The sequence below is a fragment of the Capricornis sumatraensis genome, chromosome 3, assembly GCF_032405125.1.
Source record: "Capricornis sumatraensis isolate serow.1 chromosome 3, serow.2, whole genome shotgun sequence".
NCBI lineage: Eukaryota > Metazoa > Chordata > Mammalia > Artiodactyla > Bovidae > Capricornis > Capricornis sumatraensis.
The window spans coordinates 65333084-65477262 of NC_091071.1; the positions used below are offsets into that span (position 1 = coordinate 65333084).

General features: G+C 36.7%; 1 protein-coding gene and 1 non-coding gene across 2 annotated transcripts; both read left to right on the forward strand.

Moving 5' to 3' along the window:
- Positions 1-13436: 13436 nt before the first annotated feature.
- LNPK (lunapark, ER junction formation factor) lies at positions 13437-106944 on the forward strand. The gene is made up of 13 exons (XM_068967968.1): positions 13437-13535; positions 18804-18892; positions 20472-20513; positions 21220-21407; positions 39862-39920; positions 43822-43862; positions 54295-54378; positions 54458-54509; positions 83602-83814; positions 92071-92176; positions 93450-93520; positions 94298-94468; positions 105079-106944. Exons 2-13 carry the CDS (start codon positions 18866-18868, stop codon positions 105309-105311), a joined length of 1287 nt encoding a protein of 428 aa, XP_068824069.1. The 5' UTR covers positions 13437-13535; positions 18804-18865; the 3' UTR covers positions 105312-106944.
- TRNAG-UCC (transfer RNA glycine (anticodon UCC)) lies at positions 55838-55911 on the forward strand. Its single transcript has one exon. It is a non-coding gene; the product is annotated as a tRNA-Gly (tRNA).
- Positions 106945-144179: the final 37235 nt, after the last annotated feature.

Here is a 144179-nt window from a genome sequence, read left to right on the forward strand (position 1 = left end):
TATAGAATCAAACAGAACATAAAATGAGCAAGAGAGATATTTCTCAAAAAGCTATTTTGAAAAAAGTTTTAAAGAGTCACACTCTTATGAGATTCTGGCTAGTTTATCCCAAGGCAAAAAGAGATCATAAATATTGTTTCATTTGTAAATTATTTTCAACAAGACAGACATTACTTACACTGGATGGTTTTACAGACTAAATGAATTTATTGATAGCCCTCAAAAGCTGTGACTATTCTATGAAGCACAAGACAACTATCTTTTCTTAGATTACCCATAAATCAAAAACCAGCTGAGTAAGAACATTCCAAATTATTTTGAAGTGCTGAAACAGAAGTAGTTGAGGTTATTGCATTTTTAAGGGGAATTTCAGAGGTCATGATGAAATATAATCATTCAAATAACAGAAATTTAATGGGAATCCTAGAAATAACTATTAAATTTAATTCATCTTTGCATGAGAACTTGGAAAAATGCCAAAAATTGAGGGGGGGGAAAAAGTAACAGTTTATGCAGAATGAATAGAAGTAATGGGAAAATACATAATAGAAGGGTTAACAGATAAATAAACCAGAAACCAAATGTTACTCCATTTTTGTAGCTTCTAGGCCAGATGTGTCTGACACTGATTAGTTGGCCATTGTTGTGCTCTACTGCTGTGATCGAAAACTATATATGGTTTTGACATTTTTCACCAACTGTAAACCAGCCTTTGACTTTATTCAACAATGTGAAATAACTTTTGGAAATAGTAACCTGTGGTTGAAAACATTCATGGAGTGTTGTCCGTCTAGACATAGGTGAGGAAAAGGGCTCCCAGCACTCTTTAAAGATATTAATAAGTATGCAGGATGTATACCACGTGCAATTTATTCCTTTAATCTATAAGAGAAAAAGCTGCTTCCACAGTTGTTAACCATGTTGGCATTTTACAACAGCTATTTTCATTTCAGTTTCCTCTCATAAATGGAGTATTTTACATAAACATATCAACTTGGATTTAAAAAAGAGTCTAAGGGTAATACAATGGGTTATCCTCTGTAAAGTTGTTCAAGCTTTGCAACATGGGTCAAGGAAATTTTATAGGCCCTAAAATATATTTTTCAAAGGTTTGGAAGGAAACCCCTAACACAAAAGTAAACCAAAAAGCTTATTCAAAAAATGGACACCCAGCAAATACATCACTATAACCGTAATATAGAAAGACACTTTAAAATGTTTCTATAAGATATTTAAGAAATTGCAGTCACTATATTTGAATTATATAAAGGAGACCGTCTTTCTTCATCTTTAAATCTATTTATAAAAAAACTGAGAAAAAATTCAGATAAAAATTAATGGAATATGAAACAAAAGTGGAAAAGGTAAGCAATTAAGACAATAGAAATTATTCTGACATCAAGAAGTATTTGTAACAACAACAAAAAAGATTTGAAATCGTCACCAAAGGCAGGAATTAACCAATGGAAGAGATATGTTTCAAATAAAACTGATGAATAGGCTCTTGTATAGTTTGATAATGCACTTAATGAGAGGAAAGAATCATATTAACACAATAGAAAAGGATTTATAACTCTTTGACACAAAATGATTACATTTCAAAAAGTAATATAAAACTCATAATATGCTATTGCAACAAAGACATCAAGAATGAGTAATAACTGTTATTGATTCAAAGACTATTTTTGATTAATTACTGCACAAAGAAACATGAAAACTCTGACATTTTATGGTGCCTAGATGAAAAAATCTAGCAATCTGGTAGCACTTTTCCCTCACTTGATAGCCATTCTTAAGATTTACATATTAACAGAAAGCTGAAATGTTTTCCTAAACAATCAATAATGCAAACTATTTAAATCAACAAAAGACTGGATTATCTTTCTACTCTTTATAGAAAATGATATTATAAAATTATTGTCACATGAAAAGTCAATGAAAAACTAGCAGGCTGAACTGATGCGGTCAAATTATAAGCCTACTAAAGCCTATCTTTCTGCTGATTACATCTAAAAACACTAGATGAAATGCAAAAAGCAACTCTCTGAGGACTTTGGAAAGTAAAGAAAAGCAGGCAGATTGGGGAAAGGAGTCAAAACCTGGAGAAGTGAGCTGTATGGCCGTGAATTTCCCATATTTTTGCCTTTTTCTTGCTCATCGTCTTAAGTGTAGGCTCCTGGTACAGCTGGCACATCAATACTGCTAAGTCACTTCAGTCGTGTCCGACTCTGTGCGACCCCATAGATGGCAGCCCACCAGGCTCCCCCGTCCCTAGGAGTCTCCAGGCAAGAACACTGGAGTGGGTTGCCGTTTCCTTTTCCAACATCAATACTACAGACAGCTAAAACTCAGAGAAATCCTATCTATCTTTCTGTCCATAAGACCCGAAAAGGGGATCCCTGTGGGCCAGAGAGCATGGGGGTAACACTCTTTTCTCTCTTCTTTTACTTCCTTGTTTGTTTGTGTCTTACAGAGGGCTGACCTATAGTGGAGTTGAAGCAGTAGGTTTCCTGTCTTTCTGTCCAGAAGAGTTGAGAAAGGGGAGCTGAGGGCCAGAGAAGGTAGGGAGCATTCCCATTTTTTAAAAAACCTTTCTTCCCTCCCCCTGCCTTGCCCAGTGGGTTGCCCCAATTGTGGGAAACTGGCAGCAAAATGGACATCTAGAAATCCAAGAGAAATCCCACCTTTCTGGCTAGAAGATCAGGAAACAAGTCTTCAGAGGGCTGGAGAATGGGAGGGAAATCCTGGAAGAGGGAGACTTAGAGAAGATGATTCCCCCCAAATCTGTGATAAACCAGCATAATGCCAGCAGACATCACTGAATTGCACATGTGTGGGTGAGGTATTTTACTCACAATACATCTGACACTAAATATGTGGGTTTTTTTCTTTAAAATGAACTAATTTTCCCACTCTCTGGACATCAACTGAGTGTCCTACAATTCAATTCAATTCTGGCACAATTATCAGAAATTAACATCAGATGCCACAGGGTTAAGGGCTAGGTCCCGGAAGATTGGACTTCCACAATGGCTCAGTGGTAAAGAAGCTGCCTGCAGTGTAGGAGCCACGGGAAGTGAGGGTTCGATCACTGGGTCAGGAAGATCCCCTGGAGGAGAGCATGGCAACCCATTCCAGTATTCTTGCCTGGAGAATCCCATAGACAGAGGAGCCTGGCGGGCTACAGTCCATAGGGTCACAAGGAGTTGAACACAAGTGAAGCAACTTAGCATGCATGCACACCTGAATGATTGCCCTCACTTCAGATGCCAGTCACAAAACTATTGGGTCCCCAGGTTACCTATGCTTCTATCTGACAGCTACAAATCAGGGTTCCCACAACCTCCCTCCCTCAGGTTTAATAATTTGCTCAATCAACTCATAGAATGAAGGAAAATATTTCACTCACTTGTACTAGTTTATTTCTGCTTTATGGCAGAAAGCGAAGAGGAACTAAAGAGCCTCTGGATGAAAGTGAAAGAGGAGAGTGAAAAAGCTGGCTTAAAATTCAACATTCAAAAAGCAAAGATCATGGCATCCAGTCCCATCACTTCATGGCAAATAGATGGGAAAACAGTGGAAACAGTGACAGACTTTATTTTCTTGGGCTTCAAAATCACTGCAGATGGTGACTGCAGCCATGAAATTAAAAGATGCTTGCTCCTTGGAAGAAAAGTTATGACTAACCTAGATAGCATATTAAAAAGCAGAGACAACTTTGTTACTTTGCCAACAAAGTTCTGTATAGTCAAAGCTATGGTTTTCCAGTAGTAATATATGGATAGGAGAGTTGGACCATAAAGAAGGCTGAGTGCCAAAGAATTTATGCTTTTGAACTGTGGTGTTGGAGAAGACTCTTGAGTCTGCAAGGAGTCTCCAAGGACTCTTGGACTGCAAGGAGATCCAACCAGTCAATCCTAAAGGAGATCAATCCTGAATACTCATTGGAAGGACTGATGCTGAAGCTGAAACAATAATACTTTGGCCACCTGATATGAAGGGCTGACTCATCAGAAAAGACTCTGATGCTGGGAAGGATTGAAGGCAGGAGGAGAAGGGGACAACAGAAGATGAGATGGCTGGATGCCATCACTGACTCAACGGACATGAGTTTGAGCAATCTCCTGGAGATGGTGAAGGACAGGGAAACCTGGCGTGCTGCAGTCCACAGAGTCTCAAAAGAGTTGGACATGACTGAATGACTGAACAACAACCACCACTGGTTTATTATAAAGGGATAGCCAAAAGAGAGAAATGCATATAAGGCAAGGTACGGGGAAAGTGGGTGGTTTGGAGCTCCCACACCTTCTCCAGGTGTGCTCTCTTCCTAGTACCTCAACATGTTTACCAATCTGGAAGATTTCTCAACTCATAGGTTAGAGATTTTTATGAAGGTTTCCTTATGTGAGCATGATTGCTTAAACCTTGGCAATTGGTGATTAACTCAATCTCCAGCCGTTATCCCTTCCCTGGAAGTCGGGGGATGGGTCTGAAAGTTCTAAGCTTCTAATCAAGGTTTGTCTTTCTTGTGATCTGCTCCCATTCTGAAATTATCTAGGAGCCCCTCAGCCGAGAATCATCTTATCAACATATCAAATGCATTCCTATCATATATGAAATTCCAAGGTTTTAGGAGTTCTATGACAAGAACCTGGAACAAAGCCCAAATATATATATTTTTTATTTTTTATTTTACCACAGTGGGACAGACCCAAGTTATACAGCTAAGTCTTTGTAAATGGATCTACAAATCTCAAATCTCAGACTAACTTTTAAGTGGTACATGAAAAAATATAAAATAGACTAGCAAATAAATTTAAAAAATCAATGATTCAATCAAAACAAAAGAACCCCCCCCGCCAAACTAATATTGGGAGCATGACCTACAGCCAGTGAAGACAGAAGAAGAGATGAAACTTTTGTTCTTGAATGTAAATATGTTGATTGCATGCTACCTAGAGTTAGTCAAACTGTGAAATTTGAGGGTTCAGGGTTCTAGACTCCTGACACCAATCTATATTCACATTCAATAATTCACTCAAAACATTCAGAACTCATTGAGGATTATTATGTTTGTGGTTACAACTTATTATAGGATTCAAGATTTGAAAATCAATATCATTCATCATATCGACTCACTAAAGAAGAAAAACTATGTGATCATCTCAACAGATGCAGAAAAAGCATTTGACAAAATTCACCATTTAATCATACATTCAATATCTAACTATATTGTCCCATCTATAACATTTGTATATATAAATAAAATTCCATACAAAAATGGAATTACTACAAAAAATAAAGGATTGATTTGATTGGTAAACCTCTGAAATTAGACAACTGGAAATCCTAACTATATAAACATTGAACAGCATGATAAATATTTTCTGCAAACTAAGAAGGGACTTCCTTAATCTAATAAAAAAATTTACAGAATACTTGCATCTAATATACTAAAATTGAAAGACTGAATGTTTCCCCTTAAGATTCAGTTCAGTTCAGTTCAGTCGCTCAGTCGTGTCCGACTCTTTGCGACCCCATGAATCGCAGCCCGCCAGGCCTCCCTGTCCATCAGCAACTCCCGGAGTTCACTCAGACTCACCGTCCATCGAGTCGGTGACGCCATCCAGCCATCTCATCCTCTGTTGTCCTCTTTCTCCTCCTGCCCTCAATCCCTCCCAGCATCAGAGTCTTTTCCAATGAGTCAACTCTTCGCATCAGGTGGCCAAAGTAGGGAACAAAGCAAGGATGTCTGCTTTCACTACTTCTATTCAATATTGTACTAGAAGTACCATATAGTACAAGAAAGCAAGAGAAACAAATGAAAAAAGCGGATTAGAAAGGAAGAAAAAAAAAAAACCTCTTAAAACTATGTGATTCTTCTACAAAGAAAATACCAAGAAATTTATAAAAACCTCCTAGTACTAATAAACCATTTTAGAGAAGTCACAGGATAAAAGGTCAAAATATAAAAATGTTTTATTTCTACATATTGCCAACAAATATTTGGGAATCAAATTTTAAAACACAGTATCATTTAAAATAGTACCAAAGCCATAAAATACTTAGACACAAATCTAACAAAAATATGCAGGACATGTATGCTGAAAACTATAAAATAATGATGAAAGAAATCAAAGAATATCCAAATAGATAGAAAGAAATACTCTGTTTTTGCATTGGAAGACTCAGTATTGTTAATATGCTACTTTTCTTCAAGCTATTCTATGTATTCAATGAAATCCCAATAAAAATTGGAGCAAAGTTTTTCCTAGAAACTGATACATTTACTTAAAACTTCATATAGAACTAGGATAGCCAAAACAATTTTTAAAAAGAGCAAAGTTGGAGGACTCACACCACCTCATTTGTTTACTGTAAAGGTATGTGAAAAAAAAGTGAAAGTGTTAGTTGCTCAATGTGCTGGACTCTTTGGGACCCCATGGACTCTAGCCCACCAGGCTCCTCTGTCCATGGAATTCTTCAGGCCAGAATACTGGAGTGGGTAGCCATTCCCTTCTCCAGGAGATCTTCCCAATGCAGGAATCAAACCCAGGTCTCCTGAATTGCAGGCAGATTCTTTACCACTAAGCCACTGTAAAGGTATAGTAAACTCATTAATAAAAAGACAAATAATGCCGTTTAAAAATTGGCAAATGTTTTGAACAGATAATTTCCTGAGTATGATCTATTTGGATAATAAAGAGAAAACTGTAGAGCTGCTGTGTCTACAAAGGTAGCAAGGGAGGTGGTTTGTGCCCTGAATACACTACACAGTAAGTTTGCCTTTATCTTGGAGAGAAATATTGGGTCTGATATCAGTATTGCCATAGCATTTGGACTTTTCTAGAATATAGGTATATGTTAAGAAAACTAGTGCTTTTGAATATATAGTCTAACACGAAGTTTCTTGGGCATTATAGCTCAAAAATATTCATAAGCTTTGAAGTTGTTCACAATTCAGCTGCATATAGAGTTGTATGGAATTTTATTTATATATACAAATGTTACAGATGGAACAATATGGTTTGCGCAAGAAGTTTGGTTTAGTGTCTACTGTTTGGGAAATTTAGCTCTTAACCTTTCAAGAAATGAATTGCATAGTTAGGATTTCCAGTTGTCTGTTTTCAGAGGTCTGCCAAGCAAATCAATCCTACATTTTTTTTCTCATGTATTTGCTCATGCCTCACAGCAGCAAGTCTTTTCTTCTATTTTTGTCTTTTTTCTCCTTCCTCATTTCTTAGAACTTTGTCTTTAATTTCTCACATCTTTCATTCTTCCTTCAAGCTTTTTTTCAAATCCCTGGCATTTCCCAATTCTCTGTTTTTATAAGACATTTTTTTTTAAAATATATCCAGTCTCCCATTGGTGATCACTTGTAAATCATCATGACTTAATATTTTTCCTGTTAGCTACCACCTACACGTGCTTTACTAAGCTCAAGGCAGAAAATTTGTCTTCCATATTTTATGCTTTGTAAAACCCCATGTACTCTTATGACTCCTATTAAAAATAAATCTCAGTGTGAATTAGCTAAAGCGATATCTTCCTTGTTTTATGTGTAAGCTTTACATGCATACAAGAGAAGACTCAAGTTTCACCAGATCCCTGATTTGCCATGTGTACCCTCATTTTTCAGGAAGCATTAGAATGCCATCTTTTTTGGACTTACTGGACAGCAAGCCAATAACTTATTTTCTTAGTTTATATATATTTTTCAGAACAAGCAAAGGTTTTTTTTTCTTTTCAAGAAGAAAATATTCCTTTCTTTTACAATAATTAGCTTGGACTCACATGGAATTATCTACATGCCAGGAAACTTTGTATTCTAATTTTAAATTATACCTTTCAGACACAATTGGTCTCTGGAATTATGCATTACTTATGATAATAGGAATCTTCAGCATTAGACTTGATGTCAGTTTTTATTTTCAGTTATTTCACAGCAATCTAGACTTTATGTCCCCTCTCTTTTATTGAGATACGGGAACCACATTTAGTGCTTGTTTGCTTCTGGAGTGCGGGCTGGACTCATCTGAACGTGATATGAGCAAACAGGCTGAGGAGCTGTTGTGCTCCTTTCGTGGCACCCTAAGCACTTGGCTTTTGGTGCTGTGCTTTCCCTGACTTGCCGTCCCTCTCCTCCGAAGTACTGTCTATATATCAAACATAACTTCAGAGGCAGGTGTAGATACAGGTGCATTTTTAGTCTGGATTCTAAACGGTGAAGCAATCTCAGCTGCAGGTCTTGAGTAGTGTGACCTCTGTGGTTATCATCCTACAAGTGAAGGCTTACTTGATAAGCCACCAAGATTTCTGCTCAATAAGAAAGGTGCATATTAATTTTCTTTTGCTGCTGTAACACATTACCACGTTAGCATCTTAAAATAACACTCATTTATTATCTCACAGTTCTGTAGGTCAGGAATCCAGGCATGCTGCAGCTAATGTGCAGTAACAGCATGTGGTTAGCCTGCTGCAGGGCCCAGGCATGGCAGTATCTGCCACCTGTGTCCACCAAGGATGCACAGAACAGCCTCAGGCTAGAAAGCTGATTCTAGAGGCTAGTTTTAGAGTGGAGCCTGCTCACCTCCTGGTCGGCACATGGGCCCTCCAACCCAAACACACCCTTTAAGGTGCAGTCCCTGGAGCCTGGATTCTCTGAAGCTCAGAGTTACCTCTTTTACATCTGCAGAAGTCCTTCATAGCAGTATTTAGACTATCATTCTATTGATTAATCAGGGGATGGGAATTTTGGAGGGCCATCTTTAGAATTCTACCTACTATAAAGGTATGAAACTCATGTGATGAAAATGAAAAATTTTTTTGGAAAACACATGGGCACACCTGAACAAATGTGGAGTCATACCATAAGCCAGAAAGGGGAGGCTCATGTTGAAGGATATTATTCTCTCTGAAATTAATACCTACAATTAAAGAAATATGAATAAAAACCTACAGCCACATGGATGAATCTTAAAGAGGTAACTTTGGGTAAAAGAAATCAAGACATGAAAAAAAAATTTATGATTCAATTTACATTGAGTTAAAAACCAGGCATGAAATATACTATTTGAGTAATTAAGCAATAAAACTATAAAGAAAAGCAAGGAAGTCAATATTTTAATAATCATGATAGTGTTTATTAACCCTAAGTACTTGGCGGTTATAAAGGAAGGGGCACTTTGGGGCCTTTTGGGGTGTTGGTAACATTCTACTTTTTGACCCAATGTGGGTTACATGAGTGTTTTGGGTTATAGTCTTTAAGTAGTATACATCTGTTTGCTCTATTTCCCATCAAAAAAAATAATTCTAATCTCTTTCTCCCCTTACTTTCTGATTCTTCCTCTACATCTACAGTGCTTCGTAGAGAAAAAGAGAAGTTACAGTGAGACTACGCAGAGGACAAACAATTCAGTCTTTATAAAACAAAATGCTTACAAAGTTCTTGAGAATTTGTTGAGAGTGAAACATAGCATTCGAATCTATTTCCCTCTCAACCCTGGCCAGATTAGCTAAAAGAAGCCTCTGAATTGGTAGGAGTATATGAAGCATAACACCCATAACACCTTCCCCAGGGAGGAAGGACAAGCTTTGATGGGAGTGGTAGAAAAAGAGAGCACTGGAGTAGGCTGAGCACCATTTCAGTGGACAGGGCAGGAGGCCTGGGCTAGGAGCCAGGAAAGCTGTTATAGCAGCCTGTCAGGCTGCCTGCTGCCTACATTTGCATCATTCAACAAAGGACACCAGCTTTCCTCTGAACTGCCTGATGGAGCACGTAGGACACTTCTGTCAAGGATGGAGGGTGAAATCTTGGACTACCTGGTACTGCATCATCTTCCTTTCTCCTACCCTCCCATCCCTAGAGGGATGTGCTTTTAATAAGCACTTAGGGTAACTCTCATGCAGGTGGCCTCTGGCACTGGAGTACCACTTTCCAGAGAAACTCCCTGAGAGGAAGACTCACTGGTGGCACTTGTTAAAATTTCAACATTTGATGCCTCATACTAGAGAACTTTTTTTTTTAAATGAAGGCCCCAGGTAATTTGAAAGGAAGTTTGGCAAACAGCGTTAGAGACTTATACTTTTTGTTTTCCCACAATACTTATAATATTTGCATTTTGAAAAAATAAGTACTTTGTGGAAAAGAACATATTATAAACCCAAACACTTTTTCTCTGGCTCAGACTTCTCAGTGCTGCAGACCCATAGATCTGTTTATGTGACATCTCTCCTTTTAAGTCATGAAAACATCTGAGACTCAGCCTGTTGAAATCAACTGAAATCACCATCTCCCCCCAAATCTGACTCTCTTTCAGTGCTCTCCACACCTCAGTGAACATTGCTTTCCATCCACTGTGCCTGCCAGATAGCCTGTCATGACTCCTTCCTTTCAATCCCCATTCGTTACACTCTACCTAAATCCATTCCCTAGACCTATTTCACTTCCTAAATTGTTCCATTTTCCTCACTTGTCTCCATCTCCTTGTGCCCATCCCAATCCACTTGAACTACTTACTACCAACATTAGCCATGATTCATAGATCCTAACTGGTCCAAGACTGATCTTGTTCATATCTCCACACTGCAGCGGGAATAATCTTTTCCAAACATGGATCTGATCAGCTTAAATCCCTACCCCATTTTGTTCTCAGTATGGCCAAGCAAGTCCTGCTTAGTCTGATCTCCTTGCAAACTATGCTCTAGTCACAGTGACTTCCTTTCAGACCCTTGGGCTTGCACTGTTCATTCCTGACAAAGGGCTGTACATACATTGTTCCCTCTGTTTCCTTTTCTCCTTTCTTCAGTTTCTCATCCTTCAGATCTGTATTCCAGGTGATCTCCTCAAACATGCCTTACCTAACTTTCCTGACCAGATCAGTGACTGACTCTAAGCTCTCAGAGCACCTATCTCTTGCAACTTTCATTTATCTAAATAAATGTGGCTCACTTATTTGTTGAATTAGATCTTTACAAATTCCTTTGCTTAGAACAGTTTGTTTCCTTGCTCATCATCTGCTTTTCACTTCCTTAGAATCTATTGCAGGACAATTTTTAGTATTAGTGTTTACAGCTAAAACACCCCTCTGGCTGTTGCTGCCTTAGCATTTTCCGATCTTTTGAACATTTGCCTCTACCACAACACTTATTTACCTTATATTGTGTGTTTTTTTTTTTCTCAAAGGTTTCTCTCACTAGTGTCAGTGGCTTTGCTGCTGCTGCTGCTAAGTTGCTTCAGTCGTGTCCGACTCTGTGCGACCCTATAGATGGCAGCCCACCAGGCTCCCCCGTCCCTGAAATTCTCCAGGCAAGAAGTACTGGAGTGGGGTGCCATTGCCTTCTCCGGTCAGTGGCTTTACGGGAGCTATTTTACTTATCTCTGTGTTCTCAGCACTTAACACATGGTCTTGTCTTCAATAAATATTTGGAATGACTGCTGGAGCCTTAGTTCAGCCATATAGTGCATATGCTGATCTTTCTGCTTCTAATATCTTCTCTCATTTTGCCTACAAACTCTTACCACTTGATATAGAGGAGGCAGTGATATAGAGGAGGACAGTATTATTTTCAACAATATGTGTATAATTTTTATTCAGTTCCTTTTTCTTTTCAGTTTCATTTGAAAACTGATAATTACCTTAAAAGGTTATTGGGAGGGTTAAAAAAGTTAATGATCTAATTAGTACTCCTCTGTCTCCCCTTGTCAGGCCAAATTTCTCCTCTTCTATGTCAACTACCTAAGGCATTTTGTCTCAGGATTAGGTTTTTGGAATTTCTTGCACCTAGTTAGCTCTTTTGTTTCTCCCCACCTGTTTTTGTCCTCTTTTCAGTAAGTCTTGATGGATCAATTAAAACTAGAAAACAAATCATTAGCAAATAGAAAGTATCTCTTCCTTGTTCTCTAGGAAAAGAGATTGTCCTGAGGTGAGGAGCTGTATTTGCAAAACTGCACAGGCCTTTCATTTTATTTTAAATACATACACATACCCAAATTCTTTTCCCATTTAGGTTGTTATATAATATTGAGCAGAGTTCCCTGTGCTATACATAGGTCCTTGTTGGTTATATATTTTAAATATAGCAGTGTGTACATGTCTCTCCCCTCTACCCTTCCCCCACGGTAACCAAAAATTCATTACTTTGCCTTTTTTTTTAAACTTTAAAATAAGAAAGAATGAAAAACAAAATGGTTAAATTTCCATACCAAAATAAGTGAAATGTTTCATTTTCTTTTTTATGTAAAGTGTCTTACCCAGAGTATAAGAAGAAACTTTGGTTTCCTTCCCTTCACATTTACAAAGCTGTAACTAAACATTTTAGCAGTTAAGCAACTCTACAGTGAATTATCTGGTAGCTTCCAGTATAATAAATTATTTTCACCAACTACTTTGCTTTCTTTTCACAATTTACCTGTTTGGTTGTCAAAGTTTAAACATAGCATAATACAACGATCATACTCTTTAAAATACCATGGGCACTTAAAATGTGTATGTAACTGAACAAAATAGAAGTCCCATGAAAAATATTTGAACACAGGGGTAAATCGTGACAAGAGCTTTTGCTGAAGTTTCTCTATGCTTCTGCAACATTACCTTGTGTGATTCAAGTACTATTTGTTATTGAGACTTGTCACTCTCAGTTGACTAGTAAATTTAATGCACTTTAGCCAACGTTTCAAATCTGAGGCAAATAAAACCTAGGTGGTTTATTCGTGGACCTAGTACCAAGACCTGCCAAGGGAGTGTTCTTACGGGTTTTAAGATAGAAAACTCAGCTTATGTTGTTAAGCCACCGGTTTGAAAGCAACATCCTCGGGCATTTGACGTTTACCACATAATGGTGAGGTAAGCGGCCCAGTCATCAAAGGACCCTTTTTTAAGTCCATGAGTCATAAAAGTCTCAAGCACTGCTGGAGTCCAGGCTGAATTTCTTCACTCGTTTGTTTGGGAACCCGTCTCTCCTAAGCTGTGGTGTATTAACTGGCTCCGCTGCCGGCTGGATGACAGCTGATCCCGCACTCTTCAGGGCGGGCTCTTGTCCAGGTGCACCTATTTCCACCGTCAAACCCACTCCTCTCTCTCGCGGCGGGCTAGGGCCATCAGGACCAATTTCGGGGTTTTCTTTAGTCAGTGAGACTTTGCAGAACAGGTTCCAAAAGAAAAGCAGGAGGCAGAGGAGGAGTAAGAAGTAACTATTGGTAAGAGTCAAAACAAATGACACTCCACCTATGAGACGCGACGACGAGCACCCCGTTTGGCTGCGGAAGCCACAGGGATGCAGAGACCTCCTCCCGCCAACCGCCTGCCTTTTTCCCCCAACTGCCCGCCCTAGTCGCGGTCACGTGACGAGGGAGCGGCGCGCGCCGGCCGCGGCACTGATTGGCCGGCGGCGGGAGCGCGGGGTTTGATGGGAAGGAGTTGGCTGGGCCCGTATCTCTGTCACTGGCTGGTGCTGTCCGCTCTGGAGGCGGACTGCGCGGTGGTGGCCGAAACTGGCCGAGGTGGACGCCAGCGCCGGGCTTTGTTTGTTTGAAGGTAAAGGGCTCAAAATGAGGGTCATTGGGAAGGTTCGGCAGAAGAGAGGCGCGCTGAGCTTTTCCCTGGGAAATACGCTCCCGATTACCTTGCTTGCCTCTCCCAGGCGCTCCGCCTCATGCCGAGTGGCCTACCAGTTCGGCGGCGGCGGCGGCTAGTCGAGCTCCTGCCCGACTGCGCGCTGACCCCGTCTCACCGCCTGATCCCCTTGGTTTCCCGGTGCAGGGGCTGGGATGGCTCTGGAGTGTTGGAGACCCCTTTTTGTTCCCGGAGGGGAGTTGGTTCCCCAGCCTTTTTTCAGAGATTCGAGGAGGGGGTGGTGGTGCGGTGACTGGGTTGAGCTGAGCACCGTCCCTTTGGCCCACCTCCCTGTCCGAGCGAAGGGTCAGAAGGTCCTACAGTAAGCCGTCGCTTTGCGTGGGTTCTACCCTTGTCATCCTTTGCTGAGTTGTGCGGAGGCGCCGCGAGTGGGAGAAATCGGGAGGGACCGAAAACTGTCAGTGTCATACTGCTCGGCCCAGGCGTGTGGGCGTGGATTGTGTGCTGCTTAGAGAAGGCTCTCTTCTGCCGTTGTCCTTATTTGAGAGATGGTGGGGTGAAGGGAAGGGCGAGATTGCGTGGGTGCCATAGGCCTGGCACAAGAAGAGCAAATCTAAACCGCATCAGTAGTTTTAATTCTTGAATATTGTGTAAGGGGATTAAGAGAAAGTTGGTATTGGTGCACACAGTTTTGCTGATGGTGTGCTAAGTAAAATCTGTGACTCACTGAATTTTCCATGTTCCGTTTTTTCCCAGTAGGCTTCTGGTCTGTGGTGCCCATTGTCGACTGTTTTCTCCTTTCTCTGTGGCCTGGGTGTCACAGTTGACAAAATTGTCACCACACAAAATTCAACAGCAGTTTGTATGGTTATGAGTAAGCTTGGTTTCAGGGATATGTTCAAGCTGGCAGGGAATGCTAATTTCTTGTCCTCAACAGCCCCCGTAGTTTAGTTTTAGGAGAATCAAGTTGATTTTGAACACATTTTTAAACAAGTGATGCATTTACAATTAGAATTTCAGTTTTTCTGTCATCTACTGGGATGAGCCCAATACTGTTAAAAACTTTGGTGTTCATATATTATTAACTTGAAAGAATATAAGGAAGAAATGGCTTACAACAGGTATGATTTGTTGTAGAAATCTTTCCAATCAAGATTTCTTGAGTAGTATTTAGTTTAGAATGACTATTGACTTACTGTGAAGACCAGAACTTAATCATTAAATAATAAAAGTGCTTTTAGAAGTGTACTTCTTTTCAGTAATTTTATTTTTGAGCAATAAATGTGGTGGTTTGGGATATTTCAGAATTGTCTTTTCAGTTAGGATATTTGGAAGTTAGAGTTCTAGAACAAACCCTTTTAATCTCAAGTTGAATAGTCCAGTGTATTATAGAGGTTTCTATTGATGGTGACTGAATAATTTCTACTTAAGTTTGAAACTTGATAAAACTAAACTTCCTTTGCTATTAAAGGCCCTACAGGGTTATTTTAATGGAAGAGTTGTTAGAGTATTTTGCTTAATTTTTTATACTGGAGGAAACGAGAGCAATACAATTTCAGTTTAAAATGCAAACTAATTTTGTTTTCCAATTTTAAAATTATAAAACAGTTTCTTTACAAGAAGGTGGAAAGAAATGTGTTCCATATGAGAAGTATTGCTGTACTACATGTGTTTTCTGGTAATAGTAATAAGTTCTATAGTTTATTATACACTTCATTATTTGTTGAATACTGTGCCAAATAATGTATGATTTCATTTAACTCATGCAACTATTATGTGAAGTGTATTTTCACGGCTAAACAAATGCTGAACTGAGGCTTAGAGAGTATAGTTTATCCAAGATCACATAGCTAGTGTGTGGTTGAGTCATGTTTTGAATCCAGACCTTTTTTATTCCATTATTTCAATATGACTTGAAGTAAGCTGAAAATTTAAGAATAACATGTCCCAAGATTTTAAATTCTGACACTTAAACCTGAGTGTGAATAGCAGTTAGTAGAAAGCATTAGAATAATATTGTGGGCATTGTTCTTTATTGAAAAACACATTAGATGCACCCAGCTCTTATGGTCATGTCAGGTCCCATTATATCAAAGTGGAAGGAGACTCTTTGTACATGTTCACAGAAGAGTTCTTGGAATAGGCCAGTTGAGATTGAACCATCTGTCCACTCAAGGGCAAGCAAATCGATTTATGCTTCAGAAAAAATGCTAGTAGTTTGATTCTCATGTATTTTCCCTGTGTTGAAAGGAAGCAGAGATGGACTGGAGAAAGGCAACAGCCACAGCAGTAAAAACAACAATTTGTATTGAGAAATTAGGATGTGCCAGACACTGTTGTAAATACTTTAGAATGCTTTTTAACATTTGAGAGGATTCTTACCTATCACTGTTTTGCAGATGAAGATAATGAGTAACTGAGAGGTTAAGTACTTTATTTGCCCAAGGTTTCATAGTAATGTTAATGTTTCATTAATACTGCAACAATTCTCAAGCAAATAATTGATGTGAAAGTTGGTATTAATTGTAGTATTATGCATATATTTCATATGACATGTATTTTAAAAGTGATATGCAGTAAACAAGTAGAAGTAGTACTTGAAGACTTCTCATACCAGTTCTGCCCCTATCTGGAGGTACATGATTTTGGCACATCATTTAGCTTCTCTTCCATGTAGACTTAAGCATTCAAATTTAATCAAATAAAGGAATTGGGCTACATGATACACTGTACCAACCGTGGATCTTGTGTTTATAACTTTCCACTGCGGTAACCCCATTTACCAGATGTTTGAGAATGTCTGAGGGTGCTTTTATGTGCAAATTCAGTCTAATCTACAAAAAGATTTTATTTCTTATTTTGAGTTATTGGATATAACGTTTCTTTTTTTGGCCTTTTTTATTGAACTATAGCAGATTTACAATATCATATAAATTGCAGATATGTAACTTAGTGATTTACAATTTTTAAAGATTATTCTCGATTTATAGTTATAAAATGTTGGCTATATTCCCTTGCTGTACAATATATCCTTGTAACTTATTTGTTTTATACATAGTAGTTTGTACTTCTTAATCCCCTACCCCTAACTTGTTGCTTTTAAAAAAATCAAAACTAAAATACTGTGTCTGGCTCTTCTATTAGTACTTACTGTCTTTGGGAACTTAGCAAATTATTTCACTTCTGTAGCCTCCGTTTCCTCATTTGTAAAACAGATTGATAATAGTATCTAAATGACAAAATTTATGAAAAACATTTGTTTTAGGGCTTGCTAGAAGATTGAGTACTAAGCGTTTAAATATTATTGTCATTACTTTCAGATGTTAAAAAATCTAGTTTATGGTAGCTGTAAGCTTGGAGGCACATCACTGTTTCAAACCGGGATGTGTACGTCACTTGTGTACAAATCACTGTCCTGTACACCATGCATACGTGGGATAATGTATACTTTGAAAGTATACATCTTAAGTGGTTCATCTGAATCTTCCCTCCCCAGTCACGTGTCTTGGTGATGTTTAGCATATATGGTTTTAAGATCTATTTAATGTCTTAGCTTAGAAATTTTTACTTTTATTCATTAAAGTTCCTGGGTTTCCCACAACCACATATTAGAAATTTGAATACTGAGTTACTATTGAAGAATTAATAATAATATTTATTTATTTTTTTAATTTTTTTAATTTTATTTATTTATTTTTTCACTTTTTTTTAATTTTAAAATCTTTAATTTTTACATGTATAAATAATAATATTTAGATTGCAACTTAAATGTGCTTTATAGCATTGATTACATTTATAAACTGCAGAAATTTTTAGGATAGATGATAGATATTTCTGTCCATAAAAGTCACTTTGTATGTTTTATAATTAGATTTTTTGTTACTTCTGTAACCAAGAAAGTTCAAGGTAGGCATGCCTTATGCTAATTCCAACCTAAAAATAGTATTTCAGAGTGTATGTACTTACTTGGTACTGGCATTATTTTGTGATTACATTTATGGGTTTAAAAAAATGTAAGAATTATGTCCTAACTTTTTTTTGGTGGAAATGAAGCAGTTTTATATTGGTAGTATATAACTGTAACCTTGTAAAAATATGTAAGTTTGAAAATATACTTTAACTATTTCAATTTAAAAGAATTAAAAATTATATAATTATTGACTGGTAAATTAATTTAGGTTATAATATTGCTGATACATTTTTTAAATGTATGGTAATATTTAATATAGCTTCCCTTGTGGCTTAGTGGTAAAGAATCTACCAGCAATTCAGGAGACCGCCTGCAACATAGGAGATGCCAGTTTGATCCTGGGTTGGGAAGATCCTCTGGAGAAGGAAATGGCAACCTACTCTAGTATTCTTGCCTGGAGAATCGCATACATTTGAGAGTCATAGAAAAACAACCAAAAGATGGGGATAGGAGATACAACTACCTGGCATGACACTTTAACTAACTTGAGGGACTCAAACAGAGTTTCAGAGAGAAATGCTTATTTGGGTGTTGACTGGTTGTGGACAGACCAGAAGTCTGAAGATAGAGTTCCTTTGGGTAATGTTTCTTCTGAGTTATTGCACAAATCACTTGATTTCTTTCTACTTAATTTTCTTATCTGTAAAATGGTAGTAATGAAGATTATCCTGTGAAAAGTGGTAATATTAACTTTAATGTACAGAAAAGAAAATTATGGCTCGGAAACATTAAATGATATGCTCATTGTCACAAGTAGCCTTGTAACCCTTATTTTCTTACTCAGAATCCAGTTGACTTTCTATTATTGTAAAGTGATGTTATTCTGAACATTGTAGAGCACCCCTAACTCCAAATAACTAGTTTAGTTGGGAGACAGCCAAATGATAGAAATGGCTGTATTTAAGAATGTAGAATAAAAGTACAGCAGAACTTTTCCTGCAAGAACAACATAGAGGACCTACTTTAAGGAACAGAGAATTGCAAAGTGGTATAAATACACACTTTTAAAATGCCTTGCTACTTAAAAAGTCCTTCCAGCGTTATTTTCACTTTTAAATATGTTCTGCCTTGGAAGAAAGATTTTTTAAAAGGTGGACTATCTGCAAGTCTATCTGAATTAAACTCTCACATAAGTGGAATCCAAGGAAATTAATATTTTATAGTATTTTATTTATTTTATAGTATTGCAACATTTAAATTTTATAGTGAGTGTGCTGTATATTTAACTTAAACTTTAAAAATAATTGCTTTATTTCTAGCTGTGAGTTCCTTTGGACAACTGATGATATTTATTATTGTGCCCAGTTTCTACAAATGAAAAATGGGTGGATTATTTTCTCGATGGAGGGTAAGTTAGTTTTCTTTACAACAGTTCCTAGTCTAATGTAAAAGTGTCCCATAAAGTTATTTGTAAAGGTCTCCTTTGTGGTGTAAACTTGAGTAGTAGTTTAATATTATCCCTAACTCTATTTAATTTTTTTTTCCTTCTTGTGAATTTGTTTTTTATTTGGACTTTAATGGTTATACTTGCTTTATAGGTGTCTCCTATCTCTGTTTAACAGGATTATTTCACTTTGACTTATGAATTATTTTTATTTCTATCTTTATACCTTCATGTACAAATGGTTGTCTTTTATTGTTTTCATAGCACCTAAATTTCAATCTTACTTGAAAGATAGTTGAAATTATTCTATGCAGTACTTAATGTTTTTATAGGTTGTATCCTTTTGCTTAAAGCTTATCACAAATATTTACTGAAGTGATACTAGATGTACTTTTAGGAGTTAATAGGTTAAACAATTAAAAATAGAATTTTATTTTATTGGCTAAGTCTTTAAATTTAGGATTATAAAAAATATTGATAAATGCTCTTCTTTAACATAAGAGAAGGTAATGTAGTCTAGGACAAACTGCTTTGCTTATTTTTTTTACTCCTTTTTACCATAGTAACGGCATCTAGCAGTACTTGATATACAGTTTAGTTCTTGAACTATTGCTGGAACTGCTTTGCTTTGGATTGACGTTTTATTGATACTGTCCACCCTGCCCCCCTTTAAAATCTGATAATTGAATTTATCTGTTTTTCCTTTATTTTTCTTGTTAGGTTGAACTGTATGAAATTACCAGTCTTCAACAGTTTTGACTGCATAAACAGCAATTTCATATGGTTTAATCTAATATTAACAATTCCTGTGGGTACTACAATGAACTGATGATTATCATTATTGAGTATATAATTAGTAATTATTTTTTCAAGTGTTATGTGAGCCTTTATGGCTGATTTTTATTCTAGGTGATATAAAAAATGTCTCTGAAAAACAAGCTCTGTTGTAATGAAGTATTCTTAGATGCCCTTTAAAAATCTGATCTTCAGAAAAGTATTTTAGGAATTCAGAATGAAGGTAGCTTATTGATTTTTGACCCCCAGCGTCCTAAGTGAACTTTTAGCAATAGTAGATCAGAACATCTTTAGTTTTGAATTTTTAAATAGAATTTATAGTTATAATAATTTAATGTAATTATTTAGAGTTAATTTATAATAATAATAGAATTCTTTTGAATAATCATATCTTAAAAATTTTTCCTTAAAGGAAAATTTAAACAAATTATCTCCCAATAATTTCTAAGTATGTTTTATTGGGGTTAAGGACAGTAAAAATTGAGCTGCAGAGTTGAAAGTACTTTTGGGCCTAAAAATAAGTTAAATAGGAGCATCTTATTTCTTTAGTCTTGTGTAATTTTGTTTATACTTATAATTTTTATTTAAATCTAAATCTCATTTGTAAATAGGAATACATATTGCTTGGTAATATTGAAAAAACTTAGTTTTGGATTAAAATGTTCTTTTATGATTAAAAAAGTCAAAGTGTTTCCAAGTTAGCGATAACAAGCTTTAATGCTGTCTCCTATTTCTGTTTATATAACAGACGAAACCTTCAACTGTAGAGGTTCTGGAAAATATAGATAAGGTATGTTCTTTGGCTCTGGGGTGTTACATAAATATTATTTTAGTATATATTACTTTGGAGACTAGATCTGGTATGCGAATTTAGAGGTGATATACAGTAAGTCTGAGAACTTTCATGTTAAAGTCCAAAGTCTTATCAGTGACTTAAGAACTCTGTGTCAAATAACAGTGTAAATCAATGTTACACCATTATAGATAAGTAGATTATAAAATAGTCTGGAACTATTTATATCAGCTTGCAAACTTCACAGCTTTTTACAGTTTCTATCATAAAAAATACTTATTCCTTGGGAATATTCAGAATGATGAATAGATCAAGGGAATCTAGTATGGATCACTATTTCAATTTTTATTAATCCTTTTTATAGTCACTTTTTTTTTTTGGCCTTATACAAAGAGAATTACTACTTGTTTGTTTTAACAAATACTGTTTATTGATGCCAACTTTATACCTCTGAGCTTTGCTAGTTTGATAGGTTATCAAATATTATTTTAAAATATCTTGCATAAAGAGATTTGTCAAATCATTATAGGCATTTTAATATATTTTAAACTTCATTTTTAATTGTCTTTTCATATTATGTTCTGTTTCAAATATCAAGGTATTATATTTCATTGAATTTTAAGGGTTGTTTCTCTGTAACTTCTCTATCATGTTAAATTTTTTTTAAACAATTTACTTTCTTTATGAATTTTTCTCTTCATAGGAAATTCAAGCATTGGAAGAATTTAGGGAAAAAAATCAGAGATTACAAAAATTATGGGTTGGAAGATTAATTCTGTACTCTTCAGTCCTCTATCTATTTACATGTTTAGTTGTATACTTATGGTATCTTCCGGATGAACTTACAGCAAGACTTGCCATGACACTTCCATTTTTTGCTTTCCCGTTAATGTAAGTAAAATATTCTTTTTGTTGACTTTTCTTCTTTCTGACTAGATAGTTGTAATATAGTCAGTTTCTTTTTATTATGAAATATAGTACTGTTGCAGGTTGAGTAAATTTCATTTTTTTTGCAGTTTGAAAACTATTTCTTTAAGAAAGGAGAACAGTTGTTCTAAACCTTTATTTACAGTCCAGTGTACTTGAGGAATATGACCCAGTGACATTTGTAATAATGGTTCTATATGGTAATCTTTCTGTGATCTCTAATAGATGGTCATGCTCCCTAGGAGTATTGGGCATGGAGTGGGCATTTCTGATTGTGGGTAATGGTAAGTGAGGGAACGCTTATAGAACAAAAAGAACACTTGCCTCAGTGATTCCGAATGTATTCCATTCTCCTACTGTTCCCCTCTTTTTAGTAACTGCTATAAAGCAATTGATTCTTATTATAGAAATATTTTGTAATATAGTACTTTACAGGAGGTATGTCATGATTGAAAATTTTGACAGAAAGTTGAGTGAAAAATTTGTTCAGTCAGCAAATGTTTATAGGTACCAGTTGTGTAGATGTTGGATTATTGTGGTGTATGGTACACAAAAACACTAAACCTTTGTCCATAGATCTTAGACTGCATACATTAACTTAAGTATAATGAGTATTATGAGAGTGTCAAATGGTCTGGGAGCATTTGACAGGACCCCTAACACAGTCTGGAGAGGAGGTGAGGGTCAGAGAGGTGGAGGTGGGGGTCAGTCCTTTGTTTTCTTTACTACTGCTGCCACAAATTTAGTGATTTAAAGTAATACCCATTTATTATATCACAGAAGTAAGTCAGAAATCCAGGTAGTTTGGACTTTTTGCTTAGGGTCTTGCAGATTTAAATCAGTTATCAGCTGGCCTGGAGTCTCTGGTGGGAAGAATCTGCTTCTAGGCCCAAACGAGGTGTTGGCTGACTTCTGCTCTCTCTCTCTGATTTCCTATTTTGCCCTTGATTGGGAGAAACTTCTGCTTTAAGGGCTTAGCTGATTATATTAGATCCGCCAGGATAATCCAGGTTAATCTTCCTATCTTAAAATCAATTGAGTAATAATTATATCTGCAAAGCCCCTTCATAGCAGTACCTAGATAACTGTTTGTATAACCAGAGAATGGAAATCTTGGGGAGAGAGGGGGGGATATCTTTAGAATTCTGCCTACCGCAGCCTTCCTGAGGAAGTGATGTTTGAGTTTGAGATCTGAAGGTTGAATATGTGTAGCAAGGGTGGTGTGATATGGTAGGTAGTGTAGTAGGCAGAAGGAACGGAATATGTGAAGACGCCAAGGGAAGATAGAACATGTAGGTTTAAAGAACTGAAAGCTGAAGACTGGATTATGGAGAAAAATCTGGATAGTTAGGTGAAGAATATTTCTTGTGGGCCTTATAGTCCATGATAAGGATTTTAGCTTTTAATCTAAGAATAGTGGGCAGCCACTGAAGACTTTTAAGAAGAAGTATGACATGATTGTATTGTTATCTTGAAAATACCACTAAGGCTACAGCGTGGAGAGTAAATTAGAGGGGAGTAAGAAGGAAGGAATGATGCTAAAGCTGAAACTCCAGTACTTTGGCCACCTCATGCAAAGAGTTGACTCATTGGAAAAGACTCTGATGCTGGGAGGGATTGTGGGCAGGAGGAGAAGGGGACGACAGAGGATGAGATGGCTGGATGGCATCACCGACTCGATGGATGTGAGTTTGAGTGAACTCCGGGAGTTGGTGATGGACAGGGAGGCCTGGCGTGCTGCGATTCATGGGGTCGAAAAGAGTTGGACACGACTGAGTGACTGAACTGAACTGAACTGAAGAATGGATCTGGAGCAGCAAGATAAAAGGTTATTGTAGCTGTCCAGGAGAGAAATAACGGTAATTTGCACTTGAATGGTGGTAGCAGCATTGAAGAGGAACAGATGGTCTGAATGAAGTGGATGGGTTGAAGAGATTTAGGAGGTAGAATTGAGGTAATATGGAGAGGTTCTTCGTGATTGGTTGGATATGGGGTGGGGAGGGGGAGAATTGCATCAAGGATAAAATTGAAGTTCATAGCTTGGGAAATTTGGTTGATGGTAGTGTCATTCATCTGAATAAGCAGCAAAATGAGAGGGAGCAGGTAGTTGGCCCACTGAGACTGAAATACATGTGTTCTACCCAGATAAAGCTGCCAAGTAGGATGGTTAAGTATGACTATGAAGTTCAGGAGAGAAATTTAAATAGAAGGTACAAATTTAGGATTTGGCAGTATATGAATATTAGTCAAAGCCATCATTTGTCCATTCAGTAAATATTGAGTACCTGCAATGTATTATATTTGGTTTGGAGCTATCCCCCAGCGATAAGATCTTTGTCATCATGGAGCTTGCATTCTGTTGGGGTTGGATAGACAAAAAATGAGAGACAAGTAAACAAACATAGTTAATTTAGAGAAAGATAAGTACAATGAGGGAAATAAACAGGTGATGTGATAGAGAGGAGTAGGATACTTCAGGATGGTCCAAAAGGCCTCTTTTGAGGACCTGGTATTTGAAGTGAGAACTAAAGTATGAGAGAGAACCAGTATGGAAAGGGTTGGAATATATGGAAGATTATTTATATATACAATGTAGAATAGCATGTATACCCACAGAGAGATATCGGAAAGGATTATTCTGAAAATAATAATGGTAATTTTCTCTAGGCTTTGGAATTTTAAGTATTTATTTCTTTCCATTTGCTTTTTTGGTGTTACTTGAATTTTTAATATAAATATATTCTTCAAATTAAAAACAAAATTCCAAGACGATCTTTCCAAAAGAAAATGCAAAGGCTGTGAAGTATGAGAGAGTATTACTTAGGCAAGGATCAAAAACATAGGTATATCTGGAATGTGTGAGGAGAGGATGAGCAATGGAGAGGAAGAGCAATACGTGGTGAGCTTGCACAATCTAGGTCATGGAGATCACAGAGAGGAGTCTGAATTTCATTTTGGGTGAAATGGTAAATGTGTAAAGGTTTTAGTAGAAAGTGGCATGATGATATCTAAGTTAAGATCATATGTGCTGTCTTAGGGAGATGGAGTAAGAGGAGGACAAGAGTAGAAACCAGGAGATCAGCTCAGAGGCTGTTATAGAAGTTTAATTTAAAAATGAAGGTGGATTGGACTTCCCAGTGACAGTAGAGATGAACAAATGATTTGGAAATATTTTGGAAGTGAAACTGAGACAACTTGATGGGAAGAAATGGAAGGTAAGGGAAAAGGAGGAATCAGGGTGTAACAAGTTTTTTGCTTTGGCGTTGGTGGATACGATCTTTTTCTTTGGGACTTCTATAGTAAACATTTTTTGTTTAGTCTTTAGGAACCCCTGGAGCTGATACAATTTTAACTTTGTGTGTAGGTTAAAGAGCCAAAAATCGAGTGCATGCATATTACAAAATAATTGTTTCTGCCATTTAAAAGTTTTTTCTTCTCTTTTGAAATCTGTTGGGATGCTTCTTAACCCCACATATAGTCACAGATTTCATAATGCTGAGCTTCTTTCCCTGTTTCCTTCCTATTTTTTTTTTCCCTTTAAATGAAGAGAGAAAAATTTAGAAAGCGAGTAAGTGGGAATATTAATTGATTTAAGTGTCTTTACTTAAACTCCACTTGACATCCATTTCCATATAAAAATTGATTTTCTGATTATAAAAGATTTTTTATCTAGTTGTAAAAGAACGCCTGGCAGGAAACTACTGTGTTAATTCCAGTGCCTATCCACAGATTGTCATCAGCTATTTTGACTCAGAAGACTTTTTTTTTTCAAATAAGTCATACACTGTTTTTAAAAGTAAAAAATACTTAGTTTCTTTAAAAATGTTTGTTATTTCTTCCCGTTTGATCTTTCCGCTCTCTGAGTATGAACCTTTGTTGTTCTTACTGTGTCCTTTTGCTTGCTCTGCATCAGCTACCTCTAGTATTTCCTGGCATGTTACACTTCAGAGCTATTTCTCACTCTCTCACTCGCATCTGTGACCTGGTTCTCTGCTGCAGTTTCTATTTCAGTGTGCTTGTCACTTTTGGAAGCATAGCCCAGTTATCCAACAAAGAATAGAATTGTCCTTCTGATTGATGACAGTCAAAAAAGCATGAAATAAAATATAGCAACCTGAGAGTGAATGTGGTAAATAGAAAGAAGAGTCATCACAGGACATTTTCTTTTGAGCGTAATGTGAGCTATTGCCCAAGCTTACCCCTGGACTTTTTTTCTTTGGAAACTTCTTCCCTTTTTTTTTTTTTTAGGTTTTTTCCCTTTAGAAACTTTTTTTTTTTGAGGTCTTAACCAGGTTTTGGTTAAAGAAATGGAGGCAGAAGAAGCAATAAAATGGATTGCTTCACTCTCATCACTGTCTGCATTGATTTTAAACTTTAGACATCTACCTAATAACTACAAGAAGTGACTGCTGTCTCTGCATTCCAAGTTTTCCAAATGCTTTTACTGGCAGAGAAGTTATAGATTTAGGACTGAACATATATTGCCTAATCATAACTATTTGCAAATTATCTTTTATGATAGAATATCAATACTCAAGATTTTATTATGTCTTCTTTTTAGGATGTAATATGGAGGAAATTGGTGAGATTCCAATCTATTATTTTTCTGCTTTTCAGATTTGATAATATATTTATATTTCTCTGATCTCTTTAACTGTTACTAAAACTGAAATTAAAGTGAACTGATTTCATAGGAATTATTAAGACTGTGTGCTCCATTGTGAGGGAAGGTTTGGGTTACAGTTAAATTTTTATATTTCTACATTATGCTGGCTGATAAATGCATTACCTTGGGAGCTGGCTCATTTTTTGAGTGAACAACTGTAAAGTTCATCTGTATCCTTAACTAACTCTTCGAGCAACCTTACAAACTTTTATTTCTGGATACCTTATTCTTACAAGTTATACCTTTCTAGAAATTCCATTCAAAAGATCATTTCATAGACCAGTTAGCATAAAATGTTGACTTCCCCATAGGATTTAACCATGTTTTCTTTCCCTGTATGTGTGTTTTCCTCTTAAAATGAATTTATGAGGGGGAGAATTTAAGCAAAGTAACTGAGGAAGGTGGTTTTGTGCTGTTTGCTATGTTTTCTTACTTTTCTGCTTGAAAGCTGTTTGAGGATAGAGGTTTGATCTTATACTGATACAATTTTTATGCCTCGTTCCCACTTTCTCTTCTCCCAACAGATTGTGATATATATTTCCTCAATCCCTCTAGATAGCTAAAAGACATAACTTGTAGCCTTTTGAAGAAAGTTTGTTTCATGGACTTTAATAATAAAGTATCAAGTATAATAAAGTTCAGTCCCTCAGTCATGTCCGACTATTTGTAACCCCATGGACTGCAGTACACCAGGCCTCCCTGTCTATCACAAACTCCCAGAGCTTACTCAGACTCATGTCCATCGAGTAGGTGATGCCATCCAGCCATCTCATCCTCTGTCATCCCCTTTTCCTCCTGCCCCATCCCTCCCAGGGTCTTTTCCAAAGAGTCAGTTCTTCGCATGAGGTGGCCCAAGTATTGGAGCTTCAGCTTCAGCATCAGTCCTTCCAGTGAATATTCAGGACTGATTTCCTTTAGAATGGACTGGTTGGATCTCCTTGCAGTGCAGGGGACTCTCAAGTCTTCTCCAGCACCACAGTTCAAAAGCATCAATTCTTCGGGATTCAGCTTTCTTTATAGTCCAACTCTTACATCCATATATGACCACTGGAAAAACCATAGCCTTGACTAGATGGACCTTTGTTGGTAAAGTAATGTCTCTGCTTTTTAATATGCTGTCTAGGTTGGCCATAGCTTTTCTTCCAAGGAGCAAGCGTCTTTTAATTTCATGGCTGCAGTCACCATCTGCAGTGATTTTGGAGCCCTCACAAATAAAGTCTGTCAGTGTTTCCATCGTTGCCCTGTCTATTTGCCATGACGTGATGGGACCAGATGCCATGATCTTAGTTTTCTGAATGTTGAGTTTTAAGCCAACTTTTTCACTCTCCTGTTTCACTTTCATCAAGAGGCTCTTCAGTTCTTCTTTATTTTCTGCCATAAGCATGGTGTCATCTGCATATCTGAGGTTATTGATATTTCCTCTGGCAATCTTGATTCCAGCTTGTGCTTCCTCCAGCCCAGCATTTCTCATGATGTACTCTGCATAGAAGTTAAATAAGCAGGGTGACCATATATAGCATTGATGTACTCCTTTCCCGATTTGGAACCAGTCTGTTTCATATCTGTTTCTAACTGTTGCTTCTTGACCTGCATACAGATTTCTCAGAGGGCAGGTCAGGTGGTCTGGTATTCCCATCTCTTTAAGAATTTTCCACAGTTTGTCATGATCCACATAGTCAAAGGCTTTGGCATAGTCAATATATAAAGTATCTCTTATCAACTATAGTTGTAAAGAAGAAGGGATCTGAACATCTCTTGATATTTACTTAAGGAGACTACTTAGTTTTTGTAGCTAAGAAAATAATTTTGCAAGCATACCTTTTATAATATTGATAGCTATTAAAACATAGATATTCACTTGATATAATTTTGTATTTAAAGAATTATGTACTGAGACATAATTAAGAGACAAATCCTATTCTTGGATAGGGAGATTCAGTATTGTAATGAGATTGGTTCTCCCTAAATTAGTCTAAAAATGTATAATCACAATAAAAATACTAATGATACTTTAAAAATCTTGGTACACTTATTCCATAATTTTTAATGGAAAAATAAGCACATAAGAATATCTTGAAAAATTTAGAAAAGGAGCAGAGGTCTACCAGGCTTCAGATATATTATAAAATTTCATTAAGTAAAAGTTTGGTCTAAATAGAGACGCAGACCAAAGGAAGAGAAACACAAGAATCCAGAAATAAATCTCCAAAGGAATTTTTATTGCATATGGTTTTTATACATGATAAAGATAACATTTCAACTTATTGGGGGGAAATGGTGTTGAGTTATATCTCCCTTTCCATTATAAAATTAAAAAGATAAAGCTTGTATATATATGGAATTTAGAAAGATGGTAACAATGAACCTATATATGAGACAGCAAAAGAGACACAGATATAAAGAACAGACTTTTGGACTCTGTGGGAGAAGTTGAGGGTGGGATGATTTGAGAGAATAGCACTGAAACATGTATATTACCATATGTGAAATAGATGACCAGTCCAAGTTCGATGCACGAAACAGGGCACTCAGAGCTGTGCACTGGGACAACCCAGAGGGATGGGATGGGGAGGGAGGGAGGAGGGCATATGTATACCCATGGCTGATTCATGTCAATGTATGGCAAAAATCACCACAATATTGTAATTAGTCTCCAATTAATTAATTAAAAAATAATTCTACTCAGCATTGTTTAATAAAAAAATTATTTTCTTAAAAAAAATAAAGCTTGTTCATTATACCAAAATAAATTACTTTTGTTTGTCTGAATGTGAAAATAACTCTTGCTAAAGCCTTTGATGATTAAATAAACTGACAAAACCGAGACCTGTATTTTTTCATTTTTAGCTTTATATATTGCTAAGTCTCATCTTAAAACATTTCAATAAATTGGATGGGTTTTGTGCAGTTGTTAGAAAGAAGGCACTTAAATTTGGCAAGAAGGACCAAATAAGTAAAAACTCCTTTGTATATGATGATTGCTGAAAAATCATCAGAGATTTATAGAATGTTAATCCTTCAATAAAAATGAGGAAGGTTTATGTTGTTTGAGTTTTAGACATTCTGCTGCATTTTAACTTTTATAATTTTTAACTTTAATACAGTAAAAACACTGAATATGAAGGATTTAAAATGTTCACTGAATCTAAGGTGTAATTCTGTTTTATCAAAACTCCAATTTTTCATGTTAGAGCACCTTTATAAATTTACAGTGCAAGTCACTGATAATATTCAACAGAAAATCATGCTGACTTACTTTTCAAATAACATCAGGTTCATTCAGAAAGGAACAACAGAAATAATTTAATGAATATGAGTTAAGAGATTTTAGTATGCCTTAGTATTACTATCTTAGAACTGATTGTATATATGAACTTAACTGATTTTCTGTACTAATTTTGTATTCAACCATAATAATTATCTTATTGTTTCTTTTAAAAATTTTACTTTTTGACCCTTTTTATTTTGTATTAGGGTGTAGCTGACTAACAATATTATGATAGTTTCAGGTGAACAGTTTCTAATAAATGTTTCAGTTGATTGTTCGAGAGTTTACAAGTATGCAATCTTATTATTTGTAAATAGCAATAATTTTACCACCTCCTTTTAAATTTTTTTACTCTTTTCAGATTTTTTCCCCCCTCTTTCCTAATTGTGTTGGCTAATACTTGCAGGACAGTGTTAACTTGCAGAGAAAATAGTTGTCATCCTTGACTTGGTCTTTGGGAATGCTTCTAATTTCCCCAGTGGGCATTATTCTGACTTTTGGTTTGAGACATGTATTTTATGTTAAGGAATTTTCTAGCTTTCTGTATTTTGTTTAGCTTTTTTAAAGAAAGATTATTAAATTTTGTTAAATGCTATTTCATCATCTATGGAGATAGCCAGATAATTTTTCATCTTACACCTCTTGATATGATAGATTATATTAAATATTGAATTCAAATGCTAAAATGTTGATTTTTAGGAAAATTTCTACTTTCTTAGTTGCAGTCATTTTGTAAAAAATTAGAAAGCTTTTCTTTCTTTTTAAATGGTCTGTAACAGTTTAAATAGTACTGGCAGTATTTGTCCTTTACAGGTTTAGTAGTATTCCATTTGAAATCTTTTGGGCTTCGTGTTTTTTTGATATCAGCTAGCTCTTAACAACTTTGAAAATTCAATAGTAGTTACTTTTTTAGGCTTTCTCTGTCTTCCAAGGTTACTTTTGTTAATCATGCTACAGTTTTAAAATATATTTGCAGTGTTGTAATAGTAGTAATCACTGTCTCTGATTGATTTTTAAAATCTTCCTTGTAGCTATGATTGTTGCTTCCTTATTGTTTCTTATTTTGTATATTTGTAATTCTTTTTTGATTGGATTGTTTTTGTTAGCTGTTTTATTCCAAAGAACAAGCTTAAAAAATGACTTCTTTTTATTAATTATTTTTTCACACTTAGGTTTATTTTATTCTTGTTACTCAAAATTAATGCTTTAATATATTTATTTTCATCCTTATTTCTTAACATAGTACACGGTGCATATATTTGAGGCCATGGTATTTTCTGACTGTTTTAGTTTTATCCCACAGGACTTAATATGTAGTGATGTGTATTTACTTTGCTTATTTTAAGACATGATTGCATTTTTTTTAAAGTTTTTGTAATTTAAGGGTTATTTCTAGATGGCCGGGTGTATTTGTATGTTTGGTTTTTTGGCTTAGTTATTATTGCTGTTTTTTTTTTCACAATAATAAAAGATATTTATCAGCTTTCACAATCAATAGTCAGACAAAAAAATAAAAGATAGTCACAGTTGCAAGCCATAATGGGAACATGATTAATCTAACAGTAGAACATAATTACATATAATTTGGAAGATCAGGGAGAGTGATGTAAGTGAAAGTGCATACATGCACATGTTTTCATCCACCCAGCCAGTCTGTGTCTTTTGGTTGATACATTTAATCCATTTACATTTAAGGTAATTATTGATCTGTATGATCCTGTTACCATTTTCTTAATTGTTTTGGATTTATTTTCTGTAGGTCTTTTCCTTCTCTTGTGTTTCCTGCCTAGAGAAGTTCCTTTAGCATTTGTTGTAAAGCTGGTTTGGTGGTGCTGAGTTCTCATAACTTTTGCTTGTCTGGAAAGCTTTGGTTTCTCCATCAAATCTAAAGGAGAGTCTTGCTGGGTGGAGTATTCTTGGTTGTAGGTTCTTCCCTTTCATTGCTTTAAATATGTTGTGCCATTCCCTTCTGGCTTCTTTCTGTTGAGAAATCAGCTGATAGCCTGACGGGAGTTCCCTTGTATGTTATTTGTCGTTTCCCCCTTGTTGCTTTTAATATTTTATCTTTGTCTTTAACTTTTGTCAATTTGATTACTGTGTGCCTTAATGTGTTCCTCCTTGGGTTTATCCTGCCTGGACTCTGTGCTTTCTGGACTTGGTTGACTATTTCCTTTCACGTGCGAGGGACGTTTTCAGCTATTATCTCTTCAGATATTTTCTTTTCTTTTTTTTTTTTTTTTAACGAAGGTCTGTATAGTCAAAGCTCTGGCTTTTCCAATAGTCATGTACAGATGTGAGACTTGGAACATAAAGAAGGCCTGGTGCCGAAGAATTGATTCTTTTTTTTTTTTTTAATTTTAAAATCTTTAATTCTTACATGTGTTCCCAAACATGAACCCCCCTCCCACCTCCCTCCCCATAACATCTCTGTGGGTCATCCCCATGCACCAGCCCCAAGCATGCTGTATCCTGCGTCAGACATAGACTGGCGATTCAATTCTTACATGATAGTATACATGATAGAATGCCATTCTCCCAAATCATCCCACCCTCTCCCTCTCCCTCTGAGTCCAAAAGTCCATTATACACAGCTGTGTCTTTTTTCCTGTCTTGCATACAGGGTCGTCATTGCCATCTTTCTAAATTCCATATATATGTGTTAGTATACTGTATTGGTGTTTTTCTTTCTGGCTTACTTCACTCTGTATAATCGGCTCCAGTTTCATCTATCTCATCAGAACTGATTCAAATGAACAACTAATCTCAAAAATATACAAGCAAATTATGCAGCTCAATTCCAGAAAAATAAACGACCCAATCAAAAAATGGGCCAAAGAACTAAATAGACATTTCTCCAAAGAAGACATACGGATGGCTAACAAACACATGAAAAGATGCTCAACATCACTCATTATCAGAGAAATGCAAATCAAAACCACAATGAGGTACCACTTCACACCGCAAATCAAAACCACAATGAGGTACCACTTCACACCAGTCAGAATGGCTGCGATCCACAAATCTGCAAGCAATAAATGCTGGAGAGGGTGTGGAGAAAAGGGAACCCTCCTACACTGTTGGTGGGAATGCAAACTAGTACAGCCACTATGGAGAACAGTGTGGAGATTCCTTAAAAAATTGCAAATAGAACTACCTTATGACCCAGCAATCCCACTGCTGGGCATACACACCGAGGAAACCAGAATTGAAAGAGACACATGTACCCCAATGTTCATCGCAGCACTGTTTATAATAGCCAGGACATGGAAACAACCTAGATGTCCATCAGCAGATGAATGGATAAGAAAGCTGTGGTACATATACACAATGGAGTATTACTCAGCCGTTAAAAAGAATTCATTTGAATCAGTTCTGATCAGATATTTTCTCAGGTCCTTTCTCTCTTCCTTCTTTTTCTGGGGCCCCTATAATGTGAATGTTGGTGTGTTTAATGTTGTCCACTAGGGCTTCGCTGGTCACTCAGCTGGTAAAGAATCCGCCTGCAATGAGGGAGAGCTGGGTTTGATCCCTGGGTTGGGAAGATCCCCTGGAAGAAGGCAAAGGCTACCCACTCCAGTATTTTGGCCTAGAGAATTCCATGGACTGTATAGTCCATGAAGTCACAAAGAGTCGGACACAGCTGAGCAACTTTCACTTTCAGAGATCTCTTAGGCTGTCTTCATTTCTTTTCATTCTTTTTTCTATATTCTGTTCTGCAACAGTAATTTCCACCATTCTGTCCTCCAGGTCATTTATCTGTTCTTCTGCTTCAGTTATTCTGCCATTGACTCCTTGCAACCCACTCCAGTATTCTTGCCTGGAAAATTCCATGGACGGAGGAGCCTGGCAGGCTACAGTCCATGGGGTTGCAAAGAGTCAGACACGACTGAGCAACTTCACTTCTCTTCAGTATATTATTCATCTCTGTTTGTTTGCTCTTTAGTTCTTGTAGGTCTTTGGTAAACATTTATTGCATCTTCTCCGTTGTTTTCCCAAGCTCCTGGATCATTTTCACTGTCATTATTCTGAATTCTTTTTCTGGAAGGTTGCGTATCTCTACTGCATTTAATTGTTTTTTGGGGGTTTTATCTTGTCCTTTCATCTGGGAGATAACTTTCTGCTTTTTCATCATGGTTAACTTTCTATAATATGGTTTTTGTTTTAGCTGCTGTGAAACTGTGCTTCTTCCTTCTGCCCTCTGATGGATGAGCCTAAGAGGTTTGTGTTAGCTTTCTGATGGGAGGGACTGGCAATGGGAAAAACTGGATCTTGCTCTGGTGGGCAGGACCTTGCTCAGTAAAGCTTTAATCAAATTATCTGCTCATGAGTGGGGTTGCACTCCCTCCCTGGTAGTTGTTTGGCCTGAGGCGACCCAGCCCTGGGGGCTAGAGAGTTTACGCCAGGAGGGGCCTTCCTGGCCTGCTCCTGCCAGTGTCCCTGTGGTGAGGTCCTGCCGACCCAGGCCTCCACGGGAGACCCTTCAGCATGAGCAGGTAGTTTTGGTTCAGTCTCCTGTGGGATTACTGCCCCTTTCCTTTGGGTCTTGGTACATGCAGGATTTTGTTTGTGCTTTTCAAGACTGGAGTCTCTCTTTCTCCCAGTCCAATAGAAGTCCTATAATCAAATCCCCCTGGCCTTCAAGGCCAGATTTCTTGGGGATTCCCAGTCCCTTTGTCAGATCCCCAGGCTGTGCAGCCTGACATGGGGTTCAGAACCTTCACAACAGTGGGAAAGCTTCTTTGGTATTACTGTTCCCCAGTCCATGGGTCATCCACCCAGTGGGTGTGGGGTTTGTTTCATTGATGTGCTGCTCCCACTGTCTTGCTGTGGCTTCTTCGTCTTTGGACATGGGGTATCTTTTTTTGGTGCGTTTCAGTGTCCTCCTGTCAATGGTTGTTCAACAGTTAGTTGCTAGTTTGGTGCTTTTGCAGGAGGAGATGAGCACACATACTTCTACTCCGCCATTTTGAACTGAGACCTTATTTCTAGTTTCAATGTATTTCTTTCAGAGCATGTTGTTTAATAATATATCTACTTCTTTGATCTTATTGAGACTTTTTGGTGGCATGCTGTTTGGTTACTTGCTGTGTTTCATGAATACCTAAAGATAGTGTTTTTTCCCACGTACACAAAATTTGATATTATCAGTGAAAATGACCTTGCTATATTATATAGGTCTTCTGTGTCCTAATAACAATGTACTTTTACTTCTCGCTATATTTCCTTTAGTTTTCCTATATGAGTGTTGATGCTTTTCTATTTGATGAGTAGATATTCCTAAACTGAAAGCACATCCTTTAAAAAATACTTTTTACTTTGAAATAATCACAGATTCATACAAAATTAGAAAAAACAGATATACAAGCAGGTCCTGTCTCTCCTTCACCTAGCTTCCCCAGTGGTTACATCTTGCATGACTATAGTTAAATAACACAGCTGGATATCGTTATTGGTTCAATTCATAGAGCCTATTCAGATTTCACTAGTTTTGCATATGCTCATTTGTGTGCATGTATTTTATATTTGTTTAGTTTTATCATATGTGTAGCTTCATATAACTACCCCACAATTTAGATCCAGAATTGTGCAGAGTTCCTTTCTGCTTCCCCTTTATAGTCATACCAGTTCTTTTCCACCTGCCCCATTCCTAACCCCTGCCACCCCAATCTGTTTTCCATCTCTATAATTTTATTTCAAGAATATTATAAAGTGGGATCACATACTATGTAACCTTTTGGAAATGGCTTTTTAAACTCAGCATATTCTTGAGATCTATCCAAAATGTTATATTCCTGTGATCCATTCAAAATGTTAAGTATAACAATAATTCCTTTTTATTGCTGAATAGTATTTCATGGCATTAATGTGGCACAGTTTGTTAGTCATATTCTTGTTGAAGGACATTTGGATGTTTTCCAGTTTTTGGCTCTCACAAATGAGGTTTCCATGAATATATGTGTACAGGTTTTTGTCTGAATGTAAGTTTTCATTTCTCTGGTGTATATACCTGAGTGTAATGTCAGAGGCACATGTAAATAAATACGTGTTTACTTTTATAAGAAATTGCTAAACTTTTTTTCAGAGTGTGTGTGTGTGTCTGTATTCAGTCACTTAGTTGTGTCTGACTCTTTGCGACTCCATAGACTGTAGCTTGCCGGGTTCCTCTGTCCATGGAATTCTTCAGGCACGGATACTGAAGTGAATTGCCATTCCCTTCTCCAGGGGATCTGCCCAACCCAGGGACTGAATCTGGGTCTCCTACATTGCAGGCAGATTCTTTTCCATCTGAGCCAACAGGTTTTTTTTTTTTTCAGAGTAGAGGTACCTTTTTACACTTCCACTATTATGTTTAAGTGATCTAGTTTCTCTGCATCCTTGCCAACATTTGGTATTACCACTATTTTCTAATTTGATCATTCTGATAGGTGTGTATTGATAGATCAATGTGGTTTTAACTCACATTTCCCTGATGGCTGTGATGAACATTTTTTCATGTGTTTATTTTCGATTTGTATCATCTTCTTGGTGAAATTTCTATTCATGTCTGCTGTCTGATTTTCCAATTGAATTATTAGTCTTTTTGCTGTTGAGTTTTGAAAGTTCTTTATGTATTTTAGATAGAAGTTTTTTGTTGGATGTATGGTTTGTAAATATTTTTTCCCAGTCTGTAGTTTGTCTTTTCATCCTTATAAAGGGTTTTTCACAGAGCCAAATTTATTATTTACAATTTTCCTTTTATGGATTGTGCTTTTGTTATCAAAAACCCCTCTGTAACAGACTCACAGACTTAGGGAACGAGCTTATGTTTGACAGGGATGGGGGACAAGGATGGGGGATGGGATACCTAGGGAGTTTGGGATGGGCATGTACACATTGCTATATTTAAAATGGATAATCAACAAGGACCTACTGTATAGCACATGGAACTCCGCTCAATGTTATGTGGCAGCCTGGATGGTAAGGGTGGATTTGGGGGAGAGTGGATATCTGTATGTGTATGGTGGAGTTCCTTCACAGTTCACCTGAATGTATCACAAGACTGTTAATGGCTATACCTCAATGCAAAATAAAAAATTAAAAAAAACCCCAAAACTCCTCTGTAGCTGTAGGTCTTGAAGATTTTCTTCTTTATTTGCTGTGCTTTTTTCCTTCTAACATTTTACATTTAAGTTCATAATCCGTTTTGAGCCTGTTTTTAAATATAAGATGTGAGGTTCCATTGAGATCCTGTCACTTTCTTCTTTGCCTGTGGATGCCCAGTTGCTTCAGCTGTATTTGTTGGAAAGAAACTTCATCCTTTTTAATGCTATAAAATAACCTTTTTCTAGTTTGGAGCTTTGTTTGGTTGGGGGGGGGTAGTCTTGAATTTAATTTTGTGTCATATTATGATCAAACCTTATTTTGTGTGTATTTGCCTACTATAGTTTTTGTCCATTGTTTTATTTTCAACCTTCAAAAAACTTAGTTTTAGGTGTTAGTTTATATTATAGGGTTAGTTTTTCTTTTATGATCTAGTCTGAAAGTCTTTTTCTTTTGCTCTGGTGAGCTTAGCTCATTTACATTTATTTAAATGAAAGATGTTGGTCTAAATTTTGAAACATAATTTTCTATTTTGATTTTGGTTTTTATAACTTACAAACAAAATCTTTAGGTATGTGGTATGTTTACTTTACTTTCATCCAGTTATTTGTAAGAGGTTTATTTGAGAGTATAGAGGCAAGTCTTCCTACATTTTAGGCTATCTATAATTTTCCTTATGATCCAGGGTTTAGTATGTTAGTTTGTTCAGCTTTTATTTGTCTCTGGCTAATAAGGTTAGGCAACTGTGTATAAAATTTTTCGTAATATAAATCTTCTCTGCCCTGCTGCCATAGAAACAGAATATTCTTTGTAAATAGGGCATTTATGAGTGATTTCTCTTTAAGCCCTGATTTTTCTGTTTCGTTGTTGGAACCAAACTGGGGAATTTCTGCCTGTAGCATGTGTATCTTGTTCTCACTGTAATAAACATGAGTTCTAACCTTTACACTTTGAGAAGTTTATCTTCCTGTCTTTGAGTGAGATAAGCAGTTTTCCTTCTATGCTTTTATTCTTTTGAGCCCCAGCATGTTCTCTATTGTTTTGGGGAACTCTTTCACATATTTTGAGAGATGAGTTTTAGCTTATCTTAATTTTATCAGAAAATGAATTTGTGTTTTTGTTTCCCTTCTGTTTGAATGATTTCCAAGAAGTGAAGGGGGAAATGGAGACTATGCCACTATTCTCTAAGTATAGGAATTGGTAGAAATATCCTTAATATCTTGACAAACATGTTATTTACTGTATTGTTATAAGTTATGTTTAATTATTGGGAGAGCAACATCTTTGTTGGGATAACTAGAACACATATTCCTGAAGTACTTTAGTTCTTTTCCTAAAGTTTATTTTAAAGAATTATCTATTTAAAAGAATTTCATTTAACTTCTCCTTAAAAAATAGCTAACTCTATTATAGTCTGTCTTTTTAAGTCTTGAAGACTTGACACTTAGAAATGTGTATTGTTTGACAGCTACTTTTCTCCACCAATTGTTCTGATAAAAACCAAAAGAAGAATTTGTTGTCCACAAAGCGATATTAGTAAGTTTTATTGTGAAGTAAGGGACTGTATTTTCATTCTTATAACTTGTACACTTTGAAAATTATGTATAATTTTATAAATATCTACCATTTAAGAAAATTAATAGATTTCCTACAGAGTTTTAGTCTTTATCTCTGCAGTTCCTTCTCCTGTGTCCTGTTTTCTTCCCCTGTACTTTTTTTTTTCCACCCCCAAATCATCTCTCAGTTTGCCACTGTTTCAGTGGGCTTGCAGTGGGGAAATATTATGGGACTTTTCTACTTTTGTAGAATCTTTGAGGGTTGTGAGTTGTATGTTTAACCTTTTTTTTTTATCTCCCTTCCCTTGATAAAGAAGGCCAGTGTCTTTTTTTTTTAGTACTAGGGTAGTTGTCCAAGTACTGTGTAGGAATCTGCTGCTGGTTATTTTGGTGTTTTCATACCATAAAAATAAATTGTCATAATACAAAAAACATGTACAAGTTATCTGTTGCTATGTAACAGATTGCCCCAGAACTTTGTAGCTTAACAAATGTTTATTTTCTCTTTCAGTTCTTGAGGGGCAGAATGTTGGAGCAGCTTATTAGCTGGATGGTTCTGGCCCAGGGTCTTTTTTCATATATAAATTGCAGTTAAGCTATTGGCTGGGGCTACAGTCATCTCAAGGCTTAACTAAGGCTGGAGAATTTACTTCTAAGCTCACACATGTAGTTGTTGGCAGGCCTCAGCTCCTTCCTGGCTGTTTGCCAGAGACCTCTGTTCTCATGAAATGGGCTTTTCTATAGAGTTCCCTGAAGGTCTTCATGTCATAGCAGCTGGCTTCTCTCAGAGTGAGTAATCCAAGAGAGAAAGATAGCAAGCTGAAGAGGAGGCCTGAGATGGAAACTGTGTGTTTTTATAACCTAATCTTGAAGTGGCATGCTGTTACTTCTGTCATATGCTATTGGTCACACAGACCAACACTGGTGAGAGAGGGCTACATAAAGTTCAGAGTTGTGTACTCCAGGAGACAGAGTTCACTGGTGATGACCTTGTAGGCTGATTCCTAAGAATAGCAATGATATATTTCAGAGTGAAGAACTAGTTTTCATACTTATTTGAATTTACATTTAGATACAATGTATTTTTTATAAAATGATAATGTTTGTATACTTATTCTGATATGTTCTATGGAGAAAGGAATTTTTGTTTATTTACATTGAATTTAAGAGATGACCTGGACAAGTCTGTGATTAGGATCATTCTTCGATTTTCTTTTAATTCTCTTAATATCATTTGATGTCTTACTAATGTAAAGCCTAAATAATTACTCACAAAATTTATGAAAGGAGATGTTTAGCTAAATTTACTTGTCAATTATTTATTTGATTATAATATTTTATTTTTTCTCAAGATAGCTTGTTTGGTAAAGTTCCCTCTAATATTCAATAACAGGGAAAGAGTATCAACTTACATTTGTATAATGCTCTGGATTTGTAAAATGTATTTTTCCTAATGTATAGAAATAGATAAAGTTTTAGAGTTCATGCTTACCTAGTAAAAAGGAATTTTATAATTTGTTCTTAATCTTTTGGAGGATTCATAGATCCGTTTGAGAATGATAAGGGCAATGGTCTCTCCAGAGAAATGCACTTAGGTGCACAAAGGCAATTTCACAATTTGGAGGGACCATCAGGAGATCCATGAATTTTAGATTGAGAATTCCTCCTTTGAAAGCACAGGTAGATTTCTGGTGACTTCTGAAAGGAATGCTTTTTTATTTTCAAAATACAAAGGGAAACATTGTCTCTGACTGTAATTAGAAATGTGTATTTGTTTTCATTTAATGTGGCTTCTAATTCATGTATCCTAATTATGGTTTTTGTTTCTGATTTTTGCTTCTTCTATAGCATCTGGAGTATAAGAACAGTACTTATTTTCTTCTTTTCCAAGAGAACAGAAAGAAATAGTAAGTTTAATTTTGAAGTTTTTATAAATACTTTTTAAAAACCCATCTTATATGGTGCATTGGTTTGTAATTGAATGACAGGTTATGAAATGGTATGCTGAAATGACAGTGTGGTAAATATTGAGAAGTTGTTCACTTTAAAGCATAAGAAAGTTTATGAATGATCAAACTGGTTTTATTTTTCAGTTGTATTATTTCTATCGTGTCCATTTAGAATTTTTTTTCACTCAGTACACAAAATAAGTCATTTCTTTAGATGAAGAGAAATTATACTGGTTATCTTTATAGAAAATTTATGTTATTAGGGAGTAAAATATAGTTAAACATCTTTTGATTTATTCTATTAGTTGCATCTATTCCTTTCAGTCTCACAGTAGTGTGGAATGTATTATTACCAAAACACAAAGCATTGTGCTTTTTATGCATTGAGAGTATAATTATACTAAAAGAATATACATATATATTGACTACTATGCTAACTATTCATCATGATATTCCCAACACACAGAAAAGCAATGTCAGAAAAATTAGAACATTTAAAATGGGATATCTCATCATAGCAGAATTTCTTCATAAAAATAAAAAGTGAAAATGAAACTTCAAAGTAAGTTTTTCTGTGGCTTATTTCTGAAGTAAAGATAGCTATTTACCAGTTGTGAGTTAATTAAATTATGTAATTGCAGCAGATGAAAAAAATGTATTTAGGGAAAATACTTGCTTGGCTAGTAGCCTTTTTAGCAAGAACAATTGGTTGAAGAGTTAAGAACACTGGAAGCAACATAGTTCATTTAAAAACAAGACAGATGATTTCAAGTGATTGTCAGTTGGCTCTTTTTTTTCTTTGGCCACACTATTTGGCTTGTGGGATCAGTTCCCTGATCAGAGATTGAACCTGGACCATTGCAGTGAAAGTCCTGAGTCCTAACCACTGGACGGCTAGGGAATTCCTATTTATGCTAGTTCAGTATTCCTAGAGAAAAACTAGAAACCTAAAATAAATTTGTAAAGCAGATACTGAATTGTCATTGGTTCTTGATGAGTTGACAGATGTTACTGATACAGCTCAATTGTAGTTAGTTTACTTGAGGTGTCAGTACTGAACTTGACGTGACTAAAGAATTAGCCTCTGTAAACAGTCTGTGTAGAACATGCTGGGAGAGAATATTTTTAAAGAAGTTGAAAAAGCACTAATGTAATACAACCTGAAGTGGACTCTGCTGAGATTCATTTACAACTGTTGGTGGTAAAAATATGTGTGAAGCAGAAAAAGGCTTAGTGGATTAATTTACAAAGTTCATGAAACTGTGAGGTGTTTAAATTCTGTGGTTATTCACTGTGTTACTCAACAGCAGATATCAATACTTGCAAAGCATATTTGAACCTGTCATGGGTTATTGAACTCGAATAGTCAATGGGAAACTTCATGTGCTCTCACAGACTTAATCATCATCAGTTATGTGATCTTTTATCAGAAATAGAAGTGGGGGGGACTTCCCTGGTAGCCCAGTGGTTAAGAATCTGCCTTGTAATGCAAGGGGTGCAGGTTCAATCCCTAGTTGGGAAACCAAGATCCCATTTGCCACGGAGCAATTAAGCCCATGCACTGCAACTACTAAGCCTGCAAGCCACAGCTAGGGAGTCTGTGTGGCGCAAAAAAGGATCCTGCATGATTCAATGAAGATCCTGCATGCCACAACTAAGACCTGACACAGTTGAATAAATAAATAAAAGAAATAGAAGCAGTTGGATGGATTAGTAATAGTAGTAAAATTTTATTATGATATTTTGAACTCGGCCAGGATCGAAATGTTTCTGAGGCAGACTGCTTTTAATCACTGTGAATGAACTGGGCTTTGGAAATTAGGTCTTGCAGACTTGATAATGGTTCTTAATGAACTCAGCCTAACATTACAAGGTGAAACAGTCCTCATATGTGAAATCTGTAGTGCTATAAAAGTGATTTAGAAAGCAAATAACAATTTAATGACAAAAAGTAATTTTTTAAAAAGTGCTATGAAAAGTTAAGAAGATCTCCATTCCCACACAGATTTGTAGCAGATACATTATATGAGCTCAAACTGCAGTTCCAGCAGTGTTTTTCACACCTCATGCAAGTACAAAGGAAATTTCCATATTTCAAAATCCATTTAACTGAAAGTGATTAATTTGTAGTGACATAATAAAGACAAATATCAAGAGAAGAAATTAAAGAATTTTATAAATGCCTTTCACACAGTGAATATGCTCAATTAAAATCATGTGGTTATCAATTGATTTAAATATTTAGCAGCACCTATCTATGTAAAAAAATTTTCAAAAATAAAATGTGTGAAATCTCATTACAGATAAACTAACAGATTGACTTTTGCAATCAGTTTTGGTGGTAGGGGATACTAATTTTGAATCTCAATTAAGTGAAATGTTATCCCCCCACCTACCTCCTAAAATTTTTCTTTTCATTGGTAGACCTATGTTACGAGCAGTTGACCACAATTATTATTATATTTGAATTTTGTCATTAAAAGTTTTGTGGAAATTCATTTACTCTTTTGCTTTAAAATTACCTACTTAATTTTTCCTTTTGGCTCATAAAGCCATTTACTGTCTGGCGTTTTATAGAAAAAGTTTGCTGATCTTTGCATTAGAGGCTAAATATTTGGCTTGGTCTTATCTAAGTAAAGATGATTGTTCTCTTTAAAGATGTCAGCAGTTTTTTTCTCCTTTCAGTAATAAGTCAGCTATAACATTAAAGACTACTTAATACATTTTGGAAAAAATGTGGTAAAATCATCTTTTCAGAAGTTTATATTTCTTTGAATTTTTATGTAAATAATATTATTTGAATTGATATTTAGATGTTTTCTACTCCAAAACTTCAATGAAGAGATAATTTTGTAAGTAAATTTAATGAAAAATAAAGAACAATTATTTAAATTCTATTTGGTAAAATTTTTTAAAATTAATTTATTTTTTAATTGAAGGATAATTGCTTTATAGAATTTTGTTGTTTTCTGTGAAACCTCAACCTGAATAAGCCATAGCTATACATATATCCCCTCCCTTTTGAACCTCTCTCCCATCTCCCTCCCCATCCCACCCCTCTAGGTTGATACAGAACCCCTGTTTGAGTTTCCTGAGCCATACAGCAAATTCCCATTGGCTATCTATTTTACATATGGTAGTAAAATGTTTAAATCAAGTTTTAAGTCTCTTCTTTCTCTCTGGGATAGTATTCCTATTTATGCTAGTTCAGTATTCCTAGAGAAAAACTAGAAACCTAAAATAAATTTGTAAAGCAGATACTGATGTTCATAAATTATGTAAATTATATCCTTTGAAATAATTGTTTATGTTCTACCAATGCAACCTAACTAAGCACGCAAATCTTGGAAAAGTTTAATTTTTGAAAAGTAATTAGTATCATCTTCCTTTCCAAGTCCCTCCTCAGGTGTAATACTATAGGTTTTCAAAGGTTTTCTTTTTAGTGCTCATTTTCTTGAGATCAAATAGCTTAATAAAATGTTTTTTCCTTATAAATAAAGAGAACATTTTCATTACCAACGTATAAAAAGAGAATTGGTGGGATGTTGAAGGAGAAATTATAAAAAGTAATGTTTCTGAAAATATTTAAAAAAATATATTTTTTTACATTTGAGAAAAGTGTTTTATTCTATGTAAAGTCCATTTTTTCCCAGCTGAACTTGTAGTATATGATACAGACAAACATATAAAATATATGTGGGTAAAGATGAGATAACTTCTGTCTGTACACATCAGTGAGAAATCCTAAAATGAGAACATTTTCTTGCAGTTGCTTAATGTATATCATTTGACATTTTTTTCCTGTATCTTAAGCATCTTAGTATCTGATTTAGTTTTGGTTTTAAATCTTGTTTTCTAGATGAAGCATTGGATGATTTAAAATCCCAGAAGAAAAAAATAGTAAGTTAACTTTTATTTAAGTTAATTTGTATAAAGCTAATGAATTAAGGACTGAATAATTAATGTTTATATGCTGAAAGTAATGACTCTCCAAGGAACACGTATGCTTTTAAATAGCAATTTAATGGTGAAGCTAAATTATGAATATTTTTGCTAGTAAATAATGATTGACAGGAAAAAGCAGTTAGATGGACTTATGAGATTCTCAGAGTCCATATCAGTTGGAAGCTGAGAAGTTAGTAAATGAATCATTTTGAAGCACTAAATGAGGCAGAGGGGTAAAAAGGTGAATATCTAGATTTATTATTAGGGCCAAAAAAGGACCAAACATTATGTCAGTTCTCAGATTTTTTTGACATGATAAGGCTAAGAGAGAGGGGAATCAAGAGGATTGGCTATAAAAGACATTTAACAATGAAAAAAGAAAAATAACCCTAAAGAAAAGGTGGGGGTGGGGAAGAGAATATTTCTTATTTGATTTCTTCCATTGTCTGTCAGCAGTTCTAACTACATGGGCATCTATTGTGGGGCCAGTTAATGCATGCTTCAGATGGGTTGGAAAGACAAGGACCAAGAGAGAGGAAGGACTTCAGATATTTAGAAGTTGATATTTATTAGTTTTACTAAGTGAATTGAACTTGGTGTTTGACTTGAATTTACATATACTTTTTCCACATAATTATTTTTGAAATATAAAAATGATAGTTGAAAGGAGTATCATGTTATATGGAAACTTAATGATATTTAATCATATGCAAAATCAATTTAATGTAATTTAGTCTAACATCCCAGCTGAGCTATTTAAAATTCTAACAGCTGATGCTGTTAAAGTGCTGCATTCAATATGCCAGCAAATTTAGAAAACTCAGCAGAGGCCACAGGATCGGAAAAGATCTGTTTTCATTCCAATCCCGAGAAGGACAGTGCCAAAGAATGTTCAAACTACCATACAGTTGCTCTTATTTCACATGCTAGCAAGATAATGCTCAAAATCCCTCAGGCTAGACTTCAGCAGTATGTGAACTGAGAACTTGCAGTTGTACAAGCTGGATTTAGAAAAGGCAGAAGAACCAATGATCAAATTGGCAGCATCCGTTGGATCATACAGAAAGCAAAAGAATTCTAGGAAAACATCTATTTCTGCTTCATTGTCTCTGCTAAAGCCTTTGACTGTGTGGATCACAACAAACTGTGGAAAATTCTTAAAGAGATAGGAGTACCAGACCACCTTACCTGCCTCCTGAGAAACCTGTATGCAGGTCAAGAAGTGACAGTTAGAACTGACTGGTTCATAATTGGGAAAGGAGTATGACAAGACTATATATTGTCATCCTCCTTATTTAACTTATATGTTGAGTACATCATGTGAAGTGCTGGGCTGGATAAATCAGAAGCTGGAGTCAAGATTGCCAGGAGAAATATCAGCAGCATCAGATATGCAGATGATACCACTCTAATGGCAGAGAAGAACTAAAGACCGTCTTGATGAGGATGAAAGAGGAGAGTAAAAAAGGTGGCTTGAAACTCAGCATTAAAAAAAGTTCAGATCATGGCATCTGGTCCCATCACTTCATGGCAAATAGAAGGGGAGAAAGAGGAAGCAGTAACAAACTTAATTTTCTTGAGCTCGAAAATCACTGCGACTGGTGACTTCAGCCATGAAATTAAAAAATGCTTGCTCCTTGGAAGAAAAGCTGTGACAAACCTAGATAGCCTGTTAAGGAACCAGAGACATCACTTTGCTGACAAAGATCAGTGTAGTCAAAGCTATGGTTTTTCTAGTAGTCACGTACTGATGTGAGAGTTGGACCAAAGAGAAGGCTGAGCACTGAAGAATTGATGCTTTCAAACTGTTGCTGAAGAAGACTCTTTAGAGTCCCTTAAACTGCAAGGAGACCAAACCAGTCAATTCTAAAGGAAATCAACCTTAAATATTCATTGAAAGGCCTGAGGCTGAAGCCGAAGCTCCAATACTTTGGCCGCCTGATGCGAAGAACTGACTCATTGGAAAAGACCCTGCTTGAAGGAAAGATTGAAGGCAAAAGGAGAAGAGAGAGGGTGTCAGAGGAGAAGATGGTTGGATGACATCACCGGCTCAATGGACATGAATTTGAGCAAACTCAGGAAGATAGTGGACCACAGAGGAGCCTGGTGTGCTACTGTAGTCCATGGAGTGGCAAAGAGTCAGACACTACTTAGCGACTGAACAACAACAATGTAATAAGTAACAATTATGGATGAAATTAATAAAAGTTATGAAGGTTAAGGTTGATGTTAAAAATTGTTCTGTGAATTGATAAGAAAAGACACTAGTCAAGGGATTTATGTACCTGAAAAATAAAGAAGCTTTAATTTTGAAAGGATTCTTTAATCTTTTTTGTTTGATGTCTCTCAGTGTTCCGTGAAGTATTTATCAAATGACATTTTTGATGGTCCTAAATTGAGTTGTAAACATATTCCCACTGTATCTTATTATATTTCTGGCATTTTGTGTGTTATGGAACAGCAAAGTTCAAAATGAGGAAATGCCAACGATTCTCAATAATATAGAAGTTGTGATATGATTAGTTTGGTTTGCTGATGTGATGAAGAAGATCTGATAGTGCTGATGAAAGCCAAGCCCTACTTGTACCAAAATGGAGAAATACTGATTAACATAGAAAAGGCAAAGAGGAAGACAAAAGAAAAAAGGAAAAAAGGAAAGTTCCAAGTGATGAGAAGCTGATTCAATGTCAGTGGAATTACATGGCCAGAAAACAGAATCTTAGAGAACATATATGACTGGGGAAGAATTCTCAGTAGAGGAACAGAACGGACTTAGAAAATTCTATGAGAGATCTTAAATAACCCTTGATGGCATCGCAGAATAGAAAATGTGCATCTAGGTCTGCCAGTTGGGGAATTCAGTTCAAAGTTCAGTTGTTTTCTATGTATAAATGGTTTATGAGGCATCAGTATTACAGAATAGTTCAGAATGGCATTTCTCTTGTAGTATGATTAGAGAAAAATAAGTTGGCTGTACTCTAAGGGAACACAGTTTATGTGGAATTAATTGCTGCAGGTTACAGTACTGTTGCTATTGGGAACTAGTCCCTTGTCTTTAATGCCCAAGCCCTCAACAGAGATGCTTTGTTTCAGAAGTACTTTATACTTTGTTTAGAACAATGGGTGTTAAAGGGTGGATTTGTAAGGAGTACAGTGTTAGCTAATGATTGTACTGATAATGAGAGGAGAAAGAAGGGACATTGCTTTTCAGTGAAAACAAAATGTAACCAAATGTTTTACCCTACATTTATAGCTTTAAATATACTGACATGACAAATAACTATTAGTTTAAAACTACCCAACTCTTAACTCTTTCATTAAAAAAATTAATATAAATTGTATTTACTATTTGACATTTTATTGAAGGTGGTTTCCTCAGGGATGCATTTCTTTAATCTGGATAGATCTGTAATGTAATTTGAAATTTATGAAATTGTAATTTGTAACAGTAAACATGAATTCTCAATTGATTAAAAATTACTTAGAAAGGAAAATGAGTAAGAACAGTCTTTTAAAACAATGTTTTAAATCTAAGGACTTAATCTAAGTATTTACTTACTAAAATAAAGCTAGGAATTAATCTTTAGTTACCTAAAAAGTCTCCCAAGTCTAGATGTGAACATTTTGCCACTCACATATTTTGTGGTCTTTTTTTTTTTTAAACTTTTAGTTTAAAAAAATATCACTGTTCAACAGATAATCCATCTGTATCCATGAGCATTCCATTAAAACAGTTCAAAGTCAAAATCCAACAAAACATGAGTCAAAATGACCTCTTTAAGTGGCTTCATGAAAATTCTGTGCTTTTTTTTCTCAGTAGTACAGATATTTCTGTGTGGTAAGTCTTTCCTTGCATTTCTCAGGCAATTTATATTTTTCCAAGTCCTGAGGAGAATTGTTGGAGAAATTGGGAACATGGGAAGAAGTATTATAATTCTCTGAGAATTAAAACTTAACAATCACTACAAGTGTTACTGGTTCAAAAGAATCCACTGCCAATTGAAAGCAGGAGCAAAAACAGCTGACGTGCTGAGCTGTAGGTTAATGTGGACATTTCAGGTAACAGGACAGAAGCACCTAGAAGAGAAGTAGCACAATCGACTTAGTCTTGCTTTTGTGGCCAAGTTATAAGTATGTTATGGGCCTTGTCTCTTATAACAGTGAGTTACTCTTATAAATAAATGTTAGTAAATTTATTTATTATTTTTTAAGGACTCCTTTTGCTTCCAAAGTTTATTTCATGGAATATCACTCACAGTATACTATAGTATACTCTGTACAGAATCCTGTACAAAGTGACATTCCATGAAATAAATTTTGGAAGCAAAAGAAGTCCTTAAATTGACAATTGTAGCATATGATTCTGCGTGGGGCTATTAATCTCACTAGAAGTTTCAAATATATTACCCAATAATATTTGCTGGCATTTTCCAGTGTCTGAATATTCACTATAGGCTACATATCTTTGTAAATACTTTCACAGAAGAAATACAGAGGGAGAAGTTAGTGTTATTGTGAAATATGCCTATGTGAAATCGAAAAATAATTTAAAATCTGAATTATTAAAAAAATATTGATTTCAACAGCAAAACTAAAATCAGGGTAAGCAGACAACATTTTCTGGTTCAAAATTGGGAAAGAAGTTTGTCAAGGCTGTATATTGTCACCCTGCTTTTTCAGCTTATATGCAGAGTACATCATGTGGAATGAGGTTGGATGAAGCTCAACCTGGAATCACGATTGCCAAAAGAAATATCAATAACCTCAGATAGGCAGATGACACCCACCCTAATGGCAGAAAGCAAAGAGGAACTGGAGAGCCTCTTGATGAAGGGGACAGAGGAGAGTGAAAAAACTGGCTTAAAGCTCAACATTCAAAAAATGAAGATCATGGCAACTGGTCTCATTACTTCATGGCAAATAGATCGGGAAACAATGGAAACAGTGAGAGACTACTTTTTTGGGCTCCAAAATCACTGCGGATGGTGACTGCAGCCATGAAATTAAAGGATGCTTGCTCCTTGAAATATAAGCTCTGATATACCTGGAAATGTATTGAAAAGCAGAGACATCAGTTTGCTGACAAAGATGCATATAGTCAAAGGTATGATTTTTCTAGTAGTCATGTATGGATGTGAGAGTTGTACCATAAAGAAGGATGAGTGTGGAAGAATTGACACTTTTGAACTGTGGTGCTAGAGAAGACTCTTTAGAGTTCCTTGGATAGCAAGGAGATCAAATCAGTCAATTCAAAAGGAAATCAACCTGGAATATTCATTGGCAGGACTGATGCTGAAGCTGAAGCTCCAATACTTTGGCCATCTAATGAGAAGAGCCGACTCATTGGAAAGGACCCTGATGCTGGGAAATACTGAAGGCAGGAGGAGAAGGGGATGACAGAGGATGAGATGGTTGGATGGTGTCACTGATTCAGTGGCCATTAGTTTGAGCAAACTCTGGGAGATGATGAAGGACAGAATCCTGGCATGCTGCAGTCCATGGAGTTGCAAAGAGTCGGACATGCCTGAGCGACTGAACAACTGCAGCAAGACATTATTTTACCATTTTAAAAATATGTGTTTAAATGTGCAACGTACCCTAAAGCTGTGAATTGAAGATGCTTTTGGGCACACTCTTAATAATTTGACCAAAGTCAATGCAAAACAGAAGACGTTTTTAGAGAAAATGTTATGTATTTATATTCTGCACTGAGTCTTCCTTACTGTGTGTGTGCTTTCTCTGGTTTCAGTGAGCAGGGGCTGCTCTTTATTGTGTGTGCTCTTCATTGCAGTAGCTTCTCTTGTTGTGTAGCATTAGCTCTTGGGCGTGCAGCCTTCAGTAGCTGTAGTGTGTGGGCTTCTGTGGTTGTGGTGCTTTGGCTTAGTTGCTCTGTAGCATGTGGGATCGTCCCAGACCAGGGATGAAACTGGTGTCCCCTGTGTTGGCAGGAGGATTCTTAACAAATGGAGCACCAGGGAGGTCCAAAATACATTTTTCTCTTTTTAAAAATTTTGTTTTTTAACATATTTTTGGCTGCATTGGGTCTTTGTTGCTATGCGGGCTTTTCTCTAGTCATGGCAAGCGGGGGCCACTCTCTAGTTGCAGCATGCAGGCTTCTCATTGCAGTGGCTTCTCTTGTTGTGGAGCGTGGGCTGTAAGGCATGTGGGCTCAGTAGATGTGGCTCCTGGGCTCTAGAACACAGCCTCAGTAGTTGTAGTACATGCTCCGGGGCATGTGGGATCTTCCCGACTCAGGGATTGAGTCTGTGTCTCCTGCATTGGCAGGTGGATTCTTTACCACTGAGCCACCAGGGAAACCCCAAAAGATGTTTTTCTACATGGGGAGTACTCATTATGAAACAAGGATCAAGAATATTGGATAGGGCAATTAATGCTTTGTGTGTTTTAAAATTTTATTTCAAGAATTATAATTTAAATATTGTAGAATTATTTCTCAAAGAAAAAATGACATTCATTTTGTGTTAGTGTTCCCTTCTTTTAGTGTTCTCTGATGAAATTCTGTATCAGGTAGAAATAACTTTTATATGTTCTCAAAATATATAAGCTTGCCAAAATAATGTTGATTCATAATAAATAAGCAACCATGTGTTTATTTTTCTCTTTTTTATATTGTTTATTTAAATTTTTGGCTGTGCTGGATGTTTGTTCCTGCACAGGCCTTTTTCTAGCTGTAGCAAATGGAGGCTACTCTCTACTTGCAGTACACAGGCTTCTCATTGCTGTGGCTTCTCTTGTTGAGGAGCACAGGCTCGGGCTTTAGTATTTGTGGTACGTGGGCTCAGTAGTTGCAGCTCCTGGCTCTATAGCACAGGTTCAGTTCTTACAGTGCACGGGCTTAGCTACCCCGTGGCATGTGGAAGCTTCCCGGACCAGGGATCAAACCTGTATCTCTTGGATTGGTAGGTGGATTCTTTACCACAGAGTATCAGGGATGGGGAAACAGTTACAGACTATTCTTTTGGGCTCCAAAATCACTGCAGATGGTGACTGCAGCCATGAAATTAAGACGCTTACTCCTTGGAAGAAAAGCTATGACCAACCTAGACAGCATATTAAAAAGCAGAAACATTACTTTGCCAACAAAGGTCAAAGCTATGGTTTTTCCAGTGGTCATGTATGAATGTGAGAGTTGGATGATAAAGAAAGCTGAGCACCAAAGAATTGATGCTTTTGAACTGTGGTGTTGGAGAAGACTCTTTAGAGTCCATTGTACAGCAAGGAGATCCAACCAGTCCATCCTAAAGGAAATCAGTCCTGAATTTCATTGGAAGACTGATGCTGAAGCTGAAATTCCAATACTTTGGCCACCTGATGTGAAGAGCTGACTCATTTGAAAAGACCCTGATGCTTGGAAAGATTGAAGGCAGGAGGAGAAGGGGACAACAGAGGATGAGATGGTTGCATGGCATCACCGACTCAATGGACATGAGTTTGAGTAAACTCCAGGAGTTGGTGATGGACAGAGAGGCCTGGCATGCTGCAATCCACGGGGTTGCAAAGAGTCGAACACGACTGAGTGACTGAACTGAATTGAACCAAGGACTCCCTCTTTATATAAAATAAAAAACTCTGGAACTTTCAATATAATCAATATCACAGAAAAGCAATGCATTCTTTGTTATATCATTTATTATTATTTAAAGTATGTAAAATATTTTGAAGTATACAGAGTAATTTATAATTTTGGGTATTCTGAGAGTTCAGTTTCTCATTCCTGAGTCCTGGTATTAATATGTTGGAAGTTGAAAACATGTTTGAAAGCTTGTTTCAGATCCACTCTGAAAAATTGAGGTGATCTCTGAAGATAGTGTGTTTTGTGTTAGGTGCTATTGTAGACTCTCCCTATATTATTTAAATTGCACGACAGTGTTATGAGAAAATAGTATTATTTTTTCAACTCTACAAAAGGAGAAACTGGGGCTAACAGATTTTCTTAAAGTCTTTCTACAGCTAATTAAGAATTTGAACCTAGATCTTTTCTGATGCTGTGGTTTCAAGTTTGTATTCTTCCCACTGATCAGATGTCTCTCTATATGAAACAGATTATTCGCTTAAAATGTAGTAGGAATAAATGTGTTAATTAAGCTATTACATGAAAAAAGATTTTTGATGCGAAGAGCTGACTCATTGGAAAAGATCCTGATGCTGGGAAAGATTGAGGGCAGGAGGAGAAGGGGACGACAGAGGATGAGATGGTTGGATGGCATCACTGACTCGATGGACACGGGTTTGGGTAGACTCTGGGAGTTAGTGATTGACAGGGAGGCTTGGAGTGCTGCGGTTCATGGGGTTGCAAAGAGTCAGACGTGACTGAGCGACTGAACTGACCTGAAATGCAAAAAAGAATGGATTTGTATTTTTTGCTTTTTAAAATGATTTTAAGATACTTTACATGTACATAGACATAAACATGAATATTTGCTGAATGATGTATTAGGAGTGACAATCGTTTGTTAAAGTGGCATTTTAGTTTTTAGTTTTGAGTATTGTTTTAAAGATCACAGTTGTATCTAATCTTTTTAAACCTAGCTGTAGTCTTACTCTAGAATTGTGCTGTCCAAATCAGCCACTAGACCCATGTAGCTTTTAAAATTTATGTTATTTGGAGTAGGATAAAGAGGCTTCCTAGGTGGTCCTAGTGGTAAAGAACCCACCTGCCAGTGCAGGAGATGCTGGAGATGCAGGTTCTATCCCTGGTGAGGAAGAAGATCCCCTGGAGGAGGAAATGGCAACCCACTCCAGTACTCTTGCTGGAGAATCCCGTGGACAGAGGAGCCTGGCAGGCTGCAGTACATGGGGTCCCAAAGAATTGGACATGACTGAGTGACTGAGTACAAAGTAGAATAAAAGCTACAGATGGGTTCCTTACTTGTACAAGCAATATTTTAAGTGATCATTTATCACATATAGTATTGTAGCTGTGGTATTGTGTACATATAAACCACTTTCATTATTACACATAATTCAGTTGTTATAACAGTGGTCTGGACTATCAAAAATTAATTTGTAGAGGTCAGGGATTGAGTTCTTTGCTATTTCATGTAGATTATGTTCATTTGGGGATAGATCATATCTTGCCTTCTGTCCCCATTCCCAGTTTTTCCCCAACCCTAAAGAAGTAATGTTACAAACATTTTCTTTACATCAGAATTTTAGATGTGCTTGTTTTAAGACTTTATAATAATTTTGAAATTATTAGAAATATGTTTTAGTTTCACTAAACCGAGATTAATAAATCAGTCATCTAAGCACTTTTACTTCTTAAATATTATATTGAGTTTTTAATGAGAAATCTAGTAACTACTATTGTGGCAGCATATTTTAGTTATAGTTTAACTTGGTAAATGTGCTCTGCTTTGCATTTTAAAATAAATGCCCTTTGTAATAATCATGACATTTAATGAATCTAAGTGGCTGTCAGTGGTCACTGAAAAGGAAAAGTTCCTCTTCCAAGTTTTGCAAAAGCATTTTCATTCTGTATATTAGCTATCTGTCATAATTATGACTGTCTTACATTAAAGTAAAACTTTTTCTGATATTGGGCTTTAACTGCTAAAATGATGCTTTACTAGTGATTACTTTTGAAATTAAACCCACATATTAAGCCATAAAATGACTTGAGTGCATTGTAAATAAAATGCTATAGTAATGAAGTGCTTTAATTATAGTCACTAGTGTTAGCATAGAACTCAGTAAAATTTTTACTTAAATTCTTACTGTGTTCTGTTTTTTACCTCTAAAGTTGTTTGAATCAGAGTAAAAAAGGGAGAGCTTCACCTTTTAAAGTCATTTGAGCAAATTCCATGAGAGAGCATGGCTGTTCTCCCAGTTGCTGAGTTTTCACTGAATTTTGCAGCAAGCTAATTGCTTCTGCTAATAAATAATCTAAAATCGATGCTGACAGCAGTTAATTGGCACAGAGATTTTATTTTGTAAAGCTCTTGGCTAACGACCTTCTTTAAATTAATAGCATTAAGTGCTATGAGGAAATAAATCTGAGGAATTGCCTGTCATTTGCTTGTCATGTCTAATAACTTCCAATAATGATGGCTGATAGATTTTTGCACATTCCATTATTGAAGTTGGTGCATGTAATTATTCTCCTCATTATATGTAAACAATTAGCAATATTTGGTATTTCCTTGTAGTAAAGCTGTTAAATACAAGTAGCATATTAGAGGTTAGAAGCCATTTTAAATTCTGAATTTTATTATTTGAATGTAGGAAGTCTTTCGTGCTATCTGGATATATTATGTGCTATTTATTTTAAGCCTTGTACTTGAATACGTTTTGAATAGGACTTATAAAAATATGTAGTGTATGAGTGTTTTAAAATGTGACAATTTGTGAAAATTTTTGCTTGCAGCTTGAAGAAGTCATGGAAAAAGAAACTTATAAAACAGCTAAATTAATTCTTGAAAGGTTTGATCCAGATTCAAAGAAAGCAAAGGTAAGGCTGTGATATCACCGTTTTATTATAAATTGCCCATTGTAGTAGGACACTGTAATAACATTACTGTATTTGATAGGAGTTTGAGCCACCATCTGCTGGAGCAACTGTAACTCCAAGACCTGGACAAGGTAAATAAACTTTATAGAAACTGCTGCTGCTGTTGGAAAGATCCCTATTTACCCAAGTGAGTTCAAAAGTGTGATAGAGGTGTGAAAAAATATAAAATGCTTTTATATTAATTTGTATTTGGTTATTTGGGATATGACTTAAAGTAGATGGCAGTAAGTTTATTTCATTTTCATTAAAGATGTTATCTGTTGAGATTAAATATATAATTGGTTATGGTCTTTTGAAATTTAAATGATTTCACCAATATTTTGTAATTTCCCCCCTTTAAATAAGAGCCTCCTGGAATATCTGCTATTATGAAAATTCCTACATCTTTCTGATTTATTTTGAGGAAATTAAATGAAGATTTTTGTCAAATTTTAGTTTCTTCTAAAATAACACTTTTAGTTAGGAAGATGAAAATAATTTAGAAATGAGAAGAATATTGAATTACTGCTATATAATAGCATTAACTCTTGCTTTTTGAGGTTATATTGCCAGATTACTAGTGAAACCATTACTATTATATCATTAAATATATGTAATTTAAAAAATGTTATTAAGTGATTATATAAAGAATTCCCATGACTAGTGTGTGAAAAGATATTTTTGAGGTTGCACTGGCTTCCCTTTTTGTTCTTGTCTCTAGAATATAATAATACATAGGCATACCTCAGAGATATTGCAGGTTTGGTTCCAGACCACCCCCAAGAGTAAATATCATAATAAAGTGAGTCACATGAATTTTTTGGTTTCCTGGTATATATTAAAGTTATGTTTATACCATACTGTAGTCTGTTAAGTGTGCAATAGCAATATGTCAAGAAAAAAAAAATCCCTTAATTAAAAAATACTTTGTTGCTAAAAAATGCTAATCATCATCTGATAATGCAGAGTTGCCATAAACCTTCAATTTTGTATAGTTTATTTTGTAAAAAGAAAAAAAGAACTCAGTATACGTAAAGCACAATAAAGCGAAGCACCGTCAAATGAGGTATGCCTGTAGTTTGTAAGGCTTTTGTTGCAATACAGAATATATTGTATTTAATTTTTACTCTTATAAATCATCAGAATTGGAGCCTGGTTTATAAAGTTAGGGTGATATTTAGAACTTTGAGAAGTCAGTACTTTTATTAATTACCACAGTGACCAGGAGTATTAATAAGCCATAATAGTTTTAGGTATTCTAATTGGTGGAGGTATGTGGAAAGAATCTCATCTCTGCCGTCTTTCATAAGTAGAATTCTGGTTAATAGAAAAATTAGCCTGTTCTTCTGATGAATATAGAAGTTTATCAAAAGTTATGTTAAAATTTAAAGATGATTAAAATAAATTAATTTTAGGGAATTCCCTGGTGGTCCAGTGGTTAGGACTCTGCACTTCCACTGCAGAGGGGTATGGGTTCAATCCCTGGCTGGGGAACTAAGATTCAGCAAGCTTCATCGCATGGCTGAAGAAAAGAAAATTATTTGCAGTGTAACACCTACTTTCATAATCAGTTTAAATTTTTTTACAATTTATACGTCTTACTAGTAATTATAAAAAATATTGTGGCCTGCAGACCAGGTTTCTATACTTTTTTATATAACTGTTACTAACTTTACAAAGATACTTTTGAAATAACCTTCATGAATATATTTTTAAAATGTGATATTTTGCAGAAAGCTGATGCTGTTACTTGAAATCTGTTTTCTCTCATTATAAAAGAACAGATGTATGACTTTCTTAAGCATTTATTAATAATTAGGCAGTGTTAATTCATTTAAGAATCTGAACTTATCTTTTCTTAGAAACTTTTGAAACTCAAACTTTTTTTCTTCTAATGTCATATTGTAACTATAGAAAAACCATCTCTGCTCTCTCTGATTTGGATTCCTGAAGCACTACTTTTGGGCATTCTTTTAGGGAAAATTAACATTTAGCTATAATACAGATGAATTGTTCAGTTAAAAAATTGTATTAAATAACTCTTATGTGTAGATACCAGGGGGAATAAAGAGATGAATATAGTATGGCTTTTGACCTTAAGAAGCTTATAATCTATTTTTTAAAGTATTTTTTCTGGGGTACACTATTGTAGTATTCATAACTTTTCCGGGTCTGTAGATATTAATTACTATTTGGAATTTTTTCCCCTATTTTTTAAAAAAATTATAAACTGTATCTCAACTTTATTCCCCTTATCGAGAATTATAGTTTTCATGTTAATTTGATCTTGTTACTATTCTTTTGATAGGTGACTTAGTCATACATTTAATTTATGTTTAAGTTCTGTGTTTCTGTGAGTTTAAACTTGTCTTTATTTCTTTGCTTTAAACCATTGTTAGTCCCTTCCTCCCTTCCTCTTTTCCTCCCTCCCTCCCTGTTACTCTTTTCTCATCCCTCCTCCTTTTTTTCGCTTTTGTTTCTTTCACCTATTTCTGAGCTTATATAATAGGAAAGGGGAAAAACTACTAAAGGGTGTTTGTATGTACATTATGTGGCCCTTGAACAGACTGAATCTAATTGGGGTGTCTTTATTTTACTACCTTTCTTTAATGTTTACTAAACCAGAACTTAGATTCATGTATAATAGGTAGCTTTCTCTCATTTTTTATTATTTAGGTGTAAATGATACATATTATGGGCTTCCCGGGAGGCGCTAGTGGTAAAGAACCTGCATGCCAGTGCAGGAGCTGTAAGAGATGTGGGTTCAGTCCTTGGGTCGGGAGAATCCCCTGGAGGAGGGCGTGGCAACTCACTGCAGTATTCTTGCCTGGAGAATCCCATGGATAGAGAAGCCTGGTGGTCTGTAGTTCATAGGGTCGAAAAGAGTTGAACATGACTGAAGTGACTTAACACGATGTATCTTATACTAAGATTTACTATGAAATTTGTGAATAGTATTTTTTGATTTGTTTAGGTTTAGCACTGAAAGGAATATAGTACTTACTGATATAATACTAACCTGACTGCCAGCCTCCTATCCACCCACCTTTTTATCTCTTGTATTTATTTTTTAAAAAATTATTGTAGTTGACATACAGTATTGGTTTCAGGTGTACAACATAGTGATTCAACATTTATATGCATTAAAAAATGCTCTCCTTGGAAAGTATAGCAACCATCTGTCACGATACAAAGTTATTATACTATTATTGACTATATTCTTCATGCTTTACATTATATTATATCCTCAAAACTTATTTATTATGTGACTGGATGTTTGTACCTTTTAATCTCTTTCACCTATTTTGACCATTTGCCAACTCCTCATTTCTCTGGCAACTACCAGTTTGTTCTCTGTATCTGAGTCTGTTTCTGTTTTGTTTGTTTGTTTTGGTTTATAGGTATGACGTATAAGTGAAATCATCTGGTTTTTACCTTTTTTGGCCTGACTTACTTCACTTACCAGAATAACCCATAGGTCCATTCATGTTATTGCATGGCTGAGTAGTAGTCCATTGTATACATAAATATATACCATATTTTCTTTATCTATCTATGGGTGGACACTTAGTTTGCTTCCATATCTTGCTATTTGACATAATATTGCAGTGAACATAGGTGTGCATATATCTTTTCAAATTAGTATTTTTGTTTTCTTCAAATAGAAACCCAGGTGTGGAATTGCAGGATCTTCTGGTAGTTCTTTTTATTATTTGAGCAACCTTCATACTGTTTTCTATAGTGGCTGCACCAATTTATCCCACCAACATGTGAGGGTTCCTTTTTCTCTTTGCCAACACTTTTTTATTTGTTGTCTTTTTGGTAATAGCCATTTTGACACGTGTGAGGTGATACCTTAGCATGATTTTGATTTGCATTTCCCTGATAATTAGTGACATTAAGCAACTTTTCATGTTTCTGTTGGTCATCTGTGTGTCATCTTTGGAAAAATGTCCCTTCTGTTCTTCTGCCCATTTTTTAATCAGATTGCTTGGTTTTTTAATATTGAGTCATGTATATTATTTGTATATTTTGTATATTAGCCCTTTGTTGGATATATCACTTGCAAATACCTTTTCCCAATAAAAAGGTTGCCTTTTTGTTTTGTTGTTATTTTTCTTTGCTATGCAAAAGTTTTTAGTTTGATTAGTCCTGTTTGTTTATTCTTGCTTTTGTTCCGCTTGCCTGAGGAGATAGATACAAAAAGATATACTGTTGTCAGGATTTATTGCCTATGTTTTCTTACAGGGGTTTTATATTTTTAGTCTTTAATCCATTTTGAGTTTATTTTTGAATATGGTAAAAGAAAGTGGTCTAGTTTGATTCTTTTTTGTTTAACTGTCCAATTTTCCCAACACTATTTATTGAAGAGACTTTCACCACTTGATATTTCTGTCTCCTTTGTCATAGATTAATTGACTATAATCATGGCTTATTCCTGAGCTTTGTTCCATTCCATTGATCTGTGTGACTGCTTTTGTGAGCACTGCACTATTTTGATTAGTACATGTGCATGCATGCTTAGTCATTTTGTTGTGTCTGGCACTTTGTGACTCCATGGACTTCAACCTGTCAGTCTCTTCTGTCCGTAGGATTTTCCAGGCAAGAATACTAGAGTGGGTTGCCATTTCCTCCTCCAAGAGATCTTCCCAACTCAGAGACTGAACCCGTGTCTCCTGCATTGGCATGCATGCTAAGTTGCTTCAGTTGTGTCTGACTGTTTGCTACCTCATGGACTGTAGCCGACCAGGCTCCTCTGTCCATGGAATTCTGCAGGTAGGAATACTGGTGTGGGTTGCCATGCCCTCCTCCAAGGGGTCTTCCTGACCCAGGGATCAAACCCACGTCTCTTATGTCTCCTGCATTGGCAGGTGGGTTCTTTACTAGAAGTGCCATCTGGGAAGCCCTTTGATTATTATAGCCCTGTAGTATAATTTGAACTCTGGGAGTATGCTAACTCTGTCTTTGTTCTTCTTTGCCTATTTGGAGTCTTTTGTGGTTCCATATCAATTTTAAGATTATTTTTTTCTAGTTTTGTGTAAAATGCCATTGGTATTTTGATAGAGATTACATTGAATTTGTAGATGGCTTTTTGTAGTATGGACATTTTGAGTGTTAATTTTTCCAACCCATGAACATGGTATATCTTTCCATTTATTTGTTTCATTATCAATTTTTTTCATTAGTATCTTACAGTTTTCAGATTAGTATCTTACAGTATCTTATTTAAATTTATTCCTATTTATTTGATTCTTTTCGATGCAATTATAAATGCGATTGTTTTCTTAATTTTTTTCCTTTCTGATAGTACATTATTAGTGTATAGAAATGAAACAGACTTCCAAATATTAAATTTGTATCCTTCAACTTTGTTGAATTCATAAGTTGGTTTGAAAGTTTTTTTGTGATGTCTTTAGGGTTTTGTATATTTAATATCATGTTCTCTGCAAATAGTGACAGTTTTATTTCTTCTCTTTCACTTTGGATTCTTTTTCTTGTCTGATGGCTATGGCTAGGACTTGCAATACATGTTGAGTAAATGTAGTGAGAGTGGGCATTTTTGTCTCTTTCCTGATCTTACAGGAAAAGGTTTCAGCTTTCTCTGCTGAGTCTTAGCTGTGGGTTTGTCATCAGTTCAGTTCAGTCGCTCAGTCGTGTCCAACTCCTTGAGACCTCATGGGCTGCAGCATGCCAGGCCTCCCTGTCCATCACCAATTCCCAGAGTTTACTCAAACTCATGTCCATTGAGTCAGTGATGCCATCCGACCATCTCATCCCCTGTCATCCCCTTCTCCTCCCACCTTCAATCTTTCCTGGCATCAGGGTCTTCTTCAATGAGTCAGTTCTTCACATCAGGTGGCCAAAGTATTGGCATTTCAGCTTCAACATCAGTCCTTCCAATGAATACCAGGACTGATTTCCTATAGGATTGACTGGTTGGATCTCCTTGCAGTACAACGGACTCTTAAGAGTCTTTTCCAATACCACAGTTCAAAAGCATCAATTCTCCAGCACTCAGCTTTCTTTACAGTCCTACTCTCACATCCCTACATGACTACTGGAAAAATCAGAGCTTTGACTAGGTGGACCTTTGTTGGCAAAGTAATGTTTCTGCTTTTTAATATGCTGTGTAGGTTGGTCATAACTTTTCTTCCAAGGAGCAAGAGTCTTTTAATTTCATGGTTGCAGTCACTATCTGCAGTGATTTTGAACCCCCCCCAAAATTAAGTCGTCACTGTTTCCACTATTTCCCCATCTATTTGCCATGAAGTGATGGGACCAGACCATGATGTTAGTTTTCTGAATGTTGAGTTTTAAGCTAACTTTTTCACTCTCTTTCACATTCATCAAGAGGCTCTTTAGTTCTCCTTCGCTTTCTGGCATAAGGATGATGTCATCTGCATATCTGAGGTTTTTGATATTTCTCCCAGCAGTGTTGATTCCAGTTTGTGCTTCATCCAGCCCAGAATTTCTCATGATGTACTACTCTGCATGTAAGTTAAATAAGCAGAGTGTCATATATGGACTTTATTATATTGAGGTATATTTCCACCATACCCATTTTGTTGAGAGTTTTTATCATAAATGGATGTTGGATTTTGTCAAATGCTTTTTCTACATATATTGAGATAATCATGATTTTTATCTTTTGTCTTGTTAACATGGTGTATAATGTTAATTGATTTTTGGATATTGAACCATCCTTGCATCCTTGGGATAAATCCCACTTGATTGTGGTGTGTGATCCTTTTAATGTATTGTTCAATTTGGTTTGCTAGTATTTTATTGAAGATGTTTGCATCTTTGTTTATCCAGGAGTATTGGCTTATAATATTTCTATAGTGTTTTTATCTGATTTTGGTATAAGGATAAAGGGAGCACTGTTGGAATGAATTTGGGAGTGATCCTGCTTTTTTGGGGATAGTTTGAGGATAGGTATTTACTCTTCTTTAAATGTTTACTAGAATTCTTCTGTGAAGCCATTTGGTCCTGGACTTCTGTTGGGGTTTTTGTTTGATTACCAATTCAATTTCACTACTGATAACTGTAGTCTGTTCATGTTTGCTATTTCTTTATGATTCACTCTTGGGGGAGTGTATGTTTCTGGGAGTTCATCCATTTTTCCTGCTTTGTGCATTTTGTGGTGGTGGTGGTGGGTTAGTTGCTAAGTTGTGTCTGACTCTTATAACCCCATGAACTGTAGTTTGCCATGCTCCTCTATTCATGGGATTTTCCAAGCAAGAATACTGGAGTGGGTTGCCATTTCCTTCTCTAGGGCATATTCCCAACCTAGGGAATGAACCCGGGTCTTCTACATTCCAGGTGGTCTCCTGCATTGCAGGTGGAATCTTTACCAACTGAGCCACCAGGGAAGCTTTGTGCATTTTATTGGCTTATAATTATTCATAGTAATCTTTTATGATTCTTTCTGTGATATTTCGGTGTGTTGATTGTAACTTCTTTTATTTCTGATTTTATTCATTTGGGTCTTGTCTTTTTTTCTTGATGAGTCTGGCTAAAGTTTTATCAATTTTGTTTATCTTTTCATAGAATCAGTTTTTAGTTTCACTGATCTTTATTATTTTTTAGTTTCTGTTTCATTTATTTCTGCTCTGATCTTTTTTAGTTTCTTCCTTCTGCTAACTTTGGGGTTTTGTTTATTCTTTTTTCCCCTAGTTTCTTTAGACGTAATGTTAAATGGTTTACTTGAGGTTTTTCTTATTTCTTAAGTAGGCTTGTATCATTGTAAACTTAGCTGTTAGAACTGCTTTTGCTCTGCTTCATAGATTTGATATGTTGTATGTCTGTTTTTGTTTATCTCAAGGTATTTTTTAATTTCCCCTTTGATTTCTTTGTTGACCAGTTTGTTGTTTAGTAGCATATTGCTTAGCCTCCGTGTGTTTGTATTTTTCTATTTTTTTCTTGTAATTGTTTTCTAGTCTTATACTGTTGTGGTCAGAAAAGATGCTTGATATAATTTCAGTCTTCTTAATTTACTGGGACTTGTTTTGTGGCCAAGCATGTGATCTATCTTGGAGAATGTTTGATGTGCAGTTGAAAAGAATGTATTCTGCTGCTTTTGGATGGAATGTTTAGTGTATTTATATATAAAGTCTTTCTGGTATAATGTGTCATGTAAGGCCAGTGTTTTAAATTGATTTTTCTCTGGCTAATCTATTGATATAAATGGGGCATTAAAGTTCCCTACTATTATTGTATTATTGTCTCTCCCTTTATGTCTGTTTTATATTTGCTTTATATTTTTAGATGCTTTTATGTTGGTCACATAGATATTTACAAGTGATATGACTTGTTAGATTCATCCATTTATCCTTGTGTAATGCCCTTTGTTTCATGTTAAAATTTTTGCTTTAAAGTCTGTTTTTTTCTCATGTAAGTATTGTTGCCCCAGCTTTCTTTTTGTTTCCATTTGTATGGAGTATATTTTTCTATTCCTCTGCTTTCCATCTGTTCAGTTCAGTTCCGTCGCTCAGTCGTGTCCGACTCTTTGCAACCCCATGAATCGCAGCATGCCAGGCCTCCCTGTCCATCACCATCTCCCAGAGTTCACTCAGACTCACGTCCATTGAGTCAGTGATGCCATCCAGCCATATCATCCTTGGTCATCCCCTTCTCCTCCTGCCCCCAGTCCCTCCCAGCATCAGAGTCTTTTCAATGAGTCAACTCTTCGCATGAGGTGGCCAAAGTACTAGAGCTTCAGCTTTAGCATCATTCCTTCCAAAGAAATCCCAGGGCTGATCTCCTTCAGAATGGACTGGTTGGATCTCCTTGCAGTCCAAGGGACTCTCAAGAGTCTTCTCCAACACCACAGTTCAAAAGCATCAATTCTTCGGCACTCAGCCTTCTTCACAGTCCAACTCTCACATCCATACATGACCACAGGAAAAACCATAGCCTTGACTAGACGGACCTTAGTCGGCAAAGTAATGTCTCTGCTTTTGAATATACTATCTAGGTTGGTCATAACTTTCCTTCCAAGGAGTAAGCATCTTTTAATTTCATGGCTGCAGTCACCATCTGCAGTGATTTTGGAGCCCAAGAAAACAAAGTCTGACACTGTTTCCACTGTTTCCCCATCTATTTCCCATGAAGTGATGGGACCAGATGCCATAATCTTCGTTTTCTGAATGTTGAGCTTTAGGCCAACTTTTTCACTCTCCTCTTTCACTTTCATCAAGAGGCTTTTTAGCGCCTCTTCACTTTCTGCCATAAGGGTGGTGTCATCTGGATTTCTGAGGTTATTGATATTTCTCCCGGCAATCTTGATTCCATCTTGTGTTTCTTCCAATTGTAATCCCTTCAGCCATCCATTGTCTTTTGATTACAGTATTTTTGTCCATTTATATATAATTATTGCCTTTTTGTTGTTTGTTTCTGGTGTTTTTGTAGTTCTTTTCTGTTTCTTTCTTCTTCAGATTTTATAGTTGTCTTTAGCATTATGTTTGGATTCTTTTTTTGTTCTATGTGTGTATTTTGTACTTTTATTTGTTTCTGTATATTTATTATATAGTGTTGTCTGTTTTAAGTGATGATCTTGTTTAAGTTCAAATGCCTTCTCAAAGCCTTTTATTTTTTACCCCCTACATCATATTTTATGTTTTTGATGTCATATTTCACATTTTTAATTTTGTGAATCCCTTAACTACTTATTGTAGATAAGATGATTTTACTACTTTTGCCTTTCATCCTTTCTACTAGCTTTATAAGTGACTGATCCACTTCCTCCACTATATATTTACCATTACAAGTGAGACTTTTCCTTCATAATTTTCTTATTTCTAGTTTTTTTTTTTTCTTTTCCTCCTAGAGAAGTGGCTTTAACTTTTCTTGTCAGTTCAGTCACTCAGTTGTGTCTGACTCTTTGCAACTCCATGGACTGCAGCATGCCAGGCTTCCCTGTCCATCACAAACTCCCAGAGCTTGCTCAAACTCATATCCATTGTGTTGGTAATGCCATCCAACTATCTCATCCTCTGTCATCCCCTTCTCTTGCTTTTGATCTTTCCCAGCTCAGGGTCTTTTCAGATGAGTTAGCTCTTTGCATCAGGTGGCCAAAGTATTGGAGTTTCAACTTCAGCATCAGTCCTTCCAGTGAATATTTAGGACTGATTTCCATTAGCATTGACTGGTTGGATCTCCTTGCAGTCCTGTGGACTCTTAAGAGTCTTATCCAACACTGCAGTTCAAAAGCATCAATTCTCTGGCACTCAGCTTTCTTTATTGTCCAACTCTCACATCCATACATGACCACTGGAAAAACTATATCTTTGACTGGATGGACATTTGTTGGAAAAGTAATGTCTCTGCTTTTTAATATGCTGTCTAGGTTGGTCATAGCTTTTTTTCCAAGGAGCAAGAGTCTTTTAATTTCATGGCTACAGTCACCATCTGCAGTGATTTTGGAGCCCAAGAAAATAAAGTCTTTCACTGTTTCTATTGATTCCCCATCTGCTTGCCATGAAGTGACAAGACCAGATGCCGTGATCTTAGTTTTCTACATGTTGAGTTTTAAGCCAACTTTTCACTCTCCTCTTTCATGTTCATCAAGAGGCTCTTTAGTTTTTTGCTTTCTACCATAAGGGTAGTGTCATCTATGTATCTGAGGTTATTGCTATTTCTCCTGGAAATCTTGATTCCAGCTTGTGCTTCATCCAGCCCGGCATTTCTCATGATGTACTCTGCATCTAAGTTAAATAAGCAGGGTGAAAATATACAGCCTTGATGTACTCTTTCCCCTATTTGGAACCCGTCTGTTGTTCCATGTCTGGTTCTAACTGGTGCTTCTTGATCTACTTACAGGTTGCTCAGAAGACAGGTAAGGTGGTCTGGTATTCCCATCTCTTTAAGAATTTTCCACAGTTTGTTGTGATCCACACAGTCAAAAGCTTTGGCGTAGTCAATAAAGCAGAAGTAGGTGTTTTTCTCGAATCCTCTTGCTTTTTCAATGATCCAGCATATGTTGGGAATCTGATCTCTGGTTCCTCTGTCTTTTCTGAATCCAGCTTGAATATCTGTAAGTTCATGGTTCATGTACTGTTGAATTTCTGGCTTGGAGAATTCTGAACATTACTTGGCTTAGCGTGTGAGCGCAGTGCAATTGTGCAGTAATTTGAGCATTCTTTGGCATTGCCTTTCTTTGGAATTAAAACTAGCCAAATTCCTTTCACTTCTTTGGGAATGAAAACTGACCTTTTCCAGTCCTGTGGCCACTGATGAGTTTTCCAAATTTGCTGGCATATTGAGTGCAACACTTTCACAGCATCATCTTTTATGATTTGAAATAGCTCAACTGGAATTCCATCACCTCCACTAGCTTTGTTGACAGTGATGATTCCTAAGGCCCACTTGACTTTGCATTCCAGGATATTTGGCTCTAGGTGGATGATCACACCATTCTGGTTACCTGGGTCATGAGGATTTTTTTTTTTTTTTTGTATAGTTCCATCTTTGCATGAAATGTTCCCTTGATAACTCTGATTTTCTTGAAGAGATCTCTAGTTATTCCCATTCTATTGTTTTCCTCTATTTCTTTGCATTGATCATGGAGGAAGGCTTCCTTACCTTGCCTTGCTATTCTTTGGAACTCTGCCTTCAAATGTGTATATCTTTCCTTTTCTGTTTTCTTTTAGCTTCTCTTCTTTTCTCAGCTACTTTAAGGTGTCCTCAGACAACCATTTTGCCTTTTTGAGTTTCTTTTTCTTGGGGATGGTCTTGGTCTCTGCATCCTATATAGTGTCACGAACCTCTGTCCATAGTTCTTCAGGGACTTTGTCTATCAGATCTAATCCCTTGAATCTATTTTTTACTTCCAGTGTATAGTCATAAGGGATTTGATTTAGGTCATACGTGAATAGTCTAGTGGTTTTCCCCACTTTCTTCAATTTCAGTCTGACTTTTGCAATACCTTCTTGATCTGATCCACAGTCAGCTCCTGGTCTCATTTTTGCTAACCAAATAGAGCTTCACCATCTTTGGTTGCAAAGAATATAATCAGTCTGATTTTGGTAATGACCATCTGGTGATGTTCATGTATAGAGTCTTCTCTTGTGTTGTTGGAAGAGGGTATTTGCTAAGACCAGTGCATTCTCTTGGCAAAACTCTGTTACCCTTTGCCCTGCTTCATTTTGTACTGCAAAGCCAAATTTGCCTGTTACTCCAGGTATCTTTTGTCTTCTTACTTTTGCATTCCAGTCCCCTATAATGAAAAGACATCTTTTTTTGGTGTTTGTTCTAGAAGGTCTTGTAGGTCTTCATAGAACTGTTCAACTTCAGCTTCTTCAGCATTACTGGTTTGAGCATAGACTTGGATTACTGTAATATTGAATGGTTTGCCTTGGAAATGAACAGAGATCATTTAGTCATTTTTGAAATTGCATCCAAGTACTGCATTTCAGACTCTTGTTGACTATGAGGCCTACTTCATTTCTTCTAAGGGATTCTTGCCCACAGTAGTAGATATAATGGTCATCTAAGTTAAATTCTCCCATTCCAGTCCATTTTAGTTCTCTGATTCCTCAAATTTTGATGTTCACTCTTACCATCTTCTGTTGACCGCTTCCAATTTACCTTAATTCATGGACCTAACATTCCAGGTTCCTATGCAATATTGTTCTTTATAGCATTGGACTTTTTCCCATCACCAGGGACATCCACAACTGGGTGTTGTTTTCTCTTTGGCTCTGTCTCTGCATTCTTTCTGGTGTTACTCTCCACTCTTCTTCAGTAGCATATTGGGCACCTACTGATCTGGGAAGTTCATCTTTCCGTGTCCTATCCTTTTCCCTTTTCATACTGCTCATGGTGTTCTCAAGGCAAGAAAACTGGAGTGGTTTGCCATTGCCTTCTTCAGTGGACCAACAAAAAGCTGGAGGAGATCACTACCATTAAACCAACCTTACAAGATAAGTTCATACTGTTCATGGGGTTCTCAATACTGTAGTAGTCTTGCCTTGAGAACCCCATGAACAGTATGAACTTTTCTTGTAAGGTTGGTTTAATGGTAGTGATCTCCTCCGGCTTTTTGTTGTCTGTAAAACTCTACTTCTCCTTCAATTCTGAATGATAACCTTGCTGAGTAGTTTTCTTGATTGAAGTTTCTTTTTTTCCCTCCATTACTTTGAATATATTTTGCCACTCTCTTCTGACCTGCCAAGTTTCTGCTGAAGAGTTAGCTGATAGTCTTATGGGTAACTAGTTGTTTTTCTCCTGTTGCTTTTAAGATTTTCTCTTTATCTTTTGACATTTTAAATATAATGTGTCTTGGTGTGGACTTCATTGGTTTATCTTCTTTGGAACTGTCTGTTCTTCTAGGACCTGGATGTTTGTTTCCTTCCTCACACTGGGGAAGTTTTAGGCCGTTATTTCTTCAAATAACTTCTCTAGCCTTTTGTCTGTCTCTCTTCCTTCTGGAATTCCTGTAATGTGAATGCTAGTGCACTTACTTGATGTTGTCCCCCAGATGCCTTACCAGTGGTCCCCAGTGTTTCTGGCCCCTGGGATCGGTGCAGAAGACAATTTTTTCACGGACTGGGGAGGAGAGGTGGTTTCAGGATGATTCAAGCACATTACACTTACTGTACACTTTCTTTCTTTTATTATTACATCAACTCCACCTCACATCAGACATTAGATCCCAAAGCTTTGAGACCCCTGCCTTAAACTATTCTCATTTTTCTGAGTTGTTTATCTTTTTTTCTGTTCAGCATGGGTGGTTTCCACTTCTGTGTCTTTCAGATAACCAGTCTGTTCTTCTGTATCATCTTATCTCCCATTGATTCCCTCTAGTATGTTTTCCATTTGGGTTATTGAACTTCAGCTCTGATTTTTAAGCATATTTTCTGTCTCTGTGAAGCTCTCATTGTGGGCATCCATTCTTATCTGAGTTTGGTGAGCATCTTTATAATTATTACCTTCAGTTCTTTATCAGATGGTTTATTTCCATTTCAGTTAGTCATTTTTCTGAGAGTATCTTGTTCTTTCATTTGGATCATTCTCATTTGGCCTAATTCTCTGTATTTGTTTCTTTGTGTTAGGTGGGCCCATTACATTTCTTGATCTTGGAGAAGTGGTCTTATGTAGGAGGTGTCTAGGTGCATGCTTTCTTCTATCCATCAGCAGATGCTTCAGCGGTGTACCTTTTGTGGACTATGTGCACCTTTCTATTGTTGCAGGACCAGCTGATATGGGTTTGCTGGTATGTGGAGCTGGTCCCTGGGCCCAGGTAGCTGAGATGACCTGCTTCATGTTATTACTAGGGGTACATTGGTGGACAGTACAGGCTCTTCACATCTGGCTCTGAGGCCTGCTGCCATGCAATTTCTGTTAGCACACTGGTAGGTAAGGTAGGCCCCTGGTGTTAATAAGCTTGAGAGGATTCCAAAATGGCACCTGCCACTTCTAGTGTCATCAAGGTAATATGACATCACAAAAGTGGCTGCTGACAACATCTCAGTACTCAGGGGGAGTCCCAGCAGAATGTTTCTTAAGATCAGCAGATACGTCTGATCCTGGCATCTTTCACACTGCTGTCTTGTGCTTAATTTAGGATTGTGTGTGTTTTTTCCTGCACCTTTAAAGAGCTATGTCTCAGTTTCCTACACCCTTCTGGCTCTCCCAAATGTGAGCCCTGTTGGTTTTCAAAGTCAGACATTTTGGGGTCTTATCATGGTACAGGACTCATGGGCTGGGGAGCCCAATGTGCGGATTGGACTTCTCAGTCCCTGGGGAGGACCTCTATAGTTGTGATTTTCCTCCCCATTGTGGGTTGCCACACTGGGGTGGTGGGGTAGGTCCTGAATAGACTATGTCTCTGCCCCTCCTACCTGCTTTTTTGTGGCTTCTTTATATCTTAGTTATGGAAAATCTTCTCTTCTTGTCTTTTGGTCATTCTCAGAGATGGTTACTCTCTAAGTAGTTGTAATTTTGGTGTGCCTGTGGGAGGAGGTGAGCGCATGCTCATTCTGTCCTACTCTGTACTCTTGATATAGGCCCTCTTCCCCCTTTTTAGTAGGTCAAATCTTTTTGAACAGTTTTAGATTTACAGAAAATTTACAAAGCAATAGCTTGGTAAAGAGTTCCCATATACCTTTGCACTGCCTTCTCCTTATTATTAATGTCTTACATTAATGTAGTACATTTGTTAAAATTGACGGACCAGTAACAAAATTGATGAACCAATAATTCACTATTATTAACCTAAAGTCCATGGTTTATAATAATTTCCTTAGTTTTTCCCTAATGTTCTTTCTCTGTTCCAGGATCTCACCCAGGATATCACATTATATTTAGTTGCTATGTTTATTAGGTTTCATTTGGCTGTGCCAGTTTCTCGGACTTTTCTTTGGTTTTGATAATCTTAACTGTTTGACCCTGACCGTTTTTTTATAAGGAATTTTAATCAGTGAACACTTAATGTTAGAAAATCAGTATTGTCATTTGATATGAAGTTATTGAGTTGGCCAAAAACTTCCATTATATCTCATGGAAATGAACATGTTGGCCAATCCAATATAAATGACAAAAAAATAGGTATATGTTTATATATGTGTGTGTGCTCAGCTGCTCAGCTCTCTGTGAGCTCATTGACTGTAACCCACTAGGCTCCTCTGTCCATGAAAATTTCCAGGCAAGAATACTGGAGTGGGTTGCCATTTTCTACTCCAAGGGATCCTCTCAACCCAGGGATTGAACCCATATCTCTTGCATCTCCTGCATTGGCAGGCGGATTCTTTACAACTGTGCCACCTGGGAAGCCCGTGTGTATATATACATATATGTATTAAATAGAGTGATATGGTTACTAGATGTGCAGCATTTATTTTAGTTCTATAGAAATAATGGACTGAGAAATGGAAGAATTTTATATCCTTACTGGATTAAAAAGTAATGAAGTTTGGATTTAGTGAAAAACTGAATTTGCCATAGTGTGGATTCCTGAGTAGCTTCTTTAGGATAAATTAATATAGATATTTGGGGCTAGTGAAAAATTAAATTTCTTTTTAAGGTTTTAATTGGTATAGGGGAATAAATTTGACTTGTATGTGCTAATCTGATTTTTTTAAAAATTTGTTTTGTTTTAAAATAAATGTTTAGTGAGTATGTACTGCCAGGCATTGTTTTAGGCCCTGAGTTCATAGTAGTGAACAAAAGATAGTAAGAAAAAAATCACCTTTTGTGCATTTGGTGGGGGTAGACAATTTTATTTATCAATTTATTTGTATAATGTTGGAGGAGAATGATAAAAGGATAATGCATAGGTAGTGTCTTGAGTGAGAATGGGGTTTTAATGTTACATTGGGCTGTCAGGGAATGCCACATTGAGGAGGTAACATTTGATCAAAGTTATGAAAGAGGGTTTCCCTAGTGGCTCAGATGGTAAAGAATATGCCAGCAATGTGGGAGACCTGGGTTTAATCCCTGGGTCAGAAAGATGCCCTGGAGAAGGAACTGGCAAGCTAAAACTTCTGGTATTATTGCCTAGAGAATCCCATGGACAGAGAAGCCTGGCGGACTACAGAGGAGCCTGGTGGGCTGCAGTCCATGGGGTCGCAAAGAGTTGGGCACGACTGCGCAACTAACACTTAACTTACTTACTTACCATCTCAGTAAATACCTTGCCAGTTACTCAGGCCAAAATCCTGGATGTTATCTGTGACTTCTCTGTCTCTGACCCCAACCATACCCAGTCCATCAGGAGCTCTTTGGGGTTCCAACTTTAAAATATATGCAGAATCTTAAACCACTTCTATATTACTAAAAGGTTCAGGTCTCACCAGTGCTTTCCTTAGGTAACTACAACTCCACTTCTATTTCCTTTGCAGCCCTAACACAGTCACCTTTCTTTTAAAATATAATTTAAAATCATGTCAATCCTCAGCTCAAAACAAGACAAAAAAAACTTTTTTAAAAACTGAAGTTCTTACAATGGTCTGCATTCTACAAGATCCCACATGATACGATCCTTTGCTGCCTCTTTTATTGCCTCTTTTACTGTTCTCCCAATTGTTCAACCCAGTCCCAGCCATATTGGCCTCCACGGTATTTCTAGAGTAATCCAGGCATGCTTTGTATTCAATTTTTGTAATGATCCCTCTGTCTGGAATGTAACTTCCCTCAGATATCTGCCATGACTCATCCCCTGACCTCTTTCACGTGTGTTTGTATGTTTGTGTGTTAGCTGCTCATTCATGTCTGACTCTTTGCAGCCCCATGGACTGCAGCCCATCAGGCTCCTCTGTCCATGAGATTTTCTAGGCAAGGATACTGGAGTGGGTTGCCATTTCCTTCTCCAGGGGATCTTCCTGACCCAGGGATCGAACCCAGGTCTCCTGCACTGCAGGCAGATTCTTTACCAACTGAGCTACAAGGGAAGCCCCACTGAGATGGTAGAAATTACAAAAGAAGCACTTTTTGAATGGGAGTTCAGATGAGGTGATGAAGAACAGGGTTTGATTTTGGATATGTATCTTTGAGATGCCTGTTAGACAGATGTCCAAGTGGGGATTCTAAGGAAGTAGTTGAATACAAGTCTGGCAAACAGGAATTATCTGTATTAGAGGTACAAATTTGGGTGTCATCAGTTTGTGGATTGTATTAAAATCATGAAACTAGATGAGGTTATCAAGGATGTAAATGTGGAGAAAGAAGAGAAGGGACCAAGGTCACCCTTGGGTACTCTAACATTAAGATATTTGGAGTAATGAAGAAGAACCAGAAAAAGAAACTGAGAAATGGTCAGTGAGATAGGAAACCCAAAAGTATGTGGTGTCCTAAACACTAATTGAAGAGTTTCTAGGTAGTGATCATTTGTGATAAATACCACTGCCAAATAAGTTGAGGGTCTAGAATTAGCCATTGAGTTTAGCAATTTTGAGGAACTTGGTGACCTTGAAAAGAATAGTTTTGGTGGAGGAATGGATTCATTAGAGTAGATTTAAGAAAGGGAGTAGAGAAGTTGTAAACAATGAGAAGAGACAATTCTTTTGAATAAAGAGACTTGAAAAACATGGGTAGCTGGAGCATTTTGTATATATGTATATGTATGGGTGAACATGATGTGTGAAAGAAATGATAGCATGTTTATGTGCTACTGGGAATGGCCTAGAAGACATAGATGATTGATGGAGAGAGTGCGACAGTTGGAGAACCATCCATGAGGAGACAAGAAGGAATGGGATTTAGTGTACAAGTGTGGAGTTGGCTCTTGATAGGAGTGTGCTCACGTCATCTGTATTAGGAAGGCAGACAGAGAACTTAGGCAATTATAGGTAGGTGATTTGAATTGTTTTCTGATTGTGTTTATTTTCTTAATGAGAGTGAGGATGAGGAAAATGTTGTTGAGGGACCTGAAGAGAAGGAATAAAATAATCTTCAGAATGTAGGAATACTAGGGGGCATTTATGTCCGTATTTAAAGCATAGTTGTCTGAATGTTTTCCAGTTGATTTTAGCTGTGTGAGTGCAGGCTTGGAGTAGGCAGAGAGTTGATTTTGAGTAGGGTTGGGGTTTAGTGGAATGGATTATCAAAGGGCAAGGAGATGAAGTTGTTTGCAAGGAGGTAATTATAGTGATGTATTGTTGAATCTGAGATGATCATAAAGGAAATGATACAACAGGGGATGATGGACAGTCAAAAGGTATTGGTAGTATTATTAATAATACAGGGATTTGCAGTCTTCAGTCTGCAAATCTGGGCCAAAGTCTGTTTTCTGTGGTGCTTGAGCTTAGAGTTACATATTTTATTTTATTTTTTATTTTTATTTATTTTTATTTTTTATTTTTGCCATACATTGACATGAATCAACCACGGGTGTACATGCGTTCCCAAACATGAACTCCCCACCCACCTCCCTCCCCATAACGTCTCTCTGGGTCATCCCCGTGCACCAGCCCCAAGCATGCTGTATCCTGCGTCGGACATAGACTGGCGGGCGATTCGATTCTTACATGATAGTATACATGTTACAATGCCATTCTCCCAAATCATCCCACCCTCTCCCTCTTAGAGTTACATATTTTAAAGTGTTCCAAGGGACTTCCCTGGCCATTGAGTGGTTAAGACTCTGTGCTCCCAATGCAGGGTGCGTGGGTTTAATCCCTGGTTGAGGAAAGGAACTAAGATCCCCATGCCATACACCAAAAAAAAAAAAAAAAAAAAAAAGTGTTCCAAAAAAACCCCCAAAATGCAGAATTAAGAATATGCAACAGAAATACATATGTGATCTACAAAATCTTAAATATTTACTATATGATCTTTTACCAAAAAAAAGTTTGCTGACCTCTTTAATGATTAATGGATTATAGATCCCCTTATTCTGGAAGAGATGGGAACACCAGACCACCTGATCTGCTTCCTGAGAAATCTGTATGCAGGTCAGGAAGCAACAGTTAGAACAAGACATGGAACAACAGACTGATTCCAAATTGGGAAAGGAAGTATGTCAAGGCTGTATATTGTCACCCTGCTTATTTAGCTTCTATGCAGAGTACATCATGAGAAACGCTGGGCTGGAGGAAGCACAAGCTGGAATCAAGATTGCCCGGGAGGAATATAAATAATCTCAGCTATGCAGATGACACCACCCTTATGGCAGAAAGCAAAGAAGAACTAAAGAGCCTCTTGAAAGTGAAAAAGGAGAGTGAAAAAGTTGTCGTAAAGCTCAACATTTAGAAAACTAAGATCATGGCATCCGGTTCCATCACTTCATGGCACTTTCATGGAGAAACAGTGGAAACAATGGCTGACTTTATTTTCTTGGGCTCCAAAATCACTGCAGATTGTGACTGCAACCATAAAATTAAAAGACTCTTGCTCCTTGGAAGAAAAGTTATGACCAACCTAGACAGCATATTAAAAAGCAGAGAAATCACTGTGCCAACAAAGGTCCATCTTGTCAAGGTTTTGGTTTTTCCAGTAGTCATGTATGGATGTGAGAGTTGGACTATAAAGAAAGCTGAGCACTGAAGAATTGATGCTTTTGAACTGGTGTTTGAGAAGACTCTTGAGAGTCTGTTGGACTGCAAGGAGATCTAACCAATCAATCCTAAAAAATCAGTCCTGAATATTCGCTGGAAGGACTGATGCTGAAGCTGAAACTCCAATACTTCGGCCACCTGATGCGAAGAACTGACTCATTTGAAAAGACCCTGATGCTTGGAAAGACTGAAGGTGGGAGGAGAAGGGGATGACAGAGGTGGAGATGATTGTATGGCATCACAGACTCAATGATGAGTTTGAGTAAACTCCAGGAATTGGTGATGGACGGGGAAGCCTGGTGTGCTGCAGTCCATGGGGTCGAAAAGCGTCTGTCACGACTGAGCGACTGAACTGAACTGAACTGAACTGAGATCCCCTTGGAATTGAAAGAGTCATAGAGGAAGGAAGTAGGAAATGTAAGTGTGATTTGAGAGTGGGGTGCTTGAACTTGAGTGGAGTTCAGTTATCTTTAATGGCAAGGTTCTAGAACTAGGTTATGACCATAACAGTGAATGACTGAAGTAGGAAGGCTGATAAGATTTTTGGAGGATGTCATCTGATAGCTGAAAATAAACCCTTAACAGATCCTCTTATATTTGTTTTAAAAGGAAGGCACTCATACATTCTCTTTTACCTTTATATATAACCCTGCATCTCTACTAGTGAAGTTAATAAAAGGAAGGTCAGTCAAAAGTCAAAATTGTGCCACAGCTAAGTTTGAAATCAAGAAGTTTTGAAAAAAAATTTAATGGTTCTGGCAAATGGATTACAACTTATTTAAGTAGGTTTTTATAGTTTACTCACTTGTGTTCCATGGCATATATGGAAGATTAAAGTAGAAATCATTAATCTTTTTTGCTTTTGTAAGTAAACATAATGATATTTCATATTTTGATGTTTCAGGGGATGTGCATTTGATTAAGAAAATCTGGGAAGACATAAAATAGCAAATTCACTTTTTTGGGCGTTCTTACATGTTATAGCTGTGCTTTTATTTATTGTATTACAAACCACTCCACAACTTAGTGGCTTACACAATGGACATGGGTTTGGGTGAACTCCAGGAGTTGGTGATGGACAGGGAGGCCTGGTGTACTGCGGTTCATAGGGTCGCAAAGAATCAGAGACGACTGAGTGACTGGACTGAATGGAAAACAACATTCATTTGTTTTGCTCATGAATTTACAGTTTTGGCAGAGTTTGTAGAAATATCTCGTCTCTACCCAACATGGGTTTGGAACTACCTGACTGGGGATGGAGGAACTACTACCAGGATGGCCTACTCACATGACTGACAAGTTGGTGCTGGCCGTTGGTTCCTCTCCGCATGGATCTCTTTAGTGGAGCCACTTGGACTTTCCTAATATGGTGGCTGGATTCTAAGAGCAAGCTGCCCAAGAGACAGAAAAGTAGTTTTGAAAACTAGAACTTATATTCTCTTGGTCAAACAGCAGTAGTACAGATTCAAGGGAGGAGACATAGACATTCTCTTTCTTCCATTTTAATGGAGGCAACTCAAATAATTTTGAACTTTTATTTTAAAAATGCCACATATACCTTAATACAGGTAACAAAGGCATTTCTGCTGCTGCTGCTGCTAAGTCACTTCAGTCGTGTCCGACTCTGTGTGACCCCATAGTCAGCAGCCCACCAGGCTCTGTCGTCCCTGGGATTCTCCAGGCAAGAACACTGGAATGGGTTGCCATTTCCTTCTCCAAAAGGCATTTCTACCCCCATTCATCTTTCAGCGTTTATCTTAAATGCCACCATTACCACAAAACCTTTCTTCAGCCCATTCCTGAGTTTAATATCCTCCTTCCTGAACCCTCCGTAGTACCTTATTAGTTCTTTTTTTGGTGGCATTTACCTTGAGTTATTGTAATTTGTAATTTTGTGTTATCTTTGCTTGCCACTTTTATACGCAACTCTGAATCCCATTCTGAAGTGCCTTACTCATTGTGGTTGCTTAATAAATGTGTTGTTAAAGGAAATAAAAGGAAACTTTTTTTTAAAAGAACTCATAAATTTTGTTTGAATGTTATAAAAAATGTGACTAACCAAATGAGACCTTGACAAACCGCAAGGTGCAGGTTGTTTAACATTGAGAGATAAGAGAGAACTAGAAATAAATTATCAAGGTGATGAAGAAAAGTAAATGTTTAGATCAACTGAAAGTATATTTTGCTTTATAGTTCTTAAAAAAGCAGAGCAACAAAAAAGTGAACTCAACTAAATGTTGACATGTCATATGTACTATTAGAAAATAACATTTGAAAATGTTTGAAAAATAAAGCTTTTTTGTATGGTCTCCTGAAATTAGGCTGAAATTCTCAATGTAGCAGGCAACAAATAGGACATGACTGAGCAACTTGAGAGTCCCTTGGACTGCAAGGAGATCCAACCAGTCCATTCTAAAGGAGATCAGCTCTGGGTGTTCTTTGGAAGGAATGATGCTAAAGTTGAAACTCCAGGACTTTGGCCACCTGATACGAAGAGTTGACTCATTGGGAAAGACTCTGATGATGGGAGGGATTGGGGACAGGAGGAGAAGGGGATGACAGAGGATGAGATGGCTGGATGGAATCACAGACTTGATGGATATGAGTCTGAGTGAACTCTGGGAGTTGGTGATGGACAGGGAGGCCTGGTGTGCTGCGATTCATGGGGTCGCAAAGAGTCGGACACGACTGAGCAACTGAACTGAACTGAGCAACTAACACTTTCACTTTCACTCTGTATGTAAGTTAAATAAGCAGGGTGACAATATACAGCCTTGACATACTCCTTTCCTGATTTTGAACCAGTCCATTGTTCCATGTCCAGTTGCTTCTTGACCTGCATAGAGGTTTCTCAGGAGGCAGGTAGGGTGGTCTGGAATTCCCATCTCTTTCAGAATTTTCCAGTTTGCTGTTATCAACACAAAGGCTTTAGCATAGTTAATGAGGCAGAAGTAGATGTTTTTCTGGAATTCCCTTGCTTTCTCTATGATCTAATGGATGTTAGCAATTTGGTCTCTGGTTCTTCTGCCTTTTCTAAATCTAGCTGGTACATCTGAAAGTTCTAAGTTCATGTACTGTTGAAGTCTAGCTTGAAGGATTTTGAGTATTACCTTGCTAGCATGTGAAAGGAGTGCAGTTGTGCAGTAGCTTGAACATTCTTTGGCATTGCCCTTCTTTGGAATTGGAATAAAAACAGGTTGTACAAGCTACCGTACAATTGATGCTTTTGAATGTGGTGTTGGAGAAGACTCTTTTGAAAGTCCCTTGGACTGCAGGGAGATCAAGCCAGTCAATCCTAAAGGAAGTCAACCCTGAGTATTCATTGGAAGGACTGATACTGAAGCTGAAGCTCCAGTACTTTGGCCACCTGATGAGAAGAGCTGACTCATTGGAAAGACCCTGATGCTGGGAAAGATTGAAGGCAGGAGGAGAATGGGATGACAGAGGATGAAATGGTTGGATGGCATCACTAACTTAATGGACATGAGTTTGAGCAAACTCCAGGAGATGGTGAAGGATAGGGAAGCCTGGCATGCTGCAGTCCATGGGATCACAAAGAGTCAGACACAACTTAGGGACTGAATAACAGCAGCAACAAAGGGATAATTATGAAAGATTTTGTATGCAACATTACAGAGCTTGGGACTTTATTTTATATGCAACATGGAAACCCACTGGAGGCTTTGTGTTTTAGAAACAACAGCCTTTTTGTTTGTTTTTGGTTTTTTGGTAACATGAATAATGGATTCCAGAATGCCAGGCTGAACACATGGAGATGAATTAGAATACCAGCTAATATAGGTAAAAGATAAGGGCCTGCACTAGATAAATTATTGCAACAATGTTGGAAGAGATGTAAGAGAGAATTCAGACTTAAGAGTAGATTGACACGACTTAATGGTGATTAGATTTGAAAAGTGTGGAGTGGAAGGAGGAGTAAAGGTTTTTGGCTTGGGCAGCTGTTTAGATGTTAGTATTTTAAGCAAGATAAGGAACATTAAGAATTGAAGTAGATTTGTGTCAAAGATAATAAATTTGCTTTTGTATCTGTTGAGTGGGAGTTAAATCCAGGTGATATAACGTATAGATAGCTAATTATTTCAAGTGGAGCTTAGAGAAAAGTTGAGTTTATAGATACAGATTAGGAGTCATTGGGAAGTATAAGTGGTATTTATTGAAACTATGCGATCAAGTGAAATTTTCTCTCCAGGGAGAGAAAATGGAGTAAGAAAACCTGCAAGAACATTAGCATTTAAGGGTAGATGGAGAAAGAGCATCCCAGGAAAAAAAATGATCAGAATTAAAAGTAGAACTAAATTGACATCTAGAAAGTTGAAGCATAAGTAGGAATGATACTCTCTGCCATATTCTACAAAGGGTCAAGTGGATAGAAGAGAAATGAGTCCATTGAATCTAACAGGATATATAACAGAGTGAGGGTATCTGTCATAAAACCTTGGATTTGAATCCTGGCTCCATCTCTTATTATATTGTAAGACTTTTGGGAAGGTACTTGACTTCTGAGCTTTGGTTTCTTTTGAAAACAGGATAGGAGTTATCACAAAAAGTTGGCCTGAGTACTGTATGAAATTAGTAAATGCAAGTAAAATACCTCATATAGTTCCTAGCAAATAGTAGGGATTTGATCAAATGTATATATAATAACGAAAATCCCATGGACAGAGGAGCCTGGCAGACTGTAGTCAGTGGGATCACAAGAGTTGGACACGACTTAGTGACAAAACCATTGCCACCATGTATAATAACAGTAATGATGATAAGTTGGTAACCAAAGCAATAGTACTTTGAGTGGTAGGTGATACTTTGGTAGCTAAGGAGGAGGACAGAAACCATATTGCATTGGGTTGAAGAATGAACTGTTAGGAAAGTTTTTCTTCTTTTCTTTTTTTCCTTAAAGCTTTGCCTCTATGAGAAGAAAAAGGTTATGGAGTCATTTTTGTTAATAAAAGGCCATTGACGTATTGAGAAAACAAATCGGATAGAAAAACATGGCAGAAGCTGAATTTAAAGGAGCTTAGTATGAGTAGAATGTGAAGAAGATGATACAGTGAATGCAGACTTTAGATCATTTAGAAAGTAAAAGGAGGAGATATCAGATGCATGATCTTTATTATTTTATTTAAAGGAATCATATCAATTTAAACAAGAGAGACCTGAATTTATGTAAATTCAAAAGTAGAAACTCTCCTGAAAATATATCTCTGTGTTCCACCTAACTGCATCTCATGATCACATTTATAAAGAACCACATTCTCCTGAATTTAAGTGTCCATATCTGCATATGCTAATCATTGATAGACTTAAAGACGTTTCTGTTGGTTACTAAAATCCTAGTCATTGAAATTTCTTCGTATGATGCTTAGGACTGGACACGATAGTTCAGAAAGCCTTTAACCAGTATTAGGGAAAATATGAGGATTGTCTTTGTAGTTCTTCCAACACTCTTTTAAAGAAATTTGAAACCCAGAGTGGATAAAAGACTTTTAGTTCACATAAGGAAATGGTGGTATCAGCTAGGATGAAAATATAGGCCTCCTAACTGTTGTATGATGTTTTTGCTACTACAGCTTAATACCAAAACAAAGACAAAACCTTCTACCTGTATGTATAAGGAATCATTCATTATTTAAAATCTGATAAATTAAGGGATAATTATTGGTATTATAGAACATTCATCTCAAGAAGTATTTAGTAGCAAGCTAGAGTAATAGATTTAAGTTTTATAGAATACATTTAAACAAGTTCACAAATAACTCTAGGAAAACATTTAATTTGCAAACTAAAATCTGTATTTTGTTTTAATAATTACTTTAGAAATTCTACATTGCTCAGCTTTAGATTTATTATACAAGCTGGAACCTTTAGATGTATACCACTTGTAATAGTTATTAAGTACTTTTCTTATGCTCTGGCTAAGCTCTTTGTGTTGATTATCTCATTTATTCTTTATAACAACCGTAAGAGGTAAGTATTCTCATTATGAGGAAACTGAACTGAGAGATTTCATCAACTTGGAAAAGCCTTCCTGCACAGCTAATAAATAGGGTGGAGCTAAAATTTAAATCCAGACAATTTTATTCCAAAATTTATGTTTTTAACAACATAAAACATATTCTGTGTCATTACTTTAAACTTTGTTTTCTTCCTTTTGTTTATCATAAAATAGTAGTTTTCAATCTCATTTTGATTCTATTTGATTCATTTTGAATTTAAAATTGGGCTTCCCAAGTGGTGCTAGTGGTAAAGAACCTGCCTGCTAATGCAGGAAACATTAAGAGATGCTGGTTCAATCCCTGGTTCAGGAAGGTCCCCTGGAGGAGGGCATGGCAACCCACTCAAATATTCTTGCCTAGAGAATCCCATGGACCGTGGGGCCTAGCAGGCTACAATCCATACGGTCTCAGAGAGTCGGACATGGCTGAAGCGAATGTCCTCATACTTAGTGTGATTTTTTTTTAAATTATTGATTGGTCATTGATAAGGATATCCTCTAGTCAAGAGGTAACTTTATGGGATAGTCCTTGTACCTAACGAGACTTATGTGGAGTGCTTGGTAAATGTTGTTAGGGGATGATATTTTACATTTGAATGTGGGAAATGTTCAATATATCCAGTATGACTATTTTGTTGAGTGTGAGAAACTTTTTAAGAGATTTAATAATACAAAGCATTTGTAAATGGCACATAGCTAAAGTAGGTAAATCTTAGCTGTTTTTCATTGAGACTACCAGAATATTTTATAGTATTTTACCAAATATAGATTTGGTATTGTATTGCTAGCTGTTTTCAACCATAGTCATTGTAACTCTTTGTTACCTTCTTTTCCTTTGTAAATACTGAAACTATGTTTTGTCCCTTTGCTGACTCTTTTATGTCAGTTTTCCCTTTTGTCTGCCTAATTTTAGATTTAGAAAAAATATGAAGCCAAATCTCTTTTATGGAATGCTGGATATGGTGTTCCTTTTAGTTATAGACCTTACCTTTCAGTAGCATATGAGTGACGTTAAAAGTGTGCTGTAGTTAATTTTCGCTGGGTAAATGCATGCTCAGAGGAAGCAGTCTCAAGTCTTTGTTCAAGAAGTTACAGACTTTTAAGATAGTCTAATAAATGGTAAGCATTTATCTGGAAGAAAAATACCATTTTTGAGTTGAAAGTGAAGTGAAAGTCGCATAGTCGTATCCTACTCTTTGTGATGCCATGGACTGTATCCTGCCCAGCTCCTCTGTCCATGAATTCTCCAGGCAAGGATACCCTCCTCCAGGGAATTGTCCTGACCCAGCAATGGAACCTGGGTCTCTTGCATTGCAGGCAGATTCTTTACCAACTGAGCCACTAGGGAAGCCTTTTGGAGTTATGTTTTACCTAAAAATCTGCTAAAGAAATGATTTAAAATATTGATGCCTTGTTTTTTAAATTAATTCCAGTAATCAGATCCTTAGATGATTTCACTGAACTCAGTACCTTTTGTAGAATTTAATGGCTTTCCTAATGTGTAACCATCTTTTAAGAAGTTCCTTGTGAGTAAAAGATAATTAAGTGACCAGTTAATTTGCTGAATTAATTAGGATATAATTAATCTAGGTAAAATTCAAAAATTTCCATAAACTGTAAGGAAAATAGCCAAATATAAGGACATATCCATTTATATAGTGACAACATGCTTGTAATTTATTATTGCAGTGGCTAGGTTAGAGACTAAATTAAGAACCAATGGAAAATTTGTTGGTCCCAGTAATTACAGCTAAATGGTGATTTGAAAATACTTAACTGTATGAAAGCACTGTCATCTGAGATTTGTATTTAATAAATGTGATCTGTCAACTTAAAGACATTATCTTATTTAATTCTCAAAACAATTCTGAGTTAGGATATTATTATCTTAATTTTGCAAATAAATAGAGGCTTAACGAAGTTAACCCATCTGGGGTCATGGAGCTGTAGCTGGGATTCTAACCAAACCTTTTTGACCGCAGGACCCAGGTTCTTAATAGTTGAGGAGGCTATAGTAAACTGAAATCTGGTGCTCAAGTTGTGATTGCAATGAGCTGTTTATGAAAATCTTTAACTGTCAAATGGAGTCCAAATCTAAAGTATTTTGCTTCTGAAACTGCATGTTTTACCAATCATGCCAATTAAAATTTATTAATAACTTCTTTAGTTTTGGCTTACCATTTCAAGATTTGTAATAATTTAAGGTGATATGTAGAATTACAAAGTTAGAAGTGCATCTTTATTTGAGATCGTACCGTCAACATTCAAGTAAGGTGTTGGTGAGAATGAGGAATGATAGAATTGAATTTTATGTTACTGAGTACAGAGGGGGATCATGAAATTTTCTGTAGAGGAACAGATAGTAAGTAAATATAGTGAATGACTTTGAGAGCCATATGGTCTCTAGTGTGTTTACTCAAACTCTTCTAAAACAGCCATAGACAGTATGTAAAGAACTGTGTTATGGTGTTTCAGTGGAAAACTACAAAAGAGGCAGCAGCCTGGATTTGACTCATTTACCGACTTCTTGTAATTTCTGCATCAAAAAGATAAAATTTGTTATTCTAATGTAATGTTTGTACACAGTGAAAGATTTCCTCTGTTGAATGTATTGACCAAAAAACATTTACCCCAAAAGATAGTAGTATAAAGAAGAACAGAAATGGTACCTTTCTTCAGCATTTCTATGACTACTTAGATTAATTACTTCATAAATTACATGACAATTCCAGATATACTTATTTGCTCATTTCTTAGCATTACCATTTTTTTTATCTTGAAAAAACAATTCCGCAGTTTTCACTGGTGTTTTCACTGATTCTGATAAACTTTCTTTATCATAACTTGGGAGGGATTTATTATAAAAAGATATAATGCATAATTGGGTGATTTTATTTTATTTTATTTGAATTTATTTTGGAAAATAGTATCAGTAGGTAGACTTAGATCAAGACTTATGTAAATATATACATGTAGTTGAATTTTGGGTTCAGAAATGGAGTACTTTGTAGTCAGTTTTCAGTGTTACATTGTACAGATTTCTTATTTATAAGCAGTTTGACCTTGTAGATGATTTCTAGTGCTGCAAAGCTTTATTGAATATAAGTCATTTGATATTGACTGATGGTGGTATGCTAAATGTTAAACCTAATATATACTTTTTATTCTTATTTTCAGAGATTCGTCAGCGAACTGCCGCTCAAAGAAACCTTTCTCCAACACCAGCAGGCTCCAGCCAGGGCCCTCCTCCGCAAATTCCAGTTTCTCCTGGACCACCAAAGGACACTTCAGCCCCTGGTGGACCCCCAGAAAGAACTGTTACTCCAGCCCTGTCATCAAATGTGTTACCAAGACGTTTTGGATCCCCTGCTACTTCAGTGCCTGGAATGGGTAAACAGAGCACTTAATGTTATTTACAGTTTATATTGTTTTCTCTGGTTACCAATAAAATGGGCCATTTTCAGACAGTGTGGAAATGGCATTTCATTTGGAAATAGCAGAGCAGTTATCTGATTAAGCAGGAGTTCCATATTCAATTAGCCATAACTCTTTACAGCTGGCACCTTGTGATACTGAAACCTATTTCTTGAGCTCATTTAACTGTTATGGCTTCTTTGTTTAAATGGCAATAAAACTTTGTAGTATTCTGTAGTCAACAGTATAGCATATCTTTTTATATTCAGCTTTAGAATGGCTCCAGATTTATATAAAATGAGGATAGAAGAGAACATTTTGGGAATGTATTCATGCTTTTTGCTAAACCCTACATATATATTTTCAAACTTGACAGATTAACATTTCAGGAAGAATATTCATGTACTGTAGTGTGTAATACTACTAATGTTAATGTGAGCTTGGTAGCTTTTCTTTTTTTAAGCCATAGAGCCTCAATATTTTCTGACAGATAATTTAACATAAAGTCTTACTGAATTAACATACTGCCTTTACTACTATTTCATCTCTTTGGATTCTCCTTTTTCAGTTCTGTAGATCTCTAGGGGAAGATCCCATTTTAGGAGTGTAGTAGATTATGTTACCCTGCAACTTTCTTTTGGAGTATGATTAGGACATGAAAGTCTTCTTCTTCAGCAGATCACATTATTGTATGTAGAGTCCCATGTCAGATTCTTAAATATGATAATAAATTATTTATTTTAGTATATTTAATTTTAATTTAGATTAATTTCATATTTCATGACTAATTACATATAATTTATGACTTTGAGCCTCGTCAGAAGTTGATATTAGATATTCAGGGCATTTACATAGTCTTAATAAAATCAGTAAGCAATCTAAATGTTACTAATACAGATTTTTTTCCCCCTCCTTTTTCTTTGAAAACAGCATAAGATTTTAGAAAACTAAAAAACTATTAATTTATAAATATATTAAGAAAGCTAACTATAAATGAAATGAATACAAATCATAAATTTTAATTGTTGGTTATTGAAAAAATACTTTTAAACTTAACATATAATGATGTCACTCAGGGCAACTGTATATTTTGTGAAATTGAGTAAATTGATTGAAAATTATTCATCTTTCAGTTGTTACTGGTTGATTTGAGATACCCATGACTTGTAAAGTAAAGCTCTTAATTGTTTAATGGAAGAACTATTTTTGTGAGAATACATTTTGTATATCTAACTATTTTTAAAGAAATTAGAGTTTATCAACTTATACAGAGTAATAAAAACTATATAATAGCACAAGTAAGAACAGGGTTTCAATAGGCTACCATGTCATGATCATGTAAACATAATATATTTTACTAAAGTTTTTAATTCGTTTCTGTGTAAAAGACTTTGTATTTAAGTTGTACATTGCCAAAAATGTGAGTGAACTAAGTGATTTCTTATAGAGAAGATTAATAATTCATTTTTTGATTATGCCATATTTGTGAAAGAGAATCAATTTAATGTGTATTACCACAGGGCTCCCATATGTTTGAAAATTAATAACCAGCAGGTACTTGATAATTTGCCAAGCTGTGTAAAAATGACCAATATTCCTACAATGATTGCTCTTGATGTTTGTATTAATTACTGTTACCCGTAACAGCATGAATACAAAGATGTGTTACTTTAAAAGTTATTAACATGCAAGGGAGTTAAGATATTTTTATGAAATCTGTTGTTTTATTTATCCAGATTCCTTTATGGACATTTTAATTTTAAGCATGTAGAAGTAAAATACTCCAGCAAAAGTTAAGCTGGCTTAAATGCTTTCAAAATTTAATTTGCCGTGTTTATTTAAGTTGAAAATTTGATAATGAGGGATGACACTTAATGTCTGCGTTCAAGTTTATTTTTTGATGCTAATGATTGAATGTTAAGTATGACTCTACCTAACATTAGCCAAAGAAATGCCAGTAGCCAATGAAATGTGAAAAATGCACTTGATTCCTAATACCGAAAACTTATTCTAGAATCTAATTTCATTTATTAGTTTTAATTCTATATCATTCCCCCCTTTTTAAGATGGTAACAGCCTTAAGATTTGTGACTATTTACAACGCAAATCTCTTATCTTTTAGAATAGTATTATCATATTGCTGCCCTAAAGCCATTTTTTTAATGCTTTAAAGGTTTTGTAACAGTCATTTTGAAGACCTTTAATCCATGTATTGCAGGGCTTGTTTCAACAAGACCTCATTTTGTTTGGAAGGTCTCCATGTAAACGTCCATTGCTGCCTATCTTACTTTTATTTGGCCTTGTTTTACAAAGGCAAACATCACATCTTGTTTATTTTATTCTCTAACTTTCTTCTCAGTGCCTTCTGTGTAGTCTCTTAATTTTAGAATATCTCCTACAAACAGTTCTCTTTCAGTTTTCAGAGATTATGGAGTTACAATTCGTAATTTTGAATGTGTAACTTTATTTTTGTTACTGTTTTATATAATGTAATCATTAACTAAATTCTAAGTTATTCCTCTACTCCTGACTCTCCAGTCATCATCTGTGATACTGGCTAATTTGTAATAGGAATACAATGTATCTCTCCATTTATTTAGATATTCTCTAGTTTCTCTTAGCAATGTTTTGCAGTGTTTATAGCTTTTGTACCTTTTTTGATTAAATGTACATGTGATTATTTCATGTTTTTATCCTAGTTTAAATACTTTATTAACTGTTTCCATTGTTCACTGGTAACGTACACAGAAATTGATTTTTGTATAGTGATCTTATATCCTGTAATATTGCTAAAGTCACTGATTCTTATAACTTTTATATAGATTCCATAATATATCCTAAACAGGCTTCAGATTGTTGGTGACTAAATACAATTCTGCTTCTTCCTTTTAAATGTAGATTCCTTTCTTTTTCTTGCCTTATTACACTAGCTAGACTTTTCAATGCAGTGTTAAATAGAAGTGGTGAGAGCAGACATCCTTGTCTTATTGCTGATCTTAGGAGGAAAGCATTTACTTTTTTATCACTCAACTCAGTGTAAGCTATAGGGTTTTTTTTTTTTTTTTTAAATAGATAGCCTCTATCAGATTGAGGAGAAGTGCCCTTCCATTCCTAGTTAGCTGAAGGTTTTTATCAGTTATAGATGATGGATTTTTTCGAATCCTTTTTTTTACATCTATTGAGATGCTCTTATAGGGTTTTAGTTTAGTTTAGTTTTTTTTTTAATATCACTATGTCATATGGTGAAATACATTGCTTTTTTTATTCCAATGTTAATATCTTTTTTAATATAAACTTATTTAATTGGAGGTTAATTACTTTACAATATTGTATTGGTTTTGCCATACATCAACATGAATCCACCACAGGTATACATGTGTTCCCCATCCTGAACCCCCCTCCCTCCTTCTTCCCCATACCATTCCTCTGGGTTGTCTCAGTGCACCAGCCCCAAGCATCCAGTATCATGCATCGAACCTGGACTGGCAATTCATTTCATATATGATATTATACATATTTCAATGCCATTCTCCCAAATCATCCCACCCTCTCCCTCTCCCACAGAGTCCAAAAGACTGTTCTATACATCTGTGTCTCTTTGCTGTCTCATGTACAGGGTTATCGTTACCATCTTTCTAAATTCCATATATATGCGTTAGTATACTGTATTGGTGTTTTTCTTTCTGGCTTACTTCACTCTGTATAATAGGCTCCAGTTTCATCCACCTCATTAACACTGACATTTTTTAGACATTAAACTACCGTGCTTTCCTGAGGTAAATTTGACTTGGTCATGTTTTAATTTTTATACATATTATTGGGTTCAGTTTGTTAAAATTTTGTTAGAAATGTGTACATCAATTTTCCTTAAAGATACTGGTCTGTTTTGTTTTTGCTTTTTGGTTTTTTTCTTGTAATTTTGTTTTGTCGGTTTTCTTTGTTTATTTGTTTTCTTGTAATTTTTTTGGTCTGGTTTTGGTATAAGAGTATTGCTGGCCTAAGTATGAGAAAGCATTTTCTTGTCTTTAGTTTTATGGACAAGTTTGTATAGAATTGGTATTATTTCTTAGTAATAAATTTAAATGTTACAGGTTGAGGTGGCTAATAGGTCTGGTGTTTTTTTTGTGAAAGGTTTTCTCTTTTTTTTAAAAAAAATTCAACTTTTTTAAAGAAAAAACTACAGACTAATATCCTTATAGATGCAACAATTCTTAACAAAATTTTAGCAAGTTGAAGTTTCTGTTTCTTGCTGAGTAAGTTGTGGTAGTTTGGTAGTCTTATGAGGAATTTTTTTCTCCTAATTTATAGAATTTATTGGCATAAAGTTATTCATAATATACCCTTATTATTCTTTGAATATCTTTACTATCTGGATTTATGTCATTTCTCTCATTGTTAATATTTTGTATCTTTCCTTTTTATCCTGATTAGTCTGACTAGAGCTTTATCAGTTTGGTCTTCTCAAAGAATTATCTTTTCTCTTTATCAGTTTGGTCTTCTCAAAGAATTATCTTTTCTCTATTATTCTAGTATATTTTTATTAATTTCCACTCTGATGTTTATTATTTCATTTATTCTGTTTACTTTGGGTTTCATTTGCTCTTTCCTTTTAGGTTCTTAAGGTAGAAACTGAATTCATGGATTTTAGATTTATTCTCGTTTGTAGGTGTTTAGCAGTATAGGTGTTTAGTGCTATAAATTTTCCTCTACGTATTGTTTTAGTTGCATATCATAAATTTGATATGTTGGTTTTTTGTTCTCATTCAGTTAAAAATACTTTCTAATTTCTTTATTTTTCTTAAAGTTTGGATTATTTATATATTATTGAGTCTTCAAATATTTGAGTATTTTCCTGATGTCTTTTTGTTGCTTATTTCTAGTTTAATTATGTTGTGGTCAGAAAACATACTTTGTATTATTAAATCTTCTTGAATGTATTGAGATTTGTTTTATGTTTCAGACTATCATTTGTCTTAGTATATGCTCTATGTTCCCTTGGAAAGAATATATGTTTTATTCCTGCTGGGTAGAATGGCTGTAAATGTTGATTGCATCAAATTGGTTAAGTAGGTAGTATTGCATATCATTAATGATTTTTTGTCTGTTTATTCTGTCAGTGCTTGAGAGAATGCTGTTGAAATCTCCAGCTATAATTGTGTATTTGTTTCTTTTTGTATTTCTTTTAGTTTTTGCATAATGTGTTTTGAAACTCTGTTATAATGCACATACATCATAGGTTTAGGATTATTATGTTCTCTTGATGAATTGACTCCTTGTCATTATGAAATTACACTTTTATCCCTGTTTATATTCTTTGCTCTAGAATCTACTTTGATTGCTATTAATACAGGTGCTCTAGGTTTCTTTTGAATAGTGTTAGCGTACTTATGTAGTTTTCCCTGTCATTTACCTTTAGTCTATTTGTGTTTTTATATTTAAAATGGATTTTTTGTAAGCAGCATCTGTTGGGTCTTGCTTTTTTATCTGTTCTGACAATCTTTGCCTTATAGTGAGGATGCTCAGGCCACTTACACTTAATGTAATGATTGGTATGTTTAAGTTTGAGTTCAAATCTTTTATTGTGCTAGTTTTCTATTTGTCCCATTTGTTCTGCTACCTTTCTTGTTTTCTGCCTCTTGTGGGTTGAGTATCTTTTATGACTGCTTTTAATCATTTATTTTTTGTTGCCTTATTAGCTATAGTGCTTTTTTGTTGTTATTTTGTGGGTACTTTAGAGTTTGCCGTATGTATCATTAATTTATCATAGTTCATCTCAAATGGTATGACACCAGTTCTCATACAGATTAAGAATCAAACTATAGTATACTTAATGTTTCTTTCCCCTTGGCCTTTGTGGTATTGTTGTCATACGTTTTACTTATACATGTGTTATAAACCTCACAAGGAATTACAGATATATCCTCCACATTTTGAAAGTTCACTTTACACCACTTTTCTTTTATGAAAGACCTACATTAGTGCCTGTTTCCACTAATTGAAAGAATCGGAAGAAGGTTTTCGCTTTTACAAAAAAAGATGAAAAGCGAAAATAGCGTTCAGCATTTGTTTTGCAGCGAGCCGTTGTAGAGGCAGCGTGCATCCTGAGCAGCAAGAGTGGCACCACCAAGCTCCTTCCCTGGGAACTACACTCAGCATCTCATCATCAAGCCGCCATAGCTTTGAACTTTGTCTGTGAGCATCTGTGCTTTGTCTCAATTTATTTTGTGCATCCGTTAGCAAGATGTGTCCTAAGGTAATTGCTTCTTCACTTTATGCCATTTTGGCTTGCGAAAGCTTTCATGGGAACTTTTGGATAGCAAGGGAAACCTGTATTACTTTTTCTTTAAGCCATCAATTGTTTTTTAAAGCGATATAAATAATGTTTTATATATTTACCCACATGGTAACCATTTCAGGTACTCTTTCTTTTGTGTGATCCAGCTTTCTGTCTGGTGTCATTTTCCTTCTGCATGAAGGATTTCTTTTAACATTTCTTATAGTACAGTTCTTTTAGTGATGAATTCTTTCAGTTTTGTGTGTCTCAAAAAAGTCTTCATTTTGCCTTCATTTTTAAAAGATGTCTTCACTAATACAGATAATTTTACTAATTTGATAGTTTTTCTTTCAGAACTTTTAAGATACTGTTTCATAGTCTTCTCACTTGCTTATTTTCTTATGAGTAATCTGTCATTCTTATCTTTGTTTCTCTGTACTAATGTATCTTTTTCTGACTGCTTTTAAGATTTTCTGTCACTGGTTTTAAGAAGGTTGATTATGCTGTATCTTGGTGTAAAATTATTTCTTGTACTTAGGATTTGTTGATATTCTTGGGTCTGTATGTTTTCGGTTTTCATTAGGTTTTGAAAACTTTTGTGCATTATTTTTTTGAGTCAAATTTTTTTCCTCTCCTCTTCTGAACTCCAATTATACGTATACTAGATGCTTGAGGTTGTTACACAGCTCACTGATGATTTGTTCATTTAAAAATCTTTTTAGTCTTTGTGTTTCCTTTTGCATGGCTTCTATTGCTATCTTCAGATTTACTAATTGTTTTGTAATGTCCAAACTGCTGTTCATTTCATCTGTGAATTTTTAAATCTAAGACATTGTAGATTTCATCTGTAGAGGTTCAGTTTGGATCTTTTATAAATTTTTTTCATGTCTCTGCTTAACATATTACAGTTTTCATCTAGATTCTCAAGCATATGGAATATAGTCATAATAAGTGTTTTAATATGTTTGTCTCTTAATACTATCATCTCCATCATTTCTGGGTCACTTTTGATTGATTCTTCTCATTATAGGTTTTATTTTCTTTCCAATTTGCATGACTAATAATTTTTTATCTGATGTCAGACATTGTAAATTTTGCCATATTGGGTAAAGAATATTTTAAAATTACTGTACAAGGCCTCTCTGAATATTTACCCAGTGACCTGTGAGTTATGAAGTTTTCCATCCTGGCTGGTGGGAACATGTGATATTTTTGACCCCATGTGAGCACTGGTACCTTTAGTATTTTGGGGGCAGTTCTTTCTCTGTCCTCAGGTAGTTTTTCTCATTTGCATCCTGGGCAGATCTTTGGTGTTCTGGGTCTCTGCATTCCCTCCTCTCTGGTACTGTTCCCAGTGAACTCAACCTGCCTTGGCCTCTCTAGCGTTCCAGCTTCTCTTCAACTCAGGGAGACTAATGAACTTCACCTGGATTTACTCTGCCTGAATTGCTACCTGGAAAACTCTCCAGACAATAAGTTGGGGCAGTTGTAGGGCTCATCTTATTTGCTGTATGTGTCTCAGGGATCTTTATCCTACATTACTTGATATCCAGTGTCTCTAAAACCATTGCATAATATATTTTACATGGTATTTTAGTTGTTTTAAATGGGAGATTAAATCTGACTCTGATTACTGTGTTATGGTACAAAGTGGAAGTCTCCTAGTTTATTATTACATAAACTTTTAAGAGTCTGAGCATTTAAAAAATTAATTTGTACAGAACTCAACATAGTTTTATTCCTTAATAGATTATGTTGCTGGTTCTAATATAGCACATATATAAATACATTTTTGTACTGTAGTATTTTTAATGAAAATTTGAATACAGAGATAGTATCATTTTTGTTTTGTTAAAATCATTTAAAAAACTCTTAACAAGCATAAGTAGTTCTTGGCAACTGAATTGAAGTTTAAATGTATTTCACACATATAAATTTTGTGTATATTTATTTACTAGGTCTTCATCCTCCTGGTCCACCTTTAGCAAGACCCATTCTGCCTCGAGAACGAGGTGCTCTGGATAGAATTGTTGAATATTTAGTTGGTGACGGTCCACAGAACAGGTAATGTTTACTAGGGTGTAGCTAAATAAAAATGAAGAAAGTTTATTGGTCAGAGTGGGAGGGGGTGTGTGTGTACACACATGTGCACATGCACTAAATGTTCTCTGATTTTGTAGTTTCCTGATTTTAGAACATAATGGAGTATTTTATGGCCCTGCAAAAGAGTACATACTCAGTTATTTTTCAGTAGTAGATTATCTAGATAAAGTATTTGGATAAAATATTTTAAAATGTATTATATATAACAAAAAAATATTGTAACTGCTATAACCCTGCTATAACATTATTTTTAGAGAATTGGAATCATTTTGTTGAATCTTTTGAATTTGAAGTTTGTAAATAGTGAAAAATTGGTAGGTTATAAGAAATGGAGTTTTATAGATATGAGTACTAGATGTAATGATAGTGATAATTTTAATAACTGTGAGGATAGCTTCCTGTATTTGACACTTAGAGTTCCAAAATGCTTCTCCAGTTATTTTAATTGATCCTTATAATAACTCTAGGATTATAAGTATGATATGAGCAGAGCAATTTGTCATTGTATAGACTTTTAAATAATTCTTAGGGTATTTTAAGAATAGATATTTGACAAGGTTATTGGTTAATATTATTGTCTAAATAAAGAGACTAGAATTTAATATTAATGTGAAAAATTATATGTTCTTCAAAACAGATAGAATGTTGTTTGATAGGGCCAGGTATTTATTAAGTATTTACTCAGAGAACAGAAACGGTATATAAATAGAAAATGTGGAAGATGTTTAAGTGTAACTGGGATAGCTAAGAAATCATGATATACAGAAATTAACCTTTGGACTGGGCTAAACAAAATTAAATTCATTTCTTTACTACAAGACTTCACAGAGATTTTAATAATACTCATTTGTGAATCTCTAAGAGGCTTCATCTTTTCCACTCTTTATCTGACCACAGATTTGGGGTCTATCATCCCCAGGAATATGTGTTAGGAAACATTAAAATTTAAGTGTTCTGTTATCAAATACATTTATGCTTACTAAGAAAATTTTATATGACTGTTTCTTAGTTTATTTTTAATTTGATATATAATATTGTAAAATAATTGAAATTTTGACTGTTGTCATAAAGAGTGTTGTTTATTGTTTATGAAGTAATATCTATTATGGCACATCTAGCTACATTAAATGCTATGTAATCTAACTGTGTACTTTAGCTGTGATGGCTAAAGTAGCTTCTCCTGCTTGTTTTGTCTGCATTTGTAACTAATCTGTTTATTTTCCTTTTGCTGTAGATATGCCCTTATATGTCAGCAGTGTTTTTCTCACAATGGCATGGCTTTGAAAGAAGAATTTGAGTACATTGGTAAGAATTATTTGGCAGTTAGATTTTAAATATTTTACTCTTAAATGTTTCATTCTGTGCCAATTGCCATGTAATGCCATTTTGTTTTAGGTGTTTCTCTGTATATGTTGTTTAGGCATATTATAGAACACACAGCAAAGCAGAAAAGACGGCTCACGTTTTTTCTTCATACAATGTACAACTTCTAGGCTAGCTGTTCTTAAACTTTCACTGTGCATCAGAATTAACCTGAAGAGCTTTTAAACACTGTGATGCCCAGGTTCCACCTACAAATAATCTGCTTTAGTTGATCTGAGGTGGGGCCCAGGCATCAGCATTTTTTTTAAAGCTCTTCAGAGTATTTTCATGTGCAGCTACTATTTAAAAATATTGAACTAAATTAATCATGCTTCTCAAATATATATAACATGCAACATTTTGGGGGGCAGATGAGTAAAGTTCTGGCTTTTAAGATACCTCATGGTGACTAGAAGTGTAATTTCTATAATACATTTAGATCATTATTATTGTTTTGCTCTTAGTTAACCTGCTATGTAACTTATTATCTTTTCTGCTTTAAATTGGTATTATAATTCTAATAATAATTTAAAAATATGCTTTAAAATAAACTTTGGTTAGAACACCTGCCATAATATTATTAAAACCATGTGTAATTTCACAAGGAATAAATGGCTTTTGAAATATTCTTTGTAAAAATAACCTTGAGGGTTACTTGATTAGTCCTCAAAGTTTCTTTGGTTTATGGTTTTTTTGTGTTTTTTTTTTAATTCTCTACAGCTTTTCGTTGTGCCTACTGTTTTTTCTTGAATCCTGCTAGAAAAACCAGACCCCAGGCTCCAAGACTTCCAGAATTTAGTTTTGAAAAGAGGCAGGCATTGGAAGGCTCAAGTACAGTTGGTTCCTTGCCCTCAGGAAATGTAATTTCATCAGAGAACCAGATCAATGAAGGTATGAATATGTTAATTAAAAAGTTTTGTCTCTTGATAATGTTTGCTTTCAACAATAAAAGCATAATTGTTTTAGACAAAAATGGATCAGATTTTGCAGCATGTGTATATCAGATATTGCTCTGATATTATGGCCTCCTATGCACTTGGTTTGATGTGTTTGAGCTTTAAAATATATATTGTGTTAAGCAGGATCTAGAAATAGCTTGGTAAATATTATTTATGGAGTTTTCTTTTTAATTAACTGTTGGGAGATTTAACTAGTAATACTTTCATGGAATTGTTTTTCAATTTATGTAAATGAAGCAGATTTAAGATAATTATGAAGCCACTACTCATAAGGGTCAATTTCTTATAATAATTATAGTTAACACTGATAAATACAGGTTTGTGCCTTACCATTTCTATGACTAGAAGTTACTCAAAAACAGGAAACTCTGAAGTTGAAAAGTCAGCCTTACATTCTTTGGATGACTATATTGACAGGACTGGTGTTCCTTTGAAACAGACAATTTATCAAGGTCCACAGAATTTAATATTGTTGATGAATGCCTTTGTTGTAAAGCAAACTTATTTTAAAGAAATGGAAGTTATTAGGATTCATTGAGTTTTAGAACTTATCTTTCAGTTCTGTTTTAGGAATTCCTAAGGAAGCTTCATGAAAAAATGGAAAAGATGAAATGGAATGTCTCACTATTAATTACCAACTATTTCTTGTTATCAGTATTGGGTGAGGAACTATTTGTTAAGCAGCTCTGACTTATGAAGATTGCTAAAGTTATGACACAGTCCCTGATATTTTGGTGCTTCACCCCGTACAGGAAAAAAAAATCCATATGGGAAGTTTTGTTCACATAGTTTAAGGTAGCAGTCAGTATTCATTCTTTTAACTTCTAGAAGTTATCATTTACATGTATTTGATTTCTTTATAAACTCACTGAGTAGTGGAAAAAGTGCTTTAACAGAAAAATATACAAGGCAGTGAATTTTCACATATCTGAAGTTTGGTATGAGAATTTGACTATGTTTGTTTTTTTTAAACTTTGAAGAATGAACCTAAAATATGTGTGTTGACTTGGGCTTGGCTTTTGGCTTACTAACAAATATCAAAATGAATTTGAATACAGAGAGCCATGACAAGAGGCCTATGTACTTCAACGCTGAATCGTTGTATTTGTCTTCTCCGTGTCTGCAACATCAACTCCAAACACAATGTCAGACTTTTTTCTTTTGCTTAAGTCATGCTCTGAGCTGCATGCTGTTACATGCAAATCGTCTGCCTTGCCATTGCAGCCTCTTGGAACTGAAAATTAAAGAATTCCAACCTGAAGATGCCTAGAGGAAAAATTGGAGTCCCTGCCATGAGTAACTTTGCTTATGAAAGCTAAAGTGAATATTTGAAAGCCAATAGTTGGGACAAAAAAAGAAAAAACAGCCAACAAAATAGATATCTTGATAATGAGTCCCATGCTTTTATCTTCTGCTAAGGTCAAGATGCAAAGTTAGCAAACCACACCCAGCTATACCTTTCCTTCTCATCTAATCTAGGAGGAGCAATACCCCAGATGTTTCATTTTCTGTCAGAAACCTCCGGAATGAAGTCTAACTGGCTCAAACTCAACCCTAATAAGGTAACATTAATAGGTGAAGGCATTGAGGCAGGGTGTGATGGCTCCACAATGCTAGAAACTGAGGCAACAATTCCATTCGGTTAAGAGAGTCACTACACTAGTAACTTCATTCTTCTTTTTGGATTCATCAAAACGGCTATTATGAGCATCGTTTTACTTCTTTGGTTTGTCAGAAGACAAAATTTTTTCCAAGACTCCTGTCTCTCAACACTGTGATATATGGTTATCAATTTCAAGCTGGATTCCATTGGTAAATGGCGGGAAGTATTTCTGATGAAGAGATAAAGCTGCATTTATTTAAACACTGTGGCGTACCTTTATGATTAAATTGAACTGTGAAGTAAGGAGCATATCATCTCAATCACCTGCTCCCTCTGTTGACAGCCAATGTGATGAAGGGCTTAGATTGCTGATTTCTACACATCTGTGTAGAATAATTATACAAAACTTAGGGTCTGAAAGAAAAACTTTCCTGTTTTAATTTTTATATATTTTTAAAAGTATTGAACCAGCTTCTTGAGATTGCATTACTGAATTTACAGATGGAACCAAAAGGTAACTTTCTTTCGTCTTAATGTTTTTTTCTAAGAACAGTTCATAACCGCTTATGTGAATCTAGAATTAATACAAGAAATCCTTTTTTCAATTTATGATGCAAGACTTTAAATTTTATCTTCATTCTACTGGAATATTTTGCATTTAGGATGAGGCATAAGGCTTTTGAAATTTTTGGACCACTCTTGGAACAACACATGAAACCTTGGAAAGTTTTCATCAAAGAAGGAGTGCTAGAAGAAAGAAATTCCTCCTGTTAACTGCTCATTTGAATTCCTAAAATTCTTTCTAAAACTATGTACACAGATGTTTTGGTAATAAACTATTAGAGAAAACAAAAAATTAAGATTGTCACTTTATTCTAAGAGCATACTAAATATGGTATGTCAAAGTAATGAGCTGGTTTTTAGTTTTTTTTGGTTTCTTTTATTGTGAAATGAATAGTGCAGTAAATGAGTGTCTGCTAAGCCATGTTAAAGTCAATTTATCAGTTTTTCTTCTTTTTAAAATGTGCTTTTCAAAATAATTGATTCATAGCATTCTTTTTGTCAGATATGGTAATAATTAGAGTACAAGGTTACTACACTATTAATATTCCAGTATAGTGATTTGGAGTTAGCATGTTTAAAAAACATTAATATTGCTTTTGTTGTTCAGTTATATTTAGTTAGATCTTATGTAATTATTTTAGTAGAATATAACTTTTATTCACTGGAAGTAACTTGCTAGTAATAAAACTCATGGCGTCTACTTAGTACTATCAAAAATAGCAAGTAAAATTTATATAAGGTGAAATTTATCTTGATAATCTGATTTTTGCTTTTCCCTTTCTTTTGTTTCAGCAATATACTGTTACCATTAGGTTATGTTGAACTAGGGAAAGTTCTGTTTTTAGTTTTGCTTATTAGGTGCTTTAGGAAATTGTAGTACTTGATAATGTAGATTTTATTGAATTCTATGTATCAGATCAGAAAAATTTATGTCTTTATTTTTAGCTATGTATAGCTTACTCAAGATGTAAACTTGCCTATATTATGTTTTTTTCATGCTTGTTTTAGACATAGAGATCTTTTAGCCGTTGGTTTCCTTTTCTGAAACACCTTCACCTAGCAGTTTTACATTATTGCTTAATAATGACATTCTAATGACTCATCTGATGGATTTGTTCACAAATGGTAAATAATTACACAACATTTTTATGTTTAAAATGAGCTATTTTCTCATAGGTGGTTATCATTTATTTGAGTTTTATTCATTGAGCCAGTAAGTTGCATTTTGTGATGAAATTTGTGTCTTTGGTCCTTGAATATAAGTTGGCTGTTTTTGTTAAGGCAGAAAAATCTTAAAAAAAAACTTCAAAATTTATGAGTTAAAGACAAATTGTCCATTTTAATTTAACAATTTCCTTTGGGTAAATTTTATAGTCTGTACGTATAATAGGTACTGATATGTTAGCAAGGCAAAATTTTTTTAAAGTTATTATAAAAAGGAATAAGAAGAATCTAAATCACCAAAATATTAGGAGTTTTGGAATACATAATATAAATAGAATCATGTATTTTGCTGCAGAAATTATGTGTTTCTTTTGGACATGTATGAAATTCTTTTGTTAACTATTCTTTAATTTTATTGGAGAATTATCCTTTCAAGAGCTAGAATAAAAACCTAAAGGGACAGTGGTCTTCTTAAATGTTTTTGCATGTTTGTGGTTTATAGGTGAGGCAGTGGCAGTGTTCATTATACAGTTACATTCAGTTTTATGAGGTTGAGCTATCTAGCTGAATTGAAGCTTTACCCAAACAACCAGAAGCCAGTTGTTACAATTTGGTGGGAAAAGCTTTTCTCTCAAGAATATTGGGGTAGGAGAGTAGAAGGGGAAGGAGTCAGGTAAGGAACAAATCCCATGGATCATTTTTGTTTTATCACATTGTGATAGATTGTTTTCTTGGCATTACAGATGTCAAAGGTGATTTTAAAAATTTTCCTACAGATGGAATTAGGTTATTCGGGTAACCTTGTATTAATTTTAGTCTTAAACTGGAGCTGCACAGGGGAGAGTAGACCTGTTTAATTAGTGTGAACATGAAATATGGTTTCTCTTTTGGTATTTTATGCCCAAATATTGACATCTACTGTAATGAATTTTATACCACCAAGCTATTATATATAAACTAACAGCTTCACAGAAAAAATATACTGTTTTTATTAGAACAGGCAAATGATACTCTCCCACAGAAATAAAGTAAGTACTTTTGGAATATATTTAATAATCTTTTTATAAAGTTCAGTGGTTTAGTTATTAAACTGGTATGTAATTAAATCTCTGTTAATCTTGTGCATCTAGTTCACTTAAAGCTTGTTGGGATGACTTCTCACAAAATGACATTGACATACATATATTGAATATCTATGTTGTTTAGACTAGCTGATATCTGCATTATAGGTATCATGACACGTACCAAATTTTTGTAGCATTAACTGCTATTAATATTACTTTTCTACAGATTAACCGGGCGGAAGAAAAGTAGTCATTAATACACTTTGTATTCTCAAACCCTATTCATCATTTCACCGTTTTTTAGTCTTCTGTATATTTTCTGAAATACAATATAGTATTGATGAGCAAGTTTTGTATATAATGCTATTTTCTAATTATGAAAATAATTGACTTTCATAGAATTCACATGGTATTTCTTATAATTCACCTCTGTATACGTTAACAAAATTAAGTATTATAATTTTTCTCTTTGTATTAACTGCTTCTTTAATTTCCCAGAATTTTAAAATTTGCATTGTATTTGACTGGGGACGTGTCTGTTTAATTATATCACAAAGCTTTAATATGATAAATCATAAATTTGATACCTCTCCTGTTTAATACTAAGTTCATCTGTCAAACAGATAACAGACTATGTGGGCCCATGTTCACTGAAGCATGCTTATTGATGAGTTGAGTCCTGAGTCCTGAGTTCTGAGCTTTTTGTTTTTTCATTTCATGTAACTTTATTGGAGGGTTTACTAAATCATCAGTTCAGTTCAGTTCAGTTGCTCAGTTGTGTCCGACTCTTTGCCACCCCATGAATCGCAGCACGCCAGGCCTCCCTGTCCATCACCAACTCTCGGAGTTCACTCAGACTCACATCCATCGAGTCAGTGATGCCATCCAGCCATCTCATCCTCTGTCGTCCCCTTCTCCTCCTGCCCCCAATCCCTCCCAGCATCAGAGTCTTTTCCAATGAGTCAACTCTTTGCATGAGGTGGCCAAAGTACTGGAGTTTCAGCTTTAGCATCGGTCCTTCCAAAGAAATCCCAGGGTTGATCTCCTTCAGAATGGACTGGTTGGATCTCCTTGCAGTCCAAGGGACTCTCAAGAGTCTTCTCCAACCCCCCAGTTCAAAAGCATCAATTCTTCGGCACTCAGCCTTCTTCACAGTCCAACTCTCACATCCATACATGACCACTGGAAAAACCATAGCCTTGACTAGACGGACCTTAGTCGGCAAAGTAATGTCTCTGCTTTTGAATATACTCTCTAGGTGGGTCATAACTTTTCTTCCAAGGAGTAAGCGTCTTTTAATTTCATGGCTGCAATCACCATCTGCAGTGATTTTGGAGCCCCCCAAAATAAAGTCTGACACTGTTTCCAGTGTTTCCCCATCTATTTCCCATGAAGTGATGGGACCAGATGCCATGATCTTCATTTTCTGAATGTTGAGCTTTAGGCCAACTTTTTCACTCTCCACTTTCACTTTCATTCACTTTCTTCAAGAGGCTTTTGAGTTCCTCTTCACTTTCTGCCATAAGGGTGGTGTCATCTGCATATCTGAGGTTGTTGATATTTCTCCCAGCAATCTTGATTCCAGCTTGTGTTTCTTCCCAGTCCAGCATTTTTCATGATGTACTCTGCATATAAGTTAAATAAGCAGGGTGACAATACACAGCCTTGATGTACTCCTTTTCCTATTTGGAACCAGTCTGTCGTTCCATGTCCACTTCTAACTGTTGCTTCCTGACCTGCATACAGGTTTCTCAAGAGGCAGGTCAGGTGGTCTGGTATTCTCATCTCTTGAAGAATTTTCCACAGTTTATTGTGATCCACACAGTCAAAGGCTTTGGCATAGTCAATAAAGCAGAAATAGATGTTTTTCTGGAACTCTCTTGCTTTTTCCATGATCCAGTGAATGTTGGCAATTTGATCCCTGGTTCCTCTGCCTTTTCTAAAACCAGCTTGAACATCTGGAAGTTCACGGTTCATGTATGGCTGAAGCCTGGCTTGGAGAATTTTGAGCACTGCTTTCCTAGCATGTGAGATGCGTGCAATTGTGTGGTAGTTTGAGCATTCTTTGGCATTGCCTTTCTTTGGGATTGGAATGATAACTGACCTTTTCCAGTCCCGTGGCCACTGCTGAGTTTTCCAAATTTGCTGGCATATTGAGTGCAGCACTTTAACAGCATCATCTTTCAGGATTTGAAACAGCTCAACTGGAATTCCATCACCTCCACTAGCTTTGTTCGTAGTGATGCTTTCTAAGGCCCACTTGACTTCACATTCCAGGATGTCTGGCTCTAGATGAGTGATCACATCATCATGATTATCTGGATTGTGAAGATCTCTTTTGTACAGTTCATCTGTGTATTCTTGCCACCTCTTCTTAATATCTTCTGCTTCTGTTAGGTCCATACCATTTCTGTCCTTTATCGAGCCCATCTTTGCATGAAATGTTCCCTTGGTATCTCTAATTTTCTTAAAGAGATCTCTAGTCTTTCCCATTCTGTTCTTTTCCTCTGTTTCTTTGCATTGCTCGCTAAAGAAGTCTTTCTTATCTCTTCTTGCTATTCTTTGGAACTCTGCGTTCAGATGCTTATATCTTTCCTTTTCTCCTTTGCTTTTCACCTCTCTTCTTTTCACAGCTATTTGTAAGGCCTCCCCAGACAGCTATTTTGCTTTTTTGCATTTCTTTTCTATGGGGATGGTCTTGATCCCTGTCTCCTGTACAATGTCACGAACCTCATTCCATAGTTCCATCAGGCACTCTATCTATGAGATCTAGGCCCTTAAAGCTATTTCTCAGTTCCACTGTATAATCATAAGGGATTTGACTGAGGTCATACCTGAATGGTCTAGCGGTTTTCCCTACTTTCTTCAATTTGAATCTGAATTTGGTAGTAAGGAGTTCATGATCTGAGCCACAGTTAGCTTCTGGACTTGTTTTTGTTGACTGTATAGAGCTTCTCCATCTTTGGCTGCAAAGAATATAATCAATCTGATTTCGGTGTTGAGCATCTGGTGCTGTCCTTGTGTAGAGTCTTCTCTTGTGTTGTTGGAAGAGGGTGTTTGCTATGACCAGTGCATTTTCTTGGCAAAACTCTATTAGTCTTTGCCCTGCTTCATTCCGCATTCCACGCCAAATTTGCCTGTTACTCCAGGTGTTTCTTGACTTCTTACTTTTGCATTCCAGTCCCCTGTAATGAAAAGGACATCTTTTTTGGATGTTAGTTCTAAAAGGTCTTGTAGGTCTTCATAAAACCGTTCACTTCAGCTTCTTCAGTGTTACTGGTTGGGGCATAGACTTTGATAACTGTGATATTGAATGGTTTGCCTTGGAGACGAACAGAGATCATTCTGTCGTTTTTGAGATTGCATCCAAGTACTGCATTTTGGACTCTTTTGTTGACCATGATGGCTACTCCATTTCTTCTGAGGGATTCCTGCCCACAGTAGTAGATATAATGGTCATCTGAGTTAAATTCATCCATTCCAGTCCATTTTATTTCGCTGATTCCTAGAATGTCGATGTTCACCCTTGCCATCTCTTGTTTGACCACTTCCAATTTGCCTTAATTCCTGGACCTGACATTCCAGGTTCCTATGCAATATTGCTCTTTACAGCATCGGACCTTGCTTCTATCACCAGTCACATGCACAACTGGGTATTGTTTTTGCTTTGGCTTCATCCCTTCATTCTTTCTGGAGTTATTTCTCCACTAATCACCAGTAGTATATTAGGTACTTACTGACCTGGGGAGTTCCTCTTTCACTTATCCTATCATTTTGCCTTTTCATACTGTTCATGGGGTTCTTAAGGCAAGTATACTGAAGTGGTTTGCCATTCCCTTCTCATAACCACTTGTAAAATTCTTGGCAAGTAAGTATTGCTCTATGGCCAGAGAGTTGTAGAAGACAGTGACTCTTAAAATTCTCCCTGGATAAATTCTATAAAGGTAGAATTACAAATGGTTATTGACTTCCCTTGTGGCTCAGCTGGTAAAGAATCCACCTGCATTGCAGGAGACTTGGGTTCAATCCCTAGGTTGGGAAGATCCCCTGGAGAAGGGAAGGGCTATCCACTCCAGTATTCTGGCCTGGAAAATTCCATGGACTGTATAGTCCACAGGGTCGACCGCAAAGAGTTGGACATGACTGAGTGACTTTCATTTATTGACTCCTGAGGTTTTCCACTGAAGAGTTTGCTTGCCCTTGTATCAGAAATGGTCTGTACATGTCCATAGAGTTTCATTTCACTTTCTGCTTTTCCTTTGACCACTGGATATAACACAACTTCGTATAACATGACTTGACCTCCTGCTTTTCAACTTTGGATTTTTGTAAGATTCCAAGTGGTGCACAGTGCCATTTTATGTTCCTTTTACAATAAAAATAGCATTTTTGTGACATGTGAACATTCCTCATCTTTTCTGTGAGCATATGAAATTTTCATACAGTAAGCCTCATTAACTTGGATATCCCTAGCTATGCAATTTTTGCTTTTTGTTCTATATATAAAAAGAAAGAAAGAGATTGTAATTAATTCCATAAACTAGAGTCAAAAAATCTGTTTAAAAATAAGTTAAAAATTTATTTTCAACTCCACATAGTGTATGTGATATAATTTGTATTTATTAAAAGTGATAAAACCATGAATTTATAAAACCTCCATGTCAACATGTGTGCATATTTTCTTTAAAAAGTATTAATTTTGTTATCAAAATGCTAGCATTTATTATATGCTAAGTTGCTTTGGTTGTGTCCAACTCTTTGTGGCTCTATGGACTATAGCCCACCTGACTCCTCTGTCCATGGGATTCTCCAGCAAGAATACTGGAGTGGGTTACTGTTCTACAAGGAACAAATCTAGAACTTTATACTAGTGTAAACTGGCCTGTCCTCCAGATTTTTGAATCAATAGCATTTGTAATATAAGAGATCATCTGTGAGGGTATGAAAATCTCCGTATTTGCTTTGCTGATGTAGTTTAACCATATTTCTCCTAGCAGTAATATTAGTTGCTATTTATTACAGAAACAAAACAAAGAAACACCTCAAACTTAGGTGTTTATCTTTAATTTGGAAATTGAGTGGCCCAAAACTCTGCTCGTGTCACTTCCTTCCCTTTCCTATTCTTTAAACTTTGAAGAATTAAAGTTATTATTATTAAATTATTATTAAGAGATATGAGTTTAATGAAACTCAAAGGAGAGTTTGAAAGAAGTAAACTTTCAGGTTAGGAACCAGTGCCCTTACTTGGCCTCTGCTAATGGAGACAGAGGCAAAAGACTCTTCCCTTTGGCTCCCTAGCATTCAAGGTATGTAGCATATTCTGACCCAGAGGTTTAAATCCCAAGGACTTGTCTTGCACAGGGATGACGGAAGACTTGACTTTGGAAAATATGGATCCAGACCCCCACAGTCATGGATAATAGAGATGTAAATCAGTGTGGGAAATCACACCACATATACACACATATGCACCCTACAAAGGTACACATTTATACATCAGTCACAGTGTTGCCTGGACGCAAGAGAGACTAGTTCCTTCAGGAAACATAATCTGGGAGTTAGTGCATTTGCTGTTTTTGCTGGGCTGTTGTCTTATAATATATAATTCTGTTGGAATTTTTATATATTCAGACATTCAGCTTTCAAATCCATCTTTAGGAAAGTTCTTAAGTATTATGAAAGTTCATTTATTTTGTGAACAATGGGACTTTAGGTAAAATTATGTTTATGGGTATGTTTCCCCCAAATTGTTTTTTCCTTCATTCATACCATTTCATATATAGTATGCTATAGGGATAGGCTTCCAAAGTGTAAAGAATCTGCCTGCCAATGCAGGAGACATTGGTTTGATCCCCATGTTGGGAATATGCCCTGGAGAAGGGCATAGCAACCCACTCCAGTATTCTTGCTTGGAAGATCCCGTGAACAGAAGAGCCTGGTGATCTGCAGTGCATGGGATCACAAAAGAGTCAACATGACTTAGCGACTGAGTATGCGTGCATGAAGTACTTAAGTACATTAAAAAGATATATTTTAAGGATAATGTTAGACTATTCTTCTGTTTCTTAGTTTCATTGCACGTGCTTATCTTATTTAGTAGTTATTAACATTGGCTATTGCTAAAGTTTTTACTCTTTATCTTTTCAGAATCTTTAGAAGAACAAGATGTTCTAGATAATAGTACAGAACAGACAGATGACAAAATACCAGATACAGAGCAGACAAACCCAGTGATTGAACAAGCATCTGGCATAGGGGAACCAGAGGAGAAACAAGAAGAGACCGAGAATGAAGAAACCTCAATGAGTGAAGACAAGTCCACAGTTCCCAGAGCTGATGCTGTTAATCCTGAACTAAGTGGAGAATCTTTGACAATGTAGTAAATGCTTCCATGTGCCTTCAACTGGATATTTGTAGTCTTGCTGATGTCAGTTATTGCTTTTTAAGGTAGTGCTTTCTTTTTTTTCGCCCCCTCAAAGACATGCTTGGTATTGTTTGAATTTCAGATTGCCTAGGTATTTCAATATGTCAAAGTTATGTCTACTGGGTATTAAAATTAAAAGCAAATGGTGTCAGTAAAGTAAAATCCTTTTGAATGTACAGAAACCCACACTGCTTAGACAACGTTTAGGTATTTTTTTCTGTTCTAAAAGTAAACAAATATAACAGAAGTTTTGTTTTCTACCTGTAACCTGTAAATACATTTGGCATAGGAAGAACCTTGGTTAGGAATAAGTTCTAATAGCATTTGTTTTAAGGAATGAAACTCAATTAAGATTTTTAATACTTCATTATTAAAATGGATAGAATTTTAACTCTTGTGATATTTGCCGGGGGTAAAATATCTATTTAGGCATTTACATCAAGAGGTAAAGTTATTACAGTAACAATATAGGCATTTGTGTGAATTCTTGCAGTTGAACAGTCAAGTGCAGTGTTACTTTTGATGTCTCTTATTTTGCAGCTGGGCCAGAGGTACCTGATGTATATAATTAGCTTATGTTTACATATTAACATATAGGAAATATCTCTGCACTTGACTGTACTTGAATTTTGAACATTATTTATATTTGTAAAATAATGCTGATATTATAAATGAATTTTGTGCTCTTATGTGTATTTTGTTAAGGAAAATAAAGATGATCTGGCAGCAATTTCTTTTTGTTAAATATCTAGACTACTTCAGACAATATCTTGGTAGATGACTTAGGTACCTGAAAAGTCTTAGTAGGAAGAGCTCACAATTCAGTAAATCTATAAATTATGCTGAGAAAAAATTACGATCCTTTTATTCAAATTTGTTACCTTTCAAGTTCAGAGAATTAGTGACGTTTAGAGGTTCTAATCAGAGGTTAGATTTTTCTGATTCAGGAAAACCTTAGGCCATTTGTAGTTTTTAATTTTGAGAGACATAGTTTTGTGAGAATAGGCAGTTAATTACTAGTAGTTCATTGGATTTAATATGTGTATTAAAGACTAACTGGCAATTTTTTTGACCCAGAATAATAATTCTTGTTGTTATCTTTTCTATCTTCTTTTTATCTATTACTAAGAAAAAACTATCAGGTTATGCCAAAGGAAGGAATATACAGGAATGGTGTATATGGCAAGTATTTCTAAGTTATATATGGTTTGTTAAAAATTAAATAAAATACCATTTGTTATTTAAAAATTCACCTTTATGAATTAATATCTTATATCTGATAGGTTTTTTAAAGGAACACAAATGTGTTAATAGTCTGAGAGTTTTCAAGATTACAGGATTAGGCTTGAATTCTAGCTCTGCAGTCTTGGGCAAGTCACCTGACCTCACTGAGATCATGTTTTTTCATCTTTAGAATTGGAAGAATGTCTACTTTTTGGAGTATGAGGACAATAAAAAGTAATTTATGTAGTGGGCCTAGCTGACTGTCTGATAGTAGATATTTATACTCTTGATATCTTTGTGAAGTGTGGAAGGGCTCTGAATTCTCCTTCTTGCAGATAAGGAAATGAAAAAAAATATGAAATATAATTTGGCTGATCAGAATCAAGCCAAAGTTTTCTGATAGGTTTTCTTTATCATATACATGTATATAAATGCATAGATTAAGGCAATAGGAACCTGAAACTGTGGAATATAATAATACTATAGAATATAGTCTTTTTTTCTTTTTTGATGAAGCCCAACACTTGAGTAACACTTTGCTGAGTCTTCTTGTTATAAAACATTCAAATTCTGAAAAATGAGTAATCTCAGAGAAATATAATTTAGTGATAGAATTAAGTAGATATCAGAAGTATCTATGGAAGAAGGTTAAAATAGGTAAATTAATATAATGGGTAACATGCTGTAATCATGTAGTGCCTATTAAAATAAAAAAGTTTCTTCTGATATTATAATAAACAATTAATGGTTGAAGAATGGTATAATGTCCTATTTCTGATTATTAAGACTAGTATAAATGAGGAAAAGCAAACTAATCAGTGCTGTGAGCTAGAGTAACCTTCACTTCCCTGCTTACTAATGCTCAACAGGTCATCATCTAAACTTCTCACTATGCCCTTAGCATAATCTACAAACATGTCTGGCTTTTCTCTCCATCTCTCTTTTACCATTATGCTGTAGTCTTAGGGTGTCTTTTCAATTCTCTAACTGAGCTAAACCCTTTCCCACCTTAGGTCTCAGTTTAAATGTTCTTTCCTCAAGAGAGATGCCCTCCCAAGGTCCATATCTAAAGCTGGTCTCTGCCTTTTACTTGATCCTGTCACTTTTTCTGTTATTATAATCTGTGAGTATTTTATCTGTTTATTAGTTTACTGTATTTCTTCAAGACTTAAGAGTCTTTGTGTGCAAGGTTCTGTCTTATTTACCTTTGTATCTCCAGAGCCTGGTACAGTTTGACACATTTATTATTTATTATGTGAATGAATAACTTTGTTGCTAAATTCAGCAAAAACTCAGTTCTTACCTTATTCCATTGATACTCTTGGGTGCTCCCTTTAGTTTGAAACACTTTTTTCTCATTTGGCTTTTGCGTTCTCACACTATTGTTCTCTTATTCCTCTGCCCCTTTTCTCTCAGTGTCCTTTGCAGGTTTCTCTTCCTCTGCCCATCATTTACATGTTGATGTTTCACCTTTCTACCTTGTCAGCATTTCTTCACTCTGTGTATTCTCTCTTTAAAGGCTCTCATCAACCCGCATGGACTTAATTACCATCTGTCTCTCTCATTCTCACATCTTCAGCCTTGATCTCTTTCCTTCACTTGTAGAGTGATAGATACACCTGCCTGCTGTAATGAATGTCTCTCCCAATCAATTTATTAAAAAGTGAACACTATTTTCTCCTTTAAGACCTTCAAAAAGTTTCTATGTTTCAGTTTAATTTCTGTGTTTCTCATCTTATCAAATAGTGCTACTATGCAAGCTAGAAACTAGAGTTTGTGCACTCATTTCTTTCCCCTTTTTCCTGTACCTTAACTGTCAATTTTTGTTTCCTAAGCATCTTTCAGTTATATTCTCATTTCTCCATCCCATTAATGTTACATTAATGATAGTAAACATTTGCATTCTTACTATGTACCAAGCAACATGCTAACTGTTGTGTGAGTATTATTTGTTCTTTGGCAACAACCCTATAAGGATTTTTTTCCTCTGGGTTATAAATAGGAAAACATGTTATAGAGAGTAAGCCACTGGATAAGTGGAAAAATCTGAGATTTGAATGCAGGCAAATGACTTCAGGTGGCTCCGACCATAAAGAATCTGTCTGCAATGCAGGAAACCCAGGTTCAATCCTTGGGTCAGGAAAATTCCCTGGAGAAGAGAATGGCTACCCACTCCAGTATTCTTGTCTGGAGAATTCCATGGATGGAGCAGCCTTGTGGGCTACAGTCCATGGGGTTGCAAAGAGTCAGACACAACTGAGCAACTAACACATACACACACATACGACTTTAGAAGTCTTACTTATTACTGTTGTACTGCCTTCTAATTCAGGCCTCCTTCATCTCAAAACTGTTTCTTAACAGGTTTCCTTGTTTCCAGTCTTGTCCATGGCTATCTATTCTGTCTACTTCAGCCTGAAAGAGTTTTCATAACTGGAAAACAAATGGTGTCGTACCATTGCTTAAACCCTCACTGTTAGGATGAGGTCCAAAGTTACCCATACAGCTTACAAAGCCTATGTAACTTTGCTCCTAGTTTCTTCTGGCATTTCTCACTGCAACTGCTGCCACTGTTCCTCTGCCCCTGTACGTGCACACATTTAGTACAGCTATACAGTTTTCTCTGTTTGCAAATGCAGTGTTTTTTCCTAATCCCCTGGTCTCCTGGTGCTCTTCCTCTGCCTGGGATATCTTCCCACTTGGACAGACAGGAGGACACTCAGTTGTTGGATTCAAGTGAAATAGTTCCAGTCAGAATCCAAGTTTAGAAATCTTGCTAATTATTAAGCTTTGCTCTTTATTCTTGTACTTGGTCTTTCTCAGTACCAGGCAAGAATACAGGAGTGGGTGGCCATTCCCTTCTCTGGGGGATCTTCCAAAACCAGGGATCAAATCTGGGTCTCCAGCATCGCAGGCATATCCTTTACTGTCTGCGCCACTGGGGAAGCCCAATGCATTGGACACACAGTCACTATTGTTTGCTGAACATAACTGAATCTGAAGAGCTATCATTTCATGTAGTGAGGGAGAGGTTCTAATTATATAATGATTTTCATTAAACATTGTATGCTAGGTGCTGGAAATACTAAATGTCTTACATGAAGTCATGGGGAGAGTTAGCGCCTAAGCAAGTCAGAACTCGAATCTCAGCTCTTAATGTAGGATGCTTTATATTAAACCACTGTTTTTATACTGCCAATCATTATTGGTGTTAGAGTTTATGTATTTAAAATATGTAACATGTTTATTTCTATTTCCAGCTGACAGTAACTACTTAACTATCTTAAAACTTCTTATTTTTTCCTTTATATTACCTTATAGTATTACTCTACAATAATGCCAGTTGGATTGTGCTCAAATCAGTTAGTGGAAGAGTCAAAGAATGAGGATAATTTGTGGAATTATAGCAATTTTGAGACAATTATGGATACAGATCTGCTTTAGAAAATTGAAAGAAAATAATGTGGTCTCATTATCTAGTATAACATCAACTCATTGTAAGAATTATAGAAGAGATTTACATATAGTTTATGAACTCTTAGAGCTATTAAAATAATACAAGTATTTACATGAAGACAGACCAAGATAGAGATGATTGTAAATTGATGATCTGCCAAATCTTACCGTTTGTAATTTGACTTGTTTTAGAATTATTAAAGACCTAAATATATTGACTCTACCAAATTAGTATATTGTCACCCTGGTTATTTAACTTATATGCAGAGTATGTCGTGAAATGCTGGGCTAGATGAAGCACAGGCTGGAGTCAAGATTGCCAGGAGAAATACCAGTAACCTCAGATTTGCAGATGACACCACCCTCATGGCAGAAAACAAAGAGGAACTAAAGAGCCTCTTGATGAAATTGAAAGAGGAGAGTGAAAAAGCTGGCTTCAAACTCAACATTTTCAAAATAAAGATCATGGCATCTGATCCTGTCACTTCACGGCAAATAGAGGGGAAAAAATGGAAACTGACAGACTTCATTTTCTTGGGCTCCCAAATCCCTGCAGATGGTGACTGCAGCCATGAAATTAAAAGACGTTTGCTCCTTGGAAGAAAAGCTATGGCCAACCTATATAGCATATGAAAAAGCAGAGACATTACTTTGGGAACAAAGGTCCATCTGGTCAAAGCTCTGGTTTTTCCAGTAGTCATGTATGGATGGGAGAGTTGGACTATAAAGAAGGAAGGCTGAGTGCCAGAGAGTTGATATTTTTTGAACTGTGGTGGCGAGAACTCTTGAGAGTCCGTTGGGACTGCAAGGAGATCAAACCAGTAAATTCTAAAGGAAATCATTCCTGAATATTCATTGGAAGGACTGATGGTGAAGCTGAAACTCCAATACTTTGGCCACCTGATGCAAAGAGCCACCTCATTGGAAAAGATCCGGATGCTGAGAAAGATTGAAGGCAGGAAGAGAAGGCGATGACAGAGGATGAGATGATTGCATGGCATCACCGACTCGATGGACATGAGTTTGAGCAAGCTCTGGGAGATAATGAAAGACAGGGAAGCCTGGTGTGCTGCAGTCCATGGGTTTGCAGAAAGTTGGACACAACAGAGTGACTGAACACCACCACCAAATTAGTAAAGCAATAAAGCAAGAGTTTTTGTTGTTAACTGCAAACAATAAACTAGTGTCTTAGTTTTAAATAGTTCATTGCTAGAGCTTCAGTTTCTGTCTCAGTGAAACCCAGTTGAGATAATCACACAGTAACACGGTCAGAGATAAAGAACAGCTGCTAGAAAAAAGACAGGAACCCTAGTCAGTCCTCCTCATGGTCACTTGGTCAATTGACTTTATTATGCACACACAGAAAAACAGAAGCAAATGAGATTGGTTAACAAGTGTGCTGATGACCTTCTTTAAAGTGATTTATATCCACAGATTCAGGCTCTTGAGTTTAGACTGATAAATATAGAAAAGTACATTTATTAGAATATAACCATAAGAATACAAATTAAGTGAGGAATTAAAAATTATTAGTGAGTACAGAATTTGTATCAATCCATAATTGTATCAGCCTAATTTCTTTCCTCCTTGGAAACTAATCTACATTTTCTATTTTAATACTATTTAAAAATGCCTTTAAAAATTATTTATTAAATAGTATGTGTCCCCCCAGTTACCTTTATCAGTTAACCTTTGTATGAAACTTAGATTGCATTCAATTTCCTATTCTTTTTCCTCCAAAGCTCCTATTATATGTAGTTTAGTTTATACTACTCACAGGTTTTAGGAAAAGAAAATACTATCCACTTTCATAGCTCTATATTGATGTTTTTTAAAACCTAGATTTTCTGTTTTATGCATTTTTCTCTTTTTTAAAAAAATATTTATGCCTTCCTTTTTTTTTTTTTTTGGCAGCAAAATTCATAGAATCTGGAAGCACTCTGAGAAGATTAAAAAGAGTTCTCAAAATCTCCCTCATAAATTAGTTTAAGTTCATATTCCAGGATTATATGAGAATAGGCCAAATTTTCAACTGCCAAAGACGTTTACCAGATCCCTGGCACTTGATTTAGGAAAACTGGGAAAAATTTATTTTTGTGAAAATAAATATTTCTATCTTAAGTCTGGTTTTGAAGGATGAAGAAAGTGGGGAATTAAATGAACTTTTTTTTTTGAATACCTGTTCTTAGTCAGGCCCTGTGCCCTGGATACTTTCATATACATTCTCATATAGTCTCACACAGCCATGTGAGGGGCTGGAATCCTGTCAAGCAGGGATTTAATGAATTCCCGACAATTACTTAATTTATGGATATTGTAAATGGAATTGAAACCTAGGATCTCTAAGTTCTGTCCTTTTCACTACCTATGAGCTTTCTTGTCCTCTGTTGGCTGAAAGCAATAGACTCAGGCTCTTGGTTTTCTCATTTTTGTGATAACTCAATTGTTACTTCTTCAGGGCGGTCTTCTCTTAACCTAACACTTGTCAGACTTTCCACTCTGACGTACCCTCCTCTTGAAATTCTTTAATAATATTGTCTTTTGCACCAGACTCTGAACTCATTGAAGTCAAGGCCCTATCTGGTTTTGCTTATTACATTCCCAGTGCCTGGTGTATAGAAGAGACAATAAATTATCTGCTGAGTAGTAGTATGCGTGAACCTACACATATGCACAATGGGAAATACTGCTATAGTCTTAAGTGCAGATTTTCTAGTGTGAAGGATTTTGTAAATCTCTAATTATTTGAATTACTGAGAAGGGAAATGGCCAGAAAGTTTGTTCCTCACAACTTAGGAAAATTTCAACTGATGCTTTTGTCTTTTCTTTTTTTTCCTTTTTTTAAAGTCCATTGTCCACATTGCTGTTGGAGCATTCTAAAACACAAATTTCAAAAACTGCTGTCAGGCTCATTTGTGTCTGGCCACCTCCTTAGGTGGCTTGTAAGCATGCCCTTCTTTTCTGGCCTTGTCTCCTACTATTCTCCCTCACCTTCTGACCACACTTCTGAGAGGTGCCTTGCATTGATCTTCCATGATGCTACTCTTGTCAACTCTCATTTCCTGAAGAGCAAACTCTGTAATCCAAGTGACTTCCTCAACCTCCCTAAGCAGTTACTTGCTTTTTGTTCCTATTGTTCTTTATACACCATGTAGAACTTGTAATCTCCTGATCTCGTTTAGTCTGCCTCCCTCTTTGTTTGGTAACACAGAAGAAAGGCCTTGTTGCTCAGTCTTGTATTTCTCACTTTTGCACTCCTCCAGCAGAACAGCACAGATTAAAACAAAACTGAAACCTGGCATGTTGTCAGCTACCTGTCTGTTTAGAGAATGGATTCCTGTGATAGACCTGAGTTGATCAGTTGGTATGCTACTTCTATCTGAAACTCCTACAAATGCAGGAATTGGGGATAGAAAGTGAGAAGGACTAGCTCAAGATATGAGAAAATGGAAACTGTGAGCACCTTGAGAGTGGGGAGGATTCATTTGTTTTGAATTCTTAATGTCTGAGATAGATGCTTAGTAACTGAAGGAACCAAGCTGAAGATGGCCTAAGAGCTGGTGTGCTGAGGGGGGACCACAGAGTCAGAGCTCTTCCTTGATTCATGTGAGTCCGTTATTTGGGCATGATTTTTAAATTCTATCTGTAATTTGGGTTCTTTAGCAAATTTCCATTCTTGAAGATCCCCACTCTCCCCACCCTCGATCCCATATTTTAATTACTTATGGAATGGTGTTTTTAAAAAATCTCATTTTTATGTTTATTTTCTTATTTCTGACCTTTTAATGTTGCAGCTGACATTGTTAGAATTTTCTGGATTAAGCTGCTGGTTTTGGACATTGTATCTGTTGGAGCCCAGACACAAAAACATCTTAAAGTTGAGTACTTTCCTCAGAAAATCATTAAACATGAGATATATTGTACATGGCAAATAAAATTCAAACTTGCTTAGTGTGTTATAGTTTATGAATTATAGTCAGCTATTTTTTTTTTTCTGAAAATAAGAAAGGCTACTTGTGCCTTAATGTCTATAGCAAGAATTATAAAGGCTTTGCCTACCTGCCAAGAGTTGACATATTTTATCAAATTATAAGTAATAGGGTTTTAAAAAAAACCTTTCCTAGGAATAGATGAAATCAAATTTTGGAATGAATTTGTATTCTCAATTATGAGTCTTCATACAGCCAAAGAATACATGACTTTTCAGAATAGGATGTTGTGAATTTTATAAAATGAACTGAGTATTGACTGAAATAAAATTTATACACTTGAAACATGTTTTGGGTGGATTTTGTAGACTGTTTTCAACATGATTTTTTTCTTTTGGTTTTTAAAGACCAGGATTCTTTTTGATGTTTGTATGATCTTTCTTCAACAGGGCAATCTCCTGTAGTTGGGCTTGATGAAAGTCAGTGGTATTTTATTTGTTTAATACAGCCACAGTCCTTACTAAACAGTGGGGATTTTTCCTTTCCTGCTGCCATTTCCCCCCACCCCCCCCCCTCCACCCTGCCACACCTCCTCCCCTCCCCCAACCAGCAAAGGCAGGGGCAGCAGCTGATCAGGTTTTAGTAGATTCTGATAAGACCAGTATATCCTAGCAAACAGTTGTTAGCAATAGTTTGAAGCAAGCATGAATGTTCAGCACTCCTTTTAGGACAGGGTGGCACAAGACTACTAAATTGTGAGTCAGGACAGTAGTGCTGTGAGCTTCGAGTGGGCAGAGGAAAAGGGGAGCAGAGGACTTGCCTTCTAATGAAGAAGCAGAATTCTGGACTGCCTTGTGCAGATGAGTAACAAGAGGTATATATGGCTGACACTTCTGTTTTCTGTTTTCAACAGTGCCTCCTCCAATAGACATGTAAAGAATTCAATTTGTGCATTATAGGTTTTATTGTCTTTAAAGTGATTTATATCCTTATATCTGCATTATTGCCCACAAGATACTGCCCTCTGTTAGGAGGGCTGTGCTATCTAATTTTTTAGACCTTTGTCTTCATTAGTACAGCAATTTTAGCTTGTGATCATTGTGCTAGCCCTCACTGATAAGCTAAGACACTGCAAGATTCATGGTACTGACATCTAACCTTGCTACTGGCTTCTTGACCCTTCTGCTTCCAAAACATGGGTTCATTTTTTTTTTTTTTAACCCAACGTAGAACTCTATTTATTTTTCACACACATTGTGGGCAGTTTAAAGGTTGGTCAGAATCAAATATTGTGCTTTCAAATTTGATAATGTATGAGTACAGAAGGATGACCTTTGATACATGGTTATACATCAACATGACATGAGCAGTAAATGCAGCAATTACCTCATTGAAATGGTACTTTAGTTTTCATCTTCAGAGCAATTACTGCAAAAACAAAACAAAATGCATTTAAGTTCTTATTATAACATTTACAAAATAAGTATCTTTGGAAACAGTCCTAATTTATGAACTTACTTTCAATATGAGTTTGATGTTCATAGGATGAAATAGTTGACTATCAAAAGATCTTGACATGATAATGTTAGGCAGGTTTCTGTAAATCTACTTTGTGTTTTATAAATACATGATTTTTCAAAAGGATTAAATGCTGCTTCTGTGCAAGAGGCTTACCATTTGTGGTTTGAAACATGTGCCCAGTGGCCATCTAAAGGAGTATTTAGTGGTGATAAGGATCTTTATGATATGATCATACACAGCTGCATGTAGCTTCCACCACTATTTATGGGATTGTTGCCCCAGTGTGCTAATTTAAATATTCATTTCTCCATTAATGAGTGCCTCCTGTGTGTCAGGCACTGGAGATGTAGAATGAGTGTGACATGGACCCTACTCTCAGGGAGTTCATTGTCTACTCAATGGTTAATCTAATAGGTCTTAAGTTCTACCTTAAGTCTCAAGATGAAGAGGTAAGTTGACTTAGTAAGTCCTAAGTGAAGTATTCATAGGACTTAAAAAGTTAGGAGACCAGGTTTGCATTTTGACTCAGCCAATTTCCAGTAGTATGACCTTGTGGGGAAGTTAGGTAATCTCTCTAAACCTTGGTTTCCTTGACTATTGAGAAATGATATGTGATGCATAGAGCTGCTGTGAAAATTAAATAGGGAAAGTCGACTAGAATGGGAAACTTCCTTTTCTACTTCCCATCCTTTTTTTTATCTTTTCCTACACCTCTCATCCAGTTTACTGTTTCTCTATAAATTTCTCTCTTTCTGGTATAAAGGTTGTTAACAAGGATCCAAGGAGTCCAAGGGCCTCTGGAAATTTTCTGCAGAATTTTATGTGTGTATGTGCACATTTTTCTAGGAAGAGAATACATAACTTTCTTCTAATTTTCAAAGGGGATCACAAGTCATTAGAGCAGGAATGCTGCAGCTCTCTTCTAAGAGAATAGCTAACTACCAAAGATACTAGTGAACATTAATGTTTAATAATATTAAAAAAACAACAACAGTGGAATCTCAAGATCCTTTTCTTTGGGCATTAGAGAATCCATCAAATTATCCCCATGGCCAGAAGCTATATGTGAGGTACAAAGCAGCAGTGCCACAGCAGTGGCAAAATTAGTATAAAAATGGAACTGAAGTAAAAAAAAAAAAGGAACTGAAGTTCAGTGTGTGAGTCTTGCATGTTTTAAGATTGCTGATAGCTTTATCAGTGATCACTTTTAGACATGAGAATTGCTTAAAACTCATCAGGTTAGTGAGATTGCATTTTGAAAATAAGATAGGGGTGTTGTAAGGAATCACAAGGTATCTTACTGGTTTTGATGGTGTAAAGTTTCACCACCCTACCCCAAACAGCTACTTGTTCCCTCTCCTCAACCCAGGAACTTCCTGCTCATGAAATGATGTCATAAAATTAGCTTTTCACCAATACTTGTCTGTCTCCCTCTCTTGGTTTTTAATACAGGAAATCTAAAGTACAATGATCAAAATTTTAAAAGCTATTGTCTCTGCATTCTATCACTGTTAACACATTAACTCCTTTCTCTTCCTTAGGTTCCCTTTCACTCTAGACCTTTTAGCTTATGTATGTGCTTTAGCTTTATAAATTGATAGAAACACAGTTGCATTCTTTATTGTGTTTTGTCTGTGCTGGGTATTCACAGCCTTTTCTCTAGTTGCGGTGAGCGCGGCTTCTCACTGCGGTGGCTTCTCTTTTCGCGGAGCATCGGCTCTAGGGCGCACAGGCTCCGGTGGTTGTGGCTCCTGGGCTCCAGAGCCATAGGTGCAGTAATTGTGGCACACGAGTTTAGTTGCTCTGTGGCATTTGGGATCTTCCTGGATGGATAAGGGATGGAAGCTGTGTCTCCTGCATCGGCAGGTGGATTCTTTACCACTGAGCCACCCGGGAAGCACCCCCCACCCCGTCCCCACGCAGTTGTATTAAACCAAACTGTGAGCAAGAGGCTCTCTGTGGTGTTCCACTTGTTTAGCTTTTCTCAAATGAACTGTTATGAAAATCTTGAGTCAATTATTGACCACTCCATAGCACCTGAAGCCATGGGCATTTGGTCGCTGGGAAGAGGTTTGAACCCTTAACCCTTTACAGGCCATGAACAGCTGTCAAGTGGTAATGCGTTTTTCCTTTACACTCAAGCAAAAGCCGGCTGAAGGCTTGAATGCCTGGTGTTACTCCTTTCCCTATCATCGCTGCTTACCTTAAGTTTGAGTTTGTAGATTTGCTTTGTAGGTCTAAACCTATTGCATTTTCAAGTGAGTTTCATCCCAGAATTAATTATGACAGTGAAAAAATGTAGAAGATCAAAATGTTCAGGAGTGGGCAAGTTTTTAAATAATGCATTTAAATATTTTTGAAGTGTTTTTAATAATGAAAGAAAACACTCAAGATTTGACATTAAGAGAAACATGGATATAAAGTTACAAGGTGTATATACAGTCTGGTCTCATATACAAGTATATGAAAATAAAACTATATAAATATAGATCTATCTATAAATAGAAACAGATGTATGAGAGGGAGGGGTTTATACAAATATAACAAATTTTAACTGATTATATTGGGTTGTAGTATGTGTTACTGTTTTTTCATCTTTTCCCTCAAACTTTCCCAAACTGAATATCAAGAATGTGCGTTACTTTTAGAAAGTCTAATTTTTAAATTAAAAATCTAGAGTAATGAGCTCTAACAAATCACTGTTTTACAGAAAGGTTTTTAATTCAAGTTAATAGTTCTGTCATTCCCGAATTCAGAACATTTTTGTATGTGCAAATTCTGGGGAAACAGTTCATTTTCAAAAAAGGCAGAGAAAAAGTGAGTTTATCTGGGCAGTAAAAATATAGAGACCTCTGTTAAGTTACTTTGGAATAAAGAATAGAAATGGATGTTTTATAAAAAATATGGAGTTAGAAATTAGGAAAGAATCTGAGAAACTTAGATTTTTTTTTCTTTCAGCAGCTTGAATAAAGTGCTCTCCGCCTATGTAGCATGGTTTGGAAGCCCTGGTACATCTACATACTTTCTCCTCCTTCGTTTATTTGCACAAAGCCATACACAGCTCCGGAGAAGGCAATGGCACCCCACTCCAGTACTGTTGCCTGGAAAATCCCATGGGCGGAGGAGCCTGGTAGGGTGCAGTCCATGGGGTTGCTAAGAGTCGGAGACGACTGAACGACTTCACTTTCACTTTTCACTTTTATGCATTGGAGAAGGAAATGGCAACCCACTCCACTGTTCTTCCCTGGAGAATCCCAGGGACAGGGGAGCCTGGTGGCTGCTGTCTATGGGGTCGCACAGAGTCGGACACGACTGAAGTGACTTAGCAGTATACCCAGCTCATTAATTCCTTAATTAAGAGGAATCAAAAGGTTTTTGTCTTCTCATAAGTAGTTGCTTTATTTTTATAATGACACCATAATCTTTAATCTTCCGTTAATATATTTCTTTGGAAATCTCACAAGTTATGGAGACAGCTTCTTATGGATGGTTAAAGAAGTTCCTGAAACTGGGTTCTGATAAAGATTTAGAAATAATCACAAATACGGAATACAGTGATGTATCTTAGTGCAGATTGCTCTAGAATCGTCATATGATAGCAGTTATAGCAAAATCTGACTCAAGCTTCCCAAATTGAGAATTTGTGGCAATTTGTGAGAGAGATGAGAATGAATTTCATGATTTAGAGAATTAGATAGGTAAATTTATAATACATTTAGAGCTTTGTAGAAATATTTACTTTTTGGGTAGTTATTTTAAATGTCTGTTTATGTACAGCAGTGTACCTGGAGGAGGCCCCTCTGATGTGCTGGTTTTCTACTAGGGAAACCGTAATTGACTGAAAGTTTAATATATATCCAACCTGCTATAAGACATCTTATATGTACAGTGTAATTTGATCCTTAGAAGAACTCTTTGAAATAGAAAATTATTTATCTCCATTCTTTAGATAAGGAAATTGAGGTTCCAGGAAATTCAGTAACGTATCAAAGGTCACACAGCTGATAAGTGGCAAACACAGGATTTGAACCTAGGTTGATCCATAAATGAACCTTCCCTGGTGGCTCATAGGGTAAAGAGTCTGCCTGCAGTGTAGAAGACCTGGGTTCGATCCCTGGGTCAGGAAGGTCTCCTGGAGAAGGAAATGGCAACCCACTCCAGTATCCTTGCCTGGAAAATTCCGTGGACAGAGGAGCCTGGCAGGCTATAGTCCATGCGGTCACAAAGAGTCAGACACGACTGAGCGACTTCACTTGATCCACAAATGTTTCACTCTATTGCACCACTTCCAGTCTGACCTATTTATTCAAATTTACTTTTTACCAGCAATATTCTCTTTACTTTGTATACATTAAAGTGATTAAAATATCCTGTAAAAATGTTCCATAGTAATACTCAGGGAAATCTTGAAGAGTTCTTTTGGTAAGATGACCACTCCTTGGGTTGTCCAGATTTTGTGAAACAGTATTGGAGATGTTACTATTATTTTAGAAGCTAAAAAAGAATATGGTACTGCTTGCTGGCTCCTCCTCTGCTTAGTTAGGGGCAGTATGCATTCTTTCCGCTTTCACTGTTAGGTCTGTCTCTTTTGTGCTACCCTACAGAGTTGAGTTGATTCATGACAAAAAACAAAAGGTAATTACTAATCGTTCTGCACATAAATTACCTTTCTATTCTTGGTATTATGTGAATTTCTAAAACCAACATTCAAATTCTTTGATTCTGTGCCATTTAAAAAATTGTCTTCCCATTGAGATTTTTACTGAAAGCACTGAGAAATATTAAAAAAAGATGTCTATCAAAATCTTTTTCTGAGTACATGTCAAATGCTTATTTGATAAGGATGAATATTTCTTCCTGGATTTCACTATCACTGAGGGACTAATTGTCTCTTACATACCTTCAACTCTCACTTAGAATGGTGCTTGGCAAGCAGTATGTTCATGAGTGTTTGCTGAACTGGAATTGTTTCTTAGCAGGACACTGTGCCTCTGATATAGATTATCTTCTTATCATCTCTGAAATTTAATATTTTTGAATGAAATGAAGAAACCTTGATTTTGAATTTTTTTGTGCCTCTAGGTCTTCAACTGATGCCGGGGAGGGAAGGGTATGGACTGCTGCTGTCCACAGCTCCCACACCTTGGATTTTACCTAGAAATCTAGGCGCTGATGACCAGCTGCCTTTCTCTGTTTAACCTTTGGTTACATGCACTGGCCTCACGAAGGACCTCACATTAGTCAGCTGCCTTTCTAGGCCCTTTCCCCCTCCTTCCTCTCCCTTTCTTCTGTGATCATCCTTTGCTGACCTGCATCCCCAGGACTTTGCATGTCCTATTCTATTGAATTTGGGGTATCAGCTTTCCCCTAGTCCTTTATGGATTTTGCATATAGTTTTCACGACTCTGATTCTTATGTGTAATTCATGCACTGTGATGTTCCTATTCACAAAGAATATGCTTTCTACAAACTTCTACTAACACATGTTGCTGTTAGACATTATCACCAGATGTTTGAGAAGGCAGGTAAGGAAGTAGTTCTGGGCTGTAAGACTCAGGCCCTCCCAGGAGAGTTAGGAGGAAGTGGGACGTCCTGTTGCTTCCAGTCACTTTAATAGGCCCGGCCTTTTGATGTTTCCCAAGAGTCATCTGAGGCCACCTCCATCAGCTTTCCCAGGATGTGACATCTCTCCTAGCAGCCTAGGGAGTGCTGGTTTTCACGCTGTGTTCCACAAATCCCCTAGACTCCACAGGTCCTGTCATTCCTCAGACATTTGACTTATCTTCTAATGTGGATGTGTAGTAACTTTAAAAAATGTATACACAATGTATTTAACAATTTTTAACACTGAAGTCCACTAGTTTGTGTTCTCAGTGATGGAATGATTTCATAATACATAAATGTTGTAAATTAGAATTTATAAAATTCATTTGTAACAGATATTGGCAGTCTCTGTGGGCAGCCTTTAATCTCACTCCATGCTGTTCAGACATGAGCTCTGTACTTCTCTCAGATTGCAGCCCCTCTCATCTCTCCTCTGGGTTATTTGTAACAGGCACTCATTCACTCTACTCACAATCCATTCCTAGCAGCAGCCAAAGTAAGCCTATTAGGAGGGTGTGATGACTCCTCTACTCAAAAACTTTCCCATATTTTCCCATCCTTTTGTCCCAGGTGTCACTAGTGGTGAAGAACCTGCCTGCCAATGCAAGAGTTCAATCCCTGGGTTGGCAAGATCCCGTGGAGGCAGGGATGGCAACCCACTCCAGTATTCTTGCCTGGGGAATCCCATGGGCAGAGGAGCCTGGCGGGGTACATAGGGTTGAGACCGAAGCGACTTAGCACGTGTATTATTGTTTTGTTTTTTAATTGAGATATAATTGACACGTAGCATTGTATAAGTTTAAGATGTACAATGTGTTGATTTGATATAAATTGTAAAATGATTACCACTATACTATTAGCTACTTTTCCATCCTATCAAATGGTTACCATTTCTTTTTGTGGTGAGAAAGTTAAGATCTACTCTCTTAGCAATGTTCTAGCATATGATACAGCATCATTAGCTACAATCACCATGCTGTGCATTAGATCCCCAAATTGTTCATCTATCTCTGGAAGTGTATAACCTTTGACCATTATCTCCTCATTTCTCCTGCCATCCCCAAACCCTGGTAACAACCACTCTACTCTCTGTTTCTCTGAGTTTGTCTTTTTAAGACTGTCTATTAGGTGATGATATACAGTATTTGTCTTTCTCTGGCTTATTTCACTTAGAACAGTGCCCTCAGGGTCCATTCATGTTGTAAAGGGCAGGATTTCTTCCCATTTATGGGTGGATGATATTTCATTGTGTATATAACACATCATCTTTGTCCATTCATCTGTGACAGGCATTGAGGTCCATAGTTTAGGTTCACAGTTCTCCATATTACCTAGAGTAAAAGCCCAAGACATTGCAATGGCTTATAAAGTCCTACACTACCTGCCCTCACCCCTGCTTGATGTTCCTGTTCTAATTATCCCATCTCTCTTTGGCTTTGCCGCCTTCCTTGGTCTCCCTCCAACATGCCAGCCATACTCCTGCTTCAGAGCATTTTTTTTCTTAATGGTCCTTCTGTCTTAAACATTTTTGCTTAGCTGGACACTCCAACTCCAGGTCTTTACTCAAATATCAACCTGCCTTCCCTAACCTGACAGCACCTTCCTTAAAATATCCCTCCATTCCCTTTCCTGCTTTTTTCTTCTATTAAAATTGTCTAAAACTTCCCTATTGTCATTAACATTCAATAGCAGTATTATCACCATCTAATGTACTATATATTTGGCATCTTCATTTTGCAATTCTTCCCCCTGTAGAAAGTAATCCATGTTGCCAGAAATATCTGAATGTTTTGTTCCCTGCTATATTCCCTGTAGATAGCAGTTGGTAGTTATCAATAAATATTTGTGTTCTCTAGGAATAATCCACGAAGCCCCAGAACATTAGTAAATAAACTAGATTTTTCTGGGAATTTGCAGGGGGAGATGGATAAGATGGTTTATGTCCAAGGGGGAGAGTCTCCTTTCAATTACTCCTTTCCTGAGAGTAGAGACCAAATTGTTTTGACTTGAGAGATGCTATTCCTGGATATCACTATAAATAGATGCTTTTTAGGTCAGTACAACATATAATCAAGCAGATTAAGTGATAATGTTTATGAGGATCTGAGAGTGAGATGTGCCATAATGCACAAGTCAACTGGATTTTGGAGGAAAAAGGATTTATGAAAATTCTTTTTAACATTATCTGAAATGCAATGATCTAGATAAGCTAAATAAGTATTTTTCCTCTTTTTTTCCTAACCCCCGACTACCAACTACCTCCCTCATCTCCATCCCCATCCCCCAGCTGATGAAGTAAAGCCAAACTTATTGTCCAAATGGTGGATTACCTAAGTCATTTGCTTTTACCTCATGACTTTTCTTGGAGAAGGAAATGGCAACCCACTCCACTCTTCTTGCCTAGAGAATCCTTTGGACACAGGAGTCTGGTGGGCTGCTGTCCATGGGGTCATGCAGAGTCGGATACAACTGAAGCGACCTAGCATGCATGCATGTATTGGAGAAGAAAATGGCAATCCACTCCAGTATTCTTGCCTGGAGAATCCAAGGGACAGAGGAACCTGGTGGGCTGCCGTCTATGGGGTTGCACAGAGTCGGACACGACTGAAGCGACTTAGCAGCAGCAGCAGCAGCATGCCTTTTCTGTTTATAGGCTTTTGGCCAATTCTGTTGTTCCCCACCTGGAATGGCAATATGAAAACAATTAAGGTAATTAACATTATCACTTATGGTAAAAAGTTGGGTGGGGAAGAAAACAATTATTGACTAAAAGGAAATTTGAAGGGTATGCATAGATTGTCTCTCCATGTATTTTGTTAGCACATATAATTGGTAGCAATACTAAGGCATTAAAAATATTTACTTCCTGGTTTGCATTGTTAGCTCATATGTATTTCATTAACACACATGAGCAAGAGTGATACATAGCAACAAGTGAGCTTTCTTTGCCAGCCATTGTGGAAAGTTAGCATGTAGCTATTTTTAAGGCTGATCTACTAGTATATGTAAATGTAAACACCTCTGTATGCTCTGGTGACATCTTTAAGTGATTGAAAGCTCGGCATGAAAGTTGTGTCCAGCCTAAAGACCACTCTCAGTTAAAAGGTTAATCCTTTTAATAGTTAAATAGGCTGCCCTCTCAGACGCATCTCAGAGAAGAGAATTTATTAGGTATAATCTCATTGGGTATGCAAGGTAAATAACCTCATTAAAACTAAAATGTGAAGGAGATGCAGTACTATTCAAATAGGGCAAAAAGGGGCCAACAAAGTAAAACAAAAAGCAGTTACGGAAAGTCAACCACTGCTCTTATTTTGTGTTTCATATTTTGTGCTGAATAAGCAGATTAAAAGGGTGAACTGCTTAGCATTAAGAAGAGCCTAAAGGAGAAAGGCCTGGGTAAATTCTTTTGGTGAAAAAGCAACAGATTAAAGCATAGCCTGTTGGCCATGCATTAGCTGAATAATCTCAAAGAGTGGAAATGCTGGTTTCTATGAGTGTTCTTCAAAGAGCTATAAATGAAGTGATCCTTCCTGGTTCTAAAACCCTAATAGACATTGAACACTTGTTTTCCCAAAGCATGGGTACCCCTGATGGATGACTTGACTAACTGTCTTTTTATTTGACTAAGCCCCCTTGTTGGAATTTCAAGATCATTATTTCTCTATGAAAAATTCCTCTTCCACGTAAGGTACTGAGCAACGCCCTAGAACTAGAATATCTCTCAGTTGTGTCTCTTTGCGGCCCCATGGACCGTAGCTGCCAGGTTCCTCTGCCCACGGGATTTTCCAGGCAAGAATACTGAAGAGGGGTGCCGTTTCCTACTCCAGGGCATCTTCCTGACCCAGGGATTGAAACTGCATCTCTTGCACCTCCTGCATTGGCAGGTGGATTCTTTACCACTTGCACCACCTGGGAAACCCTTTGGTCTCCTACCTATCAGTATCTACACTTACTGTCATCTATTTCATCTGTTTTGTTATTGTTTTTAGTTGCTCAGTCATATCTGACTCTTTTACACCAGGGACTAGCCCTCCGGGCGCTGTGGGATTTCCCATGGAGAAATTTCCCATGCAGTGGTCCATGGGATTCCCCAGGCAAGAATACTGGAGTGGGTTGCCATTTCCTTCTCCAGGGGGTCTTTCTGACCCAGGGATTGAAGCCGCATCTCCTACATTGGCAGGTGGATTCTTTACTGCTGAGCCACCAGGGAAGCCCTATTGTAGTTTACCTACAGTTTTCCCAGGGGAATCTGTAGTGGTTCTAAAATAATTCACTTTTATGCAACTGGTATTTAGGACAATGAGGCCAGTATAACTCAGAAGTCATGTTGGTCATACATGATTTCCCTCAGATTATTAATGTGTTGCATCACTAAACAACAGCAGCTGAATGCAGCAAGTTAGAAGAACATAGAATATAGAAAGTAAAAGTGTTAGTTGCTCAATTGTGTCTGACTCTTTGCGACCTCGCGGACTGTAGCCTGCCAGGCTCCTCTGTCCATGGAAATCTCCAAGGCAAGTATACTGGAGTGGGGAGCCATTCCTTTCTCCAGGGGAACTTCTCGACCCAAGGATCTAACAGTGGTCTCTTGCACTGCAGACAGATTCTTTACCATCTGAACCACCAGAGAAGCCCCATAGAAATAGGACCTACGGCCAAACTATGTTGAAAAGAAGACCAACCTGTGAACAGCTTAGCTATGTGCTTTGTCTTAGAAGTGCTGAGTGTGTGGTTCTCTCTGATCCTTGGGTATTTTGCTCTTGTCTCCTCAAATAAGCAGCCTCTGTCTTTTATTTTATCTCTTCTAGCAAGCTGTCTAGTTTCTCTCTCTCTTTTATTGTGGTAAAAAATATATATCTTTTTTTAAAAAGAGGTAAAAATTCCTGTGTTTACAGTAGTCTTTTAGGAAGTTAACTAGAGCTTTAAGAAAACTGAAAATATTTTTATTAGGTTTATTATTCTTTGTGTTGGTATTTTTATTACAAAGTTGCTTAAATTTGGAGTGGTTTGCTACTCCTTTTTTCCCTATAAATCCTGTGACTGCAGAATGCAAGTGTCTTTTGAAACACATATATCTCTTAGTTGCTGCTGCTGCTAAGTTGCTTCAGTCATGTCCAACTCTGTGCGACCCCATAGATGGCAGCCCACCAGTCTCCCCCATCCCTGGGATTCTCCAGGCAAGAACATGAGTGGGTTGCCATTTCCTTCTCCAATGCGTGAAAGTGAAGTCATTCAGTCGTGTCCAACTCTTAGCGACCCCATGGACTGCAGCCTACCAGGTTCCTCTGTCCATGGGATTTTCCAGAGAAGAGTATTGGAGTGGGGTGCCATTGCCTTCTCCACTCTTATAGCAGAAGAGCCTTTATTTCATTTTCTTAACGCATGTTGCATGGATGTCATAAGTGATCATGTTCAGAACTTGTCCTAGGAAGCTACACTAAGGTTGGAGCTGCTGCTGCTGCTGCTAAGTTGCTTAGGATCACGTATAAAGAACATAGCAGGAAGAAGTCCCAAGATCAGCTAGGAGACTTGCTGAAGTTTTTTTTTTTTTTTTTTAATTGATTTATTTTTAAATTGAAAGCTAATTGCTTTACAGAATTGTGTTGGTTTCTGCCAAACATCAACATGAATCTTCTGAAGTTTTGTGGGTTCACAAGTGTCAAAGTTCGGAAGCCTCACAACTATTACTCTTGGTGCAATGTTCTTATTCCTCTGGCTCCTCCTACTTCCAATGAATCGGTTCAGTTCAGTTGCTCAGTTGTGTGCGACTCTTTGCAACCCCATGGACTGCAGCATGGCAGGCCTCCCTGTCATCACCAACTCCCAGAGTTTACTCAAACTCATGTCCACTGAGTCAGTGATGCCATCTAACCATCTCATCCTCTGTTGTCCCCTTTTCCTCCTGCCCTCAATCTTTCCCAGCATCAAGGTCTTTTCCGATGAGTTAACTCTTCGTATGAGGTGGCTACAGTATTGGAATTTCAGCTTCAGCATCAGTACTTTCAATAAGTATTCAGGACTGATTTCCTTTAGGATGGACTGGTTGTATCTCCTTGCTGTCCAAGGGACTCTCAAAAGTCTTCTCCAACACCACAGTTCAAAAGCATCAATTCTTTGGCACTCAGGTTTCTTTATAGTCCAGCTCTCACATCCATACATGACTACTGGAAAAACCAGAGCTTTGACTAGACGGACCTGTGTTGGCAAAGAAATGTCTCTGCTTTTTAATATGCTGTCTAGGTTGTTCATAACTTTTCTTCCAAGGAGCAAGCATCTTTTAATTTCATGGCTGCAGTCACCATCTGCAGTGATTTTGGAGCCCCCAAAGTCTGACACTGTTTCCATTGTTTCCCCATCTATTTGCTATAAAGTGATGGGACTAAATGCCATGCTCTTAGTTTTCTGAATGTCGAGTTTTAAGCCAACATTTTCACTTTCCTCTCTCACTTTCATCAAGAGGCTCTTTAGTTCTTCTTTGTTTTCTGCCATAAAGGTAGTGTCATCTTCATATCTGAGGTTATTGATATTTCTCCTGGCAATCTTGATTTCAGCTTGTGCTTCATCTAGCACAGCATTTCTCATGATGTACTCTGCATAGAAGTTAAATAAGCAGGGTGACAATATACAGCCTTGATGTACTCCTTTCCCTATTTGGAACCAGTCTGTTGTTCCATGTCCAGTTCTAACTGTTGCTTCCTCACCTGCATACAGATTTCTCAAGAGGCAGGTCAGGTGGTCTGGTGTTCCCATCTCTTTAAGAATTTTCCACAGTTTGTTGTGATCCACACAAAGGCTTTGGCATAGTCAATAAAACAGAAATAGATGTTTTTTTGGAATTCTCTTGCTTTTTTGATGATCCAGTGGATGTTGGCAATTTGATCTCTGGTTCCTCTGCATTTTCTAAAACCAGCTTGAACATCTGGAAGTTCACGGTTCACGTATTGCTGAAGCCTGGCTTGGAGAATTTTGAGCATTACTTTGCTAGCGTGTGAGATGAGTGCTGTGAAAGTGCTGCACTCAGTATGCCAACAAATTTTGAAAACTCAGCTGTGGCCACAGGACTGGAAAAGGTCATTTTTCATTCCAATCCTAAAGAAAGGCAATGCCAAAGAATGCTCAAACTACTGCACAATTGCACTCATGTCACAAAGAGTTGGACATGACTGGGTGACTGAACTGAACTGAACTGAACTGACACTTATAGGGTGACTTCTCTGAACTTTTCTGCAACCAGTAAAAATATTTTTGGTGTCAAGAATATAGTTTGCTTAACACACAATGAAGCTCTTTTCTAAACTCTTTTCAGTTACAAAATAATCCTATATTTTCCAAGTGAAGTGAAGTGAAGTGAAGTGAATTGAAGTCGCTCAGTCATGTCCAACTCTTTGCGACCCCGTGGACTGTAGCCCACCAGGCTTCTCCGTCCATGGGATTTTCCAGGCAAGAATACTGGAGTGGGTTACCATTTCCTTCTCCAGGGGATCTTCCCGACCCAGGGATCGAACCCGGGTCTCCCACATTGGAGGCAGACGCTTTAACCTCTTTTTTATTTCCATCTCCCTGCCCCCAGCCCTCCCCTGCACTCAGGCTTCTTGCTCTGTCCTGTGATGCTTTCACTCATTACTAACTGGGAAGGTCATATGGACATGATCTCATGGATGCTATTTCAGTTCAATAAACATATATTGAACACCTATGACATGTAGGGCATTCTGCAGAGCAGTTTCAGTTAAGTCTCCCAGATCAGAAATTGGTGTCTTAGAGACCTTCTAAAAGGCAATGCATTAACCCAAGACAGCAAGCAGATGAAGCAGAGCCTCAGGTATTCCTGAAACATCTCCTTAAATCTCTTCAGGGACCCACCCTGGTATTTTCCTGGATGACCTACTCGCTCTAGTGTCTGCAAACAGTTAGGAGCCAAGAGAAGAAAAGTGGGGAGCTGATGAGCATTCATACTTCAGAAGCTATTCCTTTATTCAATAACTGGTTTCATCCTTGACATTAGTTTAATGATTTGTGTGTGCTGGGCAAGTATATGTTCAATTATTCTGCAAAGGACCATGAAAACTGCAGTGTCCCAACAACTAAAATTCTCTGTGTTGCAAAGCCACCAAGCTGGCCTGGAATAATGAAATTCCCATGAAATTGAATTGATCCTCAAATTATTGCTTAAATGATGAGACAGTAGAAGTTAAGAGAATATTAATGCTAATGAGAGTTCTTCAGCTTATGCTATGAGACCAGCTGCAAAGTGGATTAAGCATACTATGAGAAAAGCCATCATGCTCATCTTTTCGTAGATGCATGATTTGCTTTACTCTTAAAACATTTGAGGTTTAAAGTTTTTATACCATGCTCTATGAATAGAAGTGTAATGAGGTTGAAAACCAAAATTGTACTCACCACTATTAGAAAAAGAAAAAAGAAGCTCTGGTTGAATGCTGCCCATTTGAATTCCTTTTTCTAAAAATCTAATTTTTTTATTACTTGTCTCATTAACCCCAAGATTTAGAAAATTGAATGGTGTCTGAGTAAAATGAGTGACAGTGCAAAATATTTTTAAAGGGCTAGTCTTTCTGTTGATCTTCTCTTAAACATTTTAAAATTAAAATGTTCTTACATGATAAAACTATCTGGATATGTAAGTGATTTATCCCTAAGTTTGAATCTACCTGTCTTAAATGTATACTGAGCTTTTATATATGCTTTGAAAATATAGTAGATAAAAAGCATTAGTGTTTCTGATATTATGTTTTGTCATCTCCAGCAAAGAAGATTGAAATCTTGAGAAACAATTTTCTGAAGAAATGAAATTGTATGCCCTCCTGAACCCTTGGGGGAAAATAGCCTCTCTGTTTGCTCAGAATATGAAACAGTAAAACAGTGCAAGTAAAACAGACAGCCATGCCATGCATGTCACATTTCCATTTGTATTGTTTGAAATGATGTTTAAAAAAAGATTTTCTGGGGTTTTATTTATTTATTTAAGAAGTAACTGGTACAAATAATATTTGCACAATCTCGCTGGTGTAAGAATTTCCAAATCAAATGTATTTATTTTCTGGGACCAGAAGAGATTGGTTTGTAACCCTTGTGATCTACGACTAAACAGAGAACATGTGAAAAAGGTTTTGGAAGTGCTCTATAGTAGTAACATTTCTGAAAAGATAAAGAGAAGCTTCCAACATCCTTGTCTCCTAGACTGTTAGGGGAGTCCTCAGTAGACTCGGTGACCTCGTAGGCTAGGCAGAAAGAATAACTTACAGAGGAAGGGAAGTTTTTAAAAGGCAAAAAATGAAAAAAAAATTAACTGCTATGCTTCTCAAAGAGAAGATTATCACATTTAGAGGGAAGAATTTAGAGTGAAGAATTGCCCCTTCTTATCACTCAAAGTCATGAATGTCTGCCTTGGGCCTGATGACAATCTAGATAATCCAGTACAGTTGAGGCTGGAATGGAAGATTCTGTAAAAGTCTAAAGTAATATTTTTTCTTTTTAAACAAATTGACATAATACATCCAAACATTTCTGGGGACACATCCCTTGTTATAAGATCTTGGACTTAGGGGGAGGAGATTTTTTTCTCCTTATAAATTTAAAAGATTAAAAAATTTTACTTTGCAGTTTAACTGTATTATAAAATTATAACAGTATGTAACTGAGGAAGATCACTTGTCAGAAGTGGTTTGTCAATAATTAAAGAAGAAATCTATCTCCATATTTATATTCAAATATTATTTCTGGTGCCAAGTAGTTTTTTAAGCTGGATCACTCACCTTAATCAACAGTTTCGGCTCCAGATATTTTGATCATTCCAAAACTCTAGATCTACCTCCAGTGATAAATGTTTGGTACCACTAGCAATATTTAGAGGATAGGTGGTAAGCTGTGAAGGCCATCTCCCTAATGGAGTTCCAATGCTGCGTTGAGACAGCGTCACAGACTAAGTGTGTGGTCCTAGGTTGATGGCTTTAAATGAAAAAGCACACATTTGGGCTTTAGACACTGGTTTATTTATTTAAAAATCATTTGCTTTACTGTGGAGTCATAACTTGTGTACAATTTGACTTAGAAATGCATCTCCTCCAGGTTCTTTGAGTGCTCAGAAAGCTGCCATGGTTTAAAGCCCATAGGATCACTTATCCCTAAATTTCTGGCATCAGAGAGGGATGGTCTCAATAAGAGTAGTTGAAGTTGAACCACTTGCCAACATGAACTAAATTATCTGTTGCTGATCACTACCTTTAGAAAAGGGTCCCCACCCACACGTTTCCTAGTATTGTGTATATGTAAATAATATTTTACGTAGTGACACAGCAGCCCTTGTATGCCAGTTGTTTATAAAGGGTTTCTGAGTATTTTTATGTAAATTAATTCTTTATGCTTGTGTTAGTAAGTTGTGTGTGTGTGTGTGTGGAGAAGGCAATGGCAACCCACTCCAGTACTCTTGCCTGGAAAATCCCATGGACGGAGGAGCCTGGTAGGGTGCAATCCATGAGGTCACAAAGAATCGGACACGACTGAACGACTTCAGTTTCACTTTTTCACCTTTATGCATTTTTGGAGAAGGAAATGGCAACCCACTCCATGTTCTTGCCTGGAAAATCCCAGGGACGGGGGAGCCTGGTGGGCTGCCGTCTATGGGGTCGCACAGAGTCGGACATGACTGAAGTGACTTAGCAGCAGCAGCAGTAAGTTTTTGATTGCAAGTGGTAGAACTCCAGCTGGTTTGAGAAAGAGGGTAATGTTTTGGAAGGTTATAGGTTTATCTTACATGACCAAAATTCAGTTGGGGAGCTATGTGGCTAGACCTTAGGGACAACAGGATCTAGACATTCAAATGCCCTCAGAGCTCCTGCTCTCTCCAACTCTCAAACGTGTTTCTGACTGTTGGTTTGCCCTCCACTGCTGTAGAGCAATGTCTTCCATGTGGCTGAGAACACATGGCTGATGCCAAGTCTTGTATCTCATAGCTCCTGCCACTAGATTTATCAACTGTCACTTCTCAGTTGTAGTTCAGTCAAGCCCACAGACAGGCACACCTCTAGATCCATCAGTTCAGTTCAGTTCAGTTCAGTTCAGTCACGCAGTCATGTCCGACTCTTTACGACCCCATGAATCACAGCACGCCAGGCCTCCCTGTCCATCACCAACTCCCGGAGTTCACTCAGACTCATGTCCATTGAGTCGGTGATGGCATCCAGCCATCTCATCCTCTGTCGTCCCCTTCTCCTCTTGCCCCCAATCCCTCCCAGCATCAGGGTCTTTTCCAACGAGTCAACTCTTCGCATGAGGTGGCCAAAGTACTGGAGTTTCAGCTTTAGCATCAGTCCTTTCAATGAACACCCAGGACTGATCTCCTTTAGGATGGACTAGTTGGATCTTCTTGCAGTCCAAGGGACTCTCAAGAGTCTTCTCCAACACCACAGTTCAAAAGCATCAATTCTTCAATGCTCAGCTTTCTTCACAGTCCAACTCTCACATCCATACATGACCACTTGAAAAACCATAGCCTTGACTAGATGGACCTTTGTTGGCAAAGTAATATCTCTGCTTTTGAATATGCTCTCTAGGTTGGTCATAACTTTCCTTCCAAGGAGTAAGCGTCTTTGAATTTCATGGCTGCAATCACTATCTCCAGTGATTTTGGAGCCCCCAAAACCAAAGTCTGACACTGTTTGCACTGTTTCCCCATCTATTTCCCATGAAGTGATGGGACCAGATGACATGATCTTAGTTTTCTGAATGTTGCGTCAGTGGTGACCAAATGTCTCATGCAAGAACATGGCAGTCCCCACTAGGTAGCGCTGGGGAGAGAAGTTCTCAAGACAAGGGAAGAAAATATGATAGCAGTCCATCAGAATTTCCAACCAGAAATAGAAGAGCCCTAAAGACAGAGGTTTTTCCTGTGGTCATGTATGGATGTGAGAGTTGGACTATGAAGAAGGCTGAGTGCCAAAGAATTGATGCTTTTGAACTGTGGTGTTGGAGAAGACTCTTGAGAGTCCCTTGGACTGCAAGGAGATCCAACCAGTCCATTCTGAAGGAGATCAGCCCTGGGATTTCTTTGGAAGGACTGATGCTAAAGCTGAAACTCCAGTACTTTGGCCACCTCATGCGAAGAGTTGACTCATTGGAAAAGACTGATGCTGGGAGGGATTGGGGGCAGGAGGAGAAGGGGACGACAGAGGATGAGATGGCTGGATGGCATCACTGACTCGATGGATGTGGGTCTGAGTGAACTCTGGGAGTTGGTGATGGACAGGGAGGCTTGGCGTGCTGTGATTTATGGGATCTCAAAGAGTCGGACACGACTGAGCGACTGTATTGAACTGAACTGAAGGACAGCAGTGGTAGTATGTTGAGTAGAATGTTTTAAGGGCTCAATGCATGTTCAAGGATGGCTGCTTTCCAGATAACTTCTAGGGCTTGAAAAATACAGCTGTTCCAACTATAGAATTGGTTAGAGCAAATCTCCCACATTTCCTTGACCTCACCACATAGGTTATCTGTGGTGACACTGCAGTTAAGCATGTGGGCTCTGGAGTCAGACATCCTGAGTTGAAATCCTCCCTTCTGGCTCTGTGCCCATGGGCAAGTTACTTATCCCCTGTATCTCAATTTCCTCATCTGTTAAATGGAGTTAGGACCTTCATCAGAGGCATATCTAAAGATTCAGTGAGGTTTTAATACCTGTACCTGACAAATGTAATGAGTTAGATGTTGTTACTCTTCTGCTCACAGTTACATAATTAGAAACAGATACTACAGGGAAAACGTCTGTGTGTCTGCATCTGCTGTTCTTTTCTGCTGGGATGGCCTTTTTCCTACTCTCCTGACATGCCAATCTCTAACAAAGCCAGAGCTTCAGCTTCTTTCTTCTGGTTGCTCAAAGCATACTAAAGGCAGAGAACACAGACACACTGCTGTGGGCTGTGGGGTTGCTGATGCTGCTCTTCCTATGTCCCGGGGGGATCTTTGAGAGTATATACTCTGTGTGTTTCATTTGCATATTTTAGAGGTTAGCAGATGACAGAGACAAGTTTTTGGTAGGATGACTAAAAACATGCACATTTCAATTTTCTCTCATTGGCATTGCCTCTGCCATTCTACTTAGCATTTCTTCCTTCAATTCTTGTTCTGTTGAAATCCTATCAACCCTTCAAATTGCAGTTCAAATGCTGTATTTAGAATCAGGCATTCTCTGAACAGGCCAGGTCTCTGCAATCTCTTAATACACCTTCCTCCCCTGTCACTTAGCACTTTTGTGTATTGAACATGTTGGTTTGCCTGAAAACAAAGAAGACAGAGAAGTTTTGTTCTTATAGTTGCCTAAGAAAATTGTTTAGTCAAATAAATGTAACTTTTTGCTTATATGTAGACCATATGTAATCAGTTCTGACTTTAAAAATACCAGTTTAATATATTTTAAAATATAGCTGTGTGTCTAGTAACCAGGAAGGAGTCCTTTTATTTCCTGAATTCTTATACATGATTTTAAAAGATTTGTTTGCATTATTGGCAAAATTGAGCCTATTAAACTATTAATTTTATTATAAGATGAACTGGAAATTCTGATTTCCTAATTCTATTAGATTTTAACTTAAATTGTTAAGGATAGAGAATACAAAAGATCTTAAGAAGCCAAAAGAAAATTTGAAAACAGGAAGAAATATGTGGAATTTATGCTATTTCCTAGTAGGTGTCAGTGATAAGATTAAAAAGCAGTGAAGCTTTTATGGATAAAGACCAGTTGCCTATTTTGGAACTGAGGACAGCTGATGTCCTAGGTACCTTTATTGTGAGTGTGTGTGTGTGTGTGTCTGTGTGTGTATGTGTGTGCACTCAGTCACTTCAGTCATGTCTGACTCTGTGACCCTGTGGACCATAGCCCACCAGGCTCCACTGTCCATGGGATTTTCTGGGCAAGAATACTGCAGTGGGCTGTTGTTTCCTCCTCCAGAGAATCTTCCCAACCCAGGGATCAAACCCGAATGTCCTGCATTGTGGGCAGATTTTTCACCACTTGAGCCATCAAGGAAGTCCCTTCATTGTGAATAATCATAGACAGAAGTATTCACAATATCAAGTTGCATAAAAGTGCTTGTTTCCCTGTACACTTTTTATGATTCAGGTGGTCATTTTTTTTTCCAGCAGGAGGTGCCATATGAGATGGATGTGGGTACAACTTGGAATTGTTTCTAGTTTCAGCTTGAGTCCCTTGTCCATGAATGCAGAGGACTTAATACCTGTGTGGAGAGGATCTGAAGGCATGAGATCTGGAAGTGCACGTCTGGGAGCCCCAGTGTTTGTTGTTGGCAAACCTTTATTTTTCTACCCCACAAACAGTAAGTATTCATTCATGGAATATTTTATCTAGGTATTCATTAGTATTTAAAAAGAATGTGTTTTTAATACTTTAATGGTTACATCAAAACAGGAAAAATGAACAACGAAAAAAAAAAAAAAAGGTAGGGGAAGATTTTTCCTAAGTACTGCTGAAATTTTCCAGGATGATTAACTTAAAAAAACAAAACACAATACCTTAAGCCACTATTTCTATTGGCTGGCTTCTAAATAGGTCACCATGGCTCTGTCTTCAAAAGTGCAACAGAACAGGCTGAAACATTTTAAAAATACACGCATGCTGTGTCAAATAACTTGCTAGACTGGTCTTTTTTCCCTGGTGACCTGATGGATTTCTAGAGATGATCCTTTCCTCTGATTACATCTCCTCTGTCTCAAGACTGTCTCAGCCTCTGTTGACTGTCTCAGCCTCTGTCTCAAGATTGTATCATCTGTTTTTCTCTTCCCAGTTTCCCTTTCACTCTCCCGTCCCCTCCAGCATCTCTTCTTCACTGGCACTTTTCTATTCAGCCCAGAAACTCAGACTTTTGACATACCCAAAGAATCTTTCCTGCATCCTGCCTCTCTGACACTTACCTCATTCCCTTCTCTTCCCAGCCAAGTATCTGAAAAAGAAAATTTTATTCCTGATGCCTCCCCCTCCACTTTAACTCCAGAGTCTGGCTTCCACCTTCAGAATTTACTGCAAGTACCCTTGCAAAAGTCACGGATGTTCAGTTACTGCCCAGCTCAATGTCCCTTCTCTACTGCCCCACTGTTCTAGCACTGTTGACACTGGGCACTCCAACTGGCCCATCAGCAAGTCCACTTGTTCAGCATCATTGCTAGTTCTGGCTCCTTTTTCAGTCTCCTTCAATGGTTGTCCTTCTTCCACTCACCCCACCATTAGTGGCTGACATTGCTTTTGGTCCTCCCCTTGCTTTTTTATGCTTTTTACTGGTGAACTCAGTCATCCCCATATTGTTAGCTATAGCATGTACCCACATTCCAATAACCCCAAATTTTGTATTTCCAGAACTGAGATGGTCATAAATGATGTCTGATCCCATAACTTTTTATATAGAGTAGAGGTAACTTTTTAGAAGTTAGTGAGAAAGAGAAGCAGTTGGGAAATAAAATGGAGTGAGGAATGAGGTGCTTATTACAAATACCTAAATACTTGCTAGAGGCAATATTTAAATAGTGTTTCCAATTTGACTCTGATCTTTCTTGCAGCTGGTGAGAAGAGAAAAAATCTGATAAGCTATGTAATTCATGATATCTATAGGAAAAAACAAAACCAGCTTCCCCACACAGCTATTCCTTGTGCTAACACTGGAAAGATGTCTCATGAGGAGGATCTTGGATAATACACTGACTGATATCTTTATACCTTTATCATAAATGAATATTCATTTTTCTTTTAAAAATGACATTTGCAGGATGGAGTGTGATATGATTATCCAGCTTGAGCATCATTTATGGGACTGTTGTGAACTAGTCAGAATTTGATTTGGATCCACTGTAATTTGCGCTTTTCTTCCTGGACCTCCAGTGGGTTTTCCTAAAGTAGGCTAAATGGAGGCCATTTCTGTACATTGTACAGAGAAGATCAGGAGCAGAATTTGCTAACTTTAAAATGTGCAATAACTTCATATATTAAATAATGCATACATGTAACCAGGCTGGCTACCTAAGTTAGGTGGAATGGCTCATGCTTCTTGCCTTAGGAACAGTAGATGAGAAAGAAAAGGAGTGACTGAGTGCAGGGAGAAGGCAATATGGATGTACACTCTCATTTTCCTTAAACAGCATGATGGAATATGTCCCTAAAATATCTGTCCTCAGCGCAGATGGGACACTATACCTTCCTGCTGGACAGCAGCAGGGTTCTTCTGCTCTCCATGTCACTGCTCACTCTTGTCTCCTGTTCTTCACGAGCCAAGCGACAGGAGACCAGTCCTGGGTGACTGCCTGGTCCCTCTTGTGTTTCTTGTTCTTACATGCTTCATCCAGCTCCTGGCCTTTGTCCCGAAGCTGTCTACAGTTCTCACCAGCACTGAGTCGGGGTACTCGCTGGCATTGACTTCACCTGTCCAATTGCCCTCCTTTGCACCTGTGCTAACGTGGCCAGGCCTAGTTTTCACTGTGACACTGCCTGCCTTGTTTATTGATATCAGAAACTGGATCAGGATGTTCATATATCAGGTGAATGACATGTTTGGTAAGAAAACAGTTACAAAATGAGAAATATATAGATTTAAAACCACATGTCAAATACATTGATATTTGTTCTTAATCTTTATTCACCAGGGAGCAGTGATTGAGGACCCAAGCAGCAGAATATTATCTCTTGAAAAACATAGGTTCCAGTTTTGAATTGGTTCAAATTTAATCCTCTGAAACTGCATGGCATCTTTCAGATTCCTGTAGAGTGCCTAACAGGCAAGCTCTTTGGGCAGGAGACCCAGAGTCTTGAAATTTCAGAAGAGGGTATGCTGAGATCCAGGCCTCCGTCCTTCTGTGGAAATGTTCCTCCCTGTATATTGCAACACTCTTGCAACAGTCCTCTAGAAATGTCTCCTTTAGGCACCTCTGGTTTAGAGCTTCCTCATATTTGTGGTTTTCTTTGGAATCCTGTACTTCCGCCTCTTTGGGACACTTATTGTCTTGTATACAGGCAACTCATTTTTCTCTTGAATATTATTATCATCTGTTAGAGTGGGGTTAGATATTTCCAGTTCTGATGTCCTTTGCCTGGGACCTGCCAATTTACTGACTAGGTTCCAACATGTAACTGAATCTCTTCTACCAGCTGTTGAAACCTAATATGGAGACAGAGGATCCTTGGGGCACCATGCCTCACGCTCTCTAAATAGAATCTCCCTGTCACACCAAATGTTCTGTGAGGCTTTGATAAAATGAAAAACGGAAAACAAAACCAAACAGCATTCACGACAAGAAGCCCTCGATCCCTGACAAGCCTTAGCCTGGCTTTGACAGAGCTCCTGAAACAGCCATTGTCCTTGAGTTTGTTTCCGCGTAATGTTGTTTATAGCCTCTTCAGATAATTGCCACTAGTGACCCCGGCCACAAGGTCAGCCAGCTTCTTCCACCTAACTGGACTCTAACCTTTCCAACCTTTATGGCACAGAGACAGTCACACAAGCTCTGCTTTAGCTTTCTGGGGATGATTCTGGAGTCTTCACCTAGACGAGGGTTGGGAACCACATTGATGTCATTTCCCCAAACTGGGGACTGACCTCTGCATGTTCCTTGGCTCCTAAGGACTGGAGAGTTTATGCCCCCAGGTCTCCTCTGGGTGTTGGCCAGAAATGTTATCACCATAATGAGGAACCCCCTTATTTGCTCCTTAAGCAAATGATCCTTGTGTTTTGGGGAAGTAAACAACAAATAAGCCGCAGTGGAACTCCTTTGACTTTCAGGAAAGGTGAGATGTTATGGGTTCATTAATATGTAAACGGTAGTATGTAGATCTCAATGAAAGTGACAAACAAGTGCCACACTGGGTATTGCTGAACACAGGAAATGGTTGGTTTGAGCTAATATATACTTTTGGCACCACTTCATCTTAAAATCATACATAGCATCCAGCACCAGCAGGTTGGTTTTATAGCTTCATCTATTACTATCCTGTCACTGTTAATTGTCTTCTTTTACCTCTGCAGTATTCTACAAATTGGGCCTATCCAAAGTGACAGGAGGAAGAACATTAAGCATCTGACAAGATGATATCTAAGTTCAATTTCCTACTCTTTACCTGATTTATACCTGCAGAAGATAATTTTCCTTTCTGTCATAAACAGCCCTATAAATCAGCAGTGCTTATGGAGCAGCCGCACCGAGAGCCCCCAGCTTTGCAGCCTCTGTGTTTCCTATTAGGAAGCCATTACTGTTGAATTTTCCTCCTTCAAACAAAAATGATGAAATTTAATACCACTGAGATTACAAAGATTAAGAGCTGAAGTACTGCCGGGGCTTTTCAATTGAAGCTGCTATCTGAGCAATCTTTGCAAAACTCAATAAAAACAGGGTTTCTGCCTTTGACATCATTATCCATCTGTTTGGATGAAATTGCTGTATCATGGTATAAATCTGTGATACAAGTGACATAACCTCTGAAATAAAAGGGAACATTAACTGCTCTATCTTCTGGAGGCCCTGGGACCGGCTGGCTATAAGCTCACTCAAGTGTGATGGCAGTTATTCTGTGTTTTACTAGACTGCAGACAATTATCCTTTGCTCTCCTCCCCTCTTATGACAAACTGCCAGAGCTTCTGCTGAAATGATCTCAAATAGATTTTCTAAAATGCTTAGTACTAGATTGCCTCCATACATTATTTCTTTTCAATGGGCTGAAAATAAAAACCTAATCCACAAATCAATTGCTACATCTATCAGATGCACATTGGTGCACATTTTATTTTGTTCTATCAAGATTTTATACTGCTTATATCCTCTTTGCAGCATTTTACATAGATGGGCGTGCTGCAGGAAGGCAGCTTACCCAGGGTTCAATAGGAGTCAAGAGACATTTAGCCTTATGAGAGGGGAATCTTGTGAAAGGACCATTGATGATAATGTGAAGTGTGAAGAGAGCTCTCCAGATACCGCTCTTACAGTGGTGGCACCTCTCCAACCCCCCTGACATGCCAGCCAAATTGAAGTGGGAGATGGATTAGAGGATGAAGAGGAGAAAACCACTCATTAGGACACTTTCCTGGATGAACTCACTTTCTTTCTTGTTCTGTTTCCTCTAGGGCTGTTGAGTGCAATCGAGGTAATTTCTACCCAAAGAACAGGACACCATCTTGTCTGCCAAGCTTCATCCCTTGAGTAGACTTGAGATGGATATGCCTTAAAAAGTCTAATTTGAAGTCATTCAGATAGGTGGTTGTGGCACCTCTTTGAGGGGGGCACAAAACATTTATCGACTTAGATTCATTCTTTTATTTAACTGTGCTCATTGTCTTTGTGTGATGCTAATACTATTAGTCTCTGAGATGCTGGCTGGTTATTTACTCAGCCCAAGCAAGCAAGCAAGCAAGCAAGCAAGCAATTGCTCAGTTGTGTCTGACTCTTTGCAATCCCATGAACTGTAGTTTAGCAGGCTTCTCTGTCCATGGGATTTTCCAGGCAAGAATACTGGAGTGGGTTGCTATTTCCTTCTCCAGGGGATCTTCCTGACCCAGGGATCGAACCCAGGTCTCCTGCATTGCAGGCAGACGCTTTACCCTCTGAGCCACCAGTGAAGCCCTTACTTAGCCCAGTAGACAAATAAAAATAGCAATGAGTTCCTAAGCCCTCAATACAAGTTATAAACTCTCAGTGTGCTCTCTTCTGCTGAGTAAACAATCTCCATTTGCTGTTTACCTCTATTGTATTTACAGGTTCAATCTGAAGCATTCATGGGAAAATCCCATTTGTATGGTAAAACAGGGATACCTGGTACAAGATCAGGATTGGTGATTTGCCTTTCCAGAGGGCGTTCTAGTCCCCTTTGCCTCTTTCCCCACTTTCCCCCTAGATGGGCACACTTATACATACTCTCCTGAGATCACATCTCTTTTTTTTGTCTGCAAATAAGGGCAAGAATTGGAAAGAATGGAACATGTCTTCATAGACCCTTCTATTTTGGTCAGATAGCCAGAGAAGCAAGGCAATTAATAGGCAATCAAATTTCCTTACTCCTATAAATGGCTCAGGGAATCCTTATAATCACTGATACTTGTTGCTTAAAGGGTTGAGCCAGGAAAGAGTGAAGCAGCAGAATTTTTTTTTTGACAATATGCTGACACAGGATCTATTATACAAAACCTTATCAAAACCCAAATTTTGGGCAAAAAAATTTGAATTAGTTCAAACATCTGGGAAACTACACCTCTAAGAGTTTTATTAAATGTCAGAGACTAACTCATACTTCTTTAAAAAAAAATTCACTGAAGACAATGTGAGTCAGAAAATAATTTGGAGAAAACCAATCTTTAACAAATAAAAAAGCAGTTGAATATCCACAAAGCAGTTGCTATATATACTGAATCAGAATTTCAAGGGAGAGGGATGTGGAACTAGAAGAATCTATACTTTTAGAAGTTCCCCAGGTGATTCTGATGTGCAGACATGGTTAGCTGGGAACCACAGATACACAGCTTGCCAGCTGCTCTTCATCTCCATGGCAACAGAGGCAGAAGAAGCAAGCATTAACTGTGGCATGAAGTATTTAAGCTAATATGAGTTTGCTTTTAATTACTAGATTTGCATTTGTCATTATAACCCTTTAGTGAATATCTTCTCTTTGGCCCTATGCCTAAGATTTGGATAGTTTCCACCAGGTGAACACTATGCTTTTGATTATAGACTTTTTTAAACCTAGGCTTATACTAATTATGCATAAAAGAAAAATCATGTTAGAACCCAAGTAATTAAACTTTTTCTCTACAGACTCATGTCATTAAAAATAATGTCATACAAAAATAATGCATCTAATTGTAAGTATAAACAATGGAATAAAATATAGAACAAGATTTAAAGAAATACAAATGCCCAGGTACACATTTAAGAACATTATTAGCTAAACCTCAACTGTTACAAACTGTATTTAATTTAGGTCTGGTTTTCCTCACGGAGACTGAATAGGAAAACTAGTATATCTGATTTCATTTATAGGGCCAAAATTTTTTATTACTCTACTTGTTCTCAAAATCCTTTTTTCTTTGAGGCTTTAGTATATTTTTTTCCTGCAACTTCAGGCATTAAAAGCCTTTTGCAATATTTTAGCCTTTCGGAGAAAATATTAATAATAATAGAAATATAATACATGCAGTTTCCTATATATATGTCCTGTTGTAATTGCTTTTTCTCCTGCTCTGTTTTAATAGAAACATCTATTTCCTCCACAGAATTTTCTTAGTCTTCTACTTTTCTTTTTTCCTGCCAAGAGAAGCCTTTTGCCTGAGTCAACCCTTTTTTCCAAACTTTATGTGCATGAGGCTTTATAAAATCCTGTGATGCTATCTTCTGTTATTTATTATCATTAATAATAACTATGACAATAATAAATATTTTAATACCTTCTTCGAACATTGTTTAATTTCATCTTTTGAAATCAGGAAGGGTTCCCTTGGCAACCAAGTTATATCCTCCTCCCTGGGTGGCATGATTCTGGTATAAAAATTATATGATGCAAACTAGTCAAAGATTATTTTAAAATTAACCCATCATTTCCCAGGTTACAACTTACATCAGGCCTATATTTTTCTGTGCAAAAGGAACTAAACACTTCTGCTGTCTAGCCTTTAAAAACAAAAATGGAATAAAAAAGAATTAAAACTTATGGTTGTGATGGGAAGAGAAAAATTATATATATATAGTGCTTGCTTTGGATCAGGGGATTAGGACCTGCCCATTTATCTGTTATTGCTTCTGTATTCCTATATCAGGAGAAGTGGCATCAAAAGGACTGAGTGTTAAAAGACTCAGTATGTGAGTGTGAGTGTGTGTGTGTGTGTGTGTGTGTGTGTGTATGTGTGTGTGTGTACACCTACCTAGCTGTATCTTGGGGAAAGATGAACTTTGTTGCTTGGTAGCTGTTATGGATGAAATATTTTCTGTCCCCCATCAAATCCGTATGTTGAAACCCTAACCCCTTCAATGTGATGTAGAACCTTTGGAGGTAATTAGGAATAGATAAGGTCCTGAGTGTGGAGCTCTTATGAATGGGATTAGTACCCTTATCAACCTCACAAGACAGGGCATGCTTCTCTCTGCTCTCTACTGTGTGATGACATGGTGAGAAGTCTGCAACCTGGAGAGGGCTCTCACCATAACGCACAGTGCTGGTTCTCTCATCTTGGACTTCTGGCCTCCAGAATGGTGAGAAATAAACGTCTGTTGTTTATACGCCACCCAGTTTACGGTATTCTGTTTTAACAGCCTGAACTGACAAAGCCCTAAAGATATAATTGTGTTTTCTATAAATGTAATTTACAGTTTTTATCAGTAACTTCAGCTTCTTTTGCTTGAGTCCAATTAAGTTATTTACAAAATATTTTCTGGAAAAAATGAAGATCTGTAATTCAAACATTTTTCTCAACTGTGAACGTCAATAAGCAGGAGGGTAAGTAAAAAAAAGCTTATAATCTACAGTGGCTTGTTCTATAAAGTAAGAGAGAAAAGTGCACATTGTTTTAAAAAACTGTTACATTGTGTTAGGAAACTTTGTAAAAGTGGCATTCTAGAAATGCTACATTATAGAAAATTTGGCAAACTGCAGTAAAAGGAAAAGCAGGAAAAAAAAATTAAACTCAAGTTCCATCTCCTAAAGACAAACACAGTTTACATTTTGAAGTACTTTCCTAGGATTAGGATTCTTTTTTAAAAATTCAATTTTGTAACTCAGAAAGTCCTTTTAAGAGTTACAACCTATCAAAAGCAATTTCCTTGATAACATATTAATATTTGGCAACATATATTTAAAGGTAAAACAAAAGGACATAACTTTAAGTGAAGATGGCTGTTATGTTGTCCTTTAATTAGCTACAGAATTTACCCTTCACAGGCAATACCACTGCTGGAACACTATCTTCAAAGGATAATCTGAAATGCAAAAACAGAGACTCAAGATGTTTCTCACAGAATCACTTTTTGGGGAATTGTCAATCAATGGTGTCATATCTATATGATTGAATACTATGCAGCCACTGAAATATAAGGATTTAAA

Bases quoted from the DNA above. Each gene is read 5' to 3' on its own strand.
- LNPK (XM_068967968.1), top strand. From the start codon at position 18,866: ATGGGTGGATTATTTTCTCGATGGAGG. The intron at 83,815-92,070 runs GTAAACAGAGCA...TTTATTTACTAG, and splicing joins TACTTCAGTGCCTGGAATGG to GTCTTCATCCTCCTGGTCCA. The intron at 92,177-93,449 runs GTAATGTTTACT...CTTTTGCTGTAG, and splicing joins GGTGACGGTCCACAGAACAG to ATATGCCCTTATATGTCAGC.